The following is a 144,179-nucleotide window of genomic DNA, read 5'->3' on the forward strand; positions in this document are numbered from 1 at the left end:
AAATTGACTAAGTACAAAAAAAAATTTTTTAAACTTTTTTCAATTTTACCCCCGTGGGATATATATTCTACCCACACACATTTGGAACTCTCCTGGGGTCCCCTCACACATATTATTCCCTCATTTAGTGGATATTTTCACAAAAAAGTGAAATTTTCAAAAATCCAGAACATTGGCTGAAATTGACTAAATATCAAGGACTCATTCGGCGAATCGCTTTGGAACTGAAATCGGAACGCTCACTGACATTTCCTCTATCTGAAAGTCTGATAAACGTCAGAAAAATGAATAAGTCCAAAAAAAAATTTTTTTCAACTTTTTTCAATTTTACCCCCGTGGGATATATATTCTACCCACACACATTTGGAACTCTCCTGGGGTCCCCTCACACATATTATTCCCTCATTTAGTGGATATTTTCACAAAAAAGTGAAATTTTCAAAAATACAGAACATTGGCTGAAATTGACTAAACATCAAGGACTCATTGGGTGAATCGATCTGGAACTGAAATCGGAACGATCACTGACATTTGCCCTATCTGAAAGTCTGGTAGACGCCGGAAAATTGACTAAGTACAAAAAAAAATTTTTTTAAACTTTTTTCAATTTTACCCCCGTGGGATATATATTCTACCCACACACATTTGGAACTCTCCTGGGGTACCCTCACACATATTATTCCCTCATTTAGTGGATATTTTCACAAAAAAGTGAAATTTTCTTAAATCCAGAAACTTGGCTGAAAACGACTAAATATCAAGGACTCATTGAGCGAATCGCTCTGGAACTGAAATCGGAACGATCACTGACATTTGCCCTATCTGAAAGTCTCATAGACGCCGGAAAAATGACTAAGTACAAAAAAAAAATTTTTTTTTCCTTTTTTCAATTTTACCCCCGTGGGATATATATTCTACCCACACACATTTGGATCTCTCCTGGCGTACCCTCACACATATTAGTCCCTCATTTAGTGGATATTTTCACAAAAAAGTGAAATTTTCAAAAATCCAGAAAATTGGCTGAAAACGACTAAATATCAAGGACTCGTTGGGCGAATCGATCTGGAAGTGAAATCGGGATGCTCACTGACATTTCCTCCATCTGAAAGTCTGATAAACGTCGGAAAAATGAATAAGTCCAAAAAAAAATTTTTTAAACTTTTTTCAATTTTACCCCCGTGGGATATATATTCTACCCACACACATTTGGAACTCTCCTGGGGTACCCTCACACATATTATTCCCTCATTTAGTGGATATTTTCACAAAAAAGTGAAATTTTCAAAAATCCAGAAAATTGGCTGAAAAAGACTAAACATTAAGGACACATTGGGTGAATCGATCTGGAACTGAAATCGGAACGATCACTGACATTTGCCCTATCTGAAAGTCTGGTAGACGCCGGAAAATTGACTAAGTACAAAAAAAAATTGTTTTAAACTTTTTTCAATTTTACCCCCGTGGGATATATATTCTACCCACACACATTTGGAACTCTCCTGGGGTACCCTCACACATATTATTCCGTCATTTAGTGGATATTTTCACAAAAAAGTGAAATTTTCAAAAATCCAGAAACTTGGCTGAAAACGACTAAATATCAAGGACTCATTGAGCGAATCGCTCTGGATCTGAAATCGGAACGATCACTGACATTTGCCCTATCTGAAAGTCTGATAGACGCCGGAAAATTGACTAGGTACAAAAAAAATTTTTTTGAAACTTTTTGCAATTTTACCCCCGTGGGATATATATTCTAACCACACACATTTGGAACTCTCCTGGGGTACCCTCACACATATTATTCCCTCATTTAGTGGATATTTTCACAAAAAAGTGAAATTTTCAAAAATCAAGAAAATTGGCTGAAAACGACTATATATCAAGGACTCATTGGGCGAGTCGATCTGGAACTGAAATCGGAACGCTCACTGACATTTCCTCTATCTGAAAGTCTGATAAACGTCGGAAAAATGAATAAGTCCAAAAAAAAATTTTTTCAACTTTTTTCAATTTTACCCCCGTGGGATATATATTCTACCCACACACATTTGGAACTCTCCTGGGGTACCCTCACACATATTATTCCCTCATTTAGTGGATATTTTCATAAAAAAGTGAAATTTTCAAAAATCCAGAAACTTGGCTGAAAATGACTAAATATCAAGGACTCATTGGGCGAATCGCTCTGGAACTGAAATCAGAACGATCACTGACATTTGCCCTATCTGAAAGTCTGATAGACGCCGGAAAATTGACTAAGTCCAAAAAAAATTTTTTTTAAACTTTTTTCAATTTTACCCCCGTGTGATATATATTCTACCCACACACATTTGGATCTCTCCTGGGGTACCCTCACACATATTATTCCCTCATTTAGTGGATATTATCACAAAAAAGTGAAATTTTCAAAAATCCAGAAACTTGGCTGAAAACGACTAAATATCAAGGACTCATTGGGCGAATCGCTTTGGAACTGAAATCGGAACGCTCACTGACATTTCCCCTATCTGAAAGTCTGATAAACGGCGGAAAAATGAATAAGTCCAAAAAAAAAATTTATTCAACTTTTTTCAATTTTACCCCCGTGGGATATATATTCTACCCTCACACATTTGGAACTCTCCTGGGGTACCCTCACACATATTATTCCCTCATTTAGTGGATATTATCACAAAAAAGTGATATTTTCAAAAATCCAGAAAATTGGCTGAAAAAGACTAAACATCAAGGACTCAATGGGTAAATCGATCTGGAACTGAAATCGGAACGATCACTGACATTTGCCCTATCTGAAAGTCTGGTAGACGTCGGAAAATTGACTAAGTACAAAAAAAAATTTTTTTCAACCTTTTTCTATTTTACCCCCGTGTGATATATATTCTACCCACACACATTTGAATCTCTCCTGGGGTACCCTCACACATATTATTCCCTCATTTAATGGATATTTTCACAAAAAAGTGAAAATTTCAAAAATCAAGAAAATTGGCTGAAAACGACTAAATATCAAGGACTCGTTGGGCGAATCGATCTGGAACTGAAATCGGAACGCTCACTGACATTTCCCGTATCTGAAAGTCTGATAAACGTTGGAAAAATGACTAAGTCCAAAAAAAAAAACTTTTAAACTTTTTTCAATTTTACCCCCGTGTGATATATATTCTACCCACACACATTTGGATCTCTCCTGGGGTACCCTCACACATATAATTCCCTCATTTAGTGGATATTTTCACAAAAAAGTGAAATTTTCAAAAATCAAGAAAATTGGCTAAAAACGACTAAATATCAAAGACTCATTGGGCGAATCGATCTGGAACTGAAATCGGGACGCTCACTGACATTTCCTCTATCTGAAAGTCTGATAAACGTCGGAAAAATTAATAAGTCAAAAAAAAAATTTTTTCAACTTTTTTCAATTTTACCCCCGTGGGATATATATTCTACCCACACACATTTGGAACTCTCCTGGGGTACCCTCACACATATTATTCCCTCATTTAGTGGATATTTTCACAAAAAAGTGAAATTTTCAAAAATCCAGAAAATTGGCTGAAAAAGACTAAACATCAAGGACTCATTGGGTGAATCAATCTGGAACTGAAATCGGAACGATCACTGACATTTGCCCTATCTGAAAGTCTGGTAGACGCCGAAAAATTGACTAAGTACAAAAAAAATTTTTTAAACTTTTTTCAATTTTACCCCCGTGGGATATATATTCTACCCACACAATTTGGAACTCTCCTGGGGTCCCCTCACACATATTATTCCCTCATTTAGTGGATATTTTCACAAAAAAGTGAAATTTTCAAAAATCCAGAAACTTGGCTGAAAACGACTAAATATCAAGGACTCATTGGGTGAATTGATCTGGAACTGAAATCGGAACGATCACTGACATTTCCCCTATCTGAAAGTCTGATAAACGGCGGAAAAATGAATAAGTCCAAAAAAAAAATTTTTTTAAACTTTTTTCAATTTTACCCCCGTGGGATATATATTCTACCCACACACATTTGGATCTCTCCTGGGGTACCCTCACACATATTATTCCCTCATTTAGTGGATATTTTCACAAAAAAGTGAAATTTTCAAAAATCAAGTAAATTGGCTGAAAACGACTAAATATCAAGGACTCATTGGGCGAATCGATCTGGAACTGAAATCGGAACGCTCACTGACATTTCCTCTATCTGAAAGTCAGATAAATGCCGGAAAAATGACTAAGTCCAAAAAAAAAAATTTTTTAATTTTTTTCAATTTTACCCCCGTGGGATATATATTCTACCCACATACATTTGGAACTCTCCTGGGGTACCCTCACACATATTATTCCCTCATTTAGTGGATATTTTCACAAAAAAGTGAAATTTTCAAAAATCCAGAAAATTGGCTGAAAAATACTAAATATCAAGGACTGATTGGGCGAATCGCTCTGGAACTGAAATCGGAACGCTCACTGACATTTGCCCTATCTGAAAGTCTGATAAACGTCGGAAAAATGACTAAGTCCAAAAAAATTTTTTTTTAACTTTTTTCAATTTTACCCCCGTGGGATATATATTCTACCCAAACACATTTGGATCTCTCCTGGGGTACCCTCACACATATTACTCCCTCATTTAGTGGATATTTTCACAAAAAAGTGAAATTTTCAAAAATCCAGAAACTTGGCTGAAAAAGACTAAACATCAAGGACTCATTGGGTGAATCAATCTGGAACTGAAATCGGAACGATCACTGACATTTGCCCTATCTGAAAGTCTGGTAGACGCCGAAAAATTGACTAAGTACAAAAAAAAATTTTTTTAAACTTTTTTCAATTTTACCCCCGTGGGATATATATTCTACCCACACAATTTGGAACTCTCCTGGGGTCCCCTCACACATATTATTCCCTCATTTAGTGGATATTTTCACAAAAAAGTGAAATTTTCAAAAATCCAGAAAATTGGCTGAAAACGACTAAATATCAATGACTCATTGGGTGAATCAATCTGGAACTGAAATCATAACGATCACTGACATTTCCCCTATCTGAAAGTGTGATAAACGGCGGAAAAATGAATAAGTCCAAAAAAAAAATTTTTTCAACTTTTTTAAATTTTACCCCCGTGGGATATATATTCTACCCAAACACATTTGGAACTCTCCTGGGGTACCCTCACACATATTATTCCCTCATTTAGTGGATATTTTCACAAAAAAAGTGAAATTTTCAAAAATCCAGAAACTTGGCTGAAAACGACTAAATATCAAGGACTCATTGGGCGAATCGCTCTGGAACTGAAATCGGAACGATCACTGACATTTCCCCTATCTGAAAGTCTGATAAACGGCGGAAAAATGAATAAGTCCAAAAAAAAATATTTTTAAACTTTTTTCAATTTTACCCCCGTGGGATATATATTCTACCCACACACATTTGGAACTCTCCTGGGGTACCCTCACACATATTATTCCCTCATTTAGTAGATATTTTCACAAAAAAGTGAAATTTTCAAAAATCCAGAAAATTGGCTGAAAATGACTAAATATCAAGGACTCATTGGGTGAATTGATCTGGAACTGAAATCGGAACGCCCACTGACATTTCCTCTATCTGAAAGTCTGATAAATGCCGGAAAAATGACTAAGTCCAAAAAAATTTTTTTTAAACTTTTTTCAATTTTACCCCTGTGTGATATATATTCTACCCACACACATTTGGATCTCTCCTGGGGTACCCTCACACATATTATTCCCTCATTTAGTGGATATTTTCACAAAAAAGTGAAATTTTCGAAAATCAAGTAAATTGGCTGAAAACGACTAAATATCAAGGACTCATTGGGCGAATCGATCTGGAACTGAAATCGGAACGCTCACTGACATTTCCTCTATCTGAAAGTCAGATAAACGCCGGAAAAATGACTAAGTCCAAAAAAAAAATTTTTCAATTTTTTTCAATTTTACCCCCGTGGGATATATATTCTACCCACATACATTTGGAACTCTCCTGGGGTACCCTCACACATATTATTCCCTCATTTAGTGGATATTTTCACAAAAAAGTGAAATTTTCAAAAATCCAGAAAATTGGCTGAAAAATACTAAATTTCAAGGACTGATTGGGCGAATCGCTCTGGAACTGAAATCGGAACGCTCACTGACATTTGCCCTATCTGAAAGTCTGATAAACGTCGGAAAAATGACTAAGTCCAAAAAAATTTTTTTTAAACTTTATTCAATTTTACCCCCGTGGGATATATATTCTACCCACACACATTTGGAACTCTCCTGGGGTACCCTCACACATATTATTCCCTCATTTAGTGGATATTTTGACAAAAAAAAGTGAAATTTTCAAAAATCAAGAAAATTGTCTGAAAACGACTAAATATGAAGGACTCATTGGGAGAATCGCTCTGGAACTGAAATCGGAACGCTCACTGACATTTCCTCTATCTGAAAGTCCGATAAACGTCGGAAAAATAAATAAGTCCAAAAAAAATTTTTTTTCAACTTTTTTCAATTTTACCCCCGTGGGATATATATTCTACCCACACACATTTGGATCTCTCCTGGGGTACCCTCACACATATTACTCCCTCATTTAGTGGATATTTTCACAAAAAAGTGAAATTTTCAAAAATCCAGAAACTTGGCTGAAAAAGACTAAACATCAAGGACTCATTGGGTGAATCAATCTGGAACTGAAATTGGAACGATCACTGACATTTGCCCTATCTGAAAGTCTGGTAGACGCCGAAAAATTGACTAAGTACAAAAAAAAAATTTTTTAAACTTTTTTCAATTTTACCCCCGTGGGATATATATACTACCCACACAATTTGGAACTCTCCTGGGGTCCCCTCACACATATTATTCCCTCATTTAGTGGATATTTTCACAAAAAAGTGAAATTTTCAAAAATCCAGAAACTTGGCTGAAAACGACTAAATATCAAGGACTCATTGGGCGAATCACTCTGGAACTGAAATCGGAACGCTCACTGACATTTCCCCTATCTGAAAGTCTGATAAATGGCGGAAAAATGAATAAGTCCAAAAAAAAATTTTTTTCAACTTTTTCAATTTTACCCCCGTGGGATATATATTCTACCCACACACATTTGGAACTCTCGTGGGGTACTCTCACACATATTATTCCCTCATTTAGTGGATATTTTCACAAAAAAAGTGAAATTTTCAAAAATCCAGAAAATTGACTGAAAAAGCCTAAATATCAAGGACTGATTGTGCGAATCGCTCTGGAACTGAAATCGGAACGCTCACTGTCATTTCCCCTATCTGAAAGTCTGATAAACGTCGGAAAAATGAATAAGTCCAAAAAAAAATTTTTTTCAACTTTTTCAATTTTACCCCCGTGGGATATATATTCTACCCACACACATTTGGAACTCTCCTGGGGTACCCTCACACATATTATTCCCTCATTTAGTGGATATTTTCACAAAAAAGTGAAATTTTCAAAAATCCAGAAATTTGGCTGAAAACGACTAAATATCAAGGTCTCATTGGGCGAATCGCTCTGGAACTGAAATCGGGACGCTCACTGACATTTCCCGTATCTGAAAGTCTGATAAACGTTGGAAAAATGACTAAGTCCAAAAAAAAAATTTTTTAAACTTTTTTCAATTTTACCCCCGTGGGATATATATTTTACCCACACACATTTGGAACTCTCCTGGGGTACCCTCACACATATTATTCCCTCATTTAGTGGATATTTTCACAAAAAAGTGAAATTTTCAAAAATCCAGAAAATTGGCTGAAAAAGACTAAACATCAAGGACTCATTGGGTGAATCAATCTGGAACTGAAATCGGAACGATCACTGACATTTGCCTTATCTGAAAGTCTGGTAGACGCCGAAAAATTGACTAAGTACAAAAAAAAATTTTTTTAAACTTTTTTCAATTTTACCCCCGTGGGATATATATTCTACCCACACAATTTGGAACTCTCCTGGGGTCCCCTCACACATATTATTCCCTCATTTAGTGGATATTTTCACAAAAAAGTGAAATTTTCAAAAATCCAGAACATTGGCTGAAATTGACTAAATATCAAGGACTCATTCGGCGAATCGCTCTGGAACTGAAATTGGAACGCTCACTGACATTTGCCCTATCTGAAAGTCTGATAAACGCCGGAAAAATGACTAAGTCCAAAAAAAATTTTTTTTCAACTTTTTCAATTTTACCCCCGTGTGATATATATTCTACCCACACACATTTGGAACTCTCCTGGGGTACCCTCACACATATTATTCCCTCATTTAGTGGATATTTTCACAAAAAAGTGAAATTTTCAAAAATCCAGAAAATTGGCTGAAAATGACTAAATATCAAGGACTCAATGGGTGAATTGATCTGGAACTGAAATCGGAACGCTCACTGACATTTCCTCTATCTGAAAGTCTGATAAACGTTGGAAAAATGACTAAGTCCAAAAAAAATTTATTTAAAACTTTTTTCAATTTTACCCCCGTGGGATATATATTCTACCCACACACATTTGGAACTCTCCTGGGGTACCCTCACACATATTATTCCCTCATTTAGTGGATATTTTCACAAAAAAGTGAAATTTTCAAAAATCCAGAAAATTGGCTGAAAAAGACTAAACATCAAGGACTCATTGGGTGAATCAATCTGGAACTGAAATCGGAACGATCACTGACATTTGCCCTATCTGAAAGTCTGGTAGACGCCGAAAAATTGACTAAGTACAAAAAAAAATTTTTTTAAACTTTTTTCAATTTTACCCCCGTGGGATATATATTCTACCCACACAAATTGGAACTCTCCTGGGGTCCCCTCACACATATTATTCCCTCATTTAGTGGATATTTTCACAAAAAAGTGAAATTTTCAAAAATCCAGAACATTGGCTGAAATTGACTAAATATCAAGGACTCATTCGGCGAATCGCTCTGGAACTGAAATTGGAACGCTCACTGACATTTGCCCTATCTGAAAGTCTGATAAACGCCGGAAAAATGACTAAGTCCCAAAAAAATTTTTTTTCAACTTTTTCAATTTTACCCCCGTGTGATATATATTCTACCCACACACATTTGGATCTCTCCTGGGGTACCCTCACACATATTATTCCCTCATTTAGTGGATATTTTCACAAAAAAGTGAAATTTTCAAAAATCAAGTAAATTGGCTGAAAACGACTAAATATCAAGGACTCATTGGGCGAATCGATCTGGAACTGAAATCGGAACGCTCACTGACATTTCCTCTATCTGAAAGTCAGATAAACGCCGGAAAAATGACTAAGTCCAAAAAAAAAAATTTTTCAATTTTTTTCAATTTTACCCCCGTGGGATATATATTCTACCCACATACATTTGGAACTCTCCTGGGGTACCCTCACACATATTATTCCCTCATTTAGTGGATATTTTCACAAAAAAAGTGAAATTTTCAAAAATCCAGAAAATTGACTGAAAAAGCCTAAATATCAAGGACTGATTGTGCGAATCGCTCTGGAACTGAAATCGGAACGCTCACTGTCATTTCCCCTATCTGAAAGTCTGATAAACGTCGGAAAAATGAATAAGTCCAAAAAAAAATTTTTTTCAACTTTTTCAATTTTACCCCCGTGGGATATATATTCTACCCACACACATTTGGATCTCTCCTGGGGTACCCTCACACATATTATTCCCTCATTTAGTGGATATTTTCACAAAAAAGTGAAATTTTCAAAAATCAAGTAAATTGGCTGAAAACGACTAAATATCAAGGACTCATTGGGCGAATCGATCTGGAACTGAAATCGGAACGCTCACTGACATTTCCTCTATCTGAAAGTCAGATAAACGCCGGAAAAATGACTAAGTCCAAAAAAAAAAATTTTTCAATTTTTTTCAATTTTACCCCCGTGGGATATATATTCTACCCACATACATTTGGAACTCTCCTGGGGTACCCTCACACATATTATTCCCTCATTTAGTGGATATTTTCACAAAAAAAGTGAAATTTTCAAAAATCCAGAAAATTGACTGAAAAAGACTAAATATCAAGGACTGATTGTGCGAATCGCTCTGGAACTGAAATCGGAACGCTCACTGTCATTTCCCCTATCTGAAAGTCTGATAAACGTCGGAAAAATGAATAAGTCCAAAAAAAAATTTTTTTCAACTTTTTCAATTTTACCCCCGTGGGATATATATTCTACCCACACACATTTGGAACTCTCCTGGGGTACCCTCACACATATTATTCCCTCATTTAGTGGATATTTTCACAAAAAAGTGAAATTTTCAAAAATCCAGAAATTTGGCTGAAAACGACTAAATATCAAGGTCTCATTGGGCGAATCGCTCTGGAACTGAAATCGGGACGCTCACTGACATTTCCCGTATCTGAAAGTCTGATAAACGTTGGAAAAATGACTAAGTCCAAAAAAAAAAATTTTTAAACTTTTTTCAATTTTACCCCCGTGGGATATATATTTTACCCACACACATTTGGAACTCTCCTGGGGTACCCTCACACATATTATTCCCTCATTTAGTGGATATTTTCACAAAAAAGTGAAATTTTCAAAAATCCAGAAAATTGGCTGAAAATGACTAAATATCAAGGACTCAATGGGTGAATTGATCTGGAACTGAAATCGGAACGCTCACTGACATTTCCTCTATCTGAAAGTCTGATAAACGTTGGAAAAATGACTAAGTCCAAAAAAAATTTATTTAAAACTTTTTTCAATTTTACCCCCGTGGGATATATATTCTACCCACACACATTTGGAACTCTCCTGGGGTACCCTCACACATATTATTCCCTCATTTAGTGGATATTTTCACAAAAAAGTGAAATTTTCAAAAATCCAGAAAATTGGCTGAAAAAGACTAAACATCAAGGACTCATTGGGTGAATCAATCTGGAACTGAAATCGGAACGATCACTGACATTTGCCCTATCTGAAAGTCTGGTAGACGCCGAAAAATTGACTAAGTACAAAAAAAAATTTTTTTAAACTTTTTTCAATTTTACCCCCGTGGGATATATATTCTACCCACACAATTTGGAACTCTCCTGGGGTCCCCTCACACATATTATTCCCTCATTTAGTGGATATTTTCACAAAAAAGTGAAATTTTCAAAAATCCAGAACATTGGCTGAAATTGACTAAATATCAAGGACTCATTGGGCGAATCGATCTGGAACTGAAATCGGAACGCTCACTGACATTTCCTCTATCTGAAAGTCAGATAAACGCCGGAAAAATGACTAAGTCCAAAAAAAATTTATTTAAAACTTTTTTCAATTTTACCCCCGTGGGATTTATATTCTACCCACACACATTTGGAACTCTCCTGGGGTACCCTCACACATATTATTCCCTCATTTAGTGGATATTTTCACAAAAAAGTGACATTTTCAAAATTCTAGAAAATTAGCTGAAATTGACTAAATATCAAGGACTCATTGGGCGAATCGCTCTGGAACTGAAATTGAAACGCTCACTGACATGTGCCTATCTGAAAGTCTGATAAACGCCGGAAAAATGACTAAGTCCCAAAAAAAATTTTTTTCAACTTTTTCAATTTTACCCCCGTGTGATATATATTCTACCCACACACATTTGGATCTCTCCTGGGGTACCCTCACACATATTATTCCCTCATTTAGTGGATATTTTCACAAAAAAGTGAAATTTTCAAAATCAAGTAAATTGGCTGAAAACGACTAAATATCAAGGACTCATTGGGCGAATCGATCTGGAACTGAAATCGGAACGCTCACTGACATTTCGTCTATCTGAAAGTCAGATAAATGCCGGAAAAATGACTAAGTCAAAAAAAAAAAATTTTCAATTTTTTTCAATTTTACCCCCGTGGGATATATATTCTACCCACACACATTTGGAACTCTCCTGAGGTACCCTCACACATATTATTCCCTCATTTAGTGGATATTTTCACAAAAAAGTGAAATTTTCAAAAATCCTGAAAATTGGCTGAAAATGACTAAATATCAAGGACTCATTGGGTGAATTGATCTGGAACTGAAATCGGAACGCTCACTGACATTTCCTCTATCTGAAAGTCTGATAAACGTTGGAAAAATGACTAAGTCCAAAAAAAATTTATTTAAAACTTTTTTCAATTTTACCCCCGTGGGATATATATTCTACCCACACACATTTGGAACTCTCCTGGGGTACCCTCACACATGTTATTCCCTCATTTAGAGGATATGTTCACAAAAAAAGTGAAATTTTCAAAAATCAAGAAAATTGGCTGAAAATGGCTAAATATGAAGCACTCATTGGGAGAATCGCTCTGGAACTGAAATCAGAACGCTCACTGACATTTCCTCTATCTGAAAGTCCGATAAACGTCGGAAAAATAAATAAGTCCAAAAAAAATTTTTTTTGAACTTTTTTCAATTTTACCCCCGTGGGATATATATTCTACCCACACACATTTGGATCTCTCCTGGGGTACCCTCACACATATTACTCCCTCATTTAGTGGATATTTTCACAAAAAAGTGAAATTTTCAAAAATCCAGAAAATTGGCTGAAAAAGACTAAATATCAAGGACTTATTGGGCGAATCGCTCTGGAACTGAAATCGGAATGCTCACTGACATTTCCCCTATCTGAAAGTCTGATAAACGTCGGAAAAATGAATAAGTCCAAAAAAAAATTTTTTTCAACTTTTTCAATTTTACCCCCGTGGGATATATATTCTACCCACACACATTTGGAACTCTCCTGGGGTACCCTCACACATATTATTCCCTCATTTAGTGGATATTTTCACAAAAAAGTGAAATTTTCAAAAATCCAGAAATTTGGCTGAAAACGACTAAATATCAAGGTCTCATTGGGCGAATCGCTCTGGAACTGAAATCGGGAAGCTCACTGACATTTCCCATATCTGAAAGTCTGATAAACGTTGGAAAAATGACTAAGTCCAAAAAAAATTTATTTAAAACTTTTTTCAATTTTACCCCCGTGGGATATATATTCTACCCACACACATTTGGAACTCTTCTGGGGTACCCTCACACATATTATTCCCTCATTTAGTGGATATTTTCACAAAAAAGTGAAATTTTCAAAAATCCAGAAAATTGGCTGAAAAAGACTAAACATCAAGGACTCATTGGGTGAATCAATCTGGAACTGAAATCGGAACGATCACTGACATTTGCCCTATCTGAAAGTCTGGTAGACGCCGAAAAATTGACTAAGTACAAAAAAAAATTTTTTTAAACTTTTTTCAATTTTACCCCCGTGGGATATATATTCTACCCACACAATTTGGAACTCTCCTGGGGTCCCCTCACACATATTATTCCCTCATTTAGTGGATATTTTCACAAAAAAGTGAAATTTTCAAAAATCCAGAACATTGGCTGAAATTGACTAAATATCAAGGACTCATTCGGCGAATCGCTCTGGAACTGAAATTGGAACGCTCACTGACATTTGCCCTATCTGAAAGTCTGATAAACGCCGGAAAAATGACTAAGTCCAAAAAAAATTTTTTTTCAACTTTTTCAATTTTACCCCCGTGTGATATATATTCTACCCACACACATTTGGATCTCTCCTGGGGTACCCTCACACATATTATTCCCTCATTTAGTGGATATTTTCACAAAAAAGTGAAATTTTCAAAAATCAAGTAAATTGGCTGAAAACGACTAAATATCAAGGACTCATTGGGCGAATCGATCTGGACCTGAAATCGGAACGCTCACTGACATTTCCTCTATCTGAAAGTCAGATAAACGCCGGAAAAATGACTAAGTCCAAAAAAAAAAATTTTTCAATTTTTTTCAATTTTACCCCCGTGGGATATATATTCTACCCACATACATTTGGAACTCTCCTGGGGTACCCTCACACATATTATTCCCTCATTTAGTGGATATTTTCACAAAAAAAGTGAAATTTTCAAAAATCCAGAAAATTGACTGAAAAAGCCTAAATATCAAGGACTGATTGTGCGAATCGCTCTGGAACTGAAATCGGAACGCTCACTGTCATTTCCCCTATCTGAAAGTCTGATAAACGTTGGAAAAATGAATAAGTCCATAAAAAAATTTTTTTCAACTTTTTCAATTTTACCCCCGTGGGATATATATTCTACCCACACACATTTGGAACTCTCCTGGGGTACCCTCACACATATTATTCCCTCATTTAGTGGATATTTTCACAAAAAAGTGAAATTTTCAAAAATCCAGAAATTTGGCTGAAAACGACTAAATATCAAGGTCTCATTGGGCGAATCGCTCTGGAACTGAAATCGGAACGCTCACTGACATTTCCTCTATCTGAAAGTCTGATAAACGTTGGAAAAATGACTAAGTCCAAAAAAAATTTATTTAAAACTTTTTTCAATTTTACCCCCGTGGGATATATATTCTACCCACACACATTTGTAACTCTCCTGGGGTACCCTCACACATATTATTCCCTCATTTAGTGGATATTTTCACAAAAAAGTGACATTTTCAAAATTCTAGAAAATTAGCTGAAATTGACTAAATATCAAGGACTCATTGGGCGAATCGCTCTGGAACTGAAATTGAAACGCTCACTGACATGTGCCTATCTGAAAGTCTGATAAACGCCGGAAAAATGAATAAGTCCAAAAAAAAATTTTTTTCAACTTTTTCAATTTTACCCCCGTGGGATATATATTCTACCCACACACATTTGGAACTCTCCTGGGGTACCCTCACACATATTATTCCCTCATTTAGTGGATATTTTCACAAAAAAGTGAAATTTTCAAAAATCCAGAAATTTGGCTGAAAACGACTAAATATCAAGGTCTCATTGGGCGAATCGCTCTGGAACTGAAATCGGGACGCTCACTGACATTTCCCGTATCTGAAAGTCTGATAAACGTTGGAAAAATGACTAAGTCCAAAAAAAAAAATTTTTAAACTTTTTTCAATTTTACCCCCGTGGGATATATATTTTACCCACACACATTTGGAACTCTCCTGGGGTACCCTCACACATATTATTCCCTCATTTAGTGGATATTTTCACAAAAAAGTGAAATTTTCAAAAATCCAGAAAATTGGCTGAAAATGACTAAATATCAAGGACTCAATGGGTGAATTGATCTGGAACTGAAATCGGAACGCTCACTGACATTTCCTCTATCTGAAAGTCTGATAAACGTTGGAAAAATGACTAAGTCCAAAAAAAATTTATTTAAAACTTTTTTCAATTTTACCCCCGTGGGATATATATTCTACCCACACACATTTGGAACTCTTCTGGGGTACCCTCACACATATTATTCCCTCATTTAGTGGATATTTTCACAAAAAAGTGAAATTTTCAAAAATCCAGAAAATTGGCTGAAAAAGACTAAACATCAAGGACTCATTGGGTGAAGCAATCTGGAACTGAAATCGGAACGATCACTGACATTTGCCCTATCTGAAAGTCTGGTAGACGCCGAAAAATTGACTAAGTACAAAAAAAAATTTTTTTAAACTTTTTTCAATTTTACCCCCGTGGGATATATATTCTACCCACACAATTTGGAACTCTCCTGGGGTCCCCTCACACATATTATTCCCTCATTTAGTGGATATTTTCACAAAAAAGTGAAATTTTCAAAAATCCAGAACATTGGCTGAAATTGACTAAATATCAAGGACTCATTCGGCGAATCGCTCTGGAACTGAAATTGGAACGCTCACTGACATTTGCCCTATCTGAAAGTCTGATAAACGCCGGAAAAATGACTAAGTCCAAAAAAAATTTTTTTTCAACTTTTTCAATTTTACCCCCGTGTGATATATATTCTACCCACACACATTTGGATCTCTCCTGGGGTACCCTCACACATATTATTCCCTCATTTAGTGGATATTTTCACAAAAAAGTGAAATTTTCAAAAATCAAGTAAATTGGCTGAAAACGACTAAATATCAAGGACTCATTGGGCGAATCGATCTGGACCTGAAATCGGAACGCTCACTGACATTTCCTCTATCTGAAAGTCAGATAAACGCCGGAAAAATGACTAAGTCCAAAAAAAAAAATTTTTCAATTTTTTTCAATTTTACCCCCGTGGGATATATATTCTACCCACATACATTTGGAACTCTCCTGGGGTACCCTCACACATATTATTCCCTCATTTAGTGGATATTTTCACAAAAAAAGTGAAATTTTCAAAAATCCAGAAAATTGACTGAAAAAGCCTAAATATCAAGGACTGATTGTGCGAATCGCTCTGGAACTGAAATCGGAACGCTCACTGTCATTTCCCCTATCTGAAAGTCTGATAAACGTCGGAAAAATGAATAAGTCCATAAAAAAATTTTTTTCAACTTTTTCAATTTTACCCCGTGGGATATATATTCTACCCACACACATTTGGAACTCTCCTGGGGTACCCTCACACATATTATTCCCTCATTTAGTGGATATTTTCACAAAAAAGTGAAATTTTCAAAAATCCAGAAATTTGGCTGAAAACGACTAAATATCAAGGTCTCATTGGGCGAATCGCTCTGGAACTGAAATCGGGACGCTCACTGACATTTCCCGTATCTGAAAGTCTGATAAACGTTGGAAAAATGACTAAGTCCAAACAAAAAATTTTTAAACTTTTTTCAATTTTACCCCCGTGGGATATATATTTTACCCACACACATTTGGAACTCTCCTGGGGTACCCTCACACATATTATTCCCTCATTTAGTGGATATTTTCACAAAAAAGTGAAATTTTCAAAAATCCAGAAAATTGGCTGAAAATGACTAAATATCAAGGACTCAATGGGTGAATTGATCTGGAACTGAAATCGGAACGCTCACTGACATTTCCTCTATCTGAAAGTCTGATAAACGTTGGAAAAATGACTAAGTCCAAAAAAAATTAATTTAAAACTTTTTTCAATTTTACCCCCGTGGGATATATATTCTACCCACACACATTTGGAACTCTCCTGGGGTACCCTCACACATATTATTCCCTCATTTAGTGGATATTTTCACAAAAAAGTGACATTTTCAAAATTCTAGAAAATTAGCTGAAATTGACTAAATATCAAGGACTCATTGGGCGAATCGCTCTGGAACTGAAATTGAAACGCTCACTGACATGTGCCTATCTGAAAGTCTGATAAACGCCGGAAAAATGACTAAGTCCCAAAAAAAATTTTTTTCAACTTTTTCAATTTTACCCACGTGTGATATATATTCTACCCACACACATTTGGATCTCTCCTGGGGTACCCTCACACATATTATTCCCTCATTTAGTGGATATTTTCACAAAAAAGTGAAATTTTCAAAATCAAGTAAATTGGCTGAAAACGACTAAATATCAAGGACTCATTGGGCGAATCGATCTGGAACTGAAATCGGAACGCTCACTGACATTTCGTCTATCTGAAAGTCAGAAAAATGCCGGAAAAATGACTAAGTCAAAAAAAAAAAATTTTCAATTTTTTTCAATTTTACCCCCGTGTGATATATATTCTACCCACACACATTTGGATCTCTCCTGGGGTACCCTCACACATATTATTCCCTCATTTAGTGGATATTTTCTCAAAAAAGTGAAATTTTCAAAAATCCAGAACATTGGCTGAAATTGACTAAATATCAAGGACTCATTCGGCGAATCGCTCTGGAACTGAAATTGGAACGCTCACTGACATTTGCCCTATCTGAAAGTCTGATAAACGCCGGAAAAATGACTAAGTCCCAGAAAAATTTTTTTTAAACTTTATTCAATTTTACCCCCGTGGGATATATATTCTACCCACACACATTTGGAACTCTCCTGGGGTACCCTCACACATGTTATTCCCTCATTTAGAGGATATGTTCACAAAAAAAGTGAAATTTTCAAAAATCAAGAAAATTGGCTGAAAATGGCTAAATATGAAGCACTCATTGGGAGAATCGCTCTGGAACTGAAATCGGAACGCTCACTGACATTTCCTCTATCTGAAAGTCCGATAAACGTCGGAAAAATAAATAAGTCCAAAAAAAATTTTTTTTGAACTTTTTTCAATTTTACCCCCGTGGGATATATATTCTACCCACACACATTTGGATCTCTCCTGGGGTACCCTCACACATATTATTCCCTCATTTAGTGGATATTTTCACAAAAAAGTGAAATTTTCAAAAATCCAGAAACTTGGCTGAAAACGACTAAATATCAAGGACTCAATGGGTGAATTGATCTGGAACTGAAATCGGAACGCTCACTGACATTTGCCCTATCTGAAAGTCTGATAAACGTCGGAAAAATGAATAAGTCCAAAAAAAAAATTTTTTCAACTTTTTTCAATTTTACCCCTGTGGGATATATGTTCTACCCACACACATTTGGAACTCTCCTGGGGTACCCTCACACATATTATTCCCTCATTTATTGGATATTTTCACAAAAAAGTGAAATTTTCAAAAATCCTGAAAATTGGCTGAAAATGACTAAATATCAAGGGCTCATTGGGCGAATAGCTCTGGAACTGAAATCGGAACGCTCACTGACATTTCCCCTATCTGAAAGTCTGATAAATGTCAGAAAAATGAATAACTCTAAAAAAAATTTTTTTCAACATTTTTCACTTTTACCCCCGTGGGATATATATTCTACCCACACACATTTGGAACTCTCCTGGGGTACCCTCACACATATTATTCCCTCCTTTAGTGGATATTTTCACAAAAAAGTGAAATTTTCAAAAATCCAGAAAATTGGCTGAAATTGACTAAATATAAAGGACTCATTGGGCGAATCGCTCTGGAACTGAAATCGGAACGCTCACTGACATTTCCTCTATCTGAAAGTCCGATAAACGTCGGAAAAATAAATAAGTCCAAAAAAAAATTTTTTTCAACTTTTTTCAATTTTACCCCCGTGGGATATATATTCTACCCACACACATTTGGAACTCTCCTGGGGTACCCTCACACATATTATTCCCTCATTTAGTGGATATTTTCACAAAAAAGTGACATTTTCAAAAATCCAGAAAATTGGCTGAAATTGACTAAATATCAAGGACTCATTGGGCGAATCGCTCTGGAACTGACATCGAAACGCTCACTGACATTTGACTATCTGAACGTCTGATAAACGCCAGAAAAATGACTAAGTCCCAAAAAATTTTTTTTAAAACTTTATTCAATTTTACCCAAGTGGGATATATATTCTACCCACACACATTTGGAACTCTCCTGGGGTACCCTCACACATATTATTCCCTCGTTTAGTGGATATTTTCACAAAAAAGTGAAATTTTCAAAAATCCAGAAAATTGGCTGAAAAAGACTAAATATCAAGGACTCATTGGGCGAATCGCTCTGGAACTGAAATCGGAATGCTCACTGACATTTCCCCTATCTGAAAGTCTGATAAACATCGGAAAAATGAATAAGTCCAAAAAAAAAATTTTTTCAACTTTTTTCAATTTTACCCCCGTGGGATATATATTCTACCCACACACATTTGGAACTCTCCTGGGGTACCCTCACACATATTATTCCCTCATTTAGTGGATATTTTCACAAAAAAGTGAAATTTTCAAAAATCCAGAAAATTGGCTGAAATTGACTAAATATAAAGGACTCATTGGGCGAATCACTCTGGAACTGAAATCGGAACGCTCACTGACATTTCCCCTATCTGAAAGTCTGATAAACGCCGGAAAAATGAATACGTCCAAAAAAAAAAAATGTTTCAATTTTTTTCAATTTTACCCCTGTGGGATATATATTCTACAGACACACATTTGGAACTCTCCTGGGGTACCCTCACACATATTATTCCCTCATTTAGTGGATATTTTCACAAAAAAGTGAAATTTTCAAAAATCCAGAAAATTGGCTGAAAATGACTAAATATCAAGGACCCATGGGGCGAATCATTCTGGAACTGAAATCGGAACGCTCACTGACATTTCCCCTATCTGAAAGTCTGATAAACGTCGGAAAAATGAATAAGTCCAAAAAAAAAAATTTTTCAACTTTTTTCAATTTTACCCCCGTGGGATATATATTCTACCCACACACATTTGGAACTCTCCTGGGGTACCCTCACACATATTATTCCCTCATTTAGTGGATATTTTCACAAAAAAGTGAAATTTTCAAAAATCCAGAAAATTGGCTGAAAACAACTTAATATCAAGTACTCATTGGGCGAATCGCTCTGGAACTGAAATCGGAACGCTCACTGACATTTGCCCTATCTGAAAGTCTGATAAACGCCGGAAAAATGACTAAGTCCAAAAAAAATTTTTTTAAACTTTTTTCAATTTTACCCCCGTGGGATATATATTCTACCCACACACATTTGGAACTCTCCTGTGGTACCCTCACACATATTATTCCCTCATTTAGTGGATATTTTCACAAAAAAGTGAAATTTTCAAAAATCAAGAAAATTGGCTGAAAACGACTAAATATCAAGGACTCATTGGGCGAATCGCTCTGGAACTGAAATCGGAACGCTCACTGACATTTCCCCTATCTGAAAGTCCGATAAACGTCGGAAAAATGAATAAGTCCCAAAAAAAAATTTTTTCAACTTTTTTCAATTTTACTCCCGTGGGATATATATTCTACCCACACACATTTGGAACTCTCCTGGGGTACCCTCACACATATTACTCCCTCATTTAGTGGATATTTTCACAAAAAAGTGAAATTTTCAAAAATCCAGAAAATTGGCTGAAAAAGACTAAATATCAAGGACTTATTGGGCGAATCGCTCTGGAACTGAAATCGGAATGCTCACTGACATTTCCCCTATCTGAAAGTCTGATAAACGTCGGAAAAATGAATAAGTCTAAAAAAAAAATTTTTTCAACTTTTTTCAATTTTACCCCTGTGGGATATATGTGCTACCCACACACATTTGGAACTCTCCTGGGGTACCCTCACACATATTATTCCCTCATTTAGTGGATATTTTCACAAAAAAGTGAAATTTTCAAAAATCCTGAAAATTGGCTGAAAATGACTAAATATCAAGGACTCATTGGGCGAATCGCTCTGGAACTGAAATCGGAACGCTCACTGACATTTCCCCTATCTGAAAGTCTGATAAATGTCAGAAAAATGAATAACTCTAAAAAAAATTTTTTTCAACATTTTTCACTTTTACCCCCGTGGGATATATATTCTACCCACACACATTTGGAACTCTCCTGGGGTACCCTCACACATATTATTCCCTCCTTTAGTGGATATTTTCACAAAAAAGTGAAATTTTCAAAAATCCAGAAAATTGGCTGAAATTGACTAAATATAAAGGACTCATTGGGCGAATCGCTCTGGAACTGAAATCGGAACGCTCACTGACATTTCCTCTATCTGAAAGTCCGATAAACGTCGGAAAAATAAATAAGTCCAAAAAAAATTTTTTTTCAACTTTTTTCAATTTTACCCCCGTGGGATATATATTCTACCCACACACATTTGGAACTCTCCTGGGGTACCCTCACACATATTATTCCCTCATTTAGTGGATATTTTCACAAAAAAGTGACATTTTCAAAAATCCAGAAAATTGGCTGAAATTGACTAAATATCAAGGACTCATTGGGCGAATCGCTCTGGAACTGAAATCGAAACGCTCACTGACATTTGACTATCTGAACGTCTGATAAACGCCAGAAAAATGACTAAGTCCCAAAAAAATTTTTTTTAAAACTTTATTCAATTTTACCCAAGTGGGATATATATTCTACCCACACACATTTGGAACTCTCCTGGGGTACCCTCACACATATTATTCCCTCATTTAGTGGATATTTTCACAAAAAAGTGAAATTTTCAAAAATCCTGAAAATTGGCTGTAAATGACTAAATATCAAGGACTCATTGGGCGAATCGCTCTGGAACTGAAATCGGAATGCTCACTGACATTTCCCCTATCTGAAAGTCTGATAAATGTCAGAAAAATGAATAACTCTAAAAAAATTTTTTTTCAACATTTTTCACTTTTACCCCCGTGGGATATATATTCTGCCCACACACATTTGGAACTCTCCTGGGGTACCCTCACACATATTATTCCCTCATTTAGTGGATATTTTCACAAAAAAGTGAAATTTTAAAAAATCCAGAAAATTGGCTGAAATTGACTAAATATAAAGGACTCATTGGGCGAATCGCTCTGGAACTGAAATCGGAACGCTCACTGACATTTCCCCTGTCTGAAAGTCTGATAAACGTCGGAAAAATGAATAAGTCCAAAAAAATTTTTTTTCAACTTTTTTCAATTTTACCCCCGTGGGATATATATTCTACCCACACACATTTGGAACTCTCCTGGGGTACCCTCACACATATTATTCCCTCATTTAGTGGATATTTTCACAAAAAAGTGAAATTTTCAAAAATCCAGAAAATTGGCTGAAATTGACTAAATATAAAGGACTCATTGGGCGAATCGCTCTGGAACTGAAATCGGAACGCTCACTGACATTTCCCCTATCTGAAAGTCTGATAAACGTCGGAAAAATGAATAAGTCCAAAAAAATTTTTTTTCAACTTTTTTCAATTTTAGCCCCGTGGAATATATATTCTACCCACACACATTTGGAAATCTCCTGGGGTACCCTCACACATATTATTCCCTCATTTAGTGGATATTTTCACAAAAAAGTCAAATTTTCAAAAATCCAGAAAATCGGCTGAAAATAACTAAATATCAAGGACTCATTGGGCGAATCGCTCTGGAACTGAAATCGGAACGCTCACTGACATTTACTCTCTCTGAAAGTCTGATAATCGTCGGAAAAATGAAGAAGTCCAAAATAAATTCTTTTCAACTTTTTTCAATTTTACCCCCGTGGGATATATATTCTACCCACACACATTTGGAACTCTGCTGGGGTACCATCACACATATTATTCCCTCATTTAGTGGATATTTTCACAAAAAAGTGAAATTTTCAAAAATCCAGAAAATTGGCTGAAAAGGGCTAAATATCAATGACTCATTGGGCGAATCGCTCTGGAACTGAAATCGTAACGCTCACTCACATTTCCCCTATCTGAAAGTCTGATAAACGCCGGAAAAATGACTAAGTCCAAAAAAAAAAATTTTTCAATTTTTTTCAATTTTACCCCCGTGGGATATATATTCTACCCACACACATTTCGAACTCTCCTGGGGTACCCTCACATATATTATTCCCTCATTTAGTGGATATTTTTACAAAAAAGTGAAATTTTCAAAAATCCCGAAAATTGGCTGAAATTGACTAAATATCAAGGACTCATTGGGCGAATCGCTCTGGAACTGAAATCGGAACGCTCACTGACATTTCCCCTATCTGAAAGTCTGATAAACGCCGGAAAAATGAATACGTCCAAAAAAAAAAAATGTTTCAATTTTTTTCAATTTTACCCCTGTGGGATATATATTCTACAGACACACATTTGGAACTCTCCTGGGGTACCCTCACACATATTATTCCCTCATTTAGTGGATATTTTCACAAAAAAGTGAAATTTTCAAAAATCCAGAAAATTGGCTGAAAATGACTAAATATCAAGGACTCATGGGGCGAATCGTTCTGGAACTGAAATCGGAACGCTCACTGACATTTCCCCTATCTGAAAGTCTGATAAACGTCGGAAAAATGAATAAGTCCAAAAAAAAAAATTTTTCAACTTTTTTCAATTTTACCCCCGTGGGATATATATTCTACCCACACACATTTGGAACTCTCCTGGGGTACCCTCACACATATTTCTCCCTCATTTAGTGGATATTTTCACAAAAAAGTGAAATTTTCAAAAATCCAGAAAATTGGCTGAAAATGACTAAATATCAAGGACTCATTGGGCCAATCGCTCTGGAACAGAAATCGGAACGCTCATTGACATTTCCCCTATCTGAAAGTCTGATAAACGTCGGAAAAATGAAGAAGTCCAAAATAAATTCTTTTCAACTTTTTTCAATTTTACCCCCGTGGGATATATATTCTACCCACACACATTTGGAACTCTCCTGGGGTACCCTCACACATGTTATTCCCTCATTTAGTGGATATTTTCACAAAAAAGTGAAATTTTCAAAAATCCAGACAATTGGCTGAAATTGACTAAATATCAAGGACTCATTGGGCGAATCGCTCTGGAACTGAAATCGGAACGCTCACTGACATTTGCCCTATCTGAAAGTCTGATAAGCGTCGGAAAAATGACTAATTCCCAAAAAAATTTTTTTAAAACTTTTTTCAATTTTACCCCCGTGGGATATATATTCTACCCACACACATTTGGAACTCTCCTGGGGTACCCTCACACATATTATTCCCTCGTTTAGTGGATATTTTCACAAAAAAGTGAAATTTTCAAAAATCCAGAAAATTGGCTGAAAAAGACTAAATATCAAGGACTCATTGGGCGAATCGCTCTGGAACTGAAATCGGAATGCTCACTGACATTTCCCCTATCTGAAAGTCTGATAAACGTCGGAAAAATGAATAAGTCCAAAAAAAAAATTTTTTCAACTTTTTTCAATTTTACCCCCGTGGGATATATGTTCTACCCACACACATTTGGAACTCTCCTGGGGTACCCTCACACATATTATTCCCTCATTTAGTGGATATTTTCACAAAAAAGTGAAATTTTCAAAAATCCTGAAAATTGGCTGTAAATGACTAAATATCAAGGACTCATTGGGCGAATCGCTCTGGAACTGAAATCGGAATGCTCACTGACATTTCCCCTATCTGAAAGTCTGATAAATGTCAGAAAAATGAATAACTCTAAAAAAATTTTTTTTCAACATTTTTCACTTTTACCCCCGTGGGATATATATTCTACCCACACACATTTGGAACTCTCCTGGGGTACCCTCACACATATTATTCCCTCATTTAGTGGATATTTTCACAAAAAAGTGAAATTTTCAAAAATACAGAAAATTGGCTGAAATTGACTAAATATAAAGGACTCATTGGGCGAATCGCTCTGGAACTGAAATCGGAACGCTCACTGACATTTCCCCTGTCTGAAAGTCTGATAAACGTCGGAAAAATGAATAAGTCCAAAAAAATTTTTTTTCAACTTTTTTCAATTTTACCCCCGTGGGATATATATTCTACCCACACACATTTGGAACTCTCCTGGGGTACCCTCACACATATTATTCCCTCATTTAGTGGATATTTTCACAAAAAAGTGAAATTTTCAAAAATCCAGAAAATTGGCTGAAATTGACTAAATATAAAGGACTCATTGGGCGAATCGCTCTGGAACTGAAATCGGAACGCTCACTGACATTTCCCCTATCTGAAAGTCTGATAAACGTCGGAAAAATGAATAAGTCCAAAAAAATATTTTTTCAACTTTTTTCAATTTTAGCCCCGTGGGATATATATTCTACCCACACACATTTGGAAATCTCCTGGGGTACCCTCACACATATTATTCCCTCATTTAGTGGATATTTTCACAAAAAAGTCAAATTTTCAAAAATCCAGAAAATCGGCTGAAAATAACTAAATATCAAGGACTCATTGGGCGAATCGCTCTGGAACTGAAATCGGAACGCTCACTGACATTTACTCTCTCTGAAAGTCTGATAATCGTCGGAAAAATGAAGAAGTCCAAAATAAATTCTTTTCAACTTTTTTCAATTTTACCCCCGTGGGATATATATTCTACCCACACACATTTGGAACTCTGCTGGGGTACCATCACACATATTATTCCCTCATTTAGTGGATATTTTCACAAAAAAGTGAAATTTTCAAAAATCCCGAAAATTGGCTGAAATTGACTAAATATCAAGGACTCATTGGGCGAATCGCTCTGGAACTGAAATCGGAACGCTCACTGACATTTCCCCTATCTGAAAGTCTGATAAACGCCGGAAAAATGAATACGTCCAAAAAAAAAAAATGTTTCAATTTTTTTAAATTTTACCCCTGTGGGATATATATTCTACAGACACACATTTGGAACTCTCCTGGGGTACCCTCACACATATTATTCCCTCATTTAGTGGATATTTTCACAAAAAAGTGAAATTTTCAAAAATCCAGAAAATTGGCTGAAAATGACTAAATATCAAGGACTCATGGGGCGAATCGTTCTGGAACTGAAATCGGAACGCTCACTGACATTTCCCCTATCTGAAAGTCTGATAAACGTCGGAAAAATGAATAAGTCCAAAAAAAAAAATTTTTCAACTTTTTTCAATTTTACCCCCGTGGGATATATATTCTACCCACACACATTTGGAACTCTCCTGGGGTACCATCACACATATTATTCCCTCATTTAGTGGATATTTTCACAAAAAAGTGAAATTTTCAAAAATCCAGAAAATTGGCTGAAAAGGGCTAAATATCAAGGACTCATTGGGCAAATCGCTCTGGAACTGAAATCGGAACGCTCACTGACATTTCCCCTATCTGAAAGTCTGATAAACGCCGGAAAAATGACTAAGTCCAAAAAAAAAATTTTTTCAATTTTTTTCAATTTTACCCCCGTGGGATATAAATTCTACCCACACACATTTGGAACTATCCTGGGGTACCCTCACATATATTATTCCCTCATTTAGTGGATATTTTTACAAAAAAGTGAAATTTTCAAAAATCCAGAAAATTTTTCTGAAATTGACTAAATATCAAGGACTCATTGGGCGAATCGCTCTGGAACTGAAATCGGAACGCTCACTGACATTTCCCCTATCTGAAAGTCTGATAAAGGCCGGAAAAATGACTAAGTCCAAAAAAAAAAATGTTTCAATTTTTTTCAATTTTACCCCCGTGGGATATATATTCTACCCACACACATTTGGAACTCTCCTGGGGTACCCTCACACATATTATTCCCTCATTTAGTGGATATTTTCACAAAAAAGTGAAATTTTCAAAAATCCAGAAAATTGGCTGAAAATGACTAAATATCAAGGACTCATTGGGCGAATCGTTCTGGAACTGAAATCGGAATGCTCACTGACATTTCCCCTATCTGAAAGTCTTATAAACGTTGGAAAAATGAATAAGTCCAAAAAAAAATTTTTTTAAACTTTTTTCAATTTTACCCCCGTGGGATATATATTCTACCCACACACATTTGGAACTCTCCTGGGGTACCCTCACACATATTATTCCCTCATTTAGTGGATATTTTCGCAAAAAAGTGAAATTTTCAAAAATCCAGAAAATTGGCTGAAAATGACTAAATATCAAGGACTCATTGGGCGAATCGTTCTGGAACTGAAATCGGAACGCTCACTGACATTTCCCCTATCTGAAAGTCTTATAAACGTTGGAAAAATGAATAAGTAAAAAAAAAAATTTTATAAACTTTTTTCAATTTTACCCCCGTGGGATATATATTCTACCCACACACATTTGGAACTCTCCTGGGGTACCGTCACACATATTATTCCCTCATTTAGTGGATATTTTCACAAAAAAGTGAAATTTTCAAAAATCCAGAAAATTGGCTGAAAATGACTAAATATCAAGGACTCATTGGGCGAATCGCTCTGGAACTGAAATCGGAATGCTCACTGACATTTCCCCTATCTGAAAGTCTGATAAACGCCGGAAAAATGACTAAGTCGAAAAAAAAAAATTTTTCAATTTTTTTCAATTTTACCCCCGTGGTATATATATTCTACCCAAACACATTTGGAACTCTCCTGGGGTACCCTCACACATATTATTCCCTCATTTAGTGGATATTTTCACAAAAAGTGAAATTTTCAAAAATCCAGAAAATTGGCTGAAAATGACTAAATATCAAGGACTCATTAGGCGAATCGCTCTGGAACTGAAATCGGAACAATCACTGACATTTCCCCGATCTGAAAGTCTGTTAAACGCCGGAAAAATGACTAAGTCCAAAAAAAAAAATTTTTCAATTTTTTCAATTTTACCCCCGTGGTATATATATTCTACCCACACACATTTGGAACTCTTCTGGGGTACCGTCAAACATATTATTCCCTCATTTAGTGGATATTTTCACAAAAAAGTGAAATTTTCAAAAATCCAGAAAATTGGCTGAAAATGACTAAATATCAAGGACTCATTGGGCGAATCGTTCTGGAACTGAAATCGGAACGCTCACTGACATTTCCCCTATCTGAAAGTCTTATAAACGTTGGAAAAATGAATAAGTCCAAAAAAAAATTTTTTTAAACTTTTTTCAATTTTACCCCCGTGGGATATATATTCTACCCACACACATTTGGAACTCTCCTGGGGTACCCTCACACATATTATTCCCTCATTTAGTGGATATTTTCACAAAAAAGTGAAATTTTCAAAAATCCAGAAAATTGGCTGAAAATGACTAAATATCAAGGACTCATTGGGCGAATCGTTCTGGAACTGAAATCGGAACGCTCACTGACATTTCCCCTATCTGAAAGTCTTATAAACGTTGGAAAAATGAATAAGTCCAAAAAAAAATTTTTTTAAACTTTTTTCAATTTTACCCCCGTGGGATATATATTCTACCCACACACATTTGGAACTCTCCTGGGGTACCCTCACACATATTATTCCCTCATTTAGTGGATATTTTCACAAAAAAGTGAAATTTTCAAAAATCCAGAAAATTGGCTGAAAATGATTAAATATCAAGGACTCATTGGGCGAATCGCTCTGGAACTGAAATCGGAACGCTCACTGACATTTCCCCTATCTGAAAGTCTGATAAACGTTGGAAAAATGACTAAGTCTAAAAAAAATTTTTTTTAAACTTTTTTCAATTTTACCCCCGTGGGATATATATTCTACCCACACACATTTCGAACTCTCCTGGGGTACCCTCACATATATTATTCCCTCATTTAGTGGCTATTTTCACAAAAAAGTGAAATTTTCAAAAATCAAGGAAATTGGCTGAAAACGACTAAATATCAAGGACTCATTGGGTGAATCGCTCTGGAACTGAAATCGGAACGATCACTGTCATTTGCCTTTCTGAAAGTCTGATAAACGCCGGAAAAATGACTAAGTCCAAAAAAAAAATTTTTTAAACTTTTTTCAATTTTTACCCCCGTGGGATATATATTCTACCCACACACATTTGGAACTTTCCTGGGGTACCCTCACACATATTATTCCCTCATTTAGTGGATATTTTCACAAAAAAGTGAAATTTTCAAAAATCCAGAAAATTGGCTGAAAATGACTAAATATCAAGGACTCATTGGACGAATCGCTCTGGAACTGAAATCGGAATGCTCACTGACATTTCCCCTATCTGAAAGTCTGAAAAACGCCGGAAAAATGACTAAGTCCAAAAAAAAAAATTTTTCAATTTCTTTCAATTTTACCCCCATGGTATATATATTCTACCCACACACATTTGGAACTCTTCTGGGGTACCCTCAAACATATTATTCCCTCATTTAGTGGATATTTTCACAAATAAGTGAAATTTTCAAAAATCCAGAAAATTGGCTGAAAATGACTAAATATCAAGGACTCGTTGGGCGAATCGCTCTGGAACTGAAATCGGAACGCTCACTGACATTTCCCCTATCTGAAAGTCTGATAAACGGCGGAAAAATGAATAAGTCCAAAAAAAAAATTTTTTATACTTTTTTCAATTTTACCCCCGTGGGATATATATTCTACCCACACACATTTGGTTCTCTCCTGGGGTACCCTCACACATATTATTCCCTCATTTAGTGGATATTTTCGCAAAAACGTGAAATTTTCAAAAATCCAGAAAATTGGCTTAAAATGACTAAATATGAAGGACTCATTGGGCGAATCGTTCTGGAACTGAAATCGGAACGCTCACTGACCTTTCCCCTATCAGAAAGTCTTATAAACGTTGGAAAAATGAATAAGTCCAAAAAAAAAAAATTTTTCAACTTTTTTCAATTTTACCCCCGTGGGATATATATTCTACCCACACACATTTGGAACTCTCCTGGGGTACCCTCACATATATTATTCCCTCATTTAGTGGATATTTTTACAAAAAAGTGAAATTTTCAAAAATCCCGAAAATTGGCTGAAATTGACTAAATATCAAGGACTCATTGGGCGAATCGCTCTGGAACTGAAATCGGAACGCTCATTGACATTTCCCCTATCTGAAAGTCTGATAAACGTCGGAAAAATGAAGAAGTCCAAAATAAATTCTTTTCAACTTTTTTCAATTTTACCCCCGTGGGATATATATTCTACCCACACACATTTGGAACTCTCCTGGGGTACCATCACACATATTATTCCCTCATTTAGTGGATATTTTCACAAAAAAGTGAAATTTTCAAAAATCCAGAAAATTGGCTGAAAAGGGCTAAATATCAAGGACTCATTGGGCGAATCGCTCTGGAACTGAAATCGGAACGCTCACTGACATTTCCCCTATCTGAAAGTCTGATAAACGCCGGAAAAATGACTAAGTCCAAAAAAAAAATTTTTTCAATTTTTTTCAATTTTACCCCCGTGGGATATAAATTCTACCCACACACATTTGGAACTATCCTGGGGTACCCTCACATATATTATTCCCTCATTTAGTGGATATTTTTACAAAAAAGTGAAATTTTCAAAAATCCAGAAAATTGGCTGAAAATGACTAAATATCAAGGACTCATTAGGCGAATCGTTCTGGAACTGAAATCGGAACGCTCACTGACATTTCCCCTATCTGAAAGTCTTATAAACGTTGGAAAAATGAATAAGTCCAAAAAAAAATTTTTTTAAACTTTTTTCAATTTTACCCCCGTGGGATATATATTCTACCCACACACATTTGGAACTCTCCTGGGGTACCCTCACACATATTATTCCCTCATTTAGTGGATATTTTCACAAAAAAGTGAAATTTTCAAAAATCCAGAAAATTGGCTGAAAATGATTAAATATCAAGGACTCATTGGGCGAATCGCTCTGGAACTGAAATCGGAACGCTCACTGACATTTCCCCTATCTGAAAGTCTGATAAACGTTGGAAAAATGACTAAGTCTAAAAAAAATTTTTTTTAAACTTTTTTCAATTTTACCCCCGTGGGATATATATTCTACCCACACACATTTCGAACTCTCCTGGGGTACCCTCACATATATTATTCCCTCATTTAGTGGCTATTTTCACAAAAAAGTGAAATTTTCAAAAATCAAGGAAATTGGCTGAAAACGACTAAATATCAAGGACTCATTGGGTGAATCGCTCTGGAACTGAAATCGGAACGATCACTGTCATTTGCCTTTCTGAAAGTCTGATAAACGCCGGAAAAATGGCTAAGTCCAAAAAAAAATTTTTTTAAACTTTTTTCAATTTTTACCCCCGTGGGATATATATTCTACCCACACACATTTGGAACTTTCCTGGGGTACCCTCACACATATTATTCCCTCATTTAGTGGATATTTTCACAAAAAAGTGAAATTTTCAAAAATCCAGAAAATTGGCTGAAAATCACTAAATATCAAGGACTCATTGGGCGAATCGTTCTGGAACTGAAATCGGAATGCTCACTGACATTTCCCCTATCTGAAAGTCTTATAAACGTTGGAAAAATGAATAAGTCCAAAAAAAAATTTTTTTAAACTTTTTTCAATTTTACCCCCGTGGGATATATATTCTACCCACACACATTTGGAACTCTCCTGGGGTACCCTCACACATATTATTCCCTCATTTAGTGGATATTTTCGCAAAAAAGTGAAATTTTCAAAAATCCAGAAAATTGGCTGAAAATGACTAAATATCAAGGACTCATTGGGCGAATCGTTCTGGAACTGAAATCGGAACGCTCACTGACATTTCCCCTATCTGAAAGTCTTATAAACGTTGGAAAAATGAATAAGTAAAAAAAAAAATTTTATAAACTTTTTTCAATTTTACCCCCGTGGGATATATATTCTACCCACACACATTTGGAACTCTCCTGGGGTACCGTCACACATATTATTCCCTCATTTAGTGGATATTTTCACAAAAAAGTGAAATTTTCAAAAATCCAGAAAATTGGCTGAAAATGACTAAATATCAAGGACTCATTGGGCGAATCGCTCTGGAACTGAAATTGGAACACTCACTGACATTTCCCCTATCTGAAAGTCTGATAAACGTTGGAAAAATGACTAAGTCCAAAAAAAATTTTTTTTAAACTTTTTTCAATTTTACCCCCGTGGGATATATATTCTACCCACACACATTTCGAACTCTCCTGGGGTACCCTCACATATATTATTCCCTCATTTAGTGGATATTTTTACAAAAAAGTGAAATTTTCAAAAATCCAGAAAATTGGCTGAAAATGAATAAATATCAAGGACTCATTGGGCGAATCGCTCTGGAACTGAAATCGGAATGCTCACTGACATTTCCCCTATCTGAAAGTCTGATAAACGCCGGAAAAATGACTAAGTCCAAAAAAAAAAATTTTTCAATTTTTTTCAATTTTACCCCCGTGGTATATATATTCTACCCAAACACATTTGGAACTCTCCTGGGGTACCCTCACACATATTATTCCCTCATTTAGTGGATATTTTCACAAAAAGTGAAATTTTCAAAAATCCAGAAAATTGGCTGAAAATGACTAAATATCAAGGACTCATTAGGCGAATCGCTCTGGAACTGAAATCGGAACAATCACTGACATTTCCCCGATCTGAAAGTCTGTTAAACGCCGGAAAAATGACTAAGTCCAAAAAAAAAAATTTTTCAATTTTTTCAATTTTACCCCCGTGGTATATATATTCTACCCACACACATTTGGAACTCTTCTGGGGTACCGTCAAACATATTATTCCCTCATTTAGTGGATATTTTCACAAAAAAGTGAAATTTTCAAAAATCCAGAAAATTGGCTGAAAATGACTAAATATCAAGGACTCATTGGGCGAATCGTTCTGGAACTGAAATCGGAACGCTCACTGACATTTCCCCTATCTGAAAGTCTTATAAACGTTGGAAAAATGAATAAGTCCAAAAAAAAATTTTTTTAAACTTTTTTCAATTTTACCCCCGTGGGATATATATTCTACCCACACACATTTGGAACTCTCCTGGGGTACCCTCACACATATTATTCCCTCATTTAGTGGATATTTTCACAAAAAAGTGAAATTTTCAAAAATCCAGAAAATTGGCTGAAAATGACTAAATATCAAGGACTCATTGGGCGAATCGTTCTGGAACTGAAATCGGAACGCTCACTGACATTTCCCCTATCTGAAAGTCTTATAAACGTTGGAAAAATGAATAAGTCCAAAAAAAAATTTTTTTAAACTTTTTTCAATTTTACCCCCGTGGGATATATATTCTACCCACACACATTTGGAACTCTCCTGGGGTACCCTCACACATATTATTCCCTCATTTAGTGGATATTTTCACAAAAAAGTGAAATTTTCAAAAATCCAGAAAATTGGCTGAAAATGATTAAATATCAAGGACTCATTGGGCGAATCGCTCTGGAACTGAAATCGGAACGCTCACTGACATTTCCCCTATCTGAAAGTCTGATAAACGTTGGAAAAATGACTAAGTCTAAAAAAAATTTTTTTTAAACTTTTTTCAATTTTACCCCCGTGGGATATATATTCTACCCACACACATTTCGAACTCTCCTGGGGTACCCTCACATATATTATTCCCTCATTTAGTGGCTATTTTCACAAAAAAGTGAAATTTTCAAAAATCAAGGAAATTGGCTGAAAACGACTAAATATCAAGGACTCATTGGGTGAATCGCTCTGGAACTGAAATCGGAACGATCACTGTCATTTGCCTTTCTGAAAGTCTGATAAACGCCGGAAAAATGACTAAGTCCAAAAAAAAAATTTTTTAAACATTTTTCAATTTTTACCCCCGTGGGATATATATTCTACCCACACACATTTGGAACTTTCCTGGGGTACCCTCACACATATTATTCCCTCATTTAGTGGATATTTTCACAAAAAAGTGAAATTTTCAAAAATCCAGAAAATTGGCTGAAAATGACTAAATATCAAGGACTCATTGGACGAATCGCTCTGGAACTGAAATCGGAATGCTCACTGACATTTCCCCTATCTGAAAGTCTGAAAAACGCCGGAAAAATGACTAAGTCCAAAAAAAAAAATTTTTCAATTTCTTTCAATTTTACCCCCATGGTATATATATTCTACCCACACACATTTGGAACTCTTCTGGGGTACCCTCAAACATATTATTCCCTCATTTAGTGGATATTTTCACAAATAAGTGAAATTTTCAAAAATCCAGAAAATTGGCTGAAAATGACTAAATATCAAGGACTCGTTGGGCGAATCGCTCTGGAACTGAAATCGGAACGCTCACTGACATTTCCCCTATCTGAAAGTCTGATAAACGGCGGAAAAATGAATAAGTCCAAAAAAAAATTTTTTTATACTTTTTTCAATTTTACCCCCGTGGGATATATATTCTACCCACACACATTTGGTTCTCTCCTGGGGTACCCTCACACATATTATTCCCTCATTTAGTGGATATTTTCGCAAAAACGTGAAATTTTCAAAAATCCAGAAAATTGGCTTAAAATGACTAAATATGAAGGACTCATTGGGCGAATCGTTCTGGAACTGAAATCGGAACGCTCACTGACCTTTCCCCTATCAGAAAGTCTTATAAACGTTGGAAAAATGAATAAGTCCAAAAAAAAAAAATTTTTCAACTTTTTTCAATTTTACCCCCGTGGGATATATATTCTACCCACACACATTTGGAACTCTCCTGGGGTACCCTCACATATATTATTCCCTCATTTAGTGGATATTTTTACAAAAAAGTGAAATTTTCAAAAATCCCGAAAATTGGCTGAAATTGACTAAATATCAAGGACTCATTGGGCGAATCGCTCTGGAACTGAAATCGGAACGCTCATTGACATTTCCCCTATCTGAAAGTCTGATAAACGTCGGAAAAATGAAGAAGTCCAAAATAAATTCTTTTCAACTTTTTTCAATTTTACCCCCGTGGGATATATATTCTACCCACACACATTTGGAACTCTCCTGGGGTACCATCACACATATTATTCCCTCATTTAGTGGATATTTTCACAAAAAAGTGAAATTTTCAAAAATCCAGAAAATTGGCTGAAAAGGGCTAAATATCAAGGACTCATTGGGCGAATCGCTCTGGAACTGAAATCGGAACGCTCACTGACATTTCCCCTATCTGAAAGTCTGATAAACGCCGGAAAAATGACTAAGTCCAAAAAAAAAATTTTTTCAATTTTTTTCAATTTTACCCCCGTGGGATATAAATTCTACCCACACACATTTGGAACTATCCTGGGGTACCCTCACATATATTATTCCCTCATTTAGTGGATATTTTTACAAAAAAGTGAAATTTTCAAAAATCCAGAAAATTGGCTGAAAATGACTAAATATCAAGGACTCATTAGGCGAATCGTTCTGGAACTGAAATCGGAACGCTCACTGACATTTCCCCTATCTGAAAGTCTTATAAACGTTGGAAAAATGAATAAGTCCAAAAAAAAATTTTTTTAAACTTTTTTCAATTTTACCCCCGTGGGATATATATTCTACCCACACACATTTGGAACTCTCCTGGGGTACCCTCACACATATTATTCCCTCATTTAGTGGATATTTTCACAAAAAAGTGAAATTTTCAAAAATCCAGAAAATTGGCTGAAAATGATTAAATATCAAGGACTCATTGGGCGAATCGCTCTGGAACTGAAATCGGAACGCTCACTGACATTTCCCCTATCTGAAAGTCTGATAAACGTTGGAAAAATGACTAAGTCTAAAAAAAATTTTTTTTAAACTTTTTTCAATTTTACCCCCGTGGGATATATATTCTACCCACACACATTTCGAACTCTCCTGGGGTACCCTCACATATATTATTCCCTCATTTAGTGGCTATTTTCACAAAAAAGTGAAATTTTCAAAAATCAAGGAAATTGGCTGAAAACGACTAAATATCAAGGACTCATTGGGTGAATCGCTCTGGAACTGAAATCGGAACGATCACTGTCATTTGCCTTTCTGAAAGTCTGATAAACGCCGGAAAAATGGCTAAGTCCAAAAAAAAATTTTTTTAAACTTTTTTCAATTTTTACCCCCGTGGGATATATATTCTACCCACACACATTTGGAACTTTCCTGGGGTACCCTCACACATATTATTCCCTCATTTAGTGGATATTTTCACAAAAAAGTGAAATTTTCAAAAATCCAGAAAATTGGCTGAAAATGACTAAATATCAAGGACTCATTGGACGAATCGCTCTGGAACTGAAATCGGAATGCTCACTGACATTTCCCCTATCTGAAAGTCTGAAAAACGCCGGAAAAATGATTAAGTCCAAAAAAAAAAATTTTTCAATTTCTTTCAATTTTACCCCCATGGTATATATATTCTACCCACACACATTTGGAACTCTTCTGGGGTACCCTCAAACATATTATTCCCTCATTTAGTGGATATTTTCACAAATAAGTGAAATTTTCAAAAATCCAGAAAATTGGCTGAAAATGACTAAATATCAAGGACTCGTTGGGCGAATCGCTCTGGAACTGAAATCGGAACGCTCACTGACATTTCCCCTATCTGAAAGTCTGATAAACGGCGGAAAAATGAATAAGTCCAAAAAAAAAATTTTTTATACTTTTTTCAATTTTACCCCCGTGGGATATATATTCTACCCACACACATTTGGTTCTCTCCTGGGGTACCCTCACACATATTATTCCCTCATTTAGTGGATATTTTCGCAAAAACGTGAAATTTTCAAAAATCCAGAAAATTGGCTTAAAATGACTAAATATGAAGGACTCATTGGGCGAATCGTTCTGGAACTGAAATCGGAACGCTCACTGACCTTTCCCCTATCAGAAAGTCTTATAAACGTTGGAAAAATGAATAAGTCCAAAAAAAAAAAATTTTTCAACTTTTTTCAATTTTACCCCCGTGGGATATATATTCTACCCACACACATTTGGAACTCTCCTGGGGTACCCTCACATATATTATTCCCTCATTTAGTGGATATTTTTACAAAAAAGTGAAATTTTCAAAAATCCCGAAAATTGGCTGAAATTGACTAAATATCAAGGACTCATTGGGCGAATCGCTCTGGAACTGAAATCGGAACGCTCATTGACATTTCCCCTATCTGAAAGTCTGATAAACGTCGGAAAAATGAAGAAGTCCAAAATAAATTCTTTTCAACTTTTTTCAATTTTACCCCCGTGGGATATATATTCTACCCACACACATTTGGAACTCTCCTGGGGTACCATCACACATATTATTCCCTCATTTAGTGGATATTTTCACAAAAAAGTGAAATTTTCAAAAATCCAGAAAATTGGCTGAAAAGGGCTAAATATCAAGGACTCATTGGGCGAATCGCTCTGGAACTGAAATCGGAACGCTCACTGACATTTCCCCTATCTGAAAGTCTGATAAACGCCGGAAAAATGACTAAGTCCAAAAAAAAAAATTTTTCAATTTTTTTCAATTTTACCCCCGTGGGATATAAATTCTACCCACACACATTTGGAACTATCCTGGGGTACCCTCACATATATTATTCCCTCATTTAGTGGATATTTTTACAAAAAAGTGAAATTTTCAAAAATCCAGAAAATTGGCTGAAAATGACTAAATATCAAGGACTCATTAGGCGAATCGCTCTGCAACTGAAATCGGAACAATCACTGACATTTCCCCGATCTGAAAGTCTGATAAACGCCGGAAAAATGACTAAGTCCAAAAAAAAAAAATTTTCAATTTTTTCAATTTTACCCCCGTGGTATATATATTCTACCCACACACATTTGGAACTCTTCTGGGGTACCGTCAAACATATTATTCCCTCATTTAGTGGATATTTTCACAAATAAGTGAAATTTTCAAAAATCCAGAAAATTGGCTGAAAATGACTAAATATCAAGGACTCGTTGGGCGAATCGTTCTGGAACTGAAATCGGAACGCTCACTGACATTTCCCCTATCTGAAAGTCTGATAAACGTTGGAAAAATGACTAAGTCCAAAAAAAATATTTTTTAAACTTTTTTCAATTTTACCCCCGTGGGATATATATTCTACCCACACACATGTGGATCTCTTCTGGGGTACCCTCAAACATATTATTCCCTCATTTAGTGGATATTTTCACAAATAAGTGAAATTTTCAAAAATCCAGAAAATTGGCTGAAAATGACTAAATATCAAGGACTCAATGCGTGAACCGCTCTGGAACTGAAATCGGAACGCTCACTGACATTTCCCCTATCTGAAAGTCTGATAAACGCCGGAAAAATGACTAAGTTCAAAAAAAAAATTTTTTCCATTTTACCCCCGTGGGATATTTATTCTACCCACACACATTTGGAACTCTCCTGGGGTACCCTCACACATATTATTCCCTCATTTAGTGGATATTTTCACAAAAAAGTGAAATTTTCAAAAATCCAGAAAATTGGCTGAAAATGACTAAATATCAAGGACTCATTGGACGAATCGTTCTGGAACTGAAATCGGAACACTCACTGACATTTCCCCTATCTGAAAGTCTTATAAACGTTGGAAAAATGAATAAGTCCAAAAAAAAATTTTTTTAAACTTTTTTCAATTTTACCCCCATGGGATATATATTCTACCCACACACATTTGGAACTCTCCTGGGGTACCCTCACACATATTATTCCCTCATTTAGTGGATATTTTCACAAAAAAGTGAAATTTTCAAAAATCCAGAAAATTGGCTGAAAATGACTAAATATCAAGGACTCATTGGGCGAATCGTTCTGGAACTGAAATCGGAACGCTCACTGACATTTCCCCTATCTGAAAGTCTTATAAACGTTGGAAAAATGAATAAGTCCAAAAAAAAATTTTTTTAAACTTTTTTCAATTTTACCCCCGTGGGATATATATTCTACCCACACACATTTGGAACTCTCCTGGGGTACCCTCACACATATTATTCCCTCATTTAGTGGATATTTTCACAAAAAAGTGAAATTTTCAAAAATCCAGAAAATTGGCTGAAAATGACTAAATATCAAGGACTCATTGGGCGAATCGTTCTGGAACTGAAATCTGAACGCTCACTGACATTTCCCCTATCTGAAAATCTGAAAAACACCGGAAAAATGACTAAGTCCAAAAAAAAAAATTTTTCAATTTCTTTCAATTTTACCCCCATGGTATATATATTCTACCCACACACATTTGGAACTCTTCTGGGGTACCCTCAAACATATTATTCCCTCATTTAGTGGATATTTTCACATATAAGTGAAATTTTCAAAAATCCAGAAAATTGGCTGAAAATGACTAAATATCAAGGACTCGTTGGGCGAATCGCTCTGGAACTGAAATCGGAACGCTCACTGACATTTCCCCTATCTGAAAGTCTGATAAACGGCGGAAAAATGAATAAGTACAAAAAAAAAAATTTTTAAACTTTTTTCAATTTTACCCCCGTGGGATATATATTCTACCCACACACATTTGGAACTCTCCTGGGGTACCCTCACACATATTATTCCCTCATTTAGTGGATATTTTCACAAAAAAGTGAAATTTTCAAAAATCCAGAAAATTGGCTGAAAATGACTAAATATCAAGGACTCATTGGGCGAATCGCTCTGGAACTGAAATCGGAATGATCACTGACATTTCCCCTATCTGAAAGTCTGATAAACGTTGGAAAAATGACTAAGTCCAAAAAAAAAAATTTTTCAATTTTTTTCAATTTTACCCCCGTGGTATATATATTCTACCCACACACATGTGGAACTCTTCTGGGGTACCCTCAAACATATTATTCCCTCATTTAGTGGATATTTTCACAAATAAGTGAAATTTTCAAAAATCCAGAAAATTGGCTGAAAATGACTAAATATCAAGGACTCAATGCGCGAACCGCTCTGGAACTGAAATCGGAACGCTCACTGACATTTCCCCTATCTGAAAATCTGAAAAACACCGGAAAAATGACTAAGTCCAAAAAAAAAAATTTTTCAATTTCTTTCAATTTTACCCCCATGGTATGTATATTCTACCCACACACATTTGGAACTCTTCTGGGGTACCCTCAAACATATTATTCCCTCATTTAGTGGATATTTTCACATATAAGTGAAATTTTCAAAAATCCAGAAAATTGGCTGAAAATGACTAAATATCAAGGACTCGTTGGGCGAATCGCTCTGGAACTGAAATCGGAACGCTCACTGACATTTCCCCTATCTGAAAGTCTGATAAACGGCGGAAAAATGAATAAGTACAAAAAAAAAAATTTTTAAACTTTTTTCAATTTTACCCCCGTGGGATATATATTCTACCCACACACATTTGGAACTCTCCTGGGGTACCCTCACACATATTATTCCCTCATTTAGTGGATATTTTCACAAAAAAGTGAAATTTTCAAAAATCCAGAAAATTGGCTGAAAATGACTAAATATCAAGGACTCAATGCGCGAACCGCTCTGGAACTGAAATCGGAACGCTCACTGACATTTCCCCCATCTGAAAGTCTGATAAACGGCGGAAAAATGAATAAGTCCAAAAAAAAATTTTTTAAACTTTTTTCAATTTTACCCCCGTGGGATATATATTCTACCCACACACATTTGGAACTCTTCTGGGGTACCCTCACACATATTATTCCCTCATTTAGTGGATATTTTCACAAAAAGTAAAATTTTCAAAAATCCAGAAAATTGGCTGAAAATGACTAAATATCAAGGACTCATTGGGCGAATCGCTCTGGAACTGAAATCGGAATGCTCACTGACATTTCCCCTATCTGAAAGTCTGATAAACGTCGGAAAAATTAATAAGTCCAAAAAAAAATTTTTTTCAACTTTTTTCAATTTTACCCCCGTGGGATATATATTCTACCCACACACATTTGGAACTCTCCTGGGGTACCCTCACACATATTACTCCCTCATTTAGTGGATATTTTCACAAAAAAGTGAAATTTTCAAAAATCCAGAAACTTGGCTGAAAACGACTAAATATCAAGGACTCAATGGGCGAACCGCTCTGGAACTGAAATCGGAACGCTCACTGACATTTCCCCTATCTGAAAATCTGATAAACGGCGGAAAAATGAATAAGTCCAAAAGAAAAAATTTTTAAACTTTTTTCAATTTTACCCCCGTGGGATATATATTCTACCCACACACTTTTGGAACTCTCCTGGTGTACCCTCACACATATTATTCCCTCATTTAGTGGATATTTTCACAAAAAAGTGAAATTTTCAAAAATCCAGAAACTTGGCTGAAAATGACTAAATATCAAGGACTCAATGGGCGAATCGCTCTGGAACTGAAATCGGAACGCTCACTGACATTTCCCCTATCTGAAAGTCTGATAAACGGCGGAAAAATGAATAAGTCCAAAAAAAAAATTTTTTAAACTTTTTTCAATTTTACCTCCGTGGGATATATATTCTACCAACACACTTTTGGAACTCTTCTGGTGTACCCTCACACATATTATTCCTTCATTTAGTGGATATTTTCACAAAAAAGTGAAATTTTCAAAAATCCAGAGAATTGGCTGAAAATGACTAAATATCAAGGACTCATTGGGCGAATCATTCTGGAACTGAAATCTGAACGCTCACTCACATTTCCCCTATCAGAAAGTCTGATAAACGTTGGAAAAATGACTAAGTCCAAAAAAATATTTTTTAAACTTTTTTCATTTTTACCCCCGTGGGATATATATTCTACCCACACACATTTGGAACTCTCCTGGGGTACCCTCACACATATTACTCCCTCATTTAGTGGATATTTTCACAAAAAAGTGAAATTTTCAAAAATCCAGAAAATTGGCTGAAAATGACTAAATATCAAGGACTCATTGTGCGAATCGCTCTGGAACTGAAATCGGAATGCTCACTGACATTTCCCCTATCTGAAAGTCTGATAAACGTCGGAAAAATGAATAAGTCCCAAAAAAAAATTTTTTCAACTTTTTTCAATTTTACCCCCGTGGGATATATATTCTACCCACACACATTTGGAACTCTCCTGGGGTACCCTCACACATATTATTCCCTCATTTAGTGGATATTTTCACAAAAAAGTGAAATTTTCAAAAATCCAGAAACTTGGCTGAAAATGACTAAATATCAAGGACTCAATGGGCGAATCGCTCTGGAACTGAAATCGGAACGCTCACTGACATTTCCCCTATCTGAAAGTCTGATAAACGGCGGAAAAATGAATAAGTCCAAAAAAAAAATTTTTTAAACTTTGTTCAATTTTACCTCCGTGGGATATATATTCTACCCACACACTTTTGGAACTCTCCTGGTGTACCCTCACACATATTATTCCCTCATTTAGTGGATATTTTCACAAAAAAGTGAAATTTTCAAAAATCCAGAGAATTGGCTGAAAATGACTAAATATCAAGGACTCATTGGGCGAATCATTCTGGAACTGAAATCTGAACGCTCACTCACATTTCCCCTATCAGAAAGTCTGATAAACGTTGGAAAAATGACTAAGTCCAAAAAAAAATTTTTTAAACTTTTTTCATTTTTACCCCCGTGGGATATATATTCTACCCACACACATTTGGAACTCTCCTGGGGTACCCTCACACATATTACTCCCTCATTTAGTGGATATTTTCAGAAAAAAGTGAAATTTTCAAAAATCCAGAGAATTGGCTGAAAATGACTAAATATCAAGGACTCATTGGGCGAATCATTCTGGAACTGAAATCTGAACGCTCACTGACATTTCCCCTATCTGAAAGTCTGATAAACGTCGGAAAAATGAATAAGTCCAAAATAAAAATTTTTCAACTTTCTTCAATTTTACCCCAGTGGGATATATATTATACCCAAACACATTTGGAACACTCCTGGGGTACCCTCACACATATTATTCCCTCATTTAGTGGATATTTTCACAAAAATGAAATTTTCAAAAATCCAGAAAATTGACTGAAAATGACTAAATATCAAGGACTCATTGGGCGAATCGCTCTGGAACTGAAATCGGAACGATCACTGACATTTCCCCAATCTGAAAGTCTGATAAACGTCGGAAAAATGAATAAGTCCCAAAAAAAATTTTTTTCAACTTTTTTCAATTTTACCCCCGTGGGATATATATTCTACCCACACACATTTGGAACTCTCCTGGTGTACCCTCACACATATTATTCCCTCATTTAGTGGATATTTTCACAAAAAAATGAAATTTTCAAAAATCCAGAAAATTGGCTGAAAATGACTTAATATCAAGTACTCATTGGGCGAATCGCTCTGGAACTGAAATCGGAATGCTCACTGACATTTCCCCTATCTGAAAGTCTGATAAACATCGGAAAAATGAATAAGTCCAAAAAAAAATTTTTTTCAACTTTTTTCAATTTTACCCCCGTGGGATATATATTCTACCCACACACATTTGGAACTCTCCTGGGGTACCCTCACACATATTATTCCCTCATTTAGTGGATATTTTCACAAAAAGTGAAATTTTCAAAAATCCAGAAACTTGGCTGAAAACAACTAAATATCAAGGACTCAATGGGCGAACCGCTCTGGAACTGAAATCGGAACGCTCACTGACATTTCCCCTATCTGAAAGTCTGATAAACGGCGGAAAAATGAATAAGTCCAAAAAAAAATTTTTTAGAACTTTTTTCAATTTTACCCCCGTGGGATATATATTCTACCCACACACTTTTGGAACTCTCCTGGTGTACCCTCACACATATTATTCCCTCATTTAGTGGATATTTTCACAAAAAAGTGAAATTTTCAAAAATCCAGAAAATTGGCTGAAAATGACTAAATATCAAGGACTCATTGGGCGAATCGTTCTGGAACTGAAATCTGAACGCTCACTGACATTTCACCTATCAGAAAGTCTGATAAACGCCGGAAAAATGACTAAGTCCAAAAAAAAAAAATGTTTCAATTTTTTCCAATTTTACCCCCGTGGGATATATATTCTACCCACACACATTTGGAACTCTCCTGGTGTACCCTCACACATATTATTCCCTCATTTAGTGGATATTTTCACAAAAAAGTGAAATTTTCAAAAATGCAGAAAATTGGCTGAAAATGACTAAATATCAAGGATACATTGGGCGAATCATTCTGGAACTGAAATCTGAACGCTCACTGACATTTCCCCTATCTGAAAGTCTGGCAAACGGCGGAAAAATGAATAAGTCGAAAAAAAAAAAATTTCAAACTTTTTTCAATTTTACCCCTGTGGGATATATATTCTACCCACACACATTTGGAAATCTCCTGGGGTACCCTCACACATATTATTCCCTCATTTAGTGGATATTTTCACAAAAAAGTGAAATTTTCAAAAATCCAGAAAATTGGCTGAAAATGACTAAATATCAAGGACTCGTTGGGCGAACCGCTCTGGAACTGAAATCGGAACGCTCACTGACATTTCCCCTATCTGAAAGTCTGACAAACGGCGGAAAAATGAATAAGTCGAAAAAAAAAATTTTTCAAACTTTTTTCAATTTTACCCCCGTGGGATATATATTCTACCCACACACATTTTGAAATCTCCTGGGGTACCCTCACACATATTATTCCCTCATTTAGTGTATATTTTCACAAAAAAGTGAAATTTTCAAAAATCCAGAAAATTGGCTGAAAATGACTAAATATCAAGGACTCGTTGGGCGAATCGCTCTGGAACTGAAATCGGAACGCTCACTGACATTTCCCCTATCTGAAAGTCTGATAAACGTCGGAAAAATGAATAAGTCCAAAAAAAAAATTTTTTAAACTTTTTTCAATTTTACCCCCGTGGTATTTAAATTCTACCCACACACATTTGGAACTCTCCTGGGGTACCCTCACACATATTGTTCCCTCATTTAGTGGATATTTTCACAAAAAAGTGAAATTTTCAAAAATCCAGAAAATTGGCTGAAAATGACTAAATATCAAGGACTTGTTCGGCGAATCGCTCTGGAACTGAAATCAGAACACTCACTGACATTTCCCCTATCTGAAAGTCTGATAAACGCCGGAAAAATGACTAAGTCCAAAAAAAAAAATTTTTCAATTTTTTTCAATTTTACCCCCGTGGTATATATATTCTACCCACACACATTTGGAACTCTTCTGGGGTACCCTCACACATATTATTCCCTCATTTAGTGGATATTTTCACAAAAAAGTGAAATTTTCAAAAATCCAGAGAATTGGCTGAAAACGACTAAATATCAAGGACTCATTGGGCAAATCGCTCTGGAACTGAAAACGGAATGCTCACTGACATTTCCCCTGTCTGAAAGTCTGATAAACGGCGGAAAAATGAATAAGTCCAGAAAAAAAATTTTTCAACTTTTTTCAATTTTACCCCCGTGGGATATATATTCTACCCACACACATTTGGAACTCTTCTGGGGTACCCTCACACATATTATTCCCTCATTTAGTGGATATTTTCACAAAAAAGTGAAATTTTCAAAAATCCAGAAACTTGGCTGAAAACGACTAAATATCAAGGACTCATTGGGAGAATCGCTTTGGAACTGAAATCGGAATGCACACTGACATTTCCCCTATCTGAAAGTCTGATAAACGGCGGAAAAATGAATAAGTCCAGAAAAAAAATTTTTTCAACTTTTTTCAATTTTACCCCCGTGGGATATATATTCTACCCACACACATTTGGAACTCTCCTGGGGTACCCTCACACATATTATTCCATCATTTAGTGGATATTTTTACAAAAAAGTGAAATTTTCAAAAATCCAGAAAATTGGCTGAAAATGACTAAATATCAAGGACTCGTTGGGCGAATCGCTCTGGAACTGAAATCGGAACGCTCACTGACATTTCCCCTATCTGAAAGTCTGATAAACGTCGGAAAAATGAATAAGTCCAAAAAAAAAATTTTTTAAACTTTTTTCAATTTTACCCCCGTGGTATATATATTCTACCCACACACATTTGGAACTCTTCTGGGGTACCCTCACACATATCATTCCCTCATTTAGTGGATATTTTCACAAAAAAGTGAAATTTTCCAAAATCCAGAAAATTGGGTGAAAATGACTAAATATCAAGGACTCATTCGGCGAATCGCTCTGGAACTGAAACCGGAATGCTCACTGACATTTCCCCTATCTGAAAGTCTGATAAACGCCGGAAAAATGAATAAGTCCAAAGAAAAAATTTTTTCAACTTTTTTCAATTTTACCCCCGTGGGATATATATTCTGCCCACACACATTTGGAAATCTCCTGGGGTACCCTCACACATATTATTCCCTCATTTAGTGGATATTTTCACAAAAAAGTGAAATCTTCAAAAATCCAGAAAATTGGCTGAAAATGACTAAATATCAAGGACTCGTTGGGCGAATCGCTCTGGAACTGAAATCGGAAAGCTCACCGACATTTCCCCTATCTGAAAGTCTGATAAACGCCAGAAAAATGACTAAGTCAAAAAAAAAAAACTTTTCAATTTTTTTCAATTTTACCCCCGTGGGATATATATTCTACCCACACACATTTGGAACTCTCCTGGGGTGCCCTCACACATATTATTCCCTCATTTAGTGGTTATTTTCACAAAAAAGGGAAATTTTCAAAAATCCAGAAAATTGGCTGAAAACGACTAAATATCAAGGACTCGTTGGGCGAATCGCTCTGGAACTGAAATCGGAACGCTCACTGACATTTCCCCTATCTGAAAGTCTGATAAACGCCGGAAAAATGACTAAGTCCAAAAAAAAAAATTTTTCAATTTTTTTCAATTTTACCCCCGTGGGATATATATTCTACCCACACACATTTGGAACTCTCCTGGGGTACCCTCACACATATTATTCCCTCATTTAGTGGTTATTTTCACAAAAAAGGGAAATTTTCAAAAATCCAGAAAATTGGCTGAAAACGACTAAATATCAAGGACTCAATGGGCGAATCGCTCTGGAACTGAAATCGGAACGCTCACTGACATTTCCCCTATCTGAAAGTCTGTTAAACGGCGGAAAAATGAATTAGTCCAAAAAAAAAATTTTTTAAACTTTTTTCAATTTTACCCCCGTGGGATATATATTCGACCCACACACATTTGGAACTATCCTGGGGTACCCTCACACATATTATTCCCTCAATTAGTGGATATTTTCACAAAAAAGTGAAATTTTCAAAAATCCAGAAAATTGGCTGAAAACGACTAAATATCAAGGACTCATTGGGCGAATCGCTCTGGAACTGAAATCGGAACGCTCACTGACATTTCCCCTATCTGAAAGTCTGACAAACGGCGGAAAAATGAATAAGTCTAAAAAAAAAATTTTTCAAACTTTTTTCAATTTTACCCCCGTGGGATATATATTCTACCCACACACATTTGGAAATCTCCTGGGGTACCCTCACACATATTTTTCCCTCATTTAGTGGATATTTTCACAAAAAAGTGAAATTTTCAAAAATCCTGAAAATTGGGTGAAAATGACTAAATATCAAGGACTCATTCGGCGAATCGCTCTGGAACTGAAATCGGAACGCTCACTGACATTTCCCCTATCTGAAAGTCTGATAAACGGCGGAAAAATGAATAAGTCCAGACAAAAAATTTTTCAATTTTTTTCAATTTTACCCCCGTGGGATATATATTCTACCCACACACATTTGGAACTCTTCTGGGGTACCCTCACACATATTATTCCCTCATTTAGTGGATATTTTCACAAAAAAGTGAAATTTTCAAAAATCCAGAAACTTGGCTGAAAACGACTAAATATCAAGGACTCATTGGGAGAATCGCTTTGGAACTGAAATCGGAATGCACACTGACATTTCCCCTATCTGAAAGTCTGATAAACGGCGGAAAAATGAATAAGTCCAGAAAAAAATTTTTTTCAACTTTTTTCAATTTTACCCCCGTGGGATATATATTCTACCCACACACATTTGGAACTCTCCTGGGGTACCCTCACACATATTATTCCCTCATTTAGTGGATATTTTCACAAAAAAGTGAAATTTTCAAAAATCCAGAAAATTAGCTGAAAATGACTAAATATCAAGGACTCGTTGGGCGAAGCGCTCTGGAACTGAAATCGGAACGCTCACTGACATTTCCCCTATCTGAAAGTCTGACAAACGGCGGAAAAATGAATAAGTCGAAAAAAAAAATTTTTCAAACTTTTTTCAATTTTACCCCGATGGGATATATATTCTACCCACACACATTTGGAAATCTCCTGGGGTACCCTCACACATATTATTCCCTCATTTAGTGGATATTTTCACAAAAAAGTGAAATTTTCAAAAATCCAGAAAATTGGGTGAAAATGACTAAATATCAAGGACTCATTCGGCGAATCGCTCTGGAACTGAAATCGGAACGCTCACTGACATTTCCCCTATCTGAAAGTCTGTTAAACGGCGGAAAAATGAATAAGTCCAAAAAAAAAATTTTTTTAACTTTTTTCAATTTTACCCCCGTGGGATATATATTCGACCCACACACATTTGGAACTATCCTGGGGTACCCTCACACATATTATTCCCTCAATTTGTGGATATTTTCACAAAAAAGTGAAATTTTCAAAAATCCAGAAAATTGGCTGAAAACGACTAAATATCAAGGACTCATTGGGCGAATCGCTCTGGAACTGAAATCGGAACGCTCACTGACATTTCCCCTATCTGAAAGTCTGACAAACGGCGGAAAAATGAATAAGTCCAAAAAAAAATTTTTTTTAACTTTTTTCAATTTTACCCTCGTGGGATATATATTCTACCCACACACATTTGGAACTCTCCTGGGGTACCCTCACACATATTATTCCCTCAATTAGTGGATATTTTCACAAAAAAGTGAAATTTTCAAAAATCCAGAGAATTGGCTGAAAACGACTAAATATCAAGGACTCATTCGGCGAATCGCTCTGGAACTGAAACCGGAATGCTCACTGACATTTCTCCTATCTGAAAGTCTGATAAACGCCGGAAAAATGAATAAGTCCAAAGAAAAAATTTTTTCAACTTTTTTCAATTTTACCCCCGTGGGATATATATTCTACCCACACACATTTGGAAATCTCCTGGGGTACCCTCACACATATTATTCCCTCATTTAGTGGATATTTTCACAAAAAAGTGAAATCTTCAAAAATCCAGAAAATTGGCTGAAAATTACTAAATATCAAGGACTCGTTGGGCGAATCACTCTGGAACTGAAATCGGAAAGCTCACTGACATTTCCCCTATCTGAAAGTCTGATAAACGCCGGAAAAATGACTAAGTCAAAAAAAAAATCTTTTCAATTTTTTTCAATTTTACCCCCGTGGGATATATATTCTACCCACACACATTTGGAACTCTCCTGGGGTGCCCTCACACATATTATTCCCTCATTTAGTGGTTATTTTCACAAAAAAGGGAATTTTTCAAAAATCCAGAAAATTGGCTGAAAACGACTAAATATCAACTACTCAATGGGCGAATCGCTCTGGAACTGAAATCGGAACACTCACTGACATTTCCCCTATCTGAAAGTCTGATAAACGGCGGAAAAATGAATAAGTCCAAAAAAAAAAATTTTTCAACTTTTTTCAATTTTACCCCCGTGGGATATATATTCTACCCACACACATTTGGAACTCTCCTGGGGTACCCTCACACATATTATTCCCTCATTTAGTGGATATTTTCAGAAAAAAGTGAAATTTTCAAAAATCCAGAAAATTGGCTGAAAATGACTAAATATCAAGGACTCATTGGTCGAATCGCTCTGGAACTGAAATCGGAACGCTCACTGACATTTCCCCTATCTGAAAGTCTGATAAACGCCGGAAAAATGACTAAGTCCAAAAAAAAAAATTTTTCAATTTTTTTCAATTTTACCCCCGTGGGATATATATTCTACCCACACACATTTGGAACTCTCCTGGGGTACCCTCACACATATTATTCCCTCATTTAGTGGATATTTTCACAAAAAAGTGAAATTTTCAAAAATCCAGAAAATTGGCTGAAAATGACTAAATATCAAGGACTCATTCAGCAAATCGCTCTGGAACTGAAATCGGAACGCTCACTGACATTTCCCCTATCTGAAAGTCTGATAAACTCCGGAAAAATGACTAAGTCCATAAAAAAAATTTTTCAATTTTTTTCAATTTTACCCCCGTGGTATATAAATTCTACCCACACACATGTGGAACTCTTCTGGGGTACCCTCACACATATTATTCCCTCATTTAGTGGATATTTTCACAAAAAAGTGAAATTTTCAAAAATCCAGAAAATTGGCTGAAAACGACTAAATATCAAGGACTCATTGGGCAAATCGCTCTGGAACTGAAATCGGAACGCTCACTGACATTTTCCCTATCTGAAAGTCTGATAAACGTCGGAAAAATAACTAAGTCCAAAAAACAAAATTTTTCAATTTTTTTCAATTTTACCCCCGTGGGATATATATTCTACCCACACACATTTGGAACTCTCCTGGGGTACCCTCACACATATTATTCCCTCATTTAGTGGATATTTTCACAAAAAAGTGAAATTTTCAAAAATCCAGAAAATTAGCTGAAAATGACTAAATATCAAGGACTCGTTGGGCGAAGCGCTCTGGAACTGAAATCGGAACGCTCACTGACATTTCCCCTATCTGAAAGTCTGACAAACGGCGGAAAAATGAATAAGTCGAAAAAAAAAATTTTTCAAACTTTTTTCAATTTTACCCCGATGGGATATATATTCTACCCACACACATTTGGAAATCTCCTGGGGTACCCTCACACATATTATTCCCTCATTTAGTGGATATTTTCACAAAAAAGTGAAATTTTCAAAAATCCAGAAAATTGGGTGAAAATGACTAAATATCAAGGAATCATTCGGCGAATCGCTCTGGAACTGAAATCGGAACGCTCACTGACATTTCCCCTATCTGAAAGTCTGATAAACGGCGGAAAAATGAATAAGTCCAAAAAAAAAATTTTTTAAACTTTTTTCAATTTTACCCCCGTGGGATATATATTCGACCCACACACATTTGGAACTATCCTGGGGTACCCTCACACATATTTTTCCCTCATTTAGTGGATATTTTCACAAAAAAGTGAAATTTTCAAAAATCCAGAAAATTGGGTGAAAATGACTAAATATCAAGGACTCATTCGGCGAATCGCTCTGGAACTGAAATCGGAACGCTCACTGACATTTCCCCTATCTGAAAGTCTGATAAACGGCGGAAAAATGAATAAGTCCAAAAAAAAAATTTTTTAAACTTTTTTCAATTTTACCCCCGTGGGATATTTACATTTGGAACTCTCCTGGGGTACCCTCACACATATTATTCCCTCAATTAGTGGATATTTTCACAAAAAAGTGAAATTTTCAAAAATCCAGAGAATTGGCTGAAAACGACTAAATATCAAGGACTCATTCGGCGAATCGCTCTGGAACTGAAACCGGAATGCTCACTGACATTTCCCCTATCTGAAAGTCTGATAAACGCCGGAAAAATGAATAAGTCCAAAGAAAAAATTTTTTCAACTTTTTTCAATTTTACCCCCGTGGGATATATATTCTACCCACACACATTTGGAAATCTCCTGGGGTACCCTCACACATATTATTCCCTCATTTAGTGGATATTTTCACAAAAAAGTGAAATCTTCAAAAATCCAGAAAATTGGCTGAAAATTACTAAATATCAAGGACTCGTTGGGCGAATCACTCTGGAACTGAAATCGGAAAGCTCACTGACATTTCCCCTATCTGAAAGTCTGATAAACGCCGGAAAAATGACTAAGTCAAAAAAAAAATCTTTTCAATTTTTTTCAATTTTACCCCCGTGGGATATATATTCTACCCACACCCATTTGGAACTCTCCTGGGGTGCCCTCACACATATTATACCCTCATTTAGTGGTTATTTTCACAAAAAAGGGAAATTTTCAAAAATCCAGAAAATTGGCTGAAAACGACTAAATATCAAGGACTCAATGGGCGAATCGCTCTGGAACTGAAATCGGAACACTCACTGACATTTCCCCTATCTGAAAGTCTGATAAACGGCGGAAAAATGAATAAGTCCAAAAAAAAAAATTTTTCAACTTTTTTCAATTTTACCCCCGTGGGATATATATTCTACCCACACACATTTGGAACTCTCCTGGGGTACCCTCACACATATTATTCCCTCATTTAGTGGATATTTTCACAAAAAAGTGAAATTTTCAAAAATCCAGAAAATTGGCTGAAAATGACTAAATATCAAGGACTCATTGGTCGAATCGCTCTGGAACTGAAATCGGAACGCTCACTGACATTTCCCCTATCTGAAAGTCTGATAAACACCGGAAAAATGACTAAGTCCAAAAAAAAAAATTTTTCAATTTTTTTCAATTTTACCCCCGTGGGATATATATTCTACCCACACACATTTGGAAATCTCCTGGGGTACCCTCACACATATTATTCCCTCATTTAGTGGATATTTTCACAAAAAAGTGAAATTTTCAAAAATCAAGAAAATTGGCTGAAAACGACTAAATATCAAGTACTCATTGGGCGAATCGCTCTGGAACTGAAATCGGAATGCTCACTGACATTTGTCCTCTCTGAAAGTCTGATAAACGCCGGAAAAATGACTAAGTCCAAAAAAAAAAATTTTTCAATTTTTTTCAATTTTACCCCCGTGGGATATATATTCTACCCACACACATTTGGAAATCTCCTGGGGTACCCTCACACATATTATTCCCTCATTTAGTGGATATTTTCACAAAAAAGTGAAATTTTCAAAAATCCAGAAAATTGGCTGAAAATAACTAAATATCAAGGACTCATTCGGCGAATCGCTCTGGAACTGAAATCGTAATGCTCACTGACATTTCCCCTATCTGAAAGTCTGATAAACGCCGGAAAAATGAATAAGTCCAAAAAAAATTTTTTTTCAACTTTTTTCAATTTTACCCCCGTGGGATATATATTCTACCCACACACATTTGGAAATCTCCTGGGGTACCCTCACACATATTATTCCCTCATTTAGTGGATATTTTCACAAAAAAGTGAAATTTTCAAAAATCCAGAAAATTGGCTGAAAATGACTAAATATCAAGGACTCGTTGGGCGAATCACTCTGGAACTAAAATCGGAATGCTCACTGACATTTCCCCTATCTGAAAGTCTGATAAACGCCGGAAAAATGACTAAGTCCAAAAAAAAAAATTTTTCAATTTTTTTCAATTTTACCCCCGTGGGATATATATTCTACCCACACACATTTGGAACTCTCCTGGGGTACCCTCACACATATTATTCCCTCATTTAGTGGTTATTTTCACAAAAAAGGGAAATTTTCAAAAATCCAGAAAATTGGCTGAAAACGACTAAATATCAAGGACTCAATGGGCGAATCGCTCTGAAACTGAAATCGGAACACTCACTGACATTTCCCCTATCTGAAAGTCTGATAAACGGCGGAAAAATGAATAAGTCCAAAAAAAAAAATTTTTCAACTTTTTTCAATTTTACCCCCGTGGGATATATATTCTACCCACACACATTTGGAACTCTCCTGGGGTACCCTCACACATATTATTCCCTCATTTAGTGGATATTTTCACAAAAAAGTGAAATTTTCAAAAATCCAGAAAATTGGCTGAAAATGACTAAATATCAAGGACTCTTTGGGCGAATCGCTCTGGAACTGAAATCGGAACGCTCACTGACATTTCCCCTATCTGAAAGTCTGATAAACGCCGGAAAAATGACTAAGTCCAAAAAAAAAAATGTTTCAATTTTTTTCAATTTTACCCCCGTGGGATATATATTCTACCCACACACATTTGGAAATCTCCTGGGGTACCCTCACACATATTATTCCCTCATTTAGTGGATATTTTCACAAAAAAAGTGAAATTTTCAAAAATCAAGAACATTGGCTGAAAACGACTAAATATCAAGTACTCATTCGGCGAATCGCTCTGGAACTGAAATCGGAACGCTCACTGACATTTGTCCTCTCTGAAAGTCTGATAAATGCCGGAAAAATGACTAAGTCCAAAAAAAAATTTTATTAAACTTTTTTCAATTTTACCCCTGTGGTATATATATTCTACCCACACACATTTGGAACTCTCCTGGGGTACCCTCACACATATTATTCCCTCATTTAGTGCATATTTTCACAAAAAAGTGAAATTTTCAAAAATCCAGAAAATTGGCTGAAAATAACTAAATATCAAGGACTCATTTGGCGAATCGCTCTGGAACTGAAATCGGAATGCTCACTGACATTTCCCCTATCTGAAAGTCTGATAAACGCCGGAAAAATGAATAAGTCCAAAAAAAATTTTTTTTCAACTTTTTTCAATTTTACCCCCGTGGGATATATATTCTACCCACACACATTTGGAACTCTCCTGGGGTACCCTCACACATATTATTCCCTCATTTAGTGGTTATTTTCACAAAAAAGAGAAATTTTCAAAAATCCAGAAAATTGGCTGAAAATGACTAAATATCAAGGACTCAATGGGCGAATCGCTCTGGAACTGAAATCGGAACACTCACTGACATTTCCCCTATCTGAAAGTCTGATAAACGCCGGAAAAATGAATAAGTCCAAAGAAAAAATTTTTTCAACTTTTTTCAATTTTACCCCCGTGGGATATGTATTCTACCCACACACATTTGGAAATCTCCTGGGGTACCCTCACACATATTATTCCCTCATTTAGTGGATATTTTCACAAAAAAGTGAAATTTTCAAAAATCCAGAAAATTGGCTGAAAATGACTAAATATCAAGGACTCATTGGGCGAATCGCTCTGGAACTAAAATCGGAACGCTCACTGACATTTCCCCTATCTGAAAGTCTGATAAACGCCGGAAAAATGACTAAGTCCAAAAAAAAAAATTTTTCAACTTTTTTCAATTTTACCCCCGTGGGATATATATTCTACCCACACACATTTGGAACTCTCCTGGGGTACCCTCACACATATTATTCCCTCATTTAGTGGATATTTTCACAAAAAAGTGAAATTTTCAAAAATCCAGAAAATTGGCTGAAAATGACTAAATATCAAGGACTCTTTGGGCGAATCGCTCTGGAACTGAAATCGGAACGCTCACTGACATTTCCCCTATCTGAAAGTCTGATAAACGCCGGAAAAATGACTAAGTCCAAAAAAAAAAATGTTTCAATTTTTTTCAATTTTACCCCCGTGGGATATATATTCTACCCACACACATTTGGAAATCTCCTGGGGTACCCTCACACATATTATTCCCTCATTTAGTGGATATTTTCACAAAAAAGTGAAATTTTCAAAAATCCACGGAATTGGCTGAAAATGACTAAATATCAAGGACTCGTTGGGCGAATCGCTCTGGAACTGAAATCGGAACGCTCATTGACATTTCCCCTATCTGAAAGTCTGATAAACGCCGGAAAAATGACTAAGTCCAAAAAAAAAATTTTTCAATTTTTTTCAATTTTACCCCCGTGGGATATATATTCTACCCACACACATTTGGAACTCTCCTGGGGTACCTTCACACATATTATTCCCTCATTTAGTGGATATTTTCACAAAAAAGTGAAATTTTCAAAAATCAAGAAAATTGGCTGAAAACGACTAAATATCAAGGACTCATTGGGCGAATCGCTCTGGAACTGAAATCGGGACGCTCACTGACATCTGCCCTCTCTGAAAGTCTGATAAACGCCGGAAAAATTACTAAGTCCAAAAAAAATTTTTTAAAACTTTTTTCAATTTTACCCACGTGGGATATATATTCTACCCACACACATTTGGATCTCTCCTGGGGTACCCTCACACATATTATTCCCTCATTTAGTGGATATTTTCACAAAAAAGTGAAATTTTCAAAAAGCCAGAAAATTGGCTGAAAATGACTAAATATCAAGGACTCATTGGGCGAATCGCTCTGGAACTGAAATCGGAACGATCACTGACATTTGCCTATCTGAAAGTCTGCTAAACACCGGAAAAATGACTAAGTCCAAAAAAAAATGTTTTTAAACTTTTTTCAATTTTACCCCCGTGGGATATATATTCTACACACACACATTTGGATCTCTCCTGGGGTACCCTCACACATATTATTTCCTCATTTAGTGGATATTTTCACAAAAAAGTGAAATTTTCAAAAATCAAGATAATTGGCTGAAAACGACTAAATATCAAGGACTCATTGGGCGAATCGCTCTGGAACTGAAATCGGAACGCTCACTGACATTTGCCCTATCTGAAAGTCTGATAAACTCTGGAAAAATGACTAAGTCCCAAAAAAATTTTTTTAAAACTTTTTTCAATTTTACCCTCGTGAGATATATATTCTACCCACACACATTTGGAAGTCTCCCGGGGTACCCTCACACATATAATTCCCTCAATTAGTGGATATTTTCACAAAAAAGTGAAATTTTCAAAAATCCAGAAAATTGGCTGAAAACGAATATCAAGGACTCATTGGGCGAATCGCTCTGGAACTGAAATCGGAACGCTCACTGACATTTCGCTTATCTGAAAGTCTGATAAACGCCGGAAAAATGACTAAGTCCAAAAAAAGAAATTTTTAAATTTTTTTCAATTTTACTCCCGTGGGATATATATTCTACCCACACACATTTGGAACTCTTCTGGGGTACCCTCACACATATAATTCCCTCAATTAGTGGATATTTTCACAAAAAAGTGAAATTTTCAAAAATCCAGAAAATTGGCTGAAAACGACTAAATATCAAGGACTCATTGGGCGAATCGCTCTGGAACTGAAATCGGAACACTCACTGACATTTGCCTATCTGAAAGTCTGATAAACGTCGGAAAAATGACTAAATCCAAAAAAAATTTTTTTTAAACTTTTTTCAATTTTACCCCCGTGGGATATATATTCTATCCACACACATTTGGAACTCTCCTGGGGTACCCTCACACATATTATTCCCTCATTTAGTGGATATTTTCACAAAAAAGTGAAATTTTCAAAAATCAAGAAAATTGGCTGAAAACGACTAAATATCAAGGACTCATTGGGCGAATCGCTCCGGAACTGAAATCGGAACGCTCACTGACATTTGCCCATCTGAAAGTCTGATAAACGTTGGAAAAATGACTAAGTCCAAAAAAAAAATTTTTTCACCTTTTTTCAATTTTACCCCCGTGGGATATATATTCTACCCACACACACATTTGGAACGCTCCCGGGGTACCCTCACACATATTATTCCCTCATTTAGTGGATATTTTCACAAAAAAGTAAAATTTTCAAAAAGCCAGAAACTTGGCTGAAAGCGACTAAATATCAAGGACTCATTGGGCGAATCGCTCTGGAACTGAAATCAGAACGCTCACTGACATTTGTCTATCTGAAAGTCTTATAAACGTTGGAAAAATGACTAAGTCCAAAAAAAAATTTTTTTAAACTTTTTTCAATTTTACCCCCGTGGGATATATATTCTACCCACACACATTTGGAACTCTCCTGGGGTACCCTCACACATATTATTCCCTCATTTAGTGGATATTTTCACAAAAAAGTGAAATTTTCAAAAATCCAGAAAATTGGCTGAAAATGACTAAATATCAAGGACTCATAGGGCGAATCGCTCTGGAACTGAAATTGGAACGTTCACTGACATTTCCCCTATCTGAAAGTCTGATAAACGTCGGAAAAATGAATAAGTCCAAAAAAAATTTTTTTTTCAACTTTTTTCAATTTTACACCCGTGGGATATATATTCTACCCACACACATTTGTAACTCTCCTGGGGTACCCTTACACATATTATTCCCTCATTTAGTGGATATTTTTACAAAAAAGTGAAATTTTCAAGAAGCCAGAAACTTGGCTGCAAACAACTAAATATCAAGGACTCATTGGTCGAATCGCTCTGGAACTGAAATCGGAGCGCTCACTGACATTTCCCCTATCTCAAAATGTCTGATAAACGTTGGAAAAATGACTAAGTCCAAAAAAAATTTTTTTTAAACTTTTTTCAATTTTACCCCCGTGGGATATATATTCTACCCACACACATTTGGAACTCTCCTGGGGTACCCTCACACATATTATTCCCTCATTTAGTGGATATTTTCACAAAAAAGTGAAATTTTCAAAAATCCAGAAAATTTGCTGAAAATGACTAAATATCAAGGACTCATTGGGCGAATCGCTCTGGAACTGAAATTGGAACGTTCACTGACATTTCCCCTATCTGAAAGTCTGAAAAATGACGGAAAAATGACTATGTCCAAAAAAAGAAATTTTTCAATTTTTTTCAATTTTACTCCCGTGGGATATATATTCTACCCACACACATTTGGAACTCTCCTGGGGTACCCTCACACATATTATTCCCTCATTTAGTGGATATTTTCACAAAAAAGTGAAATTTTCAAAAATCCAGAAAATTGGCTGAAAATGACTAAATATCAAGGACTCATTGGGCGAATCGCTCTGGAACTAAAATCGGAACGCTCACTGACATTTCCCCTATCTGAAAGTCTGATAAACGCCGGAAAAATGACTAAGTCCAAAAAAAAAAATTTTTCAACTTTTTTCAATTTTACCCCCGTGGGATATATATTCTACCCACACACATTTGGAACTCTCCTGGGGTACCCTCACACATATTATTCCCTCATTTAGTGGATATTTTCACAAAAAAGTGAAATTTTCAAAAATCCAGAAAATTGGCTGAAAATGACTAAATATCAAGGACTCTTTGGGCGAATCGCTCTGGAACTGAAATCGGAACGCTCACTGACATTTCCCCTATCTGAAAGTCTCATAAACGCCGGAAAAATGACTAAGTCCAAAAAAAAAAATGTTTCAATTTTTTTCAATTTTACCCCCGTGGGATATATATTCTACCCACACACATTTGGAAATCTCCTGGGGTACCCTCACACATATTATTCCCTCATTTAGTGGATATTTTCACAAAAAAGTGAAATTTTCAAAAATCAAGAAAATTGGCTGAAAACGACTAAATATCAAGGACTCATTGGGCGAATCGCTCTGGAACTGAAATCGGGACGCTCACTGACATCTGCCCTCTCTGAAAGTCTGATAAACGCCGGAAAAATTACTAAGTCCAAAAAAAATTTTTTAAAACTTTTTTCAATTTTACCCACGTGGGATATATATTCTACCCACACACATTTGGATCTCTCCTGGGGTACCCTCACACATATTATTCCCTCATTTAGTGGATATTTTCACAAAAAAGTGAAATTTTCAAAAAGCCAGAAAATTGGCTGAAAATGACTAAATATCAAGGACTCATTGGGCGAATCGCTCTGGAACTGAAATCGGAACGATCACTGACATTTGCCTATCTGAAAGTCTGCTAAACACCGGAAAAATGACTAAGTCCAAAAAAAAATGTTTTTAAACTTTTTTCAATTTTACCCCCGTGGGATATATATTCTACACACACACATTTGGATCTCTCCTGGGGTACCCTCACACATATTATTTCCTCATTTAGTGGATATTTTCACAAAAAAGTGAAATTTTCAAAAATCAAGATAATTGGCTGAAAACGACTAAATATCAAGGACTCATTGGGCGAATCGCTCTGGAACTGAAATCGGAACGCTCACTGACATTTGCCCTATCTGAAAGTCTGATAAACTCTGGAAAAATGACTAAGTCCCAAAAAAATTTTTTTAAAACTTTTTTCAATTTTACCCTCGTGAGATATATATTCTACCCACACACATTTGGAAGTCTCCCGGGGTACCCTCACACATATAATTCCCTCAATTAGTGGATATTTTCACAAAAAAGTGAAATTTTCAAAAATCCAGAAAATTGGCTGAAAACGAATATCAAGGACTCATTGGGCGAATCGCTCTGGAACTGAAATCGGAACGCTCACTGACATTTCGCTTATCTGAAAGTCTGATAAACGCCGGAAAAATGACTAAGTCCAAAAAAAGAAATTTTTAAATTTTTTTCAATTTTACTCCCGTGGGATATATATTCTACCCACACACATTTGGAACTCTTCTGGGGTACCCTCACACATATAATTCCCTCAATTAGTGGATATTTTCACAAAAAAGTGAAATTTTCAAAAATCCAGAAAATTGGCTGAAAACGACTAAATATCAAGGACTCATTGGGCGAATCGCTCTGGAACTGAAATCGGAACACTCACTGACATTTGCCTATCTGAAAGTCTGATAAACGTCGGAAAAATGACTAAATCCAAAAAAAATTTTTTTTAAACTTTTTTCAATTTTACCCCCGTGGGATATATATTCTATCCACACACATTTGGAACTCTCCTGGGGTACCCTCACACATATTATTCCCTCATTTAGTGGATATTTTCACAAAAAAGTGAAATTTTCAAAAATCAAGAAAATTGGCTGAAAACGACTAAATATCAAGGACTCATTGGGCGAATCGCTCCGGAACTGAAATCGGAACGCTCACTGACATTTGCCCATCTGAAAGTCTGATAAACGTTGGAAAAATGACTAAGTCCAAAAAAAAAATTTTTTCACCTTTTTTCAATTTTACCCCCGTGGGATATATATTCTACCCACACACACATTTGGAACGCTCCCGGGGTACCCTCACACATATTATTCCCTCATTTAGTGGATATTTTCACAAAAAAGTAAAATTTTCAAAAAGCCAGAAACTTGGCTGAAAGCGACTAAATATCAAGGACTCATTGGGCGAATCGCTCTGGAACTGAAATCAGAACGCTCACTGACATTTGTCTATCTGAAAGTCTTATAAACGTTGGAAAAATGACTAAGTCCAAAAAAAAATTTTTTTTAACTTTTTTCAATTTTACCCCCGTGGGATATATATTCTACCCACACACATTTGGAACTCTCCTGGGGTACCCTCACACATATTATTCCCTCATTTAGTGGATATTTTCACAAAAAAGTGAAATTTTCAAAAATCCAGAAAATTGGCTGAAAATGACTAAATATCAAGGACTCATAGGGCGAATCGCTCTGGAACTGAAATTGGAACGTTCACTGACATTTCCCCTATCTGAAAGTCTGATAAACGTCGGAAAAATGAATAAGTCCAAAAAAAATTTTTTTTTCAACTTTTTTCAATTTTACACCCGTGGGATATATATTCTACCCACACACATTTGTAACTCTCCTGGGGTACCCTTACACATATTATTCCCTCATTTAGTGGATATTTTTACAAAAAAGTGAAATTTTCAAGAAGCCAGAAACTTGGCTGCAAACAACTAAATATCAAGGACTCATTGGTCGAATCGCTCTGGAACTGAAATCGGAACGCTCACTGACATTTCCCCTATCTGAAAGTCTGATAAACGTTGGAAAAATGACTAAGTCCAAAAAAAATTTTTTTTAAACTTTTTTCAATTTTACCCCCGTGGGATATATATTCTACCCACACACATTTGGAACTCTCCTGGGGTACCCTCACACATATTATTCCCTCATTTAGTGGATATTTTCACAAAAAAGTGAAATTTTCAAAAATCCAGAAAATTTGCTGAAAATGACTAAATATCAAGGACTCATTGGGCGAATCGCTCTGGAACTGAAATTGGAACGTTCACTGACATTTCCCCTATCTGAAAGTCTGAAAAATGACGGAAAAATGACTATGTCCAAAAAAAGAAATTTTTCAATTTTTTTCAATTTTACTCCCGTGGGATATATATTCTACCCACACACATTTGGAACTCTCCTGGGGTACCCTCACACATATTATTCCCTCATTTAGTGGATATTTTCACAAAAAAGTTAAATTTTCAAAAATCCAGAAAATTGGCTGAAAATGACTAAATATCAAGGACTCTTTGGGCGAATCGCTCTGGAACTGAAATCGGAACGCTCACTGACATTTCCCCTATCTGAAAGTCTGATAAACGCCGGAAAAATGACTAAGTCCAAAAAAAAAAATGTTTCAATTTTTTTCAATTTTACCCCCGTGGGATATATATTCTACCCACACACATTTGGAAATCTCCTGGGGTACCCTCACACATATTATTCCCTCATTTAGTGGATATTTTCACAAAAAAAGTGAAATTTTCAAAAATCAAGAACATTGGCTGAAAACGACTAAATATCAAGTACTCATTCGGCGAATCGCTCTGGAACTGAAATCGGAACGCTCACTGACATTTGTCCTCTCTGAAAGTCTGATAAATGCCGGAAAAATGACTAAGTCCAAAAAAAAATTTTATTAAACTTTTTTCAATTTTACCCCTGTGGTATATATATTCTACCCACACACATTTGGAACTCTCCTGGGGTACCCTCACACATATTATTCCCTCATTTAGTGCATATTTTCACAAAAAAGTGAAATTTTCAAAAATCCAGAAAATTGGCTGAAAATAACTAAATATCAAGGACTCATTTGGCGAATCGCTCTGGAACTGAAATCGGAATGCTCACTGACATTTCCCCTATCTGAAAGTCTGATAAACGCCGGAAAAATGAATAAGTCCAAAAAAAATTTTTTTTCAACTTTTTTCAATTTTACCCCCGTGGGATATATATTCTACCCACACACATTTGGAACTCTCCTGGGGTACCCTCACACATATTATTCCCTCATTTAGTGGTTATTTTCACAAAAAAGAGAAATTTTCAAAAATCCAGAAAATTGGCTGAAAATGACTAAATATCAAGGACTCATTGGGCGAATCGCTCTGGAACTGAAATTGGAACGTTCACTGACATTTCCCCTATCTGAAAGTCTGAAAAATGACGGAAAAATGACTATGTCCAAAAAAAGAAATTTTTCAATTTTTTTCAATTTTACTCCCGTGGGATATATATTCTACCCACACACATTTGGAACTCTCCTGGGGTACCCTCACACATATTATTCCCTCATTTAGTGGATATTTTCACAAAAAAGTTAAATTTTCAAAAATCCAGAAAATTGGCTGAAAATGACTAAATATCAAGGACTCTTTGGGCGAATCGCTCTGGAACTGAAATCGGAACGCTCACTGACATTTCCCCTATCTGAAAGTCTGATAAACGCCGGAAAAATGAATAAGTCCAAAGAAAAAATTTTTTCAACTTTTTTCAATTTTACCCCCGTGGGATATGTATTCTACCCACACACATTTGGAAATCTCCTGGGGTACCCTCACACATATTATTCCCTCATTTAGTGGATATTTTCACAAAAAAGTGAAATTTTCAAAAATCCAGAAAATTGGCTGAAAATGACTAAATATCAAGGACTCATTGGGCGAATCGCTCTGGAACTAAAATCGGAACGCTCACTGACATTTCCCCTATCTGAAAGTCTGATAAACGCCGGAAAAATGACTAAGTCCAAAAAAAAAAATTTTTCAATTTTTTTCAATTTTACCCCCGTGGGATATATATTCTACCCACACACATTTGGAACTCTCCTGGGGTACCCTCACACATATTATTCCCTCATTTAGTGGTTATTTTCACAAAAAAGAGAAATTTTCAAAAATCCAGAAAATTGGCTGAAAACGACTAAATATCAAGGACTCAATGGGCGAATCGCTCTGGAACTGAAATCGGAACACTCACTGACATTTCCCCTATCTGAAAGTCTGATAAACGGCGGAAAAATGAATAAGTCCAAAAAAAAAAATTTTTCAACTTTTTTCAATTTTACCCCCGTGGGATATATATTCTACCCACACACATTTGGAACTCTCCTGGGGTACCCTCACACATATTATTCCCTCATTTAGTGGATATTTTCACAAAAAAGTGAAATTTTCAAAAATCCAGAAAATTGGCTGAAAATGACTAAATATCAAGGACTCTTTGGGCGAATCGCTCTGGAACTGAAATCGGAACGCTCACTGACATTTCCCCTATCTGAAAGTCTGATAAACGCCGGAAAAATGACTAAGTCCAAAAAAAAAAATGTTTCAATTTTTTTCAATTTTACCCCCGTGGGATATATATTCTACCCACACACATTTGGAAATCTCCTGGGGTACCCTCACACATATTATTCCCTCATTTAGTGGATATTTTCACAAAAAAGTGAAATTTTCAAAAATCCACGGAATTGGCTGAAAATGACTAAATATCAAGGACTCGTTGGGCGAATCGCTCTGGAACTGAAATCGGAACGCTCATTGACATTTCCCCTATCTGAAAGTCTGATAAACGCCGGAAAAATGACTAAGTCCAAAAAAAAATTTTTTCTATTTTTTTCAATTTTACCCCCGTGGGATATATATTCTACACACACACATTTGGATCTCTCCTGGGGTACCCTCACACATATTATTTCCTCATTTAGTGGATATTTTCACAAAAAAGTGAAATTTTCAAAAATCAAGATAATTGGCTGAAAACGACTAAATATCAAGGACTCATTGGGCGAATCGCTCTGGAACTGAAATCGGAACGCTCACTGACATTTGCCCTATCTGAAAGTCTGATAAACTCTGGAAAAATGACTAAGTCCCAAAAAAATTTTTTTAAAACTTTTTTCAATTTTACCCTCGTGAGATATATATTCTACCCACACACATTTGGAAGTCTCCCGGGGTACCCTCACACATATAATTCCCTCAATTAGTGGATATTTTCACAAAAAAGTGAAATTTTCAAAAATCCAGAAAATTGGCTGAAAACGAATATCAAGGACTCATTGGGCGAATCGCTCTGGAACTGAAATCGGAACGCTCACTGACATTTCGCTTATCTGAAAGTCTGATAAACGCCGGAAAAATGACTAAGTCCAAAAAAAGAAATTTTTAAATTTTTTTCAATTTTACTCCCGTGGGATATATATTCTACCCACACACATTTGGAACTCTTCTGGGGTACCCTCACACATATAATTCCCTCAATTAGTGGATATTTTCACAAAAAAGTGAAATTTTCAAAAATCCAGAAAATTGGCTGAAAACGACTAAATATCAAGGACTCATTGGGCGAATCGCTCTGGAACTGAAATCGGAACACTCACTGACATTTGCCTATCTGAAAGTCTGATAAACGTCGGAAAAATGACTAAATCCAAAAAAAATTTTTTTAAAACTTTTTTCAATTTTACCCCCGTGGGATATATATTCTATCCACACACATTTGGAACTCTCCTGGGGTACCCTCACACATATTATTCCCTCATTTAGTGGATATTTTCACAAAAAAGTGAAATTTTCAAAAATCAAGAAAATTGGCTGAAAACGACTAAATATCAAGGACTCATTGGGCGAATCGCTCCGGAACTGAAATCGGAACGCTCACTGACATTTGCCCATCTGAAAGTCTGATAAACGTTGGAAAAATGACTAAGTCCAAAAAAAAAATTTTTTCACCTTTTTTCAATTTTACCCCCGTGGGATATATATTCTACCCACACACACATTTGGAACGCTCCCGGGGTACCCTCACACATATTATTCCCTCATTTAGTGGATATTTTCACAAAAAAGTAAAATTTTCAAAAAGCCAGAAACTTGGCTGAAAGCGACTAAATATCAAGGACTCATTGGGCGAATCGCTCTGGAACTGAAATCAGAACGCTCACTGACATTTGTCTATCTGAAAGTCTTATAAACGTTGGAAAAATGACTAAGTCCAAAAAAAATTTTTTTTTCAACTTTTTTCAATTTTACACCCGTGGGATATATATTCTACCCACACACATTTGTAACTCTCCTGGGGTACCCTTACACATATTATTCCCTCATTTAGTGGATATTTTCACAAAAAAGTTAAATTTTCAAAAATCCAGAAAATTGGCTGAAAATGACTAAATATCAAGGACTCTTTGGGCGAATCGCTCTGGAACTGAAATCGGAACGCTCACTGACATTTCCCCTATCTGAAAGTCTGATAAACGCCGGAAAAATGACTAAGTCCAAAAAAAAAAATGTTTCAATTTTTTTCAATTTTACCCCCGTGGGATATATATTCTACCCACACACATTTGGAAATCTCCTGGGGTACCCTCACACATATTATTCCCTCATTTAGTGGATATTTTCACAAAAAAAGTGAAATTTTCAAAAATCAAGAACATTGGCTGAAAACGACTAAATATCAAGTACTCATTCGGCGTATCGCTCTGGAACTGAAATCGGAACGCTCACTGACATTTGTCCTCTCTGAAAGTCTGATAAATGCCGGAAAAATGACTAAGTCCAAAAAAAAATTTTATTAAACTTTTTTCAATTTTACCCCTGTGGTATATATATTCTACCCACACACATTTGGCACTCTCCTGGGGTACCCTCACACATATTATTCCCTCATTTAGTGCATATTTTCACAAAAAAGTGAAATTTTCAAAAATCCAGAAAATTGGCTGAAAATAACTAAATATCAAGGACTCATTTGGTGAATCGCTCTGGAACTGAAATCGGAATGCTCACTGACATTTCCCCTATCTGAAAGTCTGATAAACGCCGGAAAAATGAATAAGTCCAAAAAAAATTTTTTTTCAACTTTTTTCAATTTTACCCCCGTGGGATATATATTCTACCCACACACATTTGGAACTCTCCTTTGGTACCCTCACACATATTATTCCCTCATTTAGTGGTTATTTTCACAAAAAAGAGAAATTTTCAAAAATCCAGAAAATTGGCTGAAAATGACTAAATATCAAGGACTCAATGGGCGAATCGCTCTGGAACTGAAATCGGAACACTCACTGACATTTCCCCTATCTGAAAGTCTGATAAACGCCGGAAAAATGAATAAGTCCAAAGAAAAATTTTTTTCAACTTTTTTCAATTTTACCCCCGTGGGATATGTATTCTACCCACACACATTTGGAAATCTCCTGGGGTACCCTCACACATATTATTCCCTCATTTAGTGGATATTTTCACAAAAAAGTGAAATTTTCAAAAATCCAGAAAATTGGCTGAAAATGACTAAATATCAAGGACTCATTGGGCGAATCGCTCTGGAACTAAAATCGGAACGCTCACTGACATTTCCCCTATCTGAAAGTCTGATAAACGCCGGAAAAATGACTAAGTCCAAAAAAAAAAATTTTTCAATTTTTTTCAATTTTACCCCCGTGGGATATATATTCTACCCACACACATTTGGAACTCTCCTGGGGTACCCTCACACATATTATTCCCTCATTTAGTGGTTATTTTCACAAAAAAGAGAAATTTTCAAAAATCCAGAAAATTGGCTGAAAACGACTAAATATCAAGGACTCAATGGGCGAATCGCTCTGGAACTGAAATCGGAACACTCACTGACATTTCCCCTATCTGAAAGTCTGATAAACGGCGGAAAAATGAATAAGTCCAAAAAAAAAAATTTTTCAACTTTTTTCAATTTTACCCCCGTGGGATATATATTCTACCCACACACATTTGGAACTCTCCTGGGGTACCCTCACACATATTATTCCCTCATTTAGTGGATATTTTCACAAAAAAGTGAAATTTTCAAAAATCCAGAAAATTGGCTGAAAATGACTAAATATCAAGGACTCTTTGGGCGAATCGCTCTGGAACTGAAATCGGAACGCTCACTGACATTTCCCCTATCTGAAAGTCTGATAAACGCCGGAAAAATGACTAAGTCCAAAAAAAAAAATGTTTCAATTTTTTTCAATTTTACCCCCGTGGGATATATATTCTACCCACACACATTTGGAAATCTCCTGGGGTACCCTCACACATATTATTCCCTCATTTAGTGGATATTTTCACAAAAAAGTGAAATTTTCAAAAATCCACGGAATTGGCTGAAAATGACTAAATATCAAGGACTCGTTGGGCGAATCGCTCTGGAACTGAAATCGGAACGCTCATTGACATTTCCCCTATCTGAAAGTCTGATAAACGCCGGAAAAATGACTAAGTCCAAAAAAAAATTTTTTCTATTTTTTTCAATTTTACCCCCGTGGGATATATATTCTACACACACACATTTGGATCTCTCCTGGGGTACCCTCACACATATTATTTCCTCATTTAGTGGATATTTTCACAAAAAAGTGAAATTTTCAAAAATCAAGATAATTGGCTGAAAACGACTAAATATCAAGGACTCATTGGGCGAATCGCTCTGGAACTGAAATCGGAACGCTCACTGACATTTGCCCTATCTGAAAGTCTGATAAACTCTGGAAAAATGACTAAGTCCCAAAAAAATTTTTTTAAAACTTTTTTCAATTTTACCCTCGTGAGATATATATTCTACCCACACACATTTGGAAGTCTCCCGGGGTACCCTCACACATATAATTCCCTCAATTAGTGGATATTTTCACAAAAAAGTGAAATTTTCAAAAATCCAGAAAATTGGCTGAAAACGAATATCAAGGACTCATTGGGCGAATCGCTCTGGAACTGAAATCGGAATGCTCACTGACATTTCGCTTATCTGAAAGTCTGATAAACGCCGGAAAAATGACTAAGTCCAAAAAAAGAAATTTTTAAATTTTTTTCAATTTTACTCCCGTGGGATATATATTCTACCCACACACATTTGGAACTCTTCTGGGGTACCCTCACACATATAATTCCCTCAATTAGTGGATATTTTCACAAAAAAGTGAAATTTTCAAAAATCCAGAAAATTGGCTGAAAACGACTAAATATCAAGGACTCATTGGGCGAATCGCTCTGGAACTGAAATCGGAACACTCACTGACATTTGCCTATCTGAAAGTCTGATAAACGTCGGAAAAATGACTAAATCCAAAAAAAATTTTTTTTAAACTTTTTTCAATTTTACCCCCGTGGGATATATATTCTATCCACACACATTTGGAACTCTCCTGGGGTACCCTCACACATATTATTCCCTCATTTAGTGGATATTTTCACAAAAAAGTGAAATTTTCAAAAATCAAGAAAATTGGCTGAAAACGACTAAATATCAAGGACTCATTGGGCGAATCGCTCCGGAACTGAAATCGGAACGCTCACTGACATTTGCCCATCTGAAAGTCTGATAAACGTTGGAAAAATGACTAAGTCCAAAAAAAAAATTTTTTCACCTTTTTTCAATTTTACCCCCGTGGGATATATATTCTACCCACACACACATTTGGAACGCTCCCGGGGTACCCTCACACATATTATTCCCTCATTTAGTGGATATTTTCACAAAAAAGTAAAATTTTCAAAAAGCCAGAAACTTGGCTGAAAGCGACTAAATATCAAGGACTCATTGGGCGAATCGCTCTGGAACTGAAATCAGAACGCTCACTGACATTTGTCTATCTGAAAGTCTTATAAACGTTGGAAAAATGACTAAGTCCAAAAAAAATTTTTTTTTCAACTTTTTTCAATTTTACACCCGTGGGATATATATTCTACCCACACACATTTGTAACTCTCCTGGGGTACCCTTACACATATTATTCCCTCATTTAGTGGATATTTTTACAAAAAAGTGAAATTTTCAAGAAGCCAGAAACTTGGCTGCAAACAACTAAATATCAAGGACTCATTGGTCGAATCGCTCTGGAACTGAAATCGGAACGCTCACTGACATTTCCCCTATCTGAAAGTCTGATAAACGTTGGAAAAATGACTAAGTCCAAAAAAAATTTTTTTTAAACTTTTTTCAATTTTACCCCCGTGGGATATATATTCTACCCACACACATTTGGAACTCTCCTGGGGTACCCTCACACATATTATTCCCTCATTTAGTGGATATTTTCACAAAAAAGTGAAATTTTCAAAAATCCAGAAAATTTGCTGAAAATGACTAAATATCAAGGACTCATTGGGCGAATCGCTCTGGAACTGAAATTGGAACGTTCACTGACATTTCCCCTATCTGAAAGTCTGAAAAATGACGGAAAAATGACTATGTCCAAAAAAAGAAATTTTTCAATTTTTTTCAATTTTACTCCCGTGGGATATATATTCTACCCACACACATTTGGAACTCTCCTGGGGTACCCTCACACATATTATTCCCTCATTTAGTGGATATTTTCACAAAAAAGTTAAATTTTCAAAAATCCAGAAAATTGGCTGCAAACGACTAAATATCAAGGTCTCATTGGGCAAATCGCTCTGGAACTGAAATCGGAATGCTCACTGACATTTCCCCTATCTGAAAGTCTGACAAACGTTGGAAAAATGACTGAGTCAAAAAAAAATTTTTTTTAAACTTTTTTCAATTTTACCCCCGTGGGATATATATTCTACCCACACACATTTGGAACTCTCCTGGGGTACCCTCACACATATTATTCCCTCATTTAGTGGATATTTTCACAAAAAAGTGACATTTTCAAAAATCCAGAAAATTGGCTGAAAACGAATATCAAGGACTCATTGGGCGAATCGCTCTGGAACTGAAATCGGAACGCTCACTGACATTTCGCTTATCTGAAAGTCTGATAAACGCCGGAAAAATGACTAAGTCCAAAAAAAGAAATTTTTAAATTTTTTTCAATTTTACTCCCGTGGGATATATATTCTACCCACACACATTTGGAACTCTTCTGGGGTACCCTCACACATATAATTCCCTCAATTAGTGGATATTTTCACAAAAAAGTGAAATTTTCAAAAATCCAGAAAATTGGCTGAAAACGACTAAATATCAAGGACTCATTGGGCGAATCGCTCTGGAACTGAAATCGGAACACTCACTGACATTTGCCTATCTGAAAGTCTGATAAACGTCGGAAAAATGACTAAATCCAAAAAAATTTTTTTTTAAACTTTTTTCAATTTTACCCCCGTGGGATATATATTCTATCCACACACATTTGGAACTCTCCTGGGGTACCCTCACACATATTATTCCCTCATTTAGTGGATATTTTCACAAAAAAGTGAAATTTTCAAAAATCAAGAAAATTGGCTGAAAACGACTAAATATCAAGGACTCATTGGGCGAATCGCTCCGGAACTGAAATCGGAACGCTCACTGACATTTGCCCATCTGAAAGTCTGATAAACGTTGGAAAAATGACTAAGTCCAAAAAAAAAATTTTTTCACCTTTTTTCAATTTTACCCCCGTGGGATATATATTCTACCCACACACACATTTGGAACGCTCCCGGGGTACCCTCACACATATTATTCCCTCATTTAGTGGATATTTTCACAAAAAAGTAAAATTTTCAAAAAGCCAGAAACTTGGCTGAAAGCGACTAAATATCAAGGACTCATTGGGCGAATCGCTCTCGAACTGAAATCAGAACGCTCACTGACATTTGTCTATCTGAAAGTCTTATAAACGTTGGAAAAATGACTAAGTCCAAAAAAAAATTTTTTTAAACTTTTTTCAATTTTACCCCCGTGGGATATATATTCTACCCACACACATTTGGAACTCTCCTGGGGTACCCTCACACATATTATTCCCTCATTTAGTGGATATTTTCACAAAAAAGTGAAATTTTCAAAAATCCAGAAAATTGGCTGAAAATGACTAAATATCAAGGACTCATAGGGCGAATCGCTCTGGAACTGAAATTGGAACGTTCACTGACATTTCCCCTATCTGAAAGTCTGATAAACGTCGGAAAAATGAATAAGTCCAAAAAAAATTTTTTTTTCAACTTTTTTCAATTTTACACCCGTGGGATATATATTCTACCCACACACATTTGTAACTCTCCTGGGGTACCCTTACACATATTATTCCCTCATTTAGTGGATATTTTTACAAAAAAGTGAAATTTTCAAGAAGCCAGAAACTTGGCTGCAAACAACTAAATATCAAGGACTCATTGGTCGAATCGCTCTGGAACTGAAATCGGAACGCTCACTGACATTTCCCCTATCTGAAAGTCTGATAAACGTTGGAAAAATGACTAAGTCCAAAAAAAATTTTTTTTAAACTTTTTTCAATTTTACCCCCGTGGGATATATATTCTACCCACACACATTTGGAACTCTCCTGGGGTACCCTCACACATATTATTCCCTCATTTAGTGGATATTTTCACAAAAAAGTGAAATTTTCAAAAATCCAGAAAATTTGCTGAAAATGACTAAATATCAAGGACTCATTGGGCGAATCGCTCTGGAACTGAAATTGGAACGTTCACTGACATTTCCCCTATCTGAAAGTCTGAAAAATGACGGAAAAATGACTATGTCCAAAAAAAGAAATTTTTCAATTTTTTTCAATTTTACTCCCGTGGGATATATATTCTACCCACACACATTTGGAACTCTCCTGGGGTACCCTCACACATATTATTCCCTCATTTAGTGGATATTTTCACAAAAAAGTTAAATTTTCAAAAATCCAGAAAATTGGCTGCAAACGACTAAATATCAAGGTCTCATTGGGCAAATCGCTCTGGAACTGAAATCGGAATGCTCACTGACATTTCCCCTATCTGAAAGTCTGACAAACGTTGGAAAAATGACTGAGTCAAAAAAAAATTTTTTTTAAACTTTTTTCAATTTTACCCCCGTGGGATATATATTCTACCCACACACATTTGGAACTCTCCTGGGGTACCCTCACACATATTATTCCCTCATTTAGTGGATATTTTCACAAAAAAGTGACATTTTCAAAAATCCAGAAAATTGGCTGAAAACGAATATCAAGGACTCATTGGGCGAATCGCTCTGGAACTGAAATCGGAACGCTCACTGACATTTCGCTTATCTGAAAGTCTGATAAACGCCGGAAAAATGACTAAGTCCAAAAAAAGAAATTTTTAAATTTTTTTCAATTTTACTCCCGTGGGATATATATTCTACCCACACACATTTGGAACTCTCCTGGGGTACCCTCACACATATTATTCCCTCATTTACTGGATATTTTCACAAAAAAGTGCAATTTTTAAAAATCCAAAATATTGGCTGAAAACGACTAAATATCAAGGAATCATTGGGCAAATCGCTCTAGAACTGAAATTGGAATGCTCACTGACATTTCCCCTTTCTGAAAGTCTGATAAACGTCGTAAAAATGAATAAGTCCAAAAATATTTTTTTTTTAACTTTTTTCAATTTTACCCCCGTAGGATATATATTCTACCCACACACATTTGGAACTCTCCTGGGGTACCCTCACACATATTATTCCCTCATTTAGTGGATATTTTCACAAAAAAGTGAAATTTTCAAAAATCCAGAAAATTGGCTGAAAATGACTAAATATCAAAGATTCAATGGGCGAATCGTTTTGGAACTGAAATCGGAATGCTCACTGATATTTCCCCTATCTGAAAGTCTGATAAACGTCGTAAAAATGAATAAGTCCAACAAAAATTTTTTTTCAACTTTTTTCAATTTTACCCCCGTGGGATGTATATTCTACCCACACACATTTGAAACTCTCCTGGGGTACTCTCACATATATTATTCACTCATTTAGTGGATATTTTCACAAAAAAGTGAAATTTTCAAAAATCCAGAAAATTGGCTGAAAACGACTAAATATCAAGGTCTCATTGGGCGAATCGCTCTGGAACTGAAATCGGAACGCTCACTGACATTTGACCTATCTGAAAGTCTGATAAATGACGGAAAAATGACTGTCCAAAAAAAAATTTTTTTCAACTTTTTTCAATTTTACCCCCGTGGGATATATATTCTACCCACACACATTTTGAACTCTCCTGGGGTACCGTCACACATATTATTCCCTCATTTAGTGGATATTTTCACAAAAAAGTGAAATTTTCAAAAATCCAAAATATTGCCTGAAAACAACTAAATATCAAGAACTCATTGGGCAAATCGCTCTGGAACTGAAATCGGAATGCTCACTGACATTTCCCCTATCTGAAAGTCTGATAAACGTTGGAAAAATGACTGAGTCCAAAAAAATTTTTTTTTCAACTTTTTTCAATTTTACCCCCGTGGGATATATATTCTACCCACACACATTTGGAACTCTCCTGGGGTACCCTCACACATATTATTCCCTCATTTAGTGGATATTTTCACAAAAAAGTGAAATTTTCAAAAATCCAGAAAATTGGCTGAAAAAGACTAAATATCAAGGACTCAATGGGCGAATCGCTCTAGAACTGAAATCGGAACGCTCACTGACATTTGACCTATCTGAAAGTCTGATAAATGTCAGAAAAATGACTGTCCAAAAAAAAATTTTTTTTCAACTTTTTTCAATTTTACCCCCGTGGGATATATATTCTACCCACACACATTTGGAACTCTCCTGGGGTACTCTCACACATATTATTCCCTCATTTACTGGATATTTTCACAAAAAAGTGAAATTTTCAAAAATCCAGAAAATTGGCTGAAAACGACTAAATATCAAAGTCTCATTGGGCGAATCGCTCTGGAACTGAAATCGGAATGCTCACTGACATTTGACCTATCTGAAAGTGTGATAAATGTCGGAAAAATGACTGTTCAAAAAAAAAATTTTTTTCAACTTTTTTCAATTTTACCCCCGTGGGATATATATTCTACCCACACACATTTTGAACTCTCCTGGGGTACCCTCACACATATTGTTCCCTCATTTAGTGGATATATTCACAAAAAAGTGAAATTTTCAAAAATCCAAAATATTGACTGAAAACAACTAAATATCAAGGACTCATTGGGCAAATCGCTCTGGAACTGAAATCGGAATGCTCACTGACATTTCCCCTATCTGAAAGTCTGCCAAACGTTGGAAAAATGACAGTCAAAAAAAATTTTTTTCAACTTTTTTCAATTTTACCCTCGTGGGATATATATTCTACCCACACACATTTCGAACTCTCCTGGGGTACCCTCACACATATTATTCCCTCATTTAGTGGATATTTTCACCAAAAAGTGACATTTTCAAAAATCTAGAAAATTGGCTGAAAACGAATATCAAGGACTCATTGGGCGAATCACTCTGGAACTGAAATTGGAATGCTCACTGACATTTCCCCTATCTGAAAGTCTGATAAACGTTGGAAAAATGACTGAGTCAAAAAAAATTTTTTTTTCAACTTTTTTCAATTTTACCCCCGTGGGATATATGTTCTACCCACACACATTTGGAACTCTCCTGGGGTACCCTCACACATATTATTCCCTCATTTAGTGGATATTTTCACAAAAAAGTGAAATTTTCAAAAATCCAGAAAATTGGCTGAAAAAGACTAAATATCAAGGAATCATTGGGTGAATCGCTCTGGAACTGAAATCGGAACGCTCACTGACATTTCCCCTATCTGAAAGTCTGATAAACGTCGTAAAAATGAATAAGTCCAAAAAAAATTATTTTTTAACTTTTTTCAATTTTACCCCCGTAGGATATATATTCTACCCACACACATTTGGAACTCTCCTGGGGTACCCTCACACATATTATTCCCTCATTTAGTGGATATTTTCACAAAAAAGTGAAATTTCCAAAAATCCAGAAAATTGGCTGAAAATGACTAAATATCAAGGGTTTCAATGGGCGAATCGTTTTGGACCTGAAATCGGAATGCTCACTGATATTTCCCCTATCTGAAAGTCTGAAAAATGACGGAAAAATGACTATGTCCAAAAAAAGAAATTTTTCAATTTTTTTCAATTTTACTCCCGTGGGATATATATTCTACCCACACACATTTGGAACTCTCCTGGGGTACCCTCACACATATTATTCCCTCATTTAGTGGATATTTTCACAAAAAAGTTAAATTTTCAAAAATCCAGAAAATTGGCTGCAAACGCCTAAATATCAAGGTCTCATTGGGCAAATCGCTCTGGAACTGAAATTGGAATGATCACTGACATTTCCCCTATCTGAAAGTCTGACAAACGTTGGAAAAATGACTGAGTCAAAAAAAAATTTTTTTTAAACTTTTTTCAATTTTACCCCCGTGGGATATATATTCTACCCACACACATTTGGAACTCTCCTGGGGTACCCTCACACATATTATTCCCTCATTTAGTGGATATTTTCACAAAAAAGTGAAATTTTCAAAAATCCAGAAAATTGGCTGAAAATGACTAAATATCAAGGATTCAATGGGCGAATCGTTTTGGAACTGAAATCGGAATGCTCACTGATATTTCCCCTATCTGAAAGTCTGATAAACGCCGGAAAAATGACTAAGTCCAAAAAAAGAAATTTTTCAATTTTTTTCAATTTTACTCCCGTGGGATATATATTCTACCCACACACATTTGGAACTCTCCTGGGGTACCCTCACACATATTATTCCCTCATTTAGTGGATATTTTCACAAAAAAGTGAAATTTTCAAAAATCGAAAATATTGGCGGAAAACGACTAAATATCGAGGACTCATTGGGCGAATCGCTCTGGAACTGAAATCGGAACGCTCACTGACATTTCCCCTATCTTAAAATCTGATAAACGCCAGAAAAATGACTAAGTCCAAAAAAAATTTTTTTCAACTTTTTTCAATTTTACCCCCGTGGGATATATGTTCTACCCACACACATTTGGAACTCTCCTGGGGTACCCTCACACATATTATTCCCTCATTTAGTGGATATTTTCACAAAAAAGTGAAATTTTCAAAAATCCAGAAAATTGGCTGAAAAAGACTAAATATCAAGGAATCATTGGGCGAATCGCTCTGGAACTGAAATCGGAACGCTCCCTGACATTTCCCCTATCTGAAAGTCTGATAAACGTCGTAAAAATGAATAAGTCCAAAAAAAATTATTTTTTAACTTTTTTCAATTTTACCCCCGTAGGATATATATTCTACCCACACACATTTGGAACTCTCCTGGGGTACCCTCACACATATTATTCCCTCATTTAGTGGATATTTTCACAAAAAAGTGAAATTTCCAAAAATCCAGAAAATTGGCTGAAAATGACTTAATATCAAGGGTTTCAATGGGCGAATCGTTTTGGACCTGAAATTGGAATGCTCACTGATATTTCCCCTATCTGAAAGTCTGATAAACGCCGGAAAAATTACTAAATCCCCCCAAAAAAATTTTTCAACTTTTTTCAATTTTACCCCCGCGGGATATATATTCTACAAACACACATTTGGAACTCTCCTGGGGTACCCTCACACATATTATTCCCTCATTTAGTGGATATTTTAACAAAAAAGTGAAATTTTCAAAAATCCAGAAAATTGGCTGAAAACGACTAAATATCAAGGACTCATTGGGCGAATCGCTCTGGAACTGAAATCGGAATGCTCACTGACATTTGACCTATCTGAAAGTCTGATAAACGCCGGAAAAATGACTAAGTCCAAAAAAAATTTTTTTTCAACTTTTTTCAATTTTACCCCCGTGGGATATATATTCTAACCACACACATTTGGAACTCTCCTGGGGTACCCTCACACATATTATTCCCTCATTTAGTGGATATTTTCACAAAAATTAAAATTTTCAAAAATCCAGAAAATTGGCTGAAAACGACTAAATATCAAATACTCATTGGGCGAATCGCTCTGGAACTGAAATCGGAATGCTCACTGACATTTCCCCTATGTGAAAGTCTGATAAACGCTGGAAAAATGACTAAGTCCAAAAAAACATTTTTTTCAACTTTTTTCAATTTTACCCCCGTGGGATATATATTCTACCCACAAACATTTGGAACTCTCCTGGGGTACCCTCACACATATTATTCCCTCATTTAGTGGATATTTTCACAAAAAAGTGAAATTTTCAAAAATCCAGAAAATTGGCTGAAAACGACTAAATATCAAGGACTCATTGGGCGAATCGCTCTGGAACTGAAATCGGAATGCTCACTGACATTTCCCCTATCTGAAAGTCTGATAAACACCGGAAAAATGACTAAGTCCAAAAAAAAATTTTTTTCAACTTTTTTCAATTTTACCCCCGTGGGATATATATTCTTCCCACACACATTTGGAACTCTCCTGGGGTACCCTAACACATATTATTCGCTCATTTAGTGGATATTTTTACAAAAAAGTGAAATTTTCAAAAATCCAGAAAATTGGCTGAAAACGACTAAATATCAAGGACTCATTGGGCGAATCGCTCTGGAACTGAAATCGGAATGCTCACTGACATTTCCCCTATCTGAAAGTCTGATAAACGCCGGAAAAATGACTAAGTCCAAAAAAATTTTTTTTCAACTTTTTTCAATTTTACCCCCGTGGGATATATATTCTACCCACACACATTTGGAACTCTCCTGGGGTACCCTCACACATATTATTCCCTCATTTAGTGGATATTTTCACAAAAAAGTGAAATTTTCAAAAATCCAGAAAATTGGCTGAAAACGACTAAATATCAAGGACTCATTGGGCGAATCGCTCTGGAACTGAAATCGGAACGCTCACTGACATTTGACCTATCTGAAAGTCTGATAAATGCCGGAAAAATGACTAAGTCCAAAAAAAATTTTTTTCAACTTTTTTCAATTTTACCCCCGTGGGATATATATTCTACCCACACACATTTGGAACTCTCCTGGGGTACCCTCACACATATTATTCCCTCATTTAGTGGATATTTTCACAAAAAAGGGAAATTTTCAAAAATCCAGAAAATTGGCTGAAAATGACTAATTATCAAGGACTCATTGGGCGAATCGCTCTGGAACTGAAATTGGAACGCTCACTGACATTTCCCCTATCTGAAAGTCTGATAAACGCCGGAAAAATTACTAAATCCCCCCCAAAAAATTTTTCAACTTTTCTCAATTTTACCCCCGTGGGATATATCTTCTTCCCACGCACATTTGGAAATCTCCTGGGGAACCCTCACACATATTATTCCCTCATTTAGTGGATATTTTCACAAAAAAGTGAAATTTTCAAAAATCAAAAATATTGGCTGAAAACGACTAAATATCGAGGACTCATTGGGCGAATCGCTCTGGAACTGAAATCGGAACGCTCACTGACATTTACCCTATCTTAAAATCTGATAAACGCCAGAAAAATGACTAAGTCCCAAAAAAATTTTTTTCAACTTTTTTCAATTTTACCCCTGTGGGATATATATTCTTCCCACACACATTTGGAACTCTCCTGGGGTACCCTCACACATATTATTCCCTCATTTAGTGGATATTTTCACAAAAAAGTGAAATTTTCAAAAATCCAGAAAATTGGCTGAAAACAACTAAATATCAAGGACTCATTAGGCGAATCGCTCTGGAACTGAAATCGGAACGCTCACTAGCATTTCCCCTATCTGAAAGTCTGATAAACGCCGGAAAAATGACTAAATCCCCCAAAAATTTTTTTCAACTTTTTTCAATTTTACCCCCGTGGGATATATATTCTTCCCACGCACATTTGGAACTCTCCTGGGGTACCCTCACACATATTAATCCCTCATTTAGTGGATATTTTCACAAAAAAGTGAAATTTTCAAAAATCCAGAAAATTGGCTGAAAACGACTAAATATCAAGGACTCATTCGGCGAATCGCTCTGGAACTGAAATCGGAATGCTCACTGACATTTCCCCTATCTGAAAGTCTGATAAACGCCGGAAAAATGACTAAGTCCAAAAAAAAATTTTTTTCAACTTTTTTCAATTTTACCCCCGTGGGATATATATTCTTCCCACACACATTTGGAACTCTCCTGGGGTACCCTAACACATATTATTCGCTCATTTAGTGGATATTTTTACAAAAAAGTGAAATTTTCAAAAATCCAGAAAATTGGCTGAAAACGACTAAATATCAAGGACTCATTGGGCGAATCGCTCTGGAACTGAAATCGGAATGCTCACTGACATTTCCCCTATCTGAAAGTCTGATAAACGCCGGAAAAATGACTAAGTCCAAAAAAATTTTTTTCAACTTTTTTCAATTTTACCCCCGTGGGATATATATTCTTCCCACACACATTTGGAACTCTCCTGGGGTACCCTCACACATATTATTCGCTCATTTAGTGGATATTTTCACAAAAAAGTGAAATTTTCAAAAATCCAGAAAATTGGCTGAAAACGACTAATTATCAAGGACTCATTGGGCGAATCGCTCTGGAACTGAAATTGGAATGCTCACTGACATTTCCCCTATCTGAAAGTCTGATAAACGCCGGAAAAATGACTAAATCCCCCCCAAAAAATTTTTCAACTTTTCTCAATTTTACCCCCGTGGGATATATCTTCTTCCCACGCACATTTGGAAATCTCCTGGGGAACCCTCACACATATTATTCCCTCATTTAGTGGATATTTTCACAAAAAAGTGAAATTTTCAAAAATCAAAAATATTGGCTGAAAACGACTAAATATCGAGGACTCATTGGGCGAATCGCTCTGGAACTGAAATCGGAACGCTCACTGACATTTCCCCTATCTTAAAATCTGATAAACGCCAGAAAAATGACTAAGTCCCAAAAAAATTTTTTTCAACTTTTTTCAATTTTACCCCTGTGGGATATATATTCTTCCCACACACATTTGGAACTCTCCTGGGGTACCCTCACACATATTATTCCCTCATTTAGTGGATATTTTCACAAAAAAGTGAAATTTTCCAAAATCCAGAAAATTGGCTGAAAACAACTAAATATCAAGGACTCATTCGGCGAATCGCTCTGGAACTGAAATCGGAATGCTCACTGACATTTCCCCTATCTGAAAGTCTGATAAACGCCGGAAAAATGACTAAGTCCAAAAAAAAATTTTTTTCAACTTTTTTCAATTTTACCCCCGTGGGATATATATTCTAACCACACACATTTGGAACTCTCCTGGGGTACCCTCACACATATTAATCCCTCATTTAGTGGATATTTTCACAAAAAAGTGAAATTTTCAAAAATCCAGAAAATTGGCTGAAAACGACTAAATATCAAGGACTCATTCGGCGAATCGCTCTGGAACTGAAATCGGAATGCTCACTGACATTTCCCCTATCTGAAAGTCTGATAAACGCCGGAAAAATGACTAAGTCCAAAAAAATTTTTTTTCAACTTTTTTCAATTTTACCCCCGTGGGATATATATTCTACCCACACACATTTGGAACTCTCCTGGGGTACCCTCACACATATTATTCCCTCATTTAGTGGATATTTTCACAAAAAAGTGAAATTTTCAAAAATCCAGAAAATTGGCTGAAAACGACTAAATATCAAGGACTCATTGGGCGAATCGCTCTGGAACTGAAATCGGAACGCTCACTGACATTTGACCTATCTGAAAGTCTGATAAATGCCGGAAAAATGACTAAGTCCAAAAAAAATTTTTTTCAACTTTTTTCAATTTTACCCCCGTGGGATATATATTCTACCCACACACATTTGGAACTCTCCTGGGGTACCCTCACACATATTATTCCCTCATTTAGTGGATATTTTCACAAAAAAGGGAAATTTTCAAAAATCCAGAAAATTGGCTGAAAATGACTAATTATCAAGGACTCATTGGGCGAATCGCTCTGGAACTGAAATTGGAACGCTCACTGACATTTCCCCTATCTGAAAGTCTGATAAACGCCGGAAAAATTACTAAATCCCCCCCAAAAAATTTTTCAACTTTTCTCAATTTTACCCCCGTGGGATATATCTTCTTCCCACGCACATTTGGAAATCTCCTGGGGAACCCTCACACATATTATTCCCTCATTTAGTGGATATTTTCACAAAAAAGTGAAATTTTCAAAAATCAAAAATATTGGCTGAAAACGACTAAATATCGAGGACTCATTGGGCGAATCGCTCTGGAACTGAAATCGGAACGCTCACTGACATTTACCCTATCTTAAAATCTGATAAACGCCAGAAAAATGACTAAGTCCCAAAAAAATTTTTTTCAACTTTTTTCAATTTTACCCCTGTGGGATATATATTCTTCCCACACACATTTGGAACTCTCCTGGGGTACCCTCACACATATTATTCCCTCATTTAGTGGATATTTTCACAAAAAAGTGAAATTTTCAAAAATCCAGAAAATTGGCTGAAAACAACTAAATATCAAGGACTCATTAGGCGAATCGCTCTGGAACTGAAATCGGAACGCTCACTAGCATTTCCCCTATCTGAAAGTCTGATAAACGCCGGAAAAATGACTAAATCCCCCAAAAATTTTTTTCAACTTTTTTCAATTTTACCCCCGTGGGATATATATTCTTCCCACGCACATTTGGAACTCTCCTGGGGTACCCTCACACATATTAATCCCTCATTTAGTGGATATTTTCACAAAAAAGTGAAATTTTCAAAAATCCAGAAAATTGGCTGAAAACGACTAAATATCAAGGACTCATTCGGCGAATCGCTCTGGAACTGAAATCGGAATGCTCACTGACATTTCCCCTATCTGAAAGTCTGATAAACGCCGGAAAAATGACTAAGTCCAAAAAAAAATTTTTTTCAACTTTTTTCAATTTTACCCCCGTGGGATATATATTCTTCCCACACACATTTGGAACTCTCCTGGGGTACCCTAACACATATTATTCGCTCATTTAGTGGATATTTTTACAAAAAAGTGAAATTTTCAAAAATCCAGAAAATTGGCTGAAAACGACTAAATATCAAGGACTCATTGGGCGAATCGCTCTGGAACTGAAATCGGAATGCTCACTGACATTTCCCCTATCTGAAAGTCTGATAAACGCCGGAAAAATGACTAAGTCCAAAAAAATTTTTTTCAACTTTTTTCAATTTTACCCCCGTGGGATATATATTCTTCCCACACACATTTGGAACTCTCCTGGGGTACCCTCACACATATTATTCGCTCATTTAGTGGATATTTTCACAAAAAAGTGAAATTTTCAAAAATCCAGAAAATTGGCTGAAAACGACTAATTATCAAGGACTCATTGGGCGAATCGCTCTGGAACTGAAATTGGAATGCTCACTGACATTTCCCCTATCTGAAAGTCTGATAAACGCCGGAAAAATGACTAAATCCCCCCCAAAAAATTTTTCAACTTTTCTCAATTTTACCCCCGTGGGATATATCTTCTTCCCACGCACATTTGGAAATCTCCTGGGGAACCCTCACACATATTATTCCCTCATTTAGTGGATATTTTCACAAAAAAGTGAAATTTTCAAAAATCAAAAATATTGGCTGAAAACGACTAAATATCGAGGACTCATTGGGCGAATCGCTCTGGAACTGAAATCGGAACGCTCACTGACATTTCCCCTATCTTAAAATCTGATAAACGCCAGAAAAATGACTAAGTCCCAAAAAAATTTTTTTCAACTTTTTTCAATTTTACCCCTGTGGGATATATATTCTTCCCACACACATTTGGAACTCTCCTGGGGTACCCTCACACATATTATTCCCTCATTTAGTGGATATTTTCACAAAAAAGTGAAATTTTCCAAAATCCAGAAAATTGGCTGAAAACAACTAAATATCAAGGACTCATTCGGCGAATCGCTCTGGAACTGAAATCGGAATGCTCACTGACATTTCCCCTATCTGAAAGTCTGATAAACGCCGGAAAAATGACTAAGTCCAAAAAAAAATTTTTTTCAACTTTTTTCAATTTTACCCCCGTGGGATATATATTCTAACCACACACATTTGGAACTCTCCTGGGGTACCCTCACACATATTAATCCCTCATTTAGTGGATATTTTCACAAAAAAGTGAAATTTTCAAAAATCCAGAAAATTGGCTGAAAACGACTAAATATCAAGGACTCATTCGGCGAATCGCTCTGGAACTGAAATCGGAATGCTCACTGACATTTCCCCTATCTGAAAGTCTGATAAACGCCGGAAAAATGACTAAGTCCAAAAAAATTTTTTTTCAACTTTTTTCAATTTTACCCCCGTGGGATATATATTCTACCCACACACATTTGGAACTCTCCTGGGGTACCCTCACACATATTATTCCCTCATTTAGTGGATATTTTCACAAAAAAGTGAAATTTTCAAAAATCCAGAAAATTGGCTGAAAACGACTAAATATCAAGGACTCATTGGGCGAATCGCTCTGGAACTGAAATCGGAACGCTCACTGACATTTGACCTATCTGAAAGTCTGATAAATGCCGGAAAAATGACTAAGTCCAAAAAAAATTTTTTTCAACTTTTTTCAATTTTACCCCCGTGGGATATATATTCTACCCACACACATTTGGAACTCTCCTGGGGTACCCTCACACATATTATTCCCTCATTTAGTGGATATTTTCACAAAAAAGGGAAATTTTCAAAAATCCAGAAAATTGGCTGAAAATGACTAATTATCAAGGACTCATTGGGCGAATCGCTCTGGAACTGAAATTGGAACGCTCACTGACATTTCCCCTATCTGAAAGTCTGATAAACGCCGGAAAAATTACTAAATCCCCCCCAAAAAATTTTTCAACTTTTCTCAATTTTACCCCCGTGGGATATATCTTCTTCCCACGCACATTTGGAAATCTCCTGGGGAACCCTCACACATATTATTCCCTCATTTAGTGGATATTTTCACAAAAAAGTGAAATTTTCAAAAATCAAAAATATTGGCTGAAAACGACTAAATATCGAGGACTCATTGGGCGAATCGCTCTGGAACTGAAATCGGAACGCTCACTGACATTTACCCTATCTTAAAATCTGATAAACGCCAGAAAAATGACTAAGTCCCAAAAAAATTTTTTTCAACTTTTTTCAATTTTACCCCTGTGGGATATATATTCTTCCCACACACATTTGGAACTCTCCTGGGGTACCCTCACACATATTATTCCCTCATTTAGTGGATATTTTCACAAAAAAGTGAAATTTTCAAAAATCCAGAAAATTGGCTGAAAACAACTAAATATCAAGGACTCATTAGGCGAATCGCTCTGGAACTGAAATCGGAACGCTCACTAGCATTTCCCCTATCTGAAAGTCTGATAAACGCCGGAAAAATGACTAAATCCCCCAAAAATTTTTTTCAACTTTTTTCAATTTTACCCCCGTGGGATATATATTCTTCCCACGCACATTTGGAACTCTCCTGGGGTACCCTCACACATATTAATCCCTCATTTAGTGGATATTTTCACAAAAAAGTGAAATTTTCAAAAATCCAGAAAATTGGCTGAAAACGACTAAATATCAAGGACTCATTCGGCGAATCGCTCTGGAACTGAAATCGGAATGCTCACTGACATTTCCCCTATCTGAAAGTCTGATAAACGCCGGAAAAATGACTAAGTCCAAAAAAAAATTTTTTTCAACTTTTTTCAATTTTACCCCCGTGGGATATATATTCTTCCCACACACATTTGGAACTCTCCTGGGGTACCCTAACACATATTATTCGCTCATTTAGTGGATATTTTTACAAAAAAGTGAAATTTTCAAAAATCCAGAAAATTGGCTGAAAACGACTAAATATCAAGGACTCACTGGGCGAATCGCTCTGGAACTGAAATCGGAATGCTCACTGACATTTCCCCTATCTGAAAGTCTGATAAACGCCGGAAAAATGACTAAGTCCAAAAAAATTTTTTTCAACTTTTTTCAATTTTACCCCCGTGGGATATATATTCTTCCCACACACATTTGGAACTCTCCTGGGGTACCCTCACACATATTATTCGCTCATTTAGTGGATATTTTCACAAAAAAGTGAAATTTTCAAAAATCCAGAAAATTGGCTGAAAACGACTAATTATCAAGGACTCATTGGGCGAATCGCTCTGGAACTGAAATTGGAATGCTCACTGACATTTCCCCTATCTGAAAGTCTGATAAACGCCGGAAAAATGACTAAATCCCCCCCAAAAAATTTTTCAACTTTTCTCAATTTTACCCCCGTGGGATATATCTTCTTCCCACGCACATTTGGAAATCTCCTGGGGAACCCTCACACATATTATTCCCTCATTTAGTGGATATTTTCACAAAAAAGTGAAATTTTCAAAAATCAAAAATATTGGCTGAAAACGACTAAATATCGAGGACTCATTGGGCGAATCGCTCTGGAACTGAAATCGGAACGCTCACTGACATTTCCCCTATCTTAAAATCTGATAAACGCCAGAAAAATGACTAAGTCCCAAAAAAATTTTTTTCAACTTTTTTCAATTTTACCCCTGTGGGATATATATTCTTCCCACACACATTTGGAACTCTCCTGGGGTACCCTCACACATATTATTCCCTCATTTAGTGGATATTTTCACAAAAAAGTGAAATTTTCCAAAATCCAGAAAATTGGCTGAAAACAACTAAATATCAAGGACTCATTAGGCGAATCGCTCTGGAACTGAAATCGGAACGCTCACTGACATTTCCCCTATCTGAAAGTCTGATAAACGCCGGAAAAATGACTAAATCCCCAAAAAAAATTTTTCAACTTTTTTCAATTTTACCCCCGTGGGATATATATTCTTCCCACGCACATTTGGAACTCTCCTGGGGTACCCTCACACATATTAATCCCTCATTTAGTGGATATTTTCACAAAAAAGTGAAATTTTCAAAAATCCAGAAAATTGGCTGAAAACGACTAAATATCAAGGACTCATTCGGCGAATCGCTCTGGAACTGAAATCGGAATGCTCACTGACATTTCCCCTATCTGAAAGTCTGATAAACGCCGGAAAAATGACTAAGTCCAAAAAAAAATTTTTTTCAACTTTTTTCAATTTTACCCCCGTGGGATATATATTCTAACCACACACATTTGGAACTCTCCTGGGGTACCCTCACACATATTATTCCCTCATTTAGTGGATATTTTCACAAAAATTAAAATTTTCAAAAATCCAGAAAATTGGCTGAAAACGACTAAATATCAAATACTCATTGGGCGAATCGCTCTGGAACTGAAATCGGAATGCTCACTGACATTTCCCCTATGTGAAAGTCTGATAAACGCTGGAAAAATGACTAAGTCCAAAAAAACATTTTTTTCAACTTTTTTCAATTTTACCCCCGTGGGATATATATTCTACCCACGCACATTTGGAACTCTCCTGGGGTACCCTCACACATATTAATCCCTCATTTAGTGGATATTTTCACAAAAAAGTGAAATTTTCAAAAATCCAGAAAATTGGCTGAAAACGACTAAATATCAAGGACTCATTCGGCGAATCGCTCTGGAACTGAAATCGGAATGCTCACTGACATTTCCCCTATCTGAAAGTCTGATAAACGCCGGAAAAATTACTAAATCCCCCCCCAAAAATTTTTCAACTTTTCTCAATTTTACCCCCGTGGGATATATCTTCTTCCCACGCACATTTGGAAATCTCCTGGGGAACCCTCACACATATTATTCCCTCATTTAGTGGATATTTTCACAAAAAAGTGAAATTTTCAAAAATCAAAAATATTGGCTGAAAACGACTAAATATCGAGGACTCATTGGGCGAATCGCTCTGGAACTGAAATCGGAACGCTCACTGACATTTCCCCTATCTTAAAATCTGATAAACGCCAGAAAAATGACTAAGTCCCAAAAAAATTTTTTTCAACTTTTTTCAATTTTACCCCTGTGGGATATATATTCTTCCCACACACATTTGGAACTCTCCTGGGGTACCCTCACACATATTATTCCCTCATTTAGTGGATATTTTCACAAAAAAGTGAAATTTTCAAAAATCCAGAAAATTGGCTGAAAACAACTAAATATCAAGGACTCATTAGGCGAATCGCTCTGGAACTGAAATCGGAACGCTCACTAGCATTTCCCCTATCTGAAAGTCTGATAAACGCCGGAAAAATGACTAAATCCCCCAAAAATTTTTTTCAACTTTTTTCAATTTTACCCCCGTGGGATATATATTCTTCCCACGCACATTTGGAACTCTCCTGGGGTACCCTCACACATATTAATCCCTCATTTAGTGGATATTTTCACAAAAAAGTGAAATTTTCAAAAATCCAGAAAATTGGCTGAAAACGACTAAATATCAAGGACTCATTCGGCGAATCGCTCTGGAACTGAAATCGGAATGCTCACTGACATTTCCCCTATCTGAAAGTCTGATAAACGCCGGAAAAATGACTAAGTCCAAAAAAAAATTTTTTTCAACTTTTTTCAATTTTACCCCCGTGGGATATATATTCTTCCCACACACATTTGGAACTCTCCTGGGGTACCCTAACACATATTATTCGCTCATTTAGTGGATATTTTCACAAAAATTAAAATTTTCAAAAATCCAGAAAATTGGCTGAAAACGACTAAATATCAAATACTCATTGGGCGAATCGCTCTGGAACTGAAATCGGAATGCTCACTGACATTTCCCCTATGTGAAAGTCTGATAAACGCTGGAAAAATGACTAAGTCCAAAAAAACATTTTTTTCAACTTTTTTCAATTTTACCCCCGTGGGATATATATTCTACCCACGCACATTTGGAACTCTCCTGGGGTACCCTCACACATATTAATCCCTCATTTAGTGGATTTTTTCACAAAAAAGTGAAATTTTCAAAAATCCAGAAAATTGGCTGAAAACGACTAAATATCAAGGACTCATTCGGCGAATCGCTCTGGAACTGAAATCGGAATGCTCACTGACATTTCCCCTATCTGAAAGTCTGATAAACGCCGGAAAAATGACTAAGTCCAAAAAAAAATTTTTTTCAACTTTTTTCAATTTTACCCCCGTGGGATATATATTCTAACCACACACATTTGGAACTCTCCTGGGGTACCCTCACAGATATTATTACCTCATTTAGTGGATATTTTCACAAAAATTAAAATTTTCAAAAATCCAGAAAATTGGCTGAAAACGACTAAATATCAAATACTCATTGGGCGAATCGCTCTGGAACTGAAATCGGAATGCTCACTGACATTTCCCCTATCTGAAAGTCTGATAAACGCCGGAAAAATGACTAAATCCCTCAAAAAAAATTTTTCAACTTTTTTCAATTTTACCCCCGTGGCATATATATTCTACCCACACACATTTGGAACTCTCCTGGGGTACCCTCACACATATTATTCGCTCATTTAGTGGATATTTTTACAAAAAAGTGAAATTTTCAAAAATCCAGAAAATTGGCTGAAAACGACTAAATATCAAGGACTCATTGGGCGAATCGCTCTGGAACTGAAATCGGAACGCTCACTGACATTTCCCCTATCTGAAAGTCTGATAAACGCCGGAAAAATGACTAAGTCCAAAAAAATTTTTTTTCAACTTTTTTCAATTTTACCCCCGTGGGATATATATTCTACCCACACACATTTGGAACTCTCCTGGGGTACCCTCACACATATTATTCCCTCATTTAGTGGATATTTTCACAAAAAAGTGAAATTTTCAAAAATCCAGAAAATTGGCTGAAAACGACTAAATATCAAGGACTCATTGGGCGAATCGCTCTGGAACTGAAATCGGAATGCTCACTGACATTTCCCCTATCTGAAAGTCTGATAAACACCGGAAAAATGACTAAGTCCAAAAAAAAATTTTTTTCAACTTTTTTCAATTTTACCCCCGTGGGATATATATTCTTCCCACACACATTTGGAACTCTCCTGGGGTACCTTCACACATATTATTCGCTCATTTAGTGGATATTTTCACAAAAAAGTGAAATTTTCAAAAATCCAGAAAATTGGCTGAAAACGACTAAATATCAAGGACTCATTGGGCGAATCGCTCTTATCTGAATTTGGAACGCTCACTGACATTTCCCCTATGTGAAAGTCTGATAAACGCCGGAAAAATGACTAAGTCCAAAAAAACATTTTTTTCAACTTTTTTCAATTTTACCCCCGTGGGATATATATTCTACCCACACACATTTGCAACTCTCCTGGGGTACCCTCACACATATTATTCCCTCATTTAGTGGATATTTTCACAAAAAAAGTGAAATTTTCAAAAATCCAGAAAATTGGCTGAAAACGACTAAATATCAAGGACTCATTGGGCGAATCGCTCTGGAACTGAAATCGGAACGCTCACTGACATTTGACCTATCTGAAAGTCTGATAAACGCCGGAAAAATGACTAAGTCCAAAAAAAAATTTTTTTCAATTTTACCCCCTCGGGATATATATTCTACCCACACACATTTGGAACTCTCCTGGGGTACCCTCACACATATTATTCCTTCATTTAGTGGATATTTTCAAAAAAAGTGAAATTTTCAAAAATCCAGAAAATTGGCTGAAAACGACTAAATATCAAGGACTCATTGGGCGAATCGCTCTGGAACTGAAATCGGAATGCTCACTGACATTTCCCCTATCTGAAAGTCTGATAAACGCCGGAAAAATGACTAAGTCCAAAAAAAATTTTTTTTTAACTTTCTTCAATTTTACCCCCGTGGGATATATATTCTTCCCACACACATTTGGAACTCTCCTGGGGTACCCTCACACACATTATTCCCTCATTAAGTGGATATTTTCACAAAAAAGTGAAATTTTCAAAAATCCAGAAAATTGGCTGAAAACAACTAAATAACAAGGACTCATTGGGCGAATCGCTCTGGAACTGAAATCGGAACACTCACTGACATTTCCCCTATCTGAAAGTCTGATAAACGCCGGAAAAATGGCTAAATCCCCCCCAAAAAAATTTTTCAACTTTTTTCAATTTTACCCCCGCGGGATATATATTCTACCCACACACATTTGGAACTCTTCTGTGGTACCCTCACACATATTATTCCCTCATTTAGTGCACATTTTCACAAAAAAGTGAAATTTTCAAAAATCCAGAAAATTGGCTGAAAACAACTAAATAACAAGGACTCATTGGGCGAATCGCTCTGGAACTGAAATCGGAACACTCACTGACATTTCCCCTCTCTGAAAGTCTGATAAACGCCGGAAAATTGACTAAATCCCCCCAAAAAATGTTTTAAACTTTTTTCAATTTTTCCCCCGCGGGATGTATATTCTACCCACACACATTTGGAACTCTCCTGGGGTACCCTCACACATATTATTCCCTCATTTAGTGGATATTTTCACAAAAAAGTGAAATTTTCAAAAATCCAGAAAATTGGCTGAAAATGACTAAATATCAAGGACTCATTGGGCGAATTGCTCTGGAACTGAAATCGGAGCGCTCACTGACATTTCCCCTATGTGAAAGTCTGATAAACGCCGGAAAAATGACTAAGTCCAAAAAAACATTTTTTTCAAATTTTTTCAATTTTACCCCCGTGGGATATATATTCTACCCACACACATTTGGAACTCTCCTGGGGTACCCTCACACATATTATTCCCTCATTTAGTGGATATTTTCACAAAAAAGTGAAATTTTCAAAAATCCAGAAAATTGGCTGAAAACGACTAAATATCAAGGACTCATTGGCGAATCGCTCTGGAACTGAAATCGGAACGCTCACTGAAATTTGCCCTATCTGAAAGTCTGATAAACGCTGGAAAAATGACTAAGTCCCAAAAAAATTTTTTTACACTTTTTTCAATTTTACCCCCATGGGATATATATTCTTCCCACACACATTTGGAACTCTCCTGGGGTACCCTCACACATATTATTCCCTCATTTAGTGGATATTTTCACAAAAAAGTGAAATTTTCAAAAATCCAGAAAATTGGCTGAAAACGACTAAATATCAAGGACTCATTGGGCGAATTGCTCTGGAACTGAAATCGGAACGCTCACTGACATTTCCCCTATGTGAAAGTCTGATAAACGCCGGAAAAATGACTAAGTCCAAAAAAACATTTTTTTCAAATTTTTTCAATTTTACCCCCGTGGGATATATATTCTACCCACACACATTTGGAACTCTCCTGGGGTACCCTCACACATATTATTCCCTCATTTAGTGGATATTTTCACAAAAAAGTGAAATTTTCAAAAATCCAGAAAATTAGCTGAAAACGACTAAATATCAAGGACTCATGGGGCGAATCGTTCTGGAACTGAAATTGGAACGCTCACTGACATTTCCCCTATCTGAAAGTCTGATAAACGCCGGAAAAATGACTAAATCCCCCCAAAAAATTTTTTAAACTTTTTTCAATTTTACCCCCGCGGGATGTATATTCTACCCACACACATTTGGAACTCTCCTGGGGTACCCTCACACATATTATTCCCTCATTTAGTGAATATTTTCACAAAAAAGTGAAATTTTCAAAAATCCAGAAAATTGGCTGAAAACGACTAAATATCAAGGACTCATTGGGCGAATCGCTCTGGAACTGAAATCGGAACGCTCACTGACATTCGCCCTATCTGAAAGTCTGATAAACGCCGGAAAAATGACTAAGTCCAAAAAAAAAATTTTTTCAACTTTTTTCAATTTTACCCCCGTGGGATATATATTCTTCCCACACACATTTGGTACTCTACTGGGGTACCCTCACACATATTATTCCCTCATTTAGTGGATATTTTCACAAAAAAGTGAAATTTTCAAAAATCCAGAAAATTGGCTGAAAATGACTAAATATCAAGGACTCATTGGGCGAATCGCTCTGGAACTGAAATCGGAACGCTCACTGACATTTCCCCTATCTGAAAGTCTGATAAACGCCGGAAAAATGACTAAGTCCAAAAAATTTTTTTTTTAAATTTTCTTCAATTTTACCCCCGTGGGATATATATTCTTCCCACACACATTTGGAACTGTCCTGGGGTACCCTCACACATATTATTCCCTCATTAAGTGGATATTTTCGCAAAAAAGTGAAATTTTCAAAAATCCAGAAAATTGGCAGACAACGACTAAATATCAAGGATTCATTGGGCGAATTGCTCTGGAACTGAAATCGGAATGCTCACTGACATTTCCCCTATCTGAAAGTCAGATAAACGCCGGAAAAATGACTAAGTCCAAAAAAAATTTTTTTTTAACTTTCTTCAATTTTACCCCCGTGGGATATATATTCTTCCCACACACATTTGGAACTCTCCTGGGGTACCCTCACACATATTATTCCCTCATTAAGTGGATATTTTCACAAAAAAGTGAAATTTTCAAAAATCCAGAAAATTGGCTGAAAACAACTAAATAACAAGGACTCATTGGGCGAATCGCTCTGGAACTGAATTCGGAACACTCACTGACATTTCCCCTATCTGAAAGTCTGATAAACGCCGGAAAAATGACTAAATCCCCCCAAAAAATTTTTAAACTTTTTTCAATTTTACCCCCGCGGGATATATATATTCTACCCACACACATTTGGAACTCTCCTGGGGTACCCTCACACTTATTATTCCCTCATTTAGTGGATATTTTCACAAAAAAGTGAAATTTTCAAAAATCCAGAAAATTGGCTGAAAACAACTAAATATCAAGGACTCATTGGGCGAATCACTCTGGAACTGAAATCGGAACGCTCACTGACATTCGCCCTATCTGAAAGTCTGATAAACGCCGGAAAAATGACTAAGTCCAAAAAAAAAATTTTTTCAACTTTTTTCAATTTTACCCCCGTGGGATATATATTCTTCCCACACACATTTGGAACTCTCCTGGGGTACCCTCACACATATTATTCCCTCATTTAGTGGATATTTTCACAAAAAAGTGAAATTTTCAAAAATCCAGAAAATTGGCTGAAAATGACTAAATGACTAAAAAGGACTCATTGGGCGAATTGCTCTGGAACTGAAATCGGAGCGCTCACTGACATTTCCCCTATGTGAAAGTCTGATAAACGCCGGAAAAATGACTAAGTCCAAAAAAACATTTTTTTCAAATTTTTTCAATTTTACCCCCGTGGGATATATATTCTACCCACACACATTTGGAACTCTCCTGGGGTACCCTCACACATATTATTCCCTCATTTAGTGGATATTTTCACAAAAAAGTGAAATTTTCAAAAATCCAGAAAATTGGCTGAAAACGACTAAATATCAAGGACTCATTGGCGAATCGCTCTGGAACTGAAATCGGAACACTCACTGAAATTTGCCCTATCTGAAAGTCTGATAAACGCTGGAAAAATGACTAAGTCCCAAAAAAATTTTTTTTACACTTTTTTCAATTTTACCCCCATGGGATATATATTCTTCCCACACACATTTGGAACTCTCCTGGGGTACCCTCACACATATTATTCCCTCATTTAGTGGATATTTTCACAAAAAAGTGAAATTTTCAAAAATCCAGAAAATTGGCTGAAAACGACTAAATATCAAGGACTCATGGGGCGAATCGTTCTGGAACTGAAATTGGAACGCTCACTGACATTTCCCCTATCTGAAAGTCTGATAAACGCCGGAAAAATGACTAAGTCCAAAAAAAAATTTTTTTCAACCTTTTTCAATTTTACCCCCGTGGGATATACATTCTACCCACACACATTTGGAACTCTCCTGGGGTACCCTCACACATATTATTCCCTCATTTAGTGGATATTTTCACAAAAAAGTGAAATTTTCAAAAATTCAGAAAATTGGCTGAAAACAACTAAATAACAAGGACTCATTGGGCGAATCGCTCTGGAACTGAAATCGGAACACTCACTGACATTTCCCCTCTCTGAAAGTCTGATAAACGCCGGAAAAATGACTAAATCCCCCCAAAAAATTTTTTAAACTTTTTTCAATTTTACCCCCGCGGGATGTATATTCTACCCACACACATTTGGAACTCTCCTGGGGTACCCTCACACATATTATTCCCTCATTTAGTGGATATTTTCACAAAAAAGTGAAATTTTCAAAAATCCAGAAAATTGGCTGAAAATGACTAAATATCAAGGACTCATTGGGCGAATCGCTCTGGAACTGAAATCGGAAAACTCACTGACATTTCCCCTATCTGAAAGTCTGATAAACGCCAGAAAAATGACTAAGTCCAAAAAAAATTTTTTTTAAATTTTCTTCAATTTTACCCCCGTGGGATATATATTCTTCCCACACACATTTGGAACTGTCCTGGGGTACCCTCACACATATTATTCCCTCATTAAGTGGATATTTTCACAAAAAAGTGAAATTTTCAAAAATCCAGAAAATTGGCAGAAAACGACTAAATATCAAGGACTCATTGGGCGAATCGCTCTGGAACTGAAATCGGAATGCTCACTGACATTTCCCCTATCTGAAAGTCTGATAAACGCCGGAAAAATGACTAAGTCCAAAAAAAATTTTTTTTTAACTTTCTTCAATTTTACCCCCGTGGGATATATATTCTTCCCACACACATTTGGAACTCTCCTGGGGTACCCTCACACATATTATTCCCTCATTAAGTGGATATTTTCACAAAAAAGTGAAATTTTCAAAAATCCAGAAAATTGGCTGAAAACAACTAAATAACAAGGACTCATTGGGCGAATCGCTCTGGAACTGAATTCGGAACACTCACTGACATTTCCCCTATCTGAAAGTCTGATAAACGCCGGAAAAATGACTAAATCCCCCCCAAAAAATTTTTTCAACTTTTTTCAATTTTACCCCCGCGGGATATATATTCTACCCATACACATTTGGAACTCTTCTGTGGTACCCTCACACATATTATTCCCTCATTTAGTGGACATTTTCACAATAAAGTGAAATTTTCAAAAATCCAGAAAATTGGCTGAAAACAACTAAATAACAAGGACTCATTGGGCGAATCGCTCTGGAACTGAAATCGGAACACTCACTGACATTTCCCCTCTCTGAAAGTCTGATAAACGCCGGAAAAATGACTAAATCCCCCCCAAAAAATGTTTAAACTTTTTTCAATTTTACCCCCGCGGGATATATATATTCTACCCACACACATTTGGAACTCTCCTGGGGTACCCTCACACATATTAATCCCTCATTTAGTGAATATTTTCACAAAAAAGTGAAAGTTTCAAAAATCCAGAAAATTGGCTGAAAACGACTAAATATCAAGGACTCATTGGGCGAATCGCTCTGGAACTGAAATCGGAACGCTCACTGACATTCGCCCTATCTGAAAGTCTGATAAACGCCAGAAAAATGACTAAGTCCAAAAAAAATTTTTTTTAAATTTTCTTCAATTTTACCCCCGTGGGATATATATTCTTCCCACACACATTTGGAACTGTCCTGGGGTACCCTCACACATATTATTCCCTCATTAAGTGGATATTTTCACAAAAAAGTGAAATTTTCAAAAATCCAGAAAATTGGCAGAAAACGACTAAATATCAAGGACTCATTGGGCGAATCGCTCTGGAACTGAAATCGGAATGCTCACTGACATTTCCCCTATCTGAAAGTCTGATAAACGCCGGAAAAATGACTAAGTGCAAAAAAAATTTTTTTTTAACTTTCTTCAATTTTACCCCCGTGGGATATATATTCTTCCCACACACATTTGGAACTCTCCTGGGGTACCCTCACACATATTATTCCCTCATTTAGTGGACATTTTCACAAAAAAGTGAAATTTTCAAAAATCCAGAAAATTGGCTGAAAACAACTAAATAACAAGGACTCATTGGGCGAATCGCTCTGGAACTGAAATCGGAACACTCACTGACATTTCCCCTCTCTGAAAGTCTGATAAACGCCGGAAAAATGACTAAATCCCCCCAAAAAAATTTTTAAACTTTTTTCAATTTTACCCCCGCGGGATATATATATTCTACCCACACACATTTGGAACTCTCCTGGGGTACCCTCACACATATTATTCCCTCATTTAGTGGATAGTTTCACAAAAAAGTGAAATTTTCAAAAATCCAGAAAATTGGCTGAAAATGACTAAATATCAAGGACTCATTGGGCGAATCGCTCTGGAACTGAAATCGGAACACTCACTGACATTTCCCCTATCTGAAAGTCTGATAAACGCCGGAAAAATGACTAAGTCCAAAAAAATTTTTTTTTTAACTTTCTTCAATTTTACCCCCGTGGGATATATATTCTTCCCACACACATTTGGAACTCTCCTGGGGTACCCTCACACATATTATTCCCTCATTAAGTGGATATTTTCACAAAAAAGTGAAATTTTCAAAAATCCAGAAAATTGGCTGAAAACAACTAAATAACAAGGACTCATTGGGCGAATCGCTCTGGAACTGAAATCGGAACACTCACTGACATTTCCCCTATCTGAAAGTCTGATAAACGCCGGAAAAATGACTAAATCCCCCCCAAAAAAATTTTTCAACTTTTTTCAATTTTACCCCCGCGGGATATATATTCTACCCACACACATTTGGAACTCTTCTGTGGTACCCTCACACATATTATTCCCTCATTTAGTGGACATTTTCACAAAAAAGTGAAATTTTCAAAAATCCAGAAAATTGGCTGAAAACAACTAAATAACAAGGACTCATTGGGCGAATCGCTCTGGAACTGAAATCGGAACACTCACTGACATTTCCCCTCTCTGAAAGTCTGATAAACGCCGGAAAAATGACTAAATCCCCCCAAAAAAATTTTTAAACTTTTTTCAATTTTACCCCCGCGGGATATATATATTCTACCCACACACATTTGGAACTCTTCTGAGGTACCCTCACACATATTATTCCCTCATTTAGTGAATATTTTCACAAAAAAGTGAAATTTTCAAAAATCCAGAAAATTGGCTGAAAACGACTAAATATCAAGGACTCATTGGGCGATTCGCTCTGGAACTGAAATCGGAACGCTCACTGACATTCGCCCTATCTGAAAGTCTGATAAACGCCGGAAAAATGACTAAGTCCAAAAAAAAAATGTTTTCAACTTTTTTCAATTTTACCCCCGTGGGATATATATTCTTCCCACACACATTTGGAACTGTCCTGGGGTACCCTCACACATATTATTCCCTCATTTAGTGGATATTTTCACAAAAAAGTGAAATTTTCAAAAATCCAGAAAATTGGCTGAAAATGACTAAATATCAAAGACTCATTGGGCGAATCGCTCTGGAACTGAAATCGGAATGCTCACTGACATTTCCCCTATCTGAAAGTCTCACAAACGCCGGAAAAATGACTAAGTCCAAAAAAAATTTTTTTTTAACTTTCTTCAATTTTACCCCCGTGGGATATATATTCTACCCACACACATTTGCAACTCTTCTGTGGTACCCTCACACATATTATTCCCTCATTTAGTGGACATTTTCACAAAAAAGTGAAATTTTCAAAAATCCAGAAAATTGGCTGAAAACGACTAAATATCAAGGACTCATTGGGCGAATCGCTCTGGAACTGAAATCGGAACGCTAACTGACATTTGCCCTATCTGAAAGTCTGATAAACCCCCGAAAAATGACTAAGTCCAAAAAAAAAAATTTTTTATACTTTTTTCAATTTTACCCCCCGTGGGATATATATTCTACCCACACACATTTGGAACTCTCCTGGGGTACCCTCACACATATTATTCCCTCATTTAGTGGATATTTTTACAAAAAAGTAAAATTTTCAAAAATCCAGAAAATTGGCAGAAAACGACTAAATATCAAGGACTCACTGGGCGAATCGCTCTGGAACTGAAATCGGAATGCTCACTGACATTTCCCCTATCTGAAAGTCTGATAAACGCCGGAAAAATGACTAAGTCCAAAAAAAAATTTTTTTCAACCTTTTTCAATTTTACCCCCGTGGGATATATATTCTACCCACACACATTTGGAACTCTCCTGGGGTACCCTCACACATATTATTCCCTCATTTAGTGGATATTTTCACAAAAAAGTGAAATTTTCAAAAATCCAGAAAATTGGCTGAAAACAACTAAATAACAAGGACTCATTGGGCGAATCGCTCTGGAACTGAAATCGGAACACTCACTGACATTTCCCCTCTCTGAAAGTCTGATAAACGCCGGAAAAATGACTAAATCCCCCCCAAAAATTTTTTAAACTTTTTTCAATTTTACCCCCGCGGGATATATATTCTACCCACACACATTTGGAACTCTCCTGGGGTACCCTCACACATATTATTCCCTCATTTAGTGGATATTTTCACAAAAAAGTGAATTTTTCAAAAATCCAGAAAATTGGCAGAAAACGACTAAATATCAAGGACTCATTGGGCGAATCGCTCTGGAACTGAAATCGGAACGCTCACTGACATTTCCCCTATCTGAAAGTCTGATAAACGCCGGAAAAATGACTAAGTCCAAAAAAATTTTTTTTTCAACTTTCTTCAATTTTACCCCCGTGGGATATATATTCTTCCCACACATATTTGGAACTCTCCTGGGGTACCCTCACACATATTAATCCCTCATTTAGTGAATATTTTCACAAAAAAGTGAAAGTTTCAAAAATCCAGAAAATTGGCTGAAAACGACTAAATATCAAGGACTCATTGGGCGAATCGCTCTGGAACTGAAATCGGAACGCTCACTGACATTCGCCCTATCTGAAAGTCTGATAAACGCCGGAAAAATGACTAAGTCCAAAAAAAAAATTTTTTCAACTTTTTTCAATTTTACCCCCGTGGGATATATATTCTTCCCACACACATTTGGAACTCTCCTGGGGTACCCACACACATATTATTCCCTCATTTAGTGGATATTTTCACAAAAAAGTGAAATTTTCAAAAATCCAGAAAATTGGCTGAAAATGACTAAATATCAAGGACTCATTGGGCGAATCGCTCTGGAACTGAAATCGGAACGCTCACTGACATTTCCCCTATCTGAAAGTCTGATAAACGCCAGAAAAATGACTAAGTCCAAAAAAAATTTTTTTTAAATTTTCTTCAATTTTACCCCCGTGGGATATATATTCTTCCCACACACATTTGGAACTGTCCTGGGGTACCCTCACACATATTATTCCCTCATTAAGTGGATATTTTCACAAAAAAGTGAAATTTTCAAAAATCCAGAAAATTGGCAGAAAACGACTAAATATCAAGGACTCATTGGGCGAATCGCTCTGGAACTGAAATCGGAATGCTCACTGACATTTCCCCTATCTGAAAGTCTGATAAACGCCGGAAAAATGACTAAGTGCAAAAAAAATTTTTTTTTAACTTTCTTCAATTTTACCCCCGTGGGATATATATTCTTCCCACACACATTTGGAACTCTCCTGGGGTACCCTCACACATATTATTCCCTCATTTAGTGGACATTTTCACAAAAAAGTGAAATTTTCAAAAATCCAGAAAATTGGCTGAAAACAACTAAATAACAAGGACTCATTGGGCGAATCGCTCTGGAACTGAAATCGGAACACTCACTGACATTTCCCCTCTCTGAAAGTCTGATAAACGCCGGAAAAATGACTAAATCCCCCCAAAAAAATTTTTAAACTTTTTTCAATTTTACCCCCGCGGGATATATATATTCTACCCACACACATTTGGAACTCTCCTGGGGTACCCTCACACATATTATTCCCTCATTTAGTGGATAGTTTCACAAAAAAGTGAAATTTTCAAAAATCCAGAAAATTGGCTGAAAATGACTAAATATCAAGGACTCATTGGGCGAATCGCTCTGGAACTGAAATCGGAACACTCACTGACATTTCCCCTATCTGAAAGTCTGATAAACGCCGGAAAAATGACTAAGTCCAAAAAAATTTTTTTTTTAACTTTCTTCAATTTTACCCCCGTGGGATATATATTCTTCCCACACACATTTGGAACTCTCCTGGGGTACCCTCACACATATTATTCCCTCATTAAGTGGATATTTTCACAAAAAAGTGAAATTTTCAAAAATCCAGAAAATTGGCTGAAAACAACTAAATAACAAGGACTCATTGGGCGAATCGCTCTGGAACTGAAATCGGAACACTCACTGACATTTCCCCTATCTGAAAGTCTGATAAACGCCGGAAAAATGACTAAATCCCCCCCAAAAAAATTTTTCAACTTTTTTCAATTTTACCCCCGCGGGATATATATTCTACCCACACACATTTGGAACTCTTCTGTGGTACCCTCACACATATTATTCCCTCATTTAGTGGACATTTTCACAAAAAAGTGAAATTTTCAAAAATCCAGAAAATTGGCTGAAAACAACTAAATAACAAGGACTCATTGGGCGAATCGCTCTGGAACTGAAATCGGAACACTCACTGACATTTCCCCTCTCTGAAAGTCTGATAAACGCCGGAAAAATGACTAAATCCCCCCAAAAAAATTTTTAAACTTTTTTCAATTTTACCCCCGCGGGATATATATATTCTACCCACACACATTTGGAACTCTTCTGAGGTACCCTCACACATATTATTCCCTCATTTAGTGAATATTTTCACAAAAAAGTGAAATTTTCAAAAATCCAGAAAATTGGCTGAAAACGACTAAATATCAAGGACTCATTGGGCGATTCGCTCTGGAACTGAAATCGGAACGCTCACTGACATTCGCCCTATCTGAAAGTCTGATAAACGCCGGAAAAATGACTAAGTCCAAAAAAAAAATGTTTTCAACTTTTTTCAATTTTACCCCCGTGGGATATATATTCTTCCCACACACATTTGGAACTGTCCTGGGGTACCCTCACACATATTATTCCCTCATTTAGTGGATATTTTCACAAAAAAGTGAAATTTTCAAAAATCCAGAAAATTGGCTGAAAATGACTAAATATCAAAGACTCATTGGGCGAATCGCTCTGGAACTGAAATCGGAATGCTCACTGACATTTCCCCTATCTGAAAGTCTCACAAACGCCGGAAAAATGACTAAGTCCAAAAAAAATTTTTTTTTAACTTTCTTCAATTTTACCCCCGTGGGATATATATTCTACCCACACACATTTGCAACTCTTCTGTGGTACCCTCACACATATTATTCCCTCATTTAGTGGACATTTTCACAAAAAAGTGAAATTTTCAAAAATCCAGAAAATTGGCTGAAAACGACTAAATATCAAGGACTCATTGGGCGAATCGCTCTGGAACTGAAATCGGAACGCTAACTGACATTTGCCCTATCTGAAAGTCTGATAAACCCCCGAAAAATGACTAAGTCCAAAAAAAAAAATTTTTTATACTTTTTTCAATTTTACCCCCCGTGGGATATATATTCTACCCACACACATTTGGAACTCTCCTGGGGTACCCTCACACATATTATTCCCTCATTTAGTGGATATTTTTACAAAAAAGTAAAATTTTCAAAAATCCAGAAAATTGGCAGAAAACGACTAAATATCAAGGACTCACTGGGCGAATCGCTCTGGAACTGAAATCGGAATGCTCACTGACATTTCCCCTATCTGAAAGTCTGATAAACGCCGGAAAAATGACTAAGTCCAAAAAAAAATTTTTTTCAACCTTTTTCAATTTTACCCCCGTGGGATATATATTCTACCCACACACATTTGGAACTCTCCTGGGGTACCCTCACACATATTATTCCCTCATTTAGTGGATATTTTCACAAAAAAGTGAAATTTTCAAAAATCCAGAAAATTGGCTGAAAACAACTAAATAACAAGGACTCATTGGGCGAATCGCTCTGGAACTGAAATCGGAACACTCACTGACATTTCCCCTCTCTGAAAGTCTGATAAACGCCGGAAAAATGACTAAATCCCCCCCAAAAATTTTTTAAACTTTTTTCAATTTTACCCCCGCGGGATATATATTCTACCCACACACATTTGGAACTCTCCTGGGGTACCCTCACACATATTATTCCCTCATTTAGTGGATATTTTCACAAAAAAGTGAATTTTTCAAAAATCCAGAAAATTGGCAGAAAACGACTAAATATCAAGGACTCATTGGGCGAATCGCTCTGGAACTGAAATCGGAACGCTCACTGACATTTCCCCTATCTGAAAGTCTGATAAACGCCGGAAAAATGACTAAGTCCAAAAAAATTTTTTTTTCAACTTTCTTCAATTTTACCCCCGTGGGATATATATTCTTCCCACACATATTTGGAATTCTCCTGGGGTACCCTCACACATATTATTCCCTCATTAAGAGGATATTTTCACAAAAAAGTGAAATTTTCAAAAATCCAGAAAATTGGCTGAAAATGACTAAATATCAAGGACTTATTGGGCGAATCGTTCTGGAACTGAAATTGGAACGCTCACTGACATTTCCCCTATCTGAAAGTCTGATAAACGCCGGAAAAATGACTAAATCCCCCCCCAAAAAAATTTTCAACTTTTTTCAATTTTACCCCCGCGGGATATATATTCTACCCACACACATTTGGAACTCTTCTGTGGTACCCTCACACATATTATTCCCTTATTTAGTGGACATTTTCACAAAAAAGTGAAATTTTCAAAAATCCAGAAAATTGGCTGAAAACGACTAAATATCAAGGACTCATTGGGCGAATCGCTCTGGAACTGAAATCGGAATGCTAACTGACATTCGCCCTATCTGAAAGTCTGATAAACGCCGGAAAAATGACTAAGTCCAAAAAAAAAAAATTTTCAACTTTTTTCAATTTTACCCCCGTGGGATATATATTCTTCCCACACACATTTGGAACTCTCCTGGGGTACCCTCACATATATTATTCCCTTATTTAGTGGATATTTTCACAAAAAAGTGAAATTTTCAAAAATCCAGAAAATTGGCTGAAAAAAACTAAATAACAAGGACTCATTGGGCGAATCGCTCTGGAACTGAAATCGGAACACTCACTGACATTTCCCCTATCTGAAAGTCTGATAAACGGCGGAAAAATGACTAAATCCCCCCCAAAAAAAATTTTCAACTTTTTTCAATTTTACCCCCGCGGGATATATATTCTACCCACACACATTTGGAACTCTCCTGGGGTACCCTCACACATATTATTCCCTCATTTAGTGGATATTTTCACAAAAAAGTGAAATTTTCAAAAATCCAGAAAATTGGCAGAAAACTACTAAATATCAAGGACTCATTGGGCGAATCGCTCTGGAACTGAAATCGGAACGCTCACTGACATTCGCCCTATCTGAAAGTCTGATAAACGCCGGAAAAATGAGTAAGTCCAAAAAAAAATTTTTTTCAACTTTTTTCAATTTTACCCCCGTGGGATATATATTCTTCCCACACACATTTGGAACTCTCCTGGGGTACCCTCACATATATTATTCCCTTATTTAGTGGATATTTTCACAAAAAAGTGAAATTTTCAAAAATCCAGAAAATTGGCTGAAAACAACTAAATAACAAGGACTCATTGGGCGAATCGCTCTGGAACTGAAATCGGAACACTCACTGACATTTCCCCTATCTGAAAGTCTGATAAACGCCGGAAAAATGACTAAGTCCAAAAAAAATTTTTTTTCAACTTTCTTCAATTTTACCCCCGTGGGATATATATTCTTCCCACACACATTTGGAATTCTCCTGGGGTACCCTCACACATATTATTCCCTCATTAAGAGGATATTTTCACAAAAAAGTGAAATTTTCAAAAATCCAGAAAATTGGCTGAAAATGACTAAATATCAAGGACTTATTGGGCGAATCGTTCTGGAACTGAAATTGGAACGCTCACTGACATTTCCCCTATCTGAAAGTCTGATAAACGCCGGAAAAATGACTAAGTCCCAAAAAAAATTTTTTTCAACTTTTTTCAATTTTACCCCCGTGGGATATATATTCTACCCACACACATTTGGAACTCTCCTGGGGTACCCTCACATATATTATTCCCTTATTTAGTCGATATTTTCACAAAAAAGTGAAATTTTAAAAAATCCAGAAAATTGGCTGAAAACAACTAAATAACAAGGACTCATTGGGCGAATCGCTCTGGAACTGAAATCGGAACACTCACTGACATTTCCCCTATCTGAAAGTCTGATAAACGGCGGAAAAATGACTAAATCCCCCCCAAAAAAATTTTTCAACTTTTTTCAATTTTACCCCCGCGGGATATATATTCTACCCACACACATTTGGAACTCTCCTGGGGTACCCTCACACATATTATTCCCTCATTTAGTGGATATTTTCACAAAAAAGTGAAATTTTCAAAAATCCCAAAAATTGGCAGAAAACGACTAAATAACAAGGACTCATTGGGCGAATCGCTCTGGAACTGAAATCGGAACACTCACTGACATTTCCCCTATCTGAAAGTCTGATAAACGCCGGAAAAATGACTAATTCCCCCCCCAAAAAAATTTTCAACTTTTTTCAATTTTACCCCCGTGGGATATATATTCTACCCACACACATTTGGAACTCTCCTGGGGTACCCTCACACATATTATTCCCTCATTTAGTGGATATTTTTACAAAAAAGTGAAATTTTCAAAAATCCAGAAAATTGGCTGAAAACAACTAAATAACAAGGACTCATTGGGCGAATCGCTCTGGAACTGAAATCGGAACACTCACTGACATTTCCCCTCTCTGAAAGTCTGATAAACGCCGGAAAAAAGACTAAATCCCCCCCAAAAATTTTTTAAACTTTTTTCAATTTTACCCCCGCGGGATATATATTCTACCCACACACATTTGGAACTCTCCTGGGGTACCCTCACACATATTATTCCCTCATTTAGTGGATATTTTCACAAAAAAGTGAAATTTTCAAAAATCCAGAAAATTGGCAGAAAACGACTAAATATCAAGGACTCATTGGGCGAATCGCTCTGGAACTGAAATCGGAACGCTCACTGACATTTCCCCTATCTGAAAGTCTGATAAACGCCGGAAAAATGACTAAGTCCAAAAAAAATTTTTTTTCAACTTTCTTCAATTTTACCCCCGTGGGATATATATTCTTCCCACACACATTTGGAATTCTCCTGGGGTACCCTCACACATATTATTCCCTCATTAAGTGGATATTTTCACAAAAAAGTGAAATTTTCAAAAATCCAGAAAATTGGCTGAAAATGACTAAATATCAAGGACTCATTGGGGGAATCGCTCTGGAACTGAAATTGGAACGCTCACTGACATTTCCCCTATCTGAAAGTCTGATAAACGCCGGAAAAATGACTAAGTCCCAAAAAAAATTTTTTTCAACTTTTTTCAATTTTACCCCCGTGGGATATATATTCTACCCACACACATTTGGAACTCTCCTGGGGTACCCTCACATATATTATTCCCTTATTTAGTGGATATTTTCACAAAAAAGTGAAATTTTCAAAAATCCAGAAAATTGGCTGAAAACAACTAAATAACAAGGACTCATTGGGCGAATCGCTCTGGAACTGAAATCGGAACGCTCACTGACATTTGCCCTATCTGAAAGTCTGATAAACGCCGGAAAAATGACTAAGTCCAAAAAAAAATTTTTTTCTACTTTTTTCAATTTTACCCCCGTGGGATATATATTCTTCCCACACACATTTGGAACTCTCCTGGGGTACCCTCACACATATTATTCCCTCATTTAGTGGATATTTTCACAAAAAAGTGAAATTTTCAAAAATCCAGAAAATTGGCTGAAAACGACTAAATATCAAGGACTCATTATGCGAAACACTCTGGAACTGAAATTGGAACGCTCACTGACATTTCCCCTATCTGAAAGTCTGATAAACGCCAGAAAAATGACTAAGTCCAAAAAATAATTTTTTTCAACTTTTTTCAATTTTACCCCCGTGGGATATATATTCTTCCCACACACATTTGGAACTCTCCTGGTGTACCCTCACACATATTATTCCCTCATTTAGTGGATATTTTCACAAGAATGTGAAATTTTCAAAAATCCAGAAAATTGGCTGGAAACAACTAAATAACAAGGACTCATTGGGTGAATCGCTCTGGAACTGAAATCGGAACACTCACTGACAATTCCCCTATCTGAAAGTCTGATAAACGCCGGAAAAATGACTAAATCCCCCCCAAAAAATTTTTCAACTTTTTTCAATTTTACCCCCGCGGGATATATATTCTACCCACACACATTTGGAACTCTCCTGGGGTACCCTCACACATATTAATCCCTCATTTAGTGGATATTTTCACAAAAAAGTGAAATTTTCAAAAATCCAGAAAATTGGCTGAAAACAACTAAATAACAAGGACTCATTGGGCGAAACACTCTGGAACTGAAATCGGAACGCTCACTGACACTTCCCCTATGTGAAAGTCTGATAAACGCCGGAAAAATGACTAAGTCCAAAAAAAAATTTTTTTCAACCTTTTTCAATTTTACCCCCGTGGGATATATATTCTACCCACACACATTTGGAACTCTCCTGGGGTACCCTCACACATATTATTCCCTCATTTAGTGGATATTTTCACAAAAAAGTGAAATTTTCAAAAATCCAAAATTGGCTGAAAACAACTAAATAACAAGGACTCATTGGGCGAATCGCTCTGGAACTGAAATCGGAACACTCACTGACATTTCCCCTATCTGAAAGTCTGATAAACGCCGGAAAAATGACTAAATCCCCCAAAAAATTTTTTTCAACTTTTTTCAATTTTACCCCTGCGGGATATATATTCTACCCACACACATTTGGAACTCTCCTGGGGTACCCTCACACAAATTATTCCCTCATTTAGTGAATATTTTCACAAAAAAGTGAAATTTTCAAAAATCCAGAAAATTGGCTGAAAACGACTAAATATCAAGGACTCATTGGGCGAATCGCTCTGGAACTGAAATCGGAATGCTCACTGACATTTCCCCTATCTGAAAGTCTGATAAACGCTAGAAAAATGACTAAGTCCAAAAAATATTTTTTTTCAACTTTTTTCAATTTTACCCCCGTGGGATATATATTCTTCCCACACACATTTGGAACTCTCCTGGGGTACCCTCACACATATTATTCCCTCATTTAGTGGATATTTTCACAAGAAAGTGAAATTTTCAAAAATCCAGAAAATTGGCTGGAAACAACTAAATAACAAGGACTCATTGGGTGAATCGCTCTGGAACTGAAATCGGAACACTCACTGACAATTCCCCTATCTGAAAGTCTGATAAACGCCGGAAAAATGACTAAATCCCCCCCAAAAAATTTTTCAACTTTTTTCAATTTTACCCCCGCGGGATATATATTCTACCCACACACATTTGGAACTCTCCTGGGGTACCCTCACACATATTAATCCCTCATTTAGTGGATATTTTCACAAAAAAGTGAAATTTTCAAAAATCCAGAAAATTGGCTGAAAACAACTAAATAACAAGGACTCATTGGGCGAAACACTCTGGAACTGAAATCGGAACGCTCACTGACACTTCCCCTATGTGAAAGTCTGATAAACGCCGGAAAAATGACTAAGTCCAAAAAAAAATTTTTTTCAACCTTTTTCAATTTTACCCCCGTGGGATATATATTCTACCCACACACATTTGGAACTCTCCTGGGGTACCCTCACACATATTATTCCCTCATTTAGTGGATATTTTCACAAAAAAGTGAAATTTTCAAAAATCCAGAAAATTGGCTGAAAACGACTAAATATCAAGGACTCATTATGCGAAACACTCTGGAACTGAAATTGGAACGCTCACTGACATTTCCCCTATCTGAAAGTCTGATAAACGCCAGAAAAATGACTAAGTCCAAAAAATAATTTTTTTCAACTTTTTTCAATTTTACCCCCGTGGGATATATATTCTTCCCACACACATTTGGAACTCTCCTGGTGTACCCTCACACATATTATTCCCTCATTTAGTGGATATTTTCACAAAAAAGTGAAATTTTTCAAAAATCCAGAAAATTGGCTGAAAACGACTAAATATCAAGGACTCATTGGGCGAATCACTCTGGAACTGAAATTGGAACGCTCACTGACATTTCCCCTATCTGAAAGTCTGATAAACGCCGGAAAAATGACTAAGTCCAAAAAAAAATTTTTTTCAACCTTTTTCAATTTTACCCCTGTGGGATATATATTCTACCCACACACATTTGGAACTCTCCTGGGGTACCCTCACACATATTATTCCCTCATTTAGTGGATATTTTCACAAGAAAGTGAAATTTTCAAAAATCCAGAAAATTGGCTGAAAACAAATAAATAACAAGGACTCATTGGGTGAATCGCTCTGGAACTGAAATCGGAACACTCACTGACAATTCCCCTATCTGAAAGTCTGATAAACGCCGGAAAAATGACTAAATCCCCCCCAAAAAATTTTTCAACTTTTTTCAATTTTACCCCCGCGGGATATATATTCTACCCACACACATTTGGAACTCTCCTGGGGTACCCTCACACATATTAATCCCTCATTTAGTGGATATTTTCACAAAAAAGTGAAATTTTCAAAAATCCAGAAAATTGGCTGAAAACAACTAAATAACAAGGACTCATTGGGCGAATCACTCTGGAACTGAAATTGGAATGCTCACTGACATTTCCCCTATCTGAAAGTCTGATAAACGCCAGAAAAATGACTAAGTCCAAAAAATAATTTTTTTCAACTTTTTTCAATTTTACCCCCGTGGGATATATATTCTTCCCACACACATTTGGAACTCTCCTGGTGTACCCTCACACATATTATTCCCTCATTTAGTGGATATTTTCACAAGAAAGTGAAATTTTCAAAAATCCAGAAAATTGGCTGAAAACAACTAAATAACAAGGACTCATTGGGTGAATCGCTCTGGAACTGAAATCGGAACACTCACTGACATTTCCCCTATCTGAAAGTCTGATAAACGCCGGAAAAATGACTAAATCCCCCAAAAAATTTTTTTCAACTTTTTTCAATTTTACCCCTGCGGGATATATATTCTACCCACACACATTTGGAACTCTCCTGGGGTACCCTCACACATATTATTCCCTCATTTAGTGAATATTTTCACAAAAAAGTGAAATTTTCAAAAATCCAGAAAATTGGCTGAAAACGACTAAATATCAAGGACTCATTGGGCGAATCGCTCTGGAACTGAAATCGGAATGCTCACTGACATTTCCCCTATCTGAAAGTCTGATAAACGCCGGAAAAATGACTAAGTCCAAAAAAAATTTTTTTTCAACTTTCTTCAATTTTACCCCCGTGGGATATATATTCTTCCCACACACATTTGGAATTCTCCTGGGGTACCCTCACACATATTATTCCCTCATTAAGTGGATATTTTCACAAAAAAGTGAAATTTTCAAAAATCCAGAAAATTGGCTGAAAATGACTAAATATCAAGGACTCATTGGGGGAATCGCTCTGGAACTGAAATTGGAACGCTCACTGACATTTCCCCTATCTGAAAGTCTGATAAACGCCGGAAAAATGACTAAGTCCCAAAAAAAATTTTTTTCAACTTTTTTCAATTTTACCCCCGTGGGATATATATTCTACCCACACACATTTGGAACTCTCCTGGGGTACCCTCACATATATTATTCCCTTATTTAGTGGATATTTTCACAAAAAAGTGAAATTTTCAAAAATCCAGAAAATTGGCTGAAAACAACTAAATAACAAGGACTCATTGGGCGAATCGCTCTGGAACTGAAATCGGAACGCTCACTGACATTTGCCCTATCTGAAAGTCTGATAAACGCCGGAAAAATGACTAAGTCCAAAAAAAAATTTTTTTCTACTTTTTTCAATTTTACCCCCGTGGGATATATATTCTTCCCACACACATTTGGAACTCTCCTGGGGTACCCTCACACATATTATTCCCTCATTTAGTGGATATTTTCACAAAAAAGTGAAATTTTCAAAAATCCAGAAAATTGGCTGAAAACGACTAAATATCAAGGACTCATTATGCGAAACACTCTGGAACTGAAATTGGAACGCTCACTGACATTTCCCCTATCTGAAAGTCTGATAAACGCCAGAAAAATGACTAAGTCCAAAAAATAATTTTTTTCAACTTTTTTCAATTTTACCCCCGTGGGATATATATTCTTCCCACACACATTTGGAACTCTCCTGGTGTACCCTCACACATATTATTCCCTCATTTAGTGGATATTTTCACAAGAATGTGAAATTTTCAAAAATCCAGAAAATTGGCTGGAAACAACTAAATAACAAGGACTCATTGGGTGAATCGCTCTGGAACTGAAATCGGAACACTCACTGACAATTCCCCTATCTGAAAGTCTGATAAACGCCGGAAAAATGACTAAATCCCCCCCAAAAAATTTTTCAACTTTTTTCAATTTTACCCCCGCGGGATATATATTCTACCCACACACATTTGGAACTCTCCTGGGGTACCCTCACACATATTAATCCCTCATTTAGTGGATATTTTCACAAAAAAGTGAAATTTTCAAAAATCCAGAAAATTGGCTGAAAACAACTAAATAACAAGGACTCATTGGGCGAAACACTCTGGAACTGAAATCGGAACGCTCACTGACACTTCCCCTATGTGAAAGTCTGATAAACGCCGGAAAAATGACTAAGTCCAAAAAAAAATTTTTTTCAACCTTTTTCAATTTTACCCCCGTGGGATATATATTCTACCCACACACATTTGGAACTCTCCTGGGGTACCCTCACACATATTATTCCCTCATTTAGTGGATATTTTCACAAAAAAGTGAAATTTTCAAAAATCCAAAATTGGCTGAAAACAACTAAATAACAAGGACTCATTGGGCGAATCGCTCTGGAACTGAAATCGGAACACTCACTGACATTTCCCCTATCTGAAAGTCTGATAAACGCCGGAAAAATGACTAAATCCCCCAAAAAATTTTTTTCAACTTTTTTCAATTTTACCCCTGCGGGATATATATTCTACCCACACACATTTGGAACTCTCCTGGGGTACCCTCACACAAATTATTCCCTCATTTAGTGAATATTTTCACAAAAAAGTGAAATTTTCAAAAATCCAGAAAATTGGCTGAAAACGACTAAATATCAAGGACTCATTGGGCGAATCGCTCTGGAACTGAAATCGGAATGCTCACTGACATTTCCCCTATCTGAAAGTCTGATAAACGCTAGAAAAATGACTAAGTCCAAAAAATATTTTTTTTCAACTTTTTTCAATTTTACCCCCGTGGGATATATATTCTTCCCACACACATTTGGAACTCTCCTGGGGTACCCTCACACATATTATTCCCTCATTTAGTGGATATTTTCACAAGAAAGTGAAATTTTCAAAAATCCAGAAAATTGGCTGGAAACAACTAAATAACAAGGACTCATTGGGTGAATCGCTCTGGAACTGAAATCGGAACACTCACTGACAATTCCCCTATCTGAAAGTCTGATAAACGCCGGAAAAATGACTAAATCCCCCCCAAAAAATTTTTCAACTTTTTTCAATTTTACCCCCGCGGGATATATATTCTACCCACACACATTTGGAACTCTCCTGGGGTACCCTCACACATATTAATCCCTCATTTAGTGGATATTTTCACAAAAAAGTGAAATTTTCAAAAATCCAGAAAATTGGCTGAAAACAACTAAATAACAAGGACTCATTGGGCGAAACACTCTGGAACTGAAATCGGAACGCTCACTGACACTTCCCCTATGTGAAAGTCTGATAAACGCCGGAAAAATGACTAAGTCCAAAAAAAAATTTTTTTCAACCTTTTTCAATTTTACCCCCGTGGGATATATATTCTACCCACACACATTTGGAACTCTCCTGGGGTACCCTCACACATATTATTCCCTCATTTAGTGGATATTTTCACAAAAAAGTGAAATTTTCAAAAATCCAGAAAATTGGCTGAAAACGACTAAATATCAAGGACTCATTATGCGAAACACTCTGGAACTGAAATTGGAACGCTCACTGACATTTCCCCTATCTGAAAGTCTGATAAACGCCAGAAAAATGACTAAGTCCAAAAAATAATTTTTTTCAACTTTTTTCAATTTTACCCCCGTGGGATATATATTCTTCCCACACACATTTGGAACTCTCCTGGTGTACCCTCACACATATTATTCCCTCATTTAGTGGATATTTTCACAAAAAAGTGAAATTTTTCAAAAATCCAGAAAATTGGCTGAAAACGACTAAATATCAAGGACTCATTGGGCGAATCACTCTGGAACTGAAATTGGAACGCTCACTGACATTTCCCCTATCTGAAAGTCTGATAAACGCCGGAAAAATGACTAAGTCCAAAAAAAAATTTTTTTCAACCTTTTTCAATTTTACCCCTGTGGGATATATATTCTACCCACACACATTTGGAACTCTCCTGGGGTACCCTCACACATATTATTCCCTCATTTAGTGGATATTTTCACAAGAAAGTGAAATTTTCAAAAATCCAGAAAATTGGCTGAAAACAAATAAATAACAAGGACTCATTGGGTGAATCGCTCTGGAACTGAAATCGGAACACTCACTGACAATTCCCCTATCTGAAAGTCTGATAAACGCCGGAAAAATGACTAAATCCCCCCCAAAAAATTTTTCAACTTTTTTCAATTTTACCCCCGCGGGATATATATTCTACCCACACACATTTGGAACTCTCCTGGGGTACCCTCACACATATTAATCCCTCATTTAGTGGATATTTTCACAAAAAAGTGAAATTTTCAAAAATCCAGAAAATTGGCTGAAAACAACTAAATAACAAGGACTCATTGGGCGAATCACTCTGGAACTGAAATTGGAATGCTCACTGACATTTCCCCTATCTGAAAGTCTGATAAACGCCAGAAAAATGACTAAGTCCAAAAAATAATTTTTTTCAACTTTTTTCAATTTTACCCCCGTGGGATATATATTCTTCCCACACACATTTGGAACTCTCCTGGTGTACCCTCACACATATTATTCCCTCATTTAGTGGATATTTTCACAAGAAAGTGAAATTTTCAAAAATCCAGAAAATTGGCTGAAAACAACTAAATAACAAGGACTCATTGGGTGAATCGCTCTGGAACTGAAATCGGAACACTCACTGACATTTCCCCTATCTGAAAGTCTGATAAACGCCGGAAAAATGACTAAATCCCCCAAAAAATTTTTTTCAACTTTTTTCAATTTTACCCCTGCGGGATATATATTCTACCCACACACATTTGGAACTCTCCTGGGGTACCCTCACACATATTATTCCCTCATTTAGTGAATATTTTCACAAAAAAGTGAAATTTTCAAAAATCCAGAAAATTGGCTGAAAACGACTAAATATCAAGGACTCATTGGGCGAATCGCTCTGGAACTGAAATCGGAATGCTCACTGACATTTCCCCTATCTGAAAGTCTGATAAACGCTAGAAAAATGACTAAGTCCAAAAAATATTTTTTTTCAACTTTTTTCAATTTTACCCCCGTGGGATATATATTCTTCCCACACACATTTGGAACTCTCCTGGGGTACCCTCACACATATTATTCCCTCATTTAGTGGATATTTTCACAAAAAAGTGAAATTTTCAAAAATCCAGAAAATTGGCTGAAAACGACTAAATATCAAGGACTCATTATGCGAAACACTCTGGAACTGAAATTGGAACGCTCACTGACATTTCCCCTATCTGAAAGTCTGATAAACGCCAGAAAAATGACTAAGTCCAAAAAATAATTTTTTTCAACTTTTTTCAATTTTACCCCCGTGGGATATATATTCTTCCCACACACATTTGGAACTCTCCTGGTGTACCCTCACACATATTATTCCCTCATTTAGTGGATATTTTCACAAAAAAGTGAAATTTTTCAAAAATCCAGAAAATTGGCTGAAAACGACTAAATATCAAGGACTCATTGGGCGAATCACTCTGGAACTGAAATTGGAACGCTCACTGACATTTCCCCTATCTGAAAGTCTGATAAACGCCGGAAAAATGACTAAGTCCAAAAAAAAATTTTTTTCAACCTTTTTCAATTTTACCCCTGTGGGATATATATTCTACCCACACACATTTGGAACTCTCCTGGGGTACCCTCACACATATTATTCCCTCATTTAGTGGATATTTTCACAAGAAAGTGAAATTTTCAAAAATCCAGAAAATTGGCTGAAAACAACTAAATAACAAGGACTCATTGGGTGAATCGCTCTGGAACTGAAATCGGAACACTCACTGACAATTCCCCTATCTGAAAGTCTGATAAACGCCGGAAAAATGACTAAATCCCCCCCAAAAAATTTTTCAACTTTTTTCAATTTTACCCCCGCGGGATATATATTCTACCCACACACATTTGGAACTCTCCTGGGGTACCCTCACACATATTAATCCCTCATTTAGTGGATATTTTCACAAAAAAGTGAAATTTTCAAAAATCCAGAAAATTGGCTGAAAACAACTAAATAACAAGGACTCATTGGGCGAATCACTCTGGAACTGAAATTGGAATGCTCACTGACATTTCCCCTATCTGAAAGTCTGATAAACGCCAGAAAAATGACTAAGCCCAAAAAATAATTTTTTTCAACTTTTTTCAATTTTACCCCCGTGGGATATATATTCTTCCCACACACATTTGGTACTCTCCTGGTGTACCCTCACACATATTATTCCCTCATTTAGTGGATATTTTCACAAGAAAGTGAAATTTTCAAAAATCCAGAAAATTGGCTGAAAACAACTAAATAACAAGGGCTCATTGGGTGAATCGCTCTGGAACTGAAATCGGAACACTCACTGACATTTCCCCTATCTGAAAGTCTGATAAACACCGGAAAAATGACTAAATCCCCCCAAAAAAAATTTTCAACTTTTTTCAATTTTAACCCCGCGGGATATATATTCTACCCACACACATTTGGAACTCTCCTGGGGTACCCTCACACATATTATTCCCTCATTTAGTGAATATTTTCACAAAAAAGTGAAATTTTCAAAAATCCAGAAAATTGGCTGAAAACGACTAAATATCAAGGACTCATTGGGCGAATCGCTCTGGAACTGAAATCGGAACGCTCACTGACATTTCCCCTATCTGAAATTCTGATAAACGCCAGAAAAATGACTAAGTCCAAAAAATAATTTTTTTCAACTTTTTTCAATTTTACCACCGTGGGATATATATTCTTCCCACACACATTTGGAACTCTCCTGGGGTGCCCTCACACATATTAATCCCTCATTTAGTGGATATTTTCACAAAAAAGTGAAATTTTCAAAAATCCAGAAAATTGGCTGAAAACGAAATAACAAGGACTCATTGGGCGAATCACTCTGGAACTGAAATCGGAACGCTCACTGACATTTCCCCTATCTGAAAGTCTGATAAACGCCAGAAAAATGACTAAGTCCAAAAAAAAATTTTTTTCAACCTTTTTCAATTTTACCCCCGTGGGATATATATTCTACCCACACACATTTGGAACTCTCCTGGGGGAACCCTCACACATATTAATCCCTCATTTAGTGGATATTTTCACAAAAAAGTGAAATTTTCAAAAATCCAGAAAATTGGCTGAAAACAACTAAATAACAAGGACTCATTGGGCGAATCACTCTGGAACTGAAATTGGAATGCTCACTGACATTTCCCCTATCTGAAAGTCTGATAAACGCCAGAAAAATGACTAAGTCCAAAAAATAATTTTTTTCAACTTTTTTCAATTTTACCCCCGTGGGATATATATTCTTCCCACACACATTTGGAACTCTCCTGGTGTACCCTCACACATATTATTCCCTCATTTAGTGGATATTTTCACAAAAAAGTGAAATTTTCAAAAATCCAGAAAATTGGCTGAAAACTAAATAACAAGGACTCATTGGGCGAATCACTCTGGAACTGAAATCGGAACGCTCACTGACATTTCCCCTATCTGAAAGTCTGATAAACGCCAGAAAAATGACTAAGTCCAAAAAAAAATTTTTTTCAACCTTTTTCAATTTTACCCCCGTGGGATATATATTCTACCCACACACATTTGGAACTCTCCTGGGGGAACCCTCACACATATTAATCCCTCATTTAGTGGATATTTTCACAAAAAAGTGAAATTTTCAAAAATCCAGAAAATTGGCTGAAAACAACTAAATAACAAGGACTCATTGGGCGAATCACTCTGGAACTGAAATTGGAATGCTCACTGACATTTCCCCTATCTGAAAGTCTGATAAACGCCAGAAAAATGACTAAGTCCAAAAAATAATTTTTTTCAACTTTTTTCAATTTTACCCCCGTGGGATATATATTCTTCCCACACACATTTGGAACTCTCCTGGTGTACCCTCACACATATTATTCCCTCATTTAGTGGATATTTTCACAAAAAAGTGAAATTTTCAAAAATCCAGAAAATTGGCTGAAAACTAAATAACAAGGACTCATTGGGCGAATCACTCTGGAACTGAAATCGGAACGCTCACTGACATTTCCCCTATCTGAAAGTCTGATAAACGCCGGAAAAATGACTAAGTCCAAAAAAAAATTTTTTTCAACCTTTTTCAATTTTACCCCCGTGGGATATATATTCTACCCACACACATTTGGAACTCTCCTGGGGTACCCTCACACATATTATTCCCTCATTTAGTGGATATTTTCACAAGAAAGTGAAATTTTCAAAAATCCAGAAAATTGGCTGAAAACAACTAAATAACAAGGACTCATTGGGAGAATCGCTCTGGAACTGAAATCAGAACACTCACTGACATTTCCCCTATCTGAAAGTCTGATAAACGCCGGAAAAATGACTAAATCCCCCCCAAAAAATTTTTCAACTTTTTTCAATTTTACCCCCGCGGGATATATATTCTACCCACACACATTTGGAACTCTCCTGGGGTACCCTCACACATATTATTCCCTCATTTAGTGAATATTTTCACAAAAAAGTGAAATTTTCAAAAATCCAGAAAATTGGCTGAAAACGACTAAATATCAAGGACTCATTGGGCGAATCGCTCTGGAACTGAAATCGGAACGCTCACTGACATTTCCCCTATCTGAAATTCTGATAAACGCCAGAAAAATGACTAAGTCCAAAAAATAATTTTTTTCAACTTTTTTCAATTTTACCACCGTGGGATATATATTCTTCCCACACACATTTGGAACTCTCCTGGGGTGCCCTCACACATATTAATCCCTCATTTAGTGGATATTTTCACAAAAAAGTGAAATTTTCAAAAATCCAGAAAATTGGCTGAAAACAACTAAATAACAAGGACTCATTGGGCGAATCACTCTGGAACTGAAATTGGAACGCTCACTGACATTTCCCCTATCTGAAATTCTGATAAACGCCAGAAAAATGACTAAGTCCAAAAAATATTTTTTTTCAACTTTTTTCAATTTTACCACCGTGGGATATATATTCTTCCCACACACATTTGGAACTCTCCTGGGGTACCCTCACACATATTATTCCCTCATTTAGTGGATATTTTCACAAAAAAGTGAAATTTTCAAAAATCCAGAAAATTGGCTGAAAACTAAATAACAAGGACTCATTGGGCGAATCACTCTGGAACTGAAATTGGAACGCTCACTGACATTTCCCCTATCTGAAAGTCTGATAAACGCCGGAAAAATGACTAAGTCCAAAAAAAAATTTTTTTCAACCTTTTTCAATTTTACCCCCGTGGGATATATATTCTACCCACACACATTTGGAACTCTCCTGGGGTACCCTCACACATATTATTCCCTCATTTAGTGGATATTTTCACAAGAAAGTGAAATTTTCAAAAATCCAGAAAATTGGCTGAAAACAACTAAATAACAAGGACTCATTGGGTGAATCGCTCTGGAACTGAAATCAGAACACTCACTGACATTTCCCCTATCTGAAAGTCTGATAAACGCCGGAAAAATGACTAAATCCCCCCCCAAAAATTTTTCAACTTTTTTCAATTTTACCCCCGCGGGATATATATTCTACCCACACACATTTGGAACTCTCCTGGGGTACCCTCACACATATTATTCCCTCATTTAGTGAATATTTTCACAAAAAAGTGAAATTTTCAAAAATCCAGAAAATTGGCTGAAAACGACTAAATATCAAGGACTCATTGGGCGAATCGCTCTGGAACTGAAATCGGAACGCTCACTGACATTTCCCCTATCTGAAATTCTGATAAACGCCAGAAAAATGACTAAGTCCAAAAAATAATTTTTTTCAACTTTTTTCAATTTTACCCCCGTGGGATATATATTCTTCCCACACACATTTGGAACTCTCCTGGTGTACCCTCACACATATTATTCCCTCATTTAGTGGATATTTTCACAAGAAAGTGAAATTTTCAAAAATCCAGAAAATTGGCTGAAAACAACTAAATAACAAGGACTCATTGGGTGAATCGCTCTGGAACTGAAATCGGAACACTTACTGACATTTCCCCTATCTGAAAGTCTGATAAACGCCGGAAAAATGACTAAATCCCCCCCAAAAAATTTTTCAACTTTTTTCAATTTTAACCCCGCGGGATATATATTCTACCCACACACATTTGGAACTCTCCTGGGGTACCCTCACACATATTATTCCCTCATTTAGTGAATATTTTCACAAAAAAGTGAAATTTTCAAAAATCCAGAAAATTGGCTGAAAACGACTAAATATCAAGGACTCATTGGGCGAATCGCTCTGGAACTGAAATCGGAACGCTCACTGACATTTCCCCTATCTGAAATTCTGATAAACGCCAGAAAAATGACTAAGTCCAAAAAATAATTTTTTTCAACTTTTTTCAATTTTACCACCGTGGGATATATATTCTTCCCACACACATTTGGAACTCTCCTGGGGTGCCCTCACACATATTAATCCCTCATTTAGTGGATATTTTCACAAAAAAGTGAAATTTTCAAAAATCCAGAAAATTGGCTGAAAACTAAATAACAAGGACTCATTGGGCGAATCACTCTGGAAGTGAAATCGGAACGCTCACTGACATTTCCCCTATCTGAAAGTCTGATAAACGCCGGAAAAATGACTAAGTCCAAAAAAAAATTTTTTTCAACCTTTTTCAATTTTACCCCGTGGGATATATATTCTACCCACACACATTTGGAACTCTCCTGGGGTACCCTCACACATATTAATCCCTCATTTAGTGGATATTTTCACAAAAAAGTGAAATTTTCAAAAATCCAGAAAATTGGCTGAAAACAACTAAATAACAAGGACTCATTGGGCGAATCACTCTGGAACTGAAATTGGAATGCTCACTGACATTTCCCCTATCTGAAAGTCTGATAAACGCCAGAAAAATGACTAAGTCCAAAAAATAATTTTTTTCAACTTTTTTCAATTTTACCCCCGTGGGATATATATTCTTCCCACACACATTTGGAACTCTCCTGGGGTACCCTCACACATATTATTCCCTCATTTAGTGAATATTTTCACAAAAAAGTGAAATTTTCAAAAATCCAGAAAATTGGCTGAAAACGACTAAATATCAAGGACTCATTGGGCGAATCGCTCTGGAACTGAAATTGGAACGCTCACTGACATTTCCCCTATCTGAAAGTCTGATAAACGCCAGAAAAATGACTAAGTCCAAAAAATAATTTTTTTCAACTTTTTTCAATTTTACCCCCGTGGGATATATATTCTTCCCACACACATTTGGAACTCTCCTGGTGTACCCTCACACATATTATTCCCTCATTTAGTGGATATTTTCACAAAAAAGTGAAATTTTCAAAAATCCAGAAAATTGGCTGAAAACTAAATAACAAGGACTCATTGGGCGAATCACTCTGGAAGTGAAATCGGAACGCTCACTGACATTTCCCCTATCTGAAAGTCTGATAAACGCCGGAAAAATGACTAAGTCCAAAAAAAAATTTTTTTCAACCTTTTTCAATTTTACCCCGTGGGATATATATTCTACCCACACACATTTGGAACTCTCCTGGGGTACCCTCACACATATTAATCCCTCATTTAGTGGATATTTTCACAAAAAAGTGAAATTTTCAAAAATCCAGAAAATTGGCTGAAAACAACTAAATAACAAGGACTCATTGGGCGAATCACTCTGGAACTGAAATTGGAATGCTCACTGACATTTCCCCTATCTGAAAGTCTGATAAACGCCAGAAAAATGACTAAGTCCAAAAAATAATTTTTTTCAACTTTTTTCAATTTTACCCCCGTGGGATATATATTCTTCCCACACACATTTGGAACTCTCCTGGTGTACCCTCACACATATTATTCCCTCATTTAGTGGATATTTTCACAAAAAAGTGAAATTTTCAAAAATCCAGAAAATTGGCTGAAAACTAAATAACAAGGACTCATTGGGCGAATCACTCTGGAACTGAAATCGGAACGCTCACTGACATTTCCCCTATCTGAAAGTCTGATAAACGCCGGAAAAATGACTAAATCCCCCCCAAAAAATTTTTCAACTTTTTTCAATTTTACCCCCGCGGGATATATATTCTACCCACACACATTTGGAACTCTCCTGGGGTACCCTCACACATATTATTCCCTCATTTAGTGAATATTTTCACAAAAAAGTGAAATTTTCAAAAATCCAGAAAATTGGCTGAAAACGACTAAATATCAAGGACTCATTGGGCGAATCGCTCTGGAACTGAAATCGGAACGCTCACTGACATTTCCCCTATCTGAAATTCTGATAAACGCCAGAAAAATGACTAAGTCCAAAAAATAATTTTTTTCAACTTTTTTCAATTTTACCACCGTGGGATATATATTCTTCCCACACACATTTGGAACTCTCCTGGGGTGCCCTCACACATATTAATCCCTCATTTAGTGGATATTTTCACAAAAAAGTGAAATTTTCAAAAATCCAGAAAATTGGCTGAAAACAACTAAATAACAAGGACTCATTGGGCGAATCACTCTGGAACTGAAATTGGAACGCTCACTGACATTTCCCCTATCTGAAAGTCTGATAAACGCCAGAAAAATGACTAAGTCCAAAAAATAATTTTTTTCAACTTTTTTCAATTTTACCCCCGTGGGATATATATTCTTCCCACACACATTTGGAACTCTCCTGGTGTACCCTCACACATATTATTCCCTCATTTAGTGGATATTTTCACAAAAAAGTGAAATTTTCAAAAATCCAGAAAATTGGCTGAAAACTAAATAACAAGGACTCAATTGGCGAATCACTCTGGAACTGAAATCGGAATGCTCACTGACATTTCCCCTATCTGAAATTCTGATAAACGCCAGAAAAATGACTAAGTCCAAAAAATAATTTTTTTCAACTTTTTTCAATTTTACCACCGTGGGATATATATTCTTCCCACACACATTTGGAACTCTCCTGGGGTACCCTCACACATATTATTCCCTCATTTAGTGGATATTTTCACAAAAAAGTGAAATTTTCAAAAATCCAGAAAATTGGCTGAAAACTAAATAACAAGGACTCATTGGGCGAATCACTCTGGAACTGAAATCGGAACGCTCACTGACATTTCCCCTATCTGAAAGTCTGATAAACGCCAGAAAAATGACTAAGTCCAAAAAAAAATTTTTTTCAACTTTTTTCAATTTTACCCCCGTGGGATATATATTCTTCCCACACACAATTGGAACTCTCCTGGGGTACCCTCACACATATTATTCCCTCATTTAGTGGATATTTTCACAAAAAAGTGAAATTTTCAAAAATCCAGAAAATTGGCTGAAAACGACTAAATATCAAGGACTCATTGGGCGAATCACTCTGGAACTGAAATTGGAACGCTCACTGACATTTCCCCTATCTGAAAGTCTGATAAACGCCAGAAAAATGACTAAGTCCAAAAAAAAATTTTTTTCAACCTTTTTCAATTTTACCCCCGTGGGATATATATTCTACCCACACACATTTGGAACTCTCCTGGGGTACCCTCACACATATTAATCCCTCATTTAGTGGATATTTTCACAAAAAAGTGAAATTTTCAAAAATCCAGAAAATTGGCTGAAAACAACTAAATAACAAGGACTCATTGGGCGAATCACTCTGGAACTGAAATTGGAATGCTCACTGACATTTCCCCTATCTGAAAGTCTGATAAACGCCAGAAAAATGACTAAGTCCAAAAAATATTTTTTTTCAACTTTTTTCAATTTTACCCCCGTGGGATATATATTCTTCCCACACACATTTGGAACTCTCCTGGTGTACCCTCACACATATTATTCCCTCATTTAGTGGATATTTTCACAAAAAAGTGAAATTTTCAAAAATCCAGAAAATTGGCTGAAAACTAAATAACAAGGACTCATTTGGCGAATCGCTCTGGAACTGAAATCGGAACGCTCACTGACATTTCCCCTATCTGAAAGTCTGATAAACGCCGGAAAAATGACTAAGTCCAAAAAAAATTTTTTTTCAACCTTTTTCAATTTTACCCCCGTGGGATATATATTCTACCCACACACATTTGGAACTCTCCTGGGGTACCCTCACACATATTATTCCCTCATTTAGTGGATATTTTCACAAAAAAGTGAAATTTTCAAAAATCCAGAAAATTGGCTGAAAACAACTAAATAACAAGGACTCATTTGGCGAATCGCTCTGGAACTGAAATCGGAACACTCACTGACATTTCCCCTATCTGAAAGTCTGATAAACGCCGGAAAAATGACTAAATCCCCCCCAAAAAATTTTTCAACTTTTTTCAATTTTACCCCCGCGGGATATATATTCTACTCACACACATTTGGAACTCTCCTGGGGTACCCTCACACATATTATTCCCTCATTTAGTGAATATTTTCACAAAAAAGTGAAATTTTCAAAAATCCAGAAAATTGGCTGAAAACGACTAAATATCAAGGACTCATTGGGCGAATCGCTCTGGAACTGAAATCGGAACGCTCACTGACATTTCCCCTATCTGAAATTCTGATAAACGCCAGAAAAATGACTAAGTCCAAAAAATAATTTTTTTCAACTTTTTTCAATTTTACCACCGTGGGATATATATTCTTCCCACACACATTTGGAACTCTCCTGGGGTACCCTCACACATATTATTCCCTCATTTAGTGGATATTTTCACAAAAAAGTGAAATTTTCAAAAATCCAGAAAATTGGCTGAAAACTAAATAACAAGGACTCATTGGGCGAATCGCTCTGGAACTGAAATCGGAACGCTCACTGACATTTCCCCTATCTGAAAGTCTGATAAACGCCAGAAAAATGACTAAGTCCAAAAAAAATTTTTTTTTAACTTTTTTCAATTTTACCCCCGTGGGATATATATTCTTCCCACACACATTTGGAACTCTCCTGGGGTACCCTCACACATATTATTCCCTCATTTAGTGGATATTTTCACAAAAAAGTGAAATTTTCAAAAATCCAGAAAATTGTCTGAAAACGACTAAATATCAAGGACTCATTGGGCGAATCACTCTGGAACTGAAATTGGAACGCTCACTGACATTTCCCCTATCTGAAAGTCTGATAAACGCCAGAAAAATGACTAAGTCCAAAAAAAAATTTTTTTCAACCTTTTTCAATTTTACCCCCGTGGGATATATATTCTACCCACACACATTTGGAACTCTCCTGGGGTACCCTCACACATATTATTCCCTCATTTAGTGGATATTTTCACAAAAAAGTGAAATTTTCAAAAATCCAGAAAATTGGCTGAAAACGACTAAATATCAAGGACTCATTGGGCGAATCGCTCTGGAACTGAAATCGGAACGCTCACTGACATTTCCCCTATCTGAAATTCTGATAAACGCCAGAAAAATGACTAAGTCCAAAAAATAATTTTTTTCAACTTTTTTCAATTTTACCACCGTGGGATATATATTCTTCCCACACACATTTGGAACTCTCCTGGGGTACCCTCACACATATTATTCCCTCATTTAGTGGATATTTTCACAAAAAAGTGAAATTTTCAAAAATCCAGAAAATTGGCTGAAAACAACTAAATAACAAGGACTCATTTGGCGAATCGCTCTGGAACTGAAATCGGAACACTCACTGACATTTCCCCTATCTGAAAGTCTGATAAACGCCGGAAAAATGACTAAATCCCCCCAAAAAAATTTTTCAACTTTTTTCAATTTTACCCCCGCGGGATATATATTCTACTCACACACATTTGGAACTCTCCTGGGGTACCCTCACACATATTATTCCCTCATTTAGTGAATATTTTCACAAAAAAGTGAAATTTTCAAAAATCCAGAAAATTGGCTGAAAACGACTAAATATCAAGGACTCATTGGGCGAATCACTCTGGAACTGAAATTGGAATGCTCACTGACATTTCCCCTATCTGAAAGTCTGATAAACGCCAGAAAAATGACTAAGTCCAAAAAATAATTTTTTTCAACTTTTTTCAATTTTACCCCCGTGGGATATATATTCTTCCCACACACATTTGGAACTCTCCTGGGGTACCCTCACACATATTATTCCCTCATTTAGTGAATATTTTCACAAAAAAGTGAAATTTTCAAAAATCCAGAAAATTGGCTGAAAACGACTAAATATCAAGGACTCATTGGGCGAATCGCTCTGGAACTGAAATTGGAACGCTCACTGACATTTCCCCTATCTGAAAGTCTGATAAACGCCAGAAAAATGACTAAGTCCAAAAAATAATTTTTTTCAACTTTTTTCAATTTTACCCCCGTGGGATATATATTCTTCCCACACACATTTGGAACTCTCCTGGTGTACCCTCACACATATTATTCCCTCATTTAGTGGATATTTTCACAAAAAAGTGAAATTTTCAAAAATCCAGAAAATTGGCTGAAAACTAAATAACAAGGACTCATTGGGCGAATCACTCTGGAAGTGAAATCGGAACGCTCACTGACATTTCCCCTATCTGAAAGTCTGATAAACGCCGGAAAAATGACTAAGTCCAAAAAAAAATTTTTTTCAACCTTTTTCAATTTTACCCCGTGGGATATATATTCTACCCACACACATTTGGAACTCTCCTGGGGTACCCTCACACATATTAATCCCTCATTTAGTGGATATTTTCACAAAAAAGTGAAATTTTCAAAAATCCAGAAAATTGGCTGAAAACAACTAAATAACAAGGACTCATTGGGCGAATCACTCTGGAACTGAAATTGGAATGCTCACTGACATTTCCCCTATCTGAAAGTCTGATAAACGCCAGAAAAATGACTAAGTCCAAAAAATAATTTTTTTCAACTTTTTTCAATTTTACCCCCGTGGGATATATATTCTTCCCACACACATTTGGAACTCTCCTGGTGTACCCTCACACATATTATTCCCTCATTTAGTGGATATTTTCACAAAAAAGTGAAATTTTCAAAAATCCAGAAAATTGGCTGAAAACTAAATAACAAGGACTCATTGGGCGAATCACTCTGGAACTGAAATCGGAACGCTCACTGACATTTCCCCTATCTGAAAGTCTGATAAACGCCGGAAAAATGACTAAATCCCCCCCAAAAAATTTTTCAACTTTTTTCAATTTTACCCCCGCGGGATATATATTCTACCCACACACATTTGGAACTCTCCTGGGGTACCCTCACACATATTATTCCCTCATTTAGTGAATATTTTCACAAAAAAGTGAAATTTTCAAAAATCCAGAAAATTGGCTGAAAACGACTAAATATCAAGGACTCATTGGGCGAATCGCTCTGGAACTGAAATCGGAACGCTCACTGACATTTCCCCTATCTGAAATTCTGATAAACGCCAGAAAAATGACTAAGTCCAAAAAATAATTTTTTTCAACTTTTTTCAATTTTACCACCGTGGGATATATATTCTTCCCACACACATTTGGAACTCTCCTGGGGTGCCCTCACACATATTAATCCCTCATTTAGTGGATATTTTCACAAAAAAGTGAAATTTTCAAAAATCCAGAAAATTGGCTGAAAACAACTAAATAACAAGGACTCATTGGGCGAATCACTCTGGAACTGAAATTGGAACGCTCACTGACATTTCCCCTATCTGAAAGTCTGATAAACGCCAGAAAAATGACTAAGTCCAAAAAATAATTTTTTTCAACTTTTTTCAATTTTACCCCCGTGGGATATATATTCTTCCCACACACATTTGGAACTCTCCTGGTGTACCCTCACACATATTATTCCCTCATTTAGTGGATATTTTCACAAAAAAGTGAAATTTTCAAAAATCCAGAAAATTGGCTGAAAACTAAATAACAAGGACTCAATTGGCGAATCACTCTGGAACTGAAATCGGAATGCTCACTGACATTTCCCCTATCTGAAATTCTGATAAACGCCAGAAAAATGACTAAGTCCAAAAAATAATTTTTTTCAACTTTTTTCAATTTTACCACCGTGGGATATATATTCTTCCCACACACATTTGGAACTCTCCTGGGGTACCCTCACACATATTATTCCCTCATTTAGTGGATATTTTCACAAAAAAGTGAAATTTTCAAAAATCCAGAAAATTGGCTGAAAACTAAATAACAAGGACTCATTGGGCGAATCACTCTGGAACTGAAATCGGAACGCTCACTGACATTTCCCCTATCTGAAAGTCTGATAAACGCCAGAAAAATGACTAAGTCCAAAAAAAAATTTTTTTCAACTTTTTTCAATTTTACCCCCGTGGGATATATATTCTTCCCACACACAATTGGAACTCTCCTGGGGTACCCTCACACATATTATTCCCTCATTTAGTGGATATTTTCACAAAAAAGTGAAATTTTCAAAAATCCAGAAAATTGGCTGAAAACGACTAAATATCAAGGACTCATTGGGCGAATCACTCTGGAACTGAAATTGGAACGCTCACTGACATTTCCCCTATCTGAAAGTCTGATAAACGCCAGAAAAATGACTAAGTCCAAAAAAAAATTTTTTTCAACCTTTTTCAATTTTACCCCCGTGGGATATATATTCTACCCACACACATTTGGAACTCTCCTGGGGTACCCTCACACATATTAATCCCTCATTTAGTGGATATTTTCACAAAAAAGTGAAATTTTCAAAAATCCAGAAAATTGGCTGAAAACAACTAAATAACAAGGACTCATTGGGCGAATCACTCTGGAACTGAAATTGGAATGCTCACTGACATTTCCCCTATCTGAAAGTCTGATAAACGCCAGAAAAATGACTAAGTCCAAAAAATATTTTTTTTCAACTTTTTTCAATTTTACCCCCGTGGGATATATATTCTTCCCACACACATTTGGAACTCTCCTGGTGTACCCTCACACATATTATTCCCTCATTTAGTGGATATTTTCACAAAAAAGTGAAATTTTCAAAAATCCAGAAAATTGGCTGAAAACTAAATAACAAGGACTCATTTGGCGAATCGCTCTGGAACTGAAATCGGAACGCTCACTGACATTTCCCCTATCTGAAAGTCTGATAAACGCCGGAAAAATGACTAAGTCCAAAAAAAATTTTTTTTCAACCTTTTTCAATTTTACCCCCGTGGGATATATATTCTACCCACACACATTTGGAACTCTCCTGGGGTACCCTCACACATATTATTCCCTCATTTAGTGGATATTTTCACAAAAAAGTGAAATTTTCAAAAATCCAGAAAATTGGCTGAAAACAACTAAATAACAAGGACTCATTTGGCGAATCGCTCTGGAACTGAAATCGGAACACTCACTGACATTTCCCCTATCTGAAAGTCTGATAAACGCCGGAAAAATGACTAAATCCCCCCCAAAAAATTTTTCAACTTTTTTCAATTTTACCCCCGCGGGATATATATTCTACTCACACACATTTGGAACTCTCCTGGGGTACCCTCACACATATTATTCCCTCATTTAGTGAATATTTTCACAAAAAAGTGAAATTTTCAAAAATCCAGAAAATTGGCTGAAAACGACTAAATATCAAGGACTCATTGGGCGAATCGCTCTGGAACTGAAATCGGAACGCTCACTGACATTTCCCCTATCTGAAATTCTGATAAACGCCAGAAAAATGACTAAGTCCAAAAAATAATTTTTTTCAACTTTTTTCAATTTTACCACCGTGGGATATATATTCTTCCCACACACATTTGGAACTCTCCTGGGGTACCCTCACACATATTATTCCCTCATTTAGTGGATATTTTCACAAAAAAGTGAAATTTTCAAAAATCCAGAAAATTGGCTGAAAACTAAATAACAAGGACTCATTGGGCGAATCACTCTGGAACTGAAATCGGAACGCTCACTGACATTTCCCCTATCTGAAAGTCTGATAAACGCCAGAAAAATGACTAAGTCCAAAAAAAATTTTTTTTTAACTTTTTTCAATTTTACCCCCGTGGGATATATATTCTTCCCACACACATTTGGAACTCTCCTGGGGTACCCTCACACATATTATTCCCTCATTTAGTGGATATTTTCACAAAAAAGTGAAATTTTCAAAAATCCAGAAAATTGGCTGAAAACGACTAAATATCAAGGACTCATTGGGCGAATCACTCTGGAACTGAAATTGGAACGCTCACTGACATTTCCCCTATCTGAAAGTCTGATAAACGCCAGAAAAATGACTAAGTCCAAAAAAAAATTTTTTTCAACCTTTTTCAATTTTACCCCCGTGGGATATATATTCTACCCACACACATTTGGAACTCTCCTGGGGTACCCTCACACATATTATTCCCTCATTTAGTGGATATTTTCACAAAAAAGTGAAATTTTCAAAAATCCAGAAAATTGGCTGAAAACGACTAAATATCAAGGACTCATTGGGCGAATCGCTCTGGAACTGAAATCGGAACGCTCACTGACATTTCCCCTATCTGAAATTCTGATAAACGCCAGAAAAATGACTAAGTCCAAAAAATAATTTTTTTCAACTTTTTTCAATTTTACCACCGTGGGATATATATTCTTCCCACACACATTTGGAACTCTCCTGGGGTACCCTCACACATATTATTCCCTCATTTAGTGGATATTTTCACAAAAAAGTGAAATTTTCAAAAATCCAGAAAATTGGCTGAAAACAACTAAATAACAAGGACTCATTTGGCGAATCGCTCTGGAACTGAAATCGGAACACTCACTGACATTTCCCCTATCTGAAAGTCTGATAAACGCCGGAAAAATGACTAAATCCCCCCAAAAAAATTTTTCAACTTTTTTCAATTTTACCCCCGCGGGATATATATTCTACTCACACACATTTGGAACTCTCCTGGGGTACCCTCACACATATTATTCCCTCATTTAGTGAATATTTTCACAAAAAAGTGAAATTTTCAAAAATCCAGAAAATTGGCTGAAAACGACTAAATATCAAGGACTCATTGGGCGAATCGCTCTGGAACTGAAATTGGAACGCTCACTGACATTTCCCCTATCTGAAAGTCTGATAAACGCCAGAAAAATGACTAAGTCCAAAAAATAATTTTTTTCAACTTTTTTCAATTTTGCCCCCGTGGGATATATATTCTTCCCACACACATTTGGAACTCTCCTGGTGTACCCTCACACATATTATTCCCTCATTTAGTGGATATTTTCACAAAAAAGTGAAATTTTCAAAAATCCAGAAAATTGGCTGAAAACTAAATAACAAGGACTCATTGGGCGAATCACTCTGGAACTGAAATCGGAACGCTCACTGACATTTCCCCTATCTGAAAGTCTGATAAACGCCGGAAAAATGACTAAGTCCAAAAAAAAATTTTTTTCAACCTTTTTCAATTTTACCCCGTGGGATATATATTCTACCCACACACATTTGGAACTCTCCTGGGGTACCCTCACACATATTAATCCCTCATTTAGTGGATATTTTCACAAAAAAGTGAAATTTTCAAAAATCCAGAAAATTGGCTGAAAACAACTAAATAACAAGGACTCATTGGGCGAATCACTCTGGAACTGAAATTGGAATGCTCACTGACATTTCCCCTATCTGAAAGTCTGATAAACGCCAGAAAAATGACTAAGTCCAAAAAATAATTTTTTTCAACTTTTTTCAATTTTACCCCCGTGGGATATATATTCTTCCCACACACATTTGGAACTCTCCTGGTGTACCCTCACACATATTATTCCCTCATTTAGTGGATATTTTCACAAAAAAGTGAAATTTTCAAAAATCCAGAAAATTGGCTGAAAACTAAATAACAAGGACTCATTTGGCGAATCGCTCTGGAACTGAAATCGGAACACTCACTGACATTTCCCCTATCTGAAAGTCTGATAAACGCCGGAAAAATGACTAAATCCCCCCCAAAAAATTTTTCAACTTTTTTCAATTTTACCCCCGCGGGATATATATTCTACTCACACACATTTGGAACTCTCCTGGGGTACCCTCACACATATTATTCCCTCATTTAGTGAATATTTTCACAAAAAAGTGAAATTTTCAAAAATCCAGAAAATTGGCTGAAAACGACTAAATATCAAGGACTCATTGGGCGAATCGCTCTGGAACTGAAATCGGAACGCTCACTGACATTTCCCCTATCTGAAATTCTGATAAACGCCAGAAAAATGACTAAGTCCAAAAAATAATTTTTTTCAACTTTTTTCAATTTTACCACCGTGGGATATATATTCTTCCCACACACATTTGGAACTCTCCTGGGGTACCCTCACACATATTATTCCCTCATTTAGTGGATATTTTCACAAAAAAGTGAAATTTTCAAAAATCCAGAAAATTGGCTGAAAACGACTAAATATCAAGGACTCATTGGGCGAATCGCTCTGGAACTGAAATCGGAACACTCACTGACATTTCCCCTATCTGAAAGTCTGATAAACGCCGGAAAAATTACTAAATCCCCCCAAAAAAATTTTTCAACTTTTTTCAATTTTACCCCCGCGGGATATATATTCTACTCACACACATTTGGAACTCTCCTGGGGTACCCTCACACATATTATTCCCTCATTTAGTGAATATTTTCACAAAAAAGTGAAATTTTCAAAAATCCAGAAAATTGGCTGAAAACGACTAAATATCAAGGACTCATTGGGCGAATCGCTCTGGAACTGAAATTGGAACGCTCACTGACATTTCCCCTATCTGAAAGTCTGATAAACGCCAGAAAAATGACTAAGTCCAAAAAATAATTTTTTTCAACTTTTTTCAATTTTACCCCCGTGGGATATATATTCTTCCCACACACATTTGGAACTCTCCTGGTGTACCCTCACACATATTATTCCCTCATTTAGTGGATATTTTCACAAAAAAGTGAAATTTTCAAAAATCCAGAAAATTGGCTGAAAACTAAATAACAAGGACTCATTGGGCGAATCACTCTGGAACTGAAATCGGAACGCTCACTGACATTTCCCCTATCTGAAAGTCTGATAAACGCCGGAAAAATGACTAAGTCCAAAAAAAAATTTTTTTCAACCTTTTTCAATTTTACCCCGTGGGATATATATTCTACCCACACACATTTGGAACTCTCCTGGGGTACGCTCACACATATTAATCCCTCATTTAGTGGATATTTTCACAAAAAAGTGAAATTTTCAAAAATCCAGAAAATTGGCTGAAAACAACTAAATAACAAGGACTCATTGGGCGAATCACTCTGGAACTGAAATTGGAATGCTCACTGACATTTCCCCTATCTGAAAGTCTGATAAACGCCAGAAAAATGACTAAGTCCAAAAAATAATTTTTTTCAACTTTTTTCAATTTTACCCCCGTGGGATATATATTCTTCCCACACACATTTGGAACTCTCCTGGTGTACCCTCACACATATTATTCCCTCATTTAGTGGATATTTTCACAAAAAAGTGAAATTTTCAAAAATCCAGAAAATTGGCTGAAAACTAAATAACAAGGACTCATTGGGCGAATCACTCTGGAACTGAAATCGGAACGCTCACTGACATTTCCCCTATCTGAAAGTCTGATAAACGCCGGAAAAATGACTAAGTCCAAAAAAAAATTTTTTTCAACCTTTTTCAATTTTACCCCCGTGGGATATATATTCTACCCACACACATTTGGAACTCTCCTGGGGTACCCTCACACATATTATTCCCTCATTTAGTGGATATTTTCACAAGAAAGTGAAATTTTCAAAAATCCAGAAAATTGGCTGAAAACAACTAAATAACAAGGACTCATTGGGTGAATCGCTCTGGAACTGAAATCAGAACACTCACTGACATTTCCCCTATCTGAAAGTCTGATAAACGCCGGAAAAATGACTAAATCCCCCCCAAAAAATTTTTCAACTTTTTTCAATTTTACCCCCGCGGGATATATATTCTACCCACACACATTTGGAACTCTCCTGGGGTACCCTCACACATATTATTCCCTCATTTAGTGAATATTTTCACAAAAAAGTGAAATTTTCAAAAATCCAGAAAATTGGCTGAAAACGACTAAATATCAAGGACTCATTGGGCGAATCGCTCTGGAACTGAAATCGGAACGCTCACTGACATTTCCCCTATCTGAAATTCTGATAAACGCCAGGAAAATGACTAAGTCCAAAAAATAATTTTTTTCAACTTTTTTCAATTTTACCACCGTGGGATATATATTCTTCCCACACACATTTGGAACTCTCCTGGGGTGCCCTCACACATATTAATCCCTCATTTAGTGGATATTTTCACAAAAAAGTGAAATTTTCAAAAATCCAGAAAATTGGCTGAAAACAACTAAATAACAAGGACTCATTGGGCGAATCACTCTGGAACTGAAATTGGAACGCTCACTGACATTTCCCCTATCTGAAAGTCTGATAAACGCCAGAAAAATGACTAAGTCCAAAAAATAATTTTTTTCAACTTTTTTCAATTTTACCCCCGTGGGATATATATTCTTCCCACACACATTTGGAACTCTCCTGGTGTACCCTCACACATATTATTCCCTCATTTAGTGGATATTTTCACAAAAAAGTGAAATTTTCAAAAATCCAGAAAATTGGCTGAAAACTAAATAACAAGGACTCAATTGGCGAATCACTCTGGAACTGAAATCGGAACGCTCACTGACATTTCCCCTATCTGAAAGTCTGATAAACGCCGGAAAAATGACTAAGTCAAAAAAAAATTTTTTTTCAACCTTTTTCAATTTTACCCCCGTGGGATATATATTCTACCCACACACATTTGGAACTCTCCTGGGGTACCCTCACACATATTATTCCCTCATTTAGTGGATATTTTCACAAAAAAGTGAAATTTTCAAAAATCCAGAAAATTGGCTGAAAACAACTAAATAACAAGGACTCATTTGGCGAATCGCTCTGGAACTGAAATCGGAACACTCACTGACATTTCCCCTATCTGAAAGTCTGATAAACGCCGGAAAAATGACTAAATCCCCCCCAAAAAATTTTTCAACTTTTTTCAATTTTACCCCCGCGGGATATATATTCTACTCACACACATTTGGAACTCTCCTGGGGTACCCTCACACATATTATTCCCTCATTTAGTGAATATTTTCACAAAAAAGTGAAATTTTCAAAAATCCAGAAAATTGGCTGAAAACGACTAAATATCAAGGACTCATTGGGCGAATCGCTCTGGAACTGAAATCGGAACGCTCACTGACATTTCCCCTATCTGAAATTCTGATAAACGCCAGAAAAATGACTAAGTCCAAAAAATAATTTTTTTCAACTTTTTTCAATTTTACCACCGTGGGATATATATTCTTCCCACACACATTTGGAACTCTCCTGGGGTACCCTCACACATATTATTCCCTCATTTAGTGGATATTTTCACAAAAAAGTGAAATTTTCAAAAATCCAGAAAATTGGCTGAAAACTAAATAACAAGTACTCATTGGGCGAATCACTCTGGAACTGAAATCGGAACGCTCACTGACATTTCCCCTATCTGAAAGTCTGATAAACGCCAGAAAAATGACTAAGTCCAAAAAAAATTTTTTTTCAACTTTTTTCAATTTTACCCCCGTGGGATATATATTCTTCCCACACACATTTGGAACTCTCCTGGGGTACCCTCACACATATTATTCCCTCATTTAGTGGATATTTTCACAAAAAAGTGAAATTTTCAAAAATCCAGAAAATTGGCTGAAAACTAAATAACAAGGACTCATTGGGCGAATCACTCTGGAACTGAAATCGGAACGCTCACTGACATTTCCCCTATCTGAAAGTCTGATAAACGCCAGAAAAATGACTAAGTCCAAAAAAAATTTTTTTTCAACTTTTTTCAATTTTACCCCCGTGGGATATATATTCTTCCCACACACATTTGGAACTCTCCTGGGGTACCCTCACACATATTATTCCCTCATTTAGTGGATATTTTCACAAAAAAGTGAAATTTTCAAAAATCCAGAAAATTGGCTGAAAACGACTAAATATCAAGGACTCATTGGGCGGATCACTCTGGAACTGAAATTGGAACGCTCACTGACATTTCCCCTATCTGAAAGTCTGATAAACGCCAGAAAAATGACTAAGTCCAAAAAAAAATTTTTTTCAACCTTTTTCAATTTTACCCCCGTGGGATATATATTCTACCCACACACATTTGGAACTCTCCTGGGGTACCCTCACACATATTATTCCCTCATTTAGTGGATATTTTCACAAAAAAGTGAAATTTTCAAAAATCCAGAAAATTGGCTGAAAACGACTAAATATCAAGGACTCATTGGGCGAATCGCTCTGGAACTGAAATCGGAACGCTCACTGACATTTCCCCTATCTGAAATTCTGATAAACGCCAGAAAAATGACTAAGTCCAAAAAATAATTTTTTTCAACTTTTTTCAATTTTACCACCGTGGGATATATATTCTTCCCACACACATTTGGAACTCTCCTGGGGTACCCTCACACATATTATTCCCTCATTTAGTGGATATTTTCACAAAAAAGTGAAATTTTCAAAAATCCAGAAAATTGGCTGAAAACAACTAAATATCAAGGACTCATTGGGCGAAACACTCTGGAACTGAAATTGGAATGCTCACTGACATTTCCCCTATCTGAAAGTCTGATAAACGCCGGAAATATGACTAAGTCCAAAAAAAAATTTTTTTCAACCTTTTTCAATTTTACCCCCGTGGGATATATATTCTACCCACACACATTTGGAACTCTCCTGGGGTACCCTCACACATATTATTCCCTCATTTAGTGGATATTTTCACAAAAAAGTGAAATTTTCAAAAATCCAGAAAATTGGCTGAAAACAACTAAATAACAAAGACTCATTGGGTGAATCACTCTGGAACTGAAATCGGAACGCTCACTGACATTTCCCCTATCTGAAAGTCTGATAAACGCCGGAAAAATGACTAAGTCCAAAAAATTTTTTTTTTCAACTTTCTTCAATTTTACCCCCGTGGGATATATATTCTTCCCACACACATTTGGAACTCTCCTGGGGTACCCTCACACATATTAATCCCTCATTTAGTGGATATTTTCACAAAAAAGTGAAATTTTCAAAAATCCAGAAAATTGGCTGAAAACTAAATAACAAGGACTCATTGGGCGAATCACTCTGGAACTGAAATCGGAACGCTCACTGACATTTCCCCTATCTGAAAGTCTGATAAACGCCGGAAAAATGACTAAGTCCAAAAAAAAATTTTTTTCAACCTTTTTCAATTTTACCCCCGTGGGATATATATTCTACCCACACACATTTGGAACTCTCCTGGGGTACCCTCACACATATTATTCCCTCATTTAGTGGATATTTTCACAAAAAAGTGAAATTTTCAAAAATCCAGAAAATTGGCTGAAAACAACTAAATAACAAGGACTCATTTGGCGAATCGCTCTGGAACTGAAATCGGAACACTCACTGACATTTCCCCTATCTGAAAGTCTGATAAACGCCGGAAAAATGACTAAATCCCCCCCAAAAAATTTTTCAACTTTTTTCAATTTTACCCCCGCGGGATATATATTCTACTCACACACATTTGGAACTCTCCTGGGGTACCCTCACACATATTATTCCCTCATTTAGTGAATATTTTCACAAAAAAGTGAAATTTTCAAAAATCCAGAAAATTGGCTGAAAACGACTAAATATCAAGGACTCATTGGGCGAATCGCTCTGGAACTGAAATCGGAACGCTCACTGACATTTCCCCTATCTGAAATTCTGATAAACGCCAGAAAAATGACTAAGTCCAAAAAATAATTTTTTTCAACTTTTTTCAATTTTACCACCGTGGGATATATATTCTTCCCACACACATTTGGAACTCTCCTGGGGTACCCTCACACATATTATTCCCTCATTTAGTGGATATTTTCACAAAAAAGTGAAATTTTCAAAAATCCAGAAAATTGGCTGAAAACTAAATAACAAGGACTCATTGGGCGAATCACTCTGGAACTGAAATCGGAACGCTCACTGACATTTCCCCTATCTGAAAGTCTGATAAACGCCAGAAAAATGACTAAGTCCAAAAAAAATTTTTTTTCAACTTTTTTCAATTTTACCCCCGTGGGATATATATTCTTCCCACACACATTTGGAACTCTCCTGGGGTACCCTCACACATATTATTCCCTCATTTAGTGGATATTTTCACAAAAAAGTGAAATTTTCAAAAATCCAGAAAATTGGCTGAAAACTAAATAACAAGGACTCATTGGGCGAATCACTCTGGAACTGAAATCGGAACGCTCACTGACATTTCCCCTATCTGAAAGTCTGATAAACGCCAGAAAAATGACTAAGTCCAAAAAAAATTTTTTTTCAACTTTTTTCAATTTTACCCCCGTGGGATATATATTCTTCCCACACACATTTGGAACTCTCCTGGGGTACCCTCACACATATTATTCCCTCATTTAGTGGATATTTTCACAAAAAAGTGAAATTTTCAAAAATCCAGAAAATTGGCTGAAAACGACTAAATATCAAGGACTCATTGGGCGGATCACTCTGGAACTGAAATTGGAACGCTCACTGACATTTCCCCTATCTGAAAGTCTGATAAACGCCAGAAAAATGACTAAGTCCAAAAAAAAATTTTTTTCAACCTTTTTCAATTTTACCCCCGTGGGATATATATTCTACCCACACACATTTGGAACTCTCCTGGGGTACCCTCACACATATTATTCCCTCATTTAGTGGATATTTTCACAAAAAAGTGAAATTTTCAAAAATCCAGAAAATTGGCTGAAAACGACTAAATATCAAGGACTCATTGGGCGAATCGCTCTGGAACTGAAATCGGAACGCTCACTGACATTTCCCCTATCTGAAATTCTGATAAACGCCAGAAAAATGACTAAGTCCAAAAAATAATTTTTTTCAACTTTTTTCAATTTTACCACCGTGGGATATATATTCTTCCCACACACATTTGGAACTCTCCTGGGGTACCCTCACACATATTATTCCCTCATTTAGTGGATATTTTCACAAAAAAGTGAAATTTTCAAAAATCCAGAAAATTGGCTGAAAACAACTAAATATCAAGGACTCATTGGGCGAAACACTCTGGAACTGAAATTGGAATGCTCACTGACATTTCCCCTATCTGAAAGTCTGATAAACGCCGGAAATATGACTAAGTCCAAAAAAAAATTTTTTTCAACCTTTTTCAATTTTACCCCCGTGGGATATATATTCTACCCACACACATTTGGAACTCTCCTGGGGTACCCTCACACATATTATTCCCTCATTTAGTGGATATTTTCACAAAAAAGTGAAATTTTCAAAAATCCAGAAAATTGGCTGAAAACAACTAAATAACAAAGACTCATTGGGTGAATCACTCTGGAACTGAAATCGGAACGCTCACTGACATTTCCCCTATCTGAAAGTCTGATAAACGCCGGAAAAATGACTAAGTCCAAAAAATTTTTTTTTTCAACTTTCTTCAATTTTACCCCCGTGGGATATATATTCTTCCCACACACATTTGGAACTCTCCTGGGGTACCCTCACACATATTAATCCCTCATTTAGTGGATATTTTCACAAAAAAGTGAAATTTTCAAAAATCCAGAAAATTGGCTGAAAACTAAATAACAAGGACTCATTGGGCGAATCACTCTGGAACTGAAATCGGAACGCTCACTGACATTTCCCCTATCTGAAAGTCTGATAAACGCCGGAAAAATGACTAAGTCCAAAAAAAAATTTTTTTCAACCTTTTTCAATTTTACCCCCGTGGGATATATATTCTACCCACACACATTTGGAACTCTCCTGGGGTACCCTCACACATATTATTCCCTCATTTAGTGGATATTTTCACAAAAAAGTGAAATTTTCAAAAATCCAGAAAATTGGCTGAAAACAACTAAATAACAAGGACTCATTTGGCGAATCGCTCTGGAACTGAAATCGGAACACTCACTGACATTTCCCCTATCTGAAAGTCTGATAAACGCCGGAAAAATGACTAAATCCCCCCCAAAAAATTTTTCAACTTTTTTCAATTTTACCCCCGCGGGATATATATTCTACTCACACACATTTGGAACTCTCCTGGGGTACCCTCACACATATTATTCCCTCATTTAGTGAATATTTTCACAAAAAAGTGAAATTTTCAAAAATCCAGAAAATTGGCTGAAAACGACTAAATATCAAGGACTCATTGGGCGAATCGCTCTGGAACTGAAATCGGAACGCTCACTGACATTTCCCCTATCTGAAATTCTGATAAACGCCAGAAAAATGACTAAGTCCAAAAAATAATTTTTTTCAACTTTTTTCAATTTTACCACCGTGGGATATATATTCTTCCCACACACATTTGGAACTCTCCTGGGGTACCCTCACACATATTATTCCCTCATTTAGTGGATATTTTCACAAAAAAGTGAAATTTTCAAAAATCCAGAAAATTGGCTGAAAACTAAATAACAAGGACTCATTGGGCGAATCACTCTGGAACTGAAATCGGAACGCTCACTGACATTTCCCCTATCTGAAAGTCTGATAAACGCCAGAAAAATGACTAAGTCCAAAAAAAATTTTTTTTCAACTTTTTTCAATTTTACCCCCGTGGGATATATATTCTTCCCACACACATTTGGAACTCTCCTGGGGTACCCTCACACATATTATTCCCTCATTTAGTGGATATTTTCACAAAAAAGTGAAATTTTCAAAAATCCAGAAAATTGGCTGAAAACAACTAAATATCAAGGACTCATTGGGCGAAACACTCTGGAACTGAAATTGGAACGCTCACTGACATTTCCCCTATCTGAAAGTCTGATAAACGCCGGAAAAATGACTAAGTCCAAAAAAAAATTTTTTTCAACCTTTTTCAATTTTACCCCCGTGGGATATATATTCTACCCACACACATTTGGAACTCTCCTGGGGTACCCTCACACATATTATTCCCTCATTTAGTGGATATTTTCACAAAAAAGTGAAATTTTCAAAAATCCAGAAAATTGGCTGAAAACAACTAAATAACAAAGACTCATTGGGTGAATCACTCTGGAACTGAAATCGGAACGCTCACTGACATTTCCCCTATCTGAAAGTCTGATAAACGCCGGAAAAATGACTAAATCCCCCCAAAAAAATTTTTCAACTTTTTTCAATTTTACCCCCGCGGGATATATATTCTACTCACACACATTTGGAACTCTCCTGGGGTACCCTCACACATATTATTCCCTCATTTAGTGGATATTTTCACAAAAAAGTGAAATTTTCAAAAATCCAGAAAATTGGCTGAAAACGACTAAATATCAAGGACTCATTGGGCGAATCGCTCTGGAACTGAAATCGGAACGCTCACTGACATTTCCCCTATCTGAAATTCTGATAAACGCCAGAAAAATGACTAAGTCCAAAAAAAAATTTTTTTTAACCTTTTTCAATTTTACCCCCGTGGGATATATATTCTACCCACACACATTTGGAACTCTCCTGGGGTACCCTCACACATATTATTCCCTCATTTAGTGGATATTTTCACAAAAAAGTGAAATTTTCAAAAATCCAGAAAATTGGCTGAAAACAACTAAATAACAAAGACTCATTGGGTGAATCACTCTGGAACTGAAATCGGAACGCTCACTGACATTTCCCCTATCTGAAAGTCTGATAAACGCCGGAAAAATGACTAAGTCCAAAAAATTTTTTTTTTCAACTTTCTTCAATTTTACCCCCGTGGGATATATATTCTTCCCACACACATTTGGAACTCTCCTGGGGTACCCTCACACATATTAATCCCTCATTTAGTGGATATTTTCACAAAAAAGTGAAATTTTCAAAAATCCAGAAAATTGGCTGAAAACAACTAAATAACAAGGACTCATTGGGCGAATCACTCTGGAACTGAAATTGGAACGCTCACTGACATTTCCCCTATCTGAAATTCTGATAAACGCCAGAAAAATGACTAAGTCCAAAAAATAATTTTTTTCAACTTTTTTCAATTTTACCACCGTGGGATATATATTCTTCCCACACACATTTGGAACTCTCCTGGGGTACCCTCACACATATTATTCCCTCATTTAGTGGATATTTTCACAAAAAAGTGAAATTTTCAAAAATCCAGAAAATTGGCTGAAAACTAAATAACAAGGACTCATTGGGCGAATCACTCTGGAACTGAAATTGGAACGCTCACTGACATTTCCCCTATCTGAAAGTCTGATAAACGCCGGAAAAATGACTAAGTCCAAAAAAAAATTTTTTTCAACCTTTTTCAATTTTACCCCCGTGGGCTATATATTCTACCCACACACATTTGGAACTCTCCTGGGGTACCCTCACACATATTATTCCCTCATTTAGTGGATATTTTCACAAGAAAGTGAAATTTTCAAAAATCCAGAAAATTGGCTGAAAACAACTAAATAACAAGGACTCATTGGGTGAATCGCTCTGGAACTGAAATCAGAACACTCACTGACATTTCCCCTATCTGAAAGTCTGATAAACGCCGGAAAAATGACTAAATCCCCCCCCAAAAATTTTTCAACTTTTTTCAATTTTACCCCCGCGGGATATATATTCTACCCACACACATTTGGAACTCTCCTGGGGTACCCTCACACATATTATTCCCTCATTTAGTGAATATTTTCACAAAAAAGTGAAATTTTCAAAAATCCAGAAAATTGGCTGAAAACGACTAAATATCAAGGACTCATTGGGCGAATCGCTCTGGAACTGAAATCGGAACGCTCACTGACATTTCCCCTATCTGAAATTCTGATAAACGCCAGAAAAATGACTAAGTCCAAAAAATAATTTTTTTCAACTTTTTTCAATTTTACCCCCGTGGGATATATATTCTTCCCACACACATTTGGAACTCTCCTGGTGTACCCTCACACATATTATTCCCTCATTTAGTGGATATTTTCACAAGAAAGTGAAATTTTCAAAAATCCAGAAAATTGGCTGAAAACAACTAAATAACAAGGACTCATTGGGTGAATCGCTCTGGAACTGAAATCGGAACACTCACTGACATTTCCCCTATCTGAAAGTCTGATAAACGCCGGAAAAATGACTAAATCCCCCCCAAAAAATTTTTCAACTTTTTTCAATTTTAACCCCGCGGGATATATATTCTACCCACACACATTTGGAACTCTCCTGGGGTACCCTCACACATATTATTCCCTCATTTAGTGAATATTTTCACAAAAAAGTGAAATTTTCAAAAATCCAGAAAATTGGCTGAAAACGACTAAATATCAAGGACTCATTGGGCGAATCGCTCTGGAACTGAAATCGGAACGCTCACTGACATTTCCCCTATCTGAAATTCTGATAAACGCCAGAAAAATGACTAAGTCCAAAAAATAATTTTTTTCAACTTTTTTCAATTTTACCACCGTGGGATATATATTCTTCCCACACACATTTGGAACTCTCCTGGGGTGCCCTCACACATATTAATCCCTCATTTAGTGGATATTTTCACAAAAAAGTGAAATTTTCAAAAATCCAGAAAATTGGCTGAAAACGAAATAACAAGGACTCATTGGGCGAATCACTCTGGAACTGAAATCGGAACGCTCACTGACATTTCCCCTATCTGAAAGTCTGATAAACGCCAGAAAAATGACTAAGTCCAAAAAAAAATTTTTTTCAACCTTTTTCAATTTTACCCCCGTGGGATATATATTCTACCCACACACATTTGGAACTCTCCTGGGGTACCCTCACACATATTATTCCCTCATTTAGTGGATATTTTCACAAGAAAGTGAAATTTTCAAAAATCCAGAAAATTGGCTGAAAACAACTAAATAACAAGGACTCATTGGGTGAATCGCTCTGGAACTGAAATCGGAACACTCACTGACAATTCCCCTATCTGAAAGTCTGATAAACGCCGGAAAAATGACTAAATCCCCCCAAAAAAATTTTTCAACTTTTTTCAATTTTACCCCCGCGGGATATATATTCTACCCACACACATTTGGAACTCTCCTGGGGTACCCTCACACATATTATTCCCTCATTTAGTGAATATTTTCACAAAAAAGTGAAATTTTCAAAAATCCAGAAAATTGGCTGAAAACTAAATAACAAGGACTCATTGGGCGAATCACTCTGGAAGTGAAATCGGAACGCTCACTGACATTTCCCCTATCTGAAAGTCTGATAAACGCCGGAAAAATGACTAAGTCCAAAAAAAAATTTTTTTCAACCTTTTTCAATTTTACCCCGTGGGATATATATTCTACCCACACACATTTGGAACTCTCCTGGGGTACCCTCACACATATTAATCCCTCATTTAGTGGATATTTTCACAAAAAAGTGAAATTTTCAAAAATCCAGAAAATTGGCTGAAAACAACTAAATAACAAGGACTCATTGGGCGAATCACTCTGGAACTGAAATTGGAATGCTCACTGACATTTCCCCTATCTGAAAGTCTGATAAACGCCAGAAAAATGACTAAGTCGAAAAAATAATTTTTTTCAACTTTTTTCAATTTTACCCCCGTGGGATATATATTCTTCCCACACACATTTGGAACTCTCCTGGGGTACCCTCACACATATTATTCCCTCATTTAGTGAATATTTTCACAAAAAAGTGAAATTTTCAAAAATCCAGAAAATTGGCTGAAAACGACTAAATATCAAGGACTCATTGGGCGAATCGCTCTGGAACTGAAATTGGAACGCTCACTGACATTTCCCCTATCTGAAAGTCTGATAAACGCCAGAAAAATGACTAAGTCCAAAAAATAATTTTTTTCAACTTTTTTCAATTTTACCCCCGTGGGATATATATTCTTCCCACACACATTTGGAACTCTCCTGGTGTACCCTCACACATATTATTCCCTCATTTAGTGGATATTTTCACAAAAAAGTGAAATTTTCAAAAATCCAGAAAATTGGCTGAAAACTAAATAACAAGGACTCATTGGGCGAATCACTCTGGAAGTGAAATCGGAACGCTCACTGACATTTCCCCTATCTGAAAGTCTGATAAACGCCGGAAAAATGACTAAGTCCAAAAAAAAATTTTTTTCAACCTTTTTCAATTTTACCCCGTGGGATATATATTCTACCCACACACATTTGGAACTCTCCTGGGGTACCCTCACACATATTAATCCCTCATTTAGTGGATATTTTCACAAAAAAGTGAAATTTTCAAAAATCCAGAAAATTGGCTGAAAACAACTAAATAACAAGGACTCATTGGGCGAATCACTCTGGAACTGAAATTGGAATGCTCACTGACATTTCCCCTATCTGAAAGTCTGATAAACGCCAGAAAAATGACTAAGTCCAAAAAATAATTTTTTTCA

The sequence above is a fragment of the Phyllobates terribilis genome, unplaced genomic scaffold (genome assembly GCF_046119375.1).
Source record: "Phyllobates terribilis strain yellow unplaced genomic scaffold, ASM4611937v1 Scaffold_2__4_contigs__length_985480577, whole genome shotgun sequence".
NCBI lineage: Eukaryota > Metazoa > Chordata > Amphibia > Anura > Dendrobatidae > Phyllobates > Phyllobates terribilis.